Below are 144,179 nucleotides of genomic sequence, written 5' to 3'. Positions count from 1 at the left end.
TACTTAATGGGACATTACATAACAGTACTATTTTACCTACTTCTTCTACCATACTAAATCAATATTAAGTTTATTACTTATTTAAACAACAGAGATGCTAAAAATCAATCCTGTAATGCTCATTTGCTTTTTATTTTAGGTACAGATTTCTGTTACTGCTCCTTCATATCCTGAGAGCTGGTAAGTACAGAATGCTTCACTTGGAAATTAAGCTGCCCTCCCTTTAAGATGTTTGTCCAAATAAACAAAGTGGTTGTAATATATACAATATAAACATCTGCATATTTTCAGCAAGACACTTAAGAATTCCTCAGTGTGAAATATTCTTTGACATGCATTAGGGAAAGAATTAAAAATCTATTTCTATCAGTTTGTGTACAGAGAATAACAAAGGGCTCTGCATATTTATCTCTGGAAAAAAAAAAACATTGGGGTAATAAGGGCTGTTGCCAAGTAGATCTAGCATGTATGGATAAAGCACATACTAGAACTATAATCAGGGTATCAAATACCAAATATTACTAAGTCTTTTACTAAAGTTCCAAAAATCCCTTTCAAAACGAAGGTATGGCTAAATAGCATCACCTGGTGATGTTCAAATTTTTTTTAGATTTAGACTTGTGTCTCCTTTGTTCTTGCTTAATCACCAAGGACCTCAACAAAATCAAGAAAACTCCTTGATCCCAAAATCAGGACAAACTGTTCCAGGTACAACCTCAGCAGCTGCCAGCTGGCATGTTCCTGAAGAATACCAGTGATGGAAGTGCCTCCCTCTTCCTTGCAATGCTTCCCAGAGTTTCACTTCTCCATTATGAGAAGTTTCCCAGTGTTGGAGCTGCAGCACCCTTGTTACAATTCAAGCCTGTTACTTCTTGTCTTGCCTAGCAGTGTGTAAGGGCCTGGAGAGCATACTAAGATACTGCCTTCCTTCCTATGAGTGCTATATTTCCTTCAGTGGTATTAAGGCAGGGTGCCCAACTCAGACATGTAGATGAACTATTTCTGAGTCCAGTGCACACCAACACAAAGACGTGTGCCCTTTTAACACGGCTGTCTCCCTCCCGCTCCACTGGGCGCTCTTGTCGCATGTCAAATCCCTCCCCCTCCTGTCATCTTTTTTTTTCCTAATTCACCCACCCACATAGTGCCTTCCCCCAGTTGTAATCTCTACCATCCAACCTCTTACCCAACTCCTTCACCCCCAAGTCCAACATTTAGAACTTGCACAATGCTTTGGTCTCAAATGAATTGCAGCAGAGAGGTTTTAGTTGTTGGTGGGGAGGAGAGGTAATGTGCACCCCTAAGCAGGGAGCTGTGGTCACAACCATCCCAGCCCTTTCAAGTTAGCTAACCTGTGCTTTCTGCATCACTTGTGAGCCAGCTCTTGCCTTCTCATTGGTTGGAAGGAGGAAAGGCTGCTTTTCTCATGTCTGGAGACCAGGAAAAGTGCCCTGAAAGCCAGATACTATGCTAGCCTACCTCAAGAGACCATGAGAGGTTGTAAACATCTAATGGGTGTGTCAGTGGAGGTAAGTGGGCATGCTGGTTTGCCAGCTGAGTGTGTTTATTGAGAGGGCGACACCAATGGGTAGGGACAAAATGTGATTGCTATAACATATCCACTTTGAGAAACACTGTTTTTTCTCCTGTTTATTTTTTGGGGTCTCAAAATAATAATAGCACTCTTTTTTATTATTTCCACTTGCTGTGATTTACCTGGTGTTATTTGGAATTATTTTTTAATCATCAAAAAAATAAAGCTTTAGTACTTGAATGTGTGTCTACAGCCAAAGAATCACAGAATCAACCAGGTTAGAAGAGACCTCCAAGATCATCAAGTCCAGCCAATCACCCAACCCTAACTAATCAACTAGACCATGGCACTAAGTGCCTCATCTAGTCTTTTCTTAAACACTCCAGGGACCCCAACCACTTCCCTGGGCAGCCCATTCCAATGGGCAATCTCTCTTTCTGTGAAGAACTTCTAAGATCAAGCCTAAACTTCCTCCTGCACAGCTTGAGACTGCATCCTTTTGTTCTGTTGCTGGTTGCCTGGGAGAAGAGACCAACCCCCACCTGGCTACAACCACCCTTCAGGTAGCTGTAGACAGCAATACAGTGAGTCCTAGTCTGTGGGCAAAGTGAAACATACAGGCTTCTGTGAGGCTAGGAACTCTTAGACTGGTTGGTCCTTGGAGCAAGCAGAAGGCTTTAGATTGTGAAAGATCCCTTTGGAAAACATGAGACAAATAGACCCAGAGAGAATTAGCCACCAGCAAGTCAAAAGTTAGGAATGGCTATGAAGTGAGCACACTCAGCTGCCTCATATAAATAATAATACTGAAGTCCACAATGTGGTGTAATACACTTGAAAAGAACGACATTTTCTCAACTTAACCTCCCTTTCATTCTCCCTCTCTCCTTTTATCTTGTAGTTACCGCACTGGAGGAGAAGATTGTCAGTAAACCTGGAGACAACGCTACACTGAGCTGCATTTATCGAGGAGCAGAATTGCACTTACAAAGCCTACGTGTGTATTGGCAAATAGCTGATGATCAAGAAGAGTGCTCTGTTGTACATGCACTGATCTCCGGTCAAGACAACGAAAGTGAACAGTGTGCTCACTTTAAAAACAGGACTCAGTTATTCTGGGATAGACTGGAAGAAGGCAATTTTTCACTGCTACTCCTAAATGTCAGCCACAGTGATGAGCATACCTACAAATGTGTAGTGCTGCAGAAAAAAGAATATACTAAAGTCATTCACCAGGCAAACGTGGTTCTCAGTTTAGCAGGTAAGAAGTATCACTTGCACTTACTCACCTAAATTTTCATCATAGCTTTTCAAATCTGTGCTCTTTCAATGTGATATTTAAGCATACCCTTAACTTTGAAACACGCTTCAGCCCTTTGCCGAAATGAAGTCTCCTTAATTTAAATGTTAGAGGCAGGGAATCTAAAACCAGGGAAATACCTATAACAGCTGTTTATCCAGTGTGGGTTATTTTCATCTCGGGTTTCACTAACATGAGGTCTCTAGCCCTTAAGAAGCTGCTTTTTCCTTTGGGTTTGGCTTCAGCTTTCTACCCTTCCAGTAAGTCTTTCAGCTTTCTGGCTTACATACCCAACCTGCAGGTGTTTTCCATTCAAGTCGTGAGGGTTTTGTGAAACCCAGTACTTCTACCTTGGAACCCACTGTCACAATTTTGTTTTCTCAATACCTTTCAACCTGTCAATGACTATTTCTTTTTCTTTTGCTCTCCAGCTAGCTATAGCCAACCAATACTCAGAGGACCAATGAGAAACACTAACAGCACTGAAGAGGAGGTGACTTTCAGCTGCAGGTCTGGCAATGGATACCCAAAGCCCAATGTTTATTGGGTAAATAAAACTGACAACAGCCGTTTGCCTTCATCAGAACCAAAGATCACCCTCCACGACGATGGCACTTACAGTGTTTTTAGCACACTGAAGGTTAAAGCCTCTCCTAACATGCAAATAGAGTGCTCCATAGAAAATAAAATACTGCAGGAAAACCTATCAGCCAACTGTAAGTCCCTTCATGCTACATCATGTTTTCTAGGTAGCAGGAATATCAACCACTAATGATAGGTACACATTAATTCAGTAGTTCCAAGAAATGCTGAGAAGAGCTCAAGTTTTGTTTCAAGCTAGTTATGCTTAGCTATAGATTTCATTTACTTCTTCACACTGTGTGAATATCCAGTTTAATGTATTATGACAATGTTACTGAGAAGCTCTTGCATCCAAGACAGTCACTGGGTTTTACCCTTTAGTTCCTCAGGAACGTGATAACTTGTGGGGGTTTGTTATTTGTCAAAGGGCATCATACAGCAGATCCAAATTCCTGAACCCCTACCTGACTGCTTTGCAGCACTCAAGTTTGCTTTTTGCTTTGCCTAGTTTCAAAGTTCCGATTTCAGCCTCCAAAACTCAATTTAATACAAAACACTATTTACTTGGCAGACAGGTTGGATGCAATGATTGCTGGAGGTTCCTACCAACCCCTCCCATTCTATGATTCCATGAATCTAAAGTAGATCTATGGCAAACAAGGTAGTATTAACCCACAAGTATAATATAATATAATATATAATTAATAATATAATAATTGCTGATATAAGTGATCAATTGTAAAAACAAGAGTTTAGACACTCAACTCTTCACAAAACCAGAAAACTATTTTTTAAAAACGTATTTGTGAAAAGTTCTAGGTATAGTATCAATAGTGGATTTCATGGTTTCCAAACAGCTCTGTAAAGACTCTGTCTGGAGTGGGAGAGCTTACTGGAAGTGGCTGTTCAGTCTCATTGCTGTTCCTGTTCCTGCCTCCCACCACACCTTTCTTTCACAGGTTTCTGCACCTTAGTGCAAGGAGGTTTAATTGTTTGCGACTGTAGCTGGATACCCACAATTAGTTTACCTGAACACACCAAGAAGTCACATACTCTAGACTAACAACACTGATCCCACAAACATAGCCAAATGATATAAATTATTTCCAGGAACAAAAACTCGGTATGAGAAAATTTGCACAGTAGAGTGGTTTTTTGTGTGAAAAATATGGTCAAATAGTTGCCATTGTGGCACATGAAATGTGAAAATTTCACGTGGCATTTGTATGTATGAAATGTGAAAATGTACACTTTATTACATCCTTTTTCTATTTTGTTCTAGACACACAGCAGAAGCAAAGCAGTGATTCCAGCACAGAAAGTCCCAAAAGCCTGGGGAAAAAAGGGCGAGGTGCTCAAGCAGTTGGCATCATTTCCATTGTCATTCTGATGGGTGTTCTGGTTGCTCTAACCTGCTGGCTACGAAGACGGAGGTCCTCTAAACTAGTGTCCTACACAGGTAATGAGGCACAGCATCTGCATGACCACATCTGAACAATTCTTGTCCATTTTCCAATATATTTAATATCATCCAGCACACAGATAAAAGGTAAGCTGCCTGCACACAACAGCAGGAAATCATGGTGTGATCAAAAACCTGGAGTGCCTCAGGGAGGATGTGTAGTACACCCCAGGACATTGCATGCTTTATGGTTTTCTGCTATTGCACCCTGACCCTCAGACTTCATACCCACTCAGGCTGTGATCCCTGCAGTCTGTTTCTGGACAGATGGAGGGGATGCTCCTCTGTGGAACAGGACTAAGGATAGTAGCTTAGCAGAGTCCAGAGCAGAAATCAGAGGATGATTAGTCCTGTGAGCCTTAGAGTCCCTAGCTGGACAATTAAGAGTTCTAGATCACACTGGAATCAGGCAGCTTTCTACAAGTTAGAAACAGAGCATGTCTCACAGTCAGTCTACGTTATACGTGTGTATCCCTCTATTGCTGCATCTGCCCATGGGTGGGACTCTTCAATTCTTGACATGACAGAAGAGAATGCAGCTCTAAAAGATGTGTTGTGAACCAGACTGAGCCTGCTGATATATCTGTAAGCTGCTTTGCAGATATATAAGAACTAACATCTAAGAAAAAGGAGCAGAGGCAACCACCCTTTTAATGAACAAGGACAAACCACATTTCCAATCCACACGCTCTTCCTCATGGCTAGCACACCCAGGTGTTCCAGAAAAGAGCAGGAGAAAGCAAAGTAGTGATCTTGCCCAGCATGTACAACAGCTGTGCTAGAAGCCATATCCTTCCATCAGAAACAACCTAAGCATGGTGCAGGACTCTGTCCCTAAACCAGAGTGAAGCTGTTACTTCAAGTCTCAGATTCATCCTTGCTGACAAAGAGACCTAAGTTGTCAGCCGCTAGAGTATGGAGTGCATTTTGCTGTCCAGTGAGCATTTAGCACATTGAACCCTAACTTCAGTGGATGTTGCTTAATATTAACCTCATCTAGCTAAATAATATATTTATGAGTCCTACCTGCTTACAATAATGCACTTCTTTCAACAGATGTTCAATCAAATGAAGATGAAGGAAGACTCAGCTGTAAGTATTAAAAATATTACTATTATTTATTTCAAGAGTTAATAGCTTCAGTATTCAAGTTCAGGACAAAGCCTCTGGATTAGACTTGATAGATGTTACAAACTCAAGTATGTAAACTGGCAGCCCTAACTTCTCTAAGATCTTTCCTTGAGCTCTGTAAGTGTTGCAAAGGCAGACAGAGAGCCTTGGTTCCCAGAAGTTCCTTCAACAATTCAGGCCAGACAACATGAAATACCAACAGGAGACAGAGCATACAGGTTCAAGCCACCCTCCACTCCTGTTCTAAAACCATGCTGAAGCTCCTGTTTCCAGCAAGACAAAGACAAACTTGGAAAATCTGTTTTAAATGCTGATTTTCAAATCTGAACAACCCTGACTATTTATCACTTCATATAATGTCAGTGGCTATCATCAAATGGTTGTTCTCTGCTTTTTCAGGCACTATATCCTAGAAGGTCTTTAGCTGGGATACAGAAATATGATTTGCTTCATGCCCATGAAACTATGTCTTTGAGCCTATATACATCCAATAAAAAAAAAAAAAGAAAAAAGAAAAACATCTCCCCACACCCACAAAATACAACACTAAGATCTCCCTCTTAAAAAAAATAACAAACATGCAGTTCAGACCTTCACAATGGTTGTATTTTTTATAAGCAAGAATGCTGTATTACAGTCTAGGTGGTTTACAAACTCAATTATCATTGGGAAAAAAATTAAAACAGGGTAAAAAAAAAAATCCAATACGAAATTTGAGGAAAAAAAAAATCAGCACAGGGACTTTCAAGAGTACAGAGAGGATGAAGTATCTGCCTATTTTGTGTCTTGTTTGGTGGGTTCTACTGAAGCAAATGACTGTTGCATAGGTGTCTCTGCAGAACAGGCAGATTATGTTGTGATTTCATCCAAACTGTAATAGCTAAAGCTTAGTTTGCCATAGCAGATGTTGTGAATGTACCCAATTAATAACTGGGTTAAAGGTCAGTTGTTTTCCAGATTCATCATGCAACCTCAGCTTCATCCACCACTTCTGCATTTCCTAAACATCAAGAGGCATTACACCATTTCCTGTGGAGCATAATATAGAAAGGAGGATGGACTTTCTCCTTAAAATGAAAAGACATTTACTCTTTTCATTCCTGTGAGCAGCATTAACATGACACAAGCAGTTCATCTAATGTCAGCATTGTCTTCTCCAGATGGACTGACTTACACTGGGCTTTATTTGATGAGATCCCTGGACTTAGCTTAGAAGTAAAAAAACCCTCTATGACATAAACAGGAATAAATATTTATCTTATACTGAAGGTTGCTGTAGCACAACTTGTTCATTAACAACAAACAAAGATACTTGCCTTTCAGACACTGTCTTTTGCTTGGCTTGTGTCCACATCATTTGTGGAAGAGGAGCAGTGGTTTCGCTGCTTTGGTGGTTCGCTGCTCTCAGAAACCCTCCCACCTCTGAGGGTGGAACACCACCCTCTGTTTCCTACCAACAGCCACTTAAGGCAGTGTGTTTTGGGCATCCCAATTTGAGGGCCACTTAGACCAATACCAGAGAAATGAGAATGATCTAAGGGAATGTGATCTCTGATGAAAGACTGGTTATGTTTGTTTAGGCTGGAGAAGGCAAGGCTGAGTAAGGTCACAATAACAACCCTCTTCAGAGAGCCTTTAAAGAAGAAGGGACAAGTTAATTATTGTCCTAACCCAGCTGACACAGCACTTAACAGCACAACTGGAACAAAACTAGAAGTGGGTAGATTCAGATTAGATGTTAGGAAGAAGTTTTATGTCATGAGGGTGGTGAGACACTGGAACAGGTTGCCCAGGGAGGTGGTAGAAGCCTCATCCCTGGAGGTTTTTAAGGCCAGGCTGGATGTGGCTCTGAGCAACCTGATCTAGTGGGAGGTGTCCCTGCCCATGGCAGGGGGGTTTGAACTAGGTGATCCTTGAGGTCCTTTCCAACTCTAATAATTCTATGATTCTATATTTAAGCTAGTTAGATGTTAGAAAACAATGCCTGTGGGTAACAGTAGTTGAGCACTGCATCTGAGTTTGTGCAGACTGTCAAGTCTCTGTAAGTCCAGGTTTCTTGCTGTTCTGTTTTTTTTCTTTATGAAAGAGGAAACCAGTATCTGCCACAGACGTTTGGTTTTTGTTTGTTTGTTTTGTTTTTTGTTTGTTTTTTTTTTTTTAATAGCTGGTAATTCTTTGGAACAAGAGATGGGCAATTGGAGGAATTCTAGCCTAGCTCAAACATTGATATTTTCAAGCAAGTTGTGTGTGGTAGATGGGGAGTAATTGACTGCAGAGGTTCACCCACAGGGACACTGCCACAGCATTTTGCTTTTCAATACTGATGTAATTATATTTCTGTTTCTAGTGATTTCCTTTTATGAAGAAAGTCATATTGTTTCACATGGGATGGGAATCCTAAATACTGCAAAACAAAAAGAACCTAATGAGGCTAACTTTGCTGTTACAAAGGGAAAAGAAGCTTTGGAAATCAAGGAAGGCATGTTGCAAAGAAGAGTAACTTCATCCTGGCAGGGTTAGTCTCTCCAGACACCCATTACAATCAGTGGGGCAGGATGCTCTGGTGAGGAGAAATTCAGAGCTGAAGCAATTCTAAATTGCTCTGTGGAAGGATTTTCACTGCCTGTAGAGGAGCCTCAGGAAGCTGGTTTCCCTTGACCCTGGATAGGTTTCGTATATCTCATTCCCTGAAATAGTTTCAAATGTACCAAAGGTGATGCTGACATCCCTTCACTGGGCAGGGGATGTTAGCAGGAGAGCACTGTTAGCTTTTGCACAAAGGAAGGCACTCTAGTCTGTGGCAGGAGAGCACCCAGTGCTCCAGGTATCCAAGCAGAGACAAGGCTTTACCTCACCCGATTCTCTCTCAGCATCATCATCTCCATAGCTCTGCAGCTTGCTCCACTGGTTGTATACGAAAACCAACTCTAAGATTACTTCTGGGGTTTTTTTCTTCTGTGTTGTTTGTTTTCTAAAAAGAAGTTTGTTTGGTTTTACAGCATCTGTATAAATGGAAATTCTGCCAACAGTTTGGGCAGCTGGAGAAGTGTCAAGAGAAGCATCACTCCCTGTCTCAGTGGCAGCATTGCTTGCAATACAAGTGACAAATTTCTGCAGAGCATGCCAAGAGCAGAGGCAAGATAAAGCTTCTCCAATACAAGAAGACAGCAAAATCTGCTGGATTTCTGTTTCAGCCACTGGTGGTACCCACATAAGTTGTGTCACCACATCAGCTAAGCACTTTGGACAGACCTCTGTAATAGTTTTGAGCTGCTGCACTGAGGAAAGCAGTAAGCCTGGGACTTAGCTACTCTGTACCAGACCAGAGAAAACTGGTGAGTGCCTCGTATCTCATCATCGCCCTCGAGGACTTTCCTAGCAGCAGAAGCAACTGCATTTCAGGAGCATGGGAGGTTCTAGCTCATTACCCTGACAATGGATACTAAATGTGAAGAAAGGCAGCTAAAAAAAAAAAAAAAAAAAAAAAAAAAAGAAAACTGAAGGACTTGCTGCAAAGCGAGATTTGTGACCTTTTCCACCTTCCCCTCTCTACAGCACATTCTTTCATTGTCTGGTTTTGCCAGCTGTGCATTATTGTCTACAGAACTAGGTAGAACATTTTGACCTAGTCCTCCAAAAATAGGAGTTGCTCTGATGGGGTTAAGCACTGGACACGTTAACATAACAGCGTGTGCATTCCTTTAAGTGTGATTCATATTGACATTGGTTTTACTGAATATTCCACCAAAGAGGGAACTTCCACTTTTGACAGCAGCCAGTGTATACTGTGTGAAAGAACAGGCTGTGGAAACCTGCCCATTTAAAAGTAGTGGTCTCTGCTATGTTAATGTCAGGTTACCTGGACTTACCTATTCAGAATGGAACAAAAACTGTGGTCAAGCTCTGCTTGATTCAGTTAATCTTTATATAAGCACTCCCCTGTGGCATCCAGGGAAGGATTTTAAACTGAAATTTTTTAAGTGAATCTCTCCCTCCACCTCAAAAAAAAAAAAAAAGTGCGGACTGTATCACTGTATTGTCCTTGAATGTCCAGAAAGCCAAAACCTGTTCTTTCCTTGTGCCAGTGTGTGTGCTTTGCTGTTTCAGGATGCAGACTCCCAAGAGAAACTGGTTGAAAATAGCAGAGCCCTGAACTTAGCTGATGGTATGAGGTTTTGAAAGAGCAGGAATCTGTACTAGCTCTCTTGCCTAGGTGTGGCAGTTTCCCCATCTTGTCATGGGGGGGATGAAGATGATGATTTTAAACTGAGCCCTGGAAACTTTGTCTTCTCCTGCACCAATTGCAAGAATAAATTCTATAATTTTCATGAATAAACACAGCTTTGTCTTAACTCTTGTGTGGAAAGGCACTCCAGTGCCAACTGTGAAATAGGACATGCAATTTTTCATACCAAGATCATTTCAAATCCCAGTCAAGTGAAAATAAATTTTGTTGTCTTGTTCTTCCATCCTGAGGAGTCCAGAGCCATTTGGCAATAGTACAGTTAGCAATACCTCCAAGAAGACTCCAAGCTGGGTAGCTGTGCACCACTGCTGCGTCAATATCTTGTGGAAGGGCTGCACAGACTCAGCCTCCATAGCATTTAAGAGAAGGAGCAGTTTAGCTCTCATTTGATACTATTATCGAGGCTCAGTCACCAGTTCTACTAGGATAGGGAAATTGTTTAAAAAAAAATATAAAACATGCCACAACTAAATAATTAAGCTCCTGTCTCCTGTTTAGATTGGAAGTAACTGTACAGTTGTTTTCTAGAGACATTATCTATTAATGTCAAAAAAGTACATCGTATATTTGCTATAATCTTCAACATCTGTGAAAAATACTGTTTTATTTATTAGTTTCACCTTTGTCTTCTGTTGCCTTCCAATCTACAACTGTAACATCCTATCATGTAGGGATTTGTCAGTTAAAATTGCTGAGGTCCCATAAATTACTGTCAGCCTTTCCTTGTTTGCTTTCATGTCCGCTTTCTGAGTCTGTGTCTAGTCTTCAGTGCAAGCTTGCAGACATCTCAAAAACGTGAGCAACATCTGTGTGGATGTGGAAGGTCACCATTTCCTAGTGGGTCAGTAAGAAGTCCTGCAGACATTTCCTCACTGTCTGTCATATAAAGCTGGTTTGTGCAGTGTCTTTTCTGCTGCTACAACTAAGAGAAGTCTTTTCTAAAAATGTTTCCCCACCTTTACACTCTGCAGCTGCAAGAAGCTGTAATTATTTAGAGATGCAAGAAGTGGCCTAGCAGTTGCTTTGCAATATGTTGTTAAGCTAGTTTAGACTGGTTGGAACATCTTACTCCTGGACTACTTCATGGTAGGTAGTGAACATATCTAAATGCAGTAGCCTGCTCTTGTAACATCCATACTTTCAATTGGTTTAGGTTTCCAGCTATTTTTGGAGGCAAATAAATCCTAGATGACAGTTGTGTGTTGCCATTCAAGCTACTAGAGAATTTTGTAGTAGCAGTTTATCACATACCATGTTTATATTTTAAATAAAATCCATTCATTCCTCTGGACTTTTGACTAAATCTCTATCATCATTTAAAGACCAGCCACTCCAAACTGTTAACCCCAAAGCAGCAGTTCTACTTTCAGCCACACCACTCAAGGCATATCGGTGCTTTTTTCCAAAGCTCTCAGATGAAGAGAAACTGACACAACACAGAGGCTTGACAATCTTTGCTCCATTTTGGCTCACAAAACAAAATACCTTGAGCAAAGTCAGTGAAAGCCACATAAGTAGACTGAAGGCAGTACTTAAGCCTGGGCTAATACATCCTTTTCTCCCCTAACTTATCTGGTAACAGAGCAAAGATACAACACACCCTTCTGCTTCCAGAACAGAAACTGGCTCATTGCATGGTCCTGGCTTACTGTTGGACTTAGGCACCAGCATCACTTCATTTCCCTTCATTAAAGATGAATTTACATGAACTGCATGTCCCAGGCAACTTGAACGTATGCACAGGAAAGCACCACTTGGTGCAGCTTTGTGGGAAGACTCAAACAGACTCACTTTCACAGAAAAGCGAAAGGCTTTCGTTGTGGCATGGCTGGTAAACCACAGATGGAAAGCCCCGAGAGAACACATGTATTGCTACTTAGTGGTCTGAATCCATCCATCCTGTAGTCAAATTCATTATTCAAATCTTTTCACCTGTAAGAGTTGAAATGTCTCCTTTGCTCAAAAATGCATTACCCTTTTTCCACTTCAACAGCCCTGACTCCAAACACTTTTCTCAACAACTCCTTGTGCTATGTCACAGAAATGTTATTAGTTGCTTTTCCAAATTGCAAAGTGAATTCTCTTAATTGTAGTAAATAAGCACAAAAGTTCACATTACCCCATGAGGGTAATCTCTCTAACCTCTCTCTTTTCCAGAGCAAGAGAAACTGCTTTAAAGAATGATTAAGTTCAGCCCAGCACTGTAGGGAACCCAGCCTCTCCCTGTAGGAGTTGGTTAGGCTCTTTGGACTTTTCCTCTCAATATGTGAGGTGGCATTAGGACCTTCACCATATTCAATGGATGATACAAGATAAAATCATTGGAAACTGGCCCACATCTGAGGATTTTAAAAGGCACCCCATATGTTCCTTGAGGTGATCTCCTCAGCCCAGAGTATTACATGCCACAGACCAGTAGCCTGTCTCATTCATCATTCAAGATGCTTATATGACATGTCAATTTGTGCTACTTTCCTAAACAACAACAAAATGCTTCCAACACTTCATGTGTTATCAGCACCACTAATAAGCCTAAGTAGTTTATCCAAACTAACGCCCCATGCTGCAAACCCCAAGTCCTTGGGAACTACTCATGCCCTCACCATTAATCACAAACTCAAGTATTTTGTAAGGAAAACGCCTGTCTCCTGTTTTAGTCTGTGGCAGAAAATTGTTGTGTAGAGATAGATGCTCTCATATCAACAGAGACTTAGGCTGGCCTTCCAGCTGGCTCCAAATAGGTCCCCAATAGTTTAGCAATGAAACTCCCATTTGTTTTCCTGTGATTCCAAGGAGTGCTGCTTAGGGCCATTTTCTAACTGGGCAACTTGGACACCCAAGTCTTATGCTCACCATCACACAAGGCTATAACTGACTCGGTGCTTGAACTCACACATCCCACATGCAGAGACCTTCTCTCTTTTCACGTGCTGGACTGGAAAGCCTACTTTGTAACACTCACTCCAGTAGATGTCATAAGCCAACAGAAGCTATATACTATTTTTGAATAGGATTGCATACAAGCTGTCAGATTACACTTTCATATCTATTGCATAACAAAAAAGTCTGCCCTTGAAAAAGATGAAAAACCAAAAGGCTGACAAAATGTCTTCCATCTGAGACTGGAAAGCTTTTAAAAATGTGTCAGTAAGAAGCAACATTAATACAGCCATCAGCTGTACAGAAGGTGAGTCCTGACATTTCCTTCGGAATTTCTTCTACCAGGAGATCTCTGCTGTCACATATCTTATAAGGCTGAGTTTGTAGTTTAAAAACAAAACCGGGTTTGCTTCCAAAGACTTCTTTTCCACAGCATCATGCTGGGCTAAGGGTAATTCTGTTCCTCGATTCACCTCTTTTTTTCAGCCAGATTTACCATTATAATTTTACCTAACTTGTAAAATACATCACTGCTACAGTCATAGTGACTAAAATGAAGTCAAGGGACAAAGGTATAAAACATTTGAACTATTGCCAAAGCACTGCAACTGCTTTTTCACCAAAAGGCAAACTCGAGGTATCTCTAGCACCTTATTGGAAACCTTGCTAGCCAGTTCCAATCAGTTTGATAAACTGCCAATGACATTAAACTCTGTATCTGCACAATACCACAAAGTCCTATCATAAAACTGATCTTTTAAAGCCTCCTCTTTCTTTTTCTACATGCACACCATATCTGTCTGGCACTGCCTGCAGCATAGAGGGCTACTCTCTCAACTGAGATACATTATTGAATTCTTGTATCAGAATCACGAGAAAAGTCCAGCCCTGGGTTGGTTACTGACCTACTGAACCAGGCAGCAGGGCTGGCCAGATAAGGACAGTCCCTTCCAACTAACTTTATTGACTGTTTCTGCACAGGGCGAGGCAGGAAGTCAGCATCATAAGAAGGACACCTAGGCCTCTAGCACCAGCTCACACAAGAACCATGCCCAGAAACTGAAGGACCAGAGAACAAGAGAAAAAGTTGATGCGGAGACAGATGAGTCTTCAGAGATTCTCAGCCAGGGTGAGCCACTATGCCAGGCCTTTTCTCAGGAGACTCCCTGTCAGGAGTCCTGGTGTGCCAGGGCATAGCTCAGATCTGAGGAGTGCCTTCAAGTGGCAAAAAGCAAAAGAATTAAACGAAACACAAAGTCTACTTCAGATTTTGTTTAAAGTTGAATTTTACATTCCTACATGAGTTAGATGGCTGCCTGTCAAGGTATTTCTCATGGATCAATCTTATCCACATGACAGAAGGAAGAAGAACGAACCGGGGCCAGGGGCAGAAGTCTTTTAATCTACCCCAGCCCAGTGACACTTCACCATCCCTCTGAAGATGAAACTCTGTGTGGGAGATGTTATTTTTTTAAAATTTATTTTATTTTTAATAATAACGAAAAAACACCCTGGCCCTTCATATGAGCTTCTCTTAAGAAGCATATGCTCTAGCTAGAATTACCAACACAAAACCTACCAAGCTGTACACAGTGAGCCAGTGCCTTTCCTTAGTGCTTTTAGCAATGCAGCAGCTGCTGACAGGCTTCATGCAATGTGTTTTAGCTTCACTTTTGAGCAATTCCTATTGCATCACAACATATATGGATGGAAAATTATTTCTAAACAAACAAAGCCAAATAAAATGGTTCCTCAGAAAACTTGTCAAAAATAATCCACCAATATCTGTAGGTGCATTTGTTGCATTGCTAGGCCTTCAAGTCTTGGAAAGGGTAATGGGCATTCCACATCAAATATGGTGGTATGAACCGTTTTTCCATTAAAACTGTCCCCAGGTCATAGGTACTCAGGCTTGAGCACCCCACAGAGCTGTAGCATTCCAGGCATAGAGGTGCTCCCCTCACCTGCATACTTTTCAGAAGCCTTTGGGTGGGGTTTGAAGAAAGGTGAGGAAGAGTTATATCCTGTTTTAGTCTCTAGGGCAATGCTGCTCTAAAGAAGCTAGAAGGAAACCAAATAATTTATGGACCTCGTCAAAAGCCTGATTAAGAAGTTTGCTTTGAAGTGGATCCTAATCCCCTCCTATGGAAGTCTGGCTTTACAACCCAGTATTCTCACACATTATTCACTACACACTTTACAAAGCATATTATAATTTTAATCACTGCACACTTGGGTGCTGGGTTAGAGCATGCAGCCTGTAGACAAATAACTGTGCAATATACCTCTGCTGACTGGAAGTTCCATGCAAGCAGTCAGTGTAACTGCACAGAGGAGTGCACCAAAGCATATTTGAACAGACAAAGTGCACTGAAGCAGCACGCCAAAGGCAGGTCAGGTTTTGCGAGGAGATGAGTGAGAAAACGTGTGGCTTCAGCCATAAACACACCCATCCTTATCTGAGTGACAAGACTATGACCAATCCCAACCTCATTGCTTTCATTCAGACTATTTACTATCAGGGAGGAAAGACTGGAGTCCTATTTCCCCTCCAATTCCAATGTACCAAAGCTATTGTCACTGTTCACTGCTATAGCGACAATTCGCTTTCTTGAAATGCTGCATCGCACAGGCTGGCACAACTTGGCAGTCGTTAAAGTCTACCTGATCTTTCACACGTGGAAAAAGCGTGCTGCATCTCATGAAACTTAGCTAAACATCAGTAGTGTGTTTCTAGGTGAAGGCCATGGAGAGATCTGGAGAGTTACTGCCAAATGCTTCCCCAGTCGCAAGATCTTTGCTCACTTTGGTCCCTGCATGACTCACAGCCACAGAATGTGTTGGGCTATAAGGGCCTTTGGACACTCACAGTACAGCAGCGGTTGCCAAAATGAATTGTTCGACCATTAGACCAATTTCTAATAGTTCAGGGGTAAAGAACTGCAGAGGGCACTTGGAAAACAGGCACTTTACTGCTACTAGTATTCACAAAGCATAACCTTCCAGAAACAAGAAGCCTCTGCGAAAAGAAAAGCCACCAGCAGTGGCAAGAGCTGCAGCACCGTATTCAGCAAGGCTCAGATTTCATGGAGACAGAAAATGGGAGTTCCTTTGCCCCCAGAACTGGAGCATCCTACAGAGCAGGGAAGTGCTTTCAGCATGGCCATGAGCACTGCAAGAGCAGGAGTTGCACTTGTGTAAAGAGAGAAAGCAGGACATTTTTTCTCAACACATGGTTCAGTCAACCCTGGAAGGCATCTCTCTTTCAGAGAGGATGTGAGTCAAGGTGTTACAGGCATCAAAGACAAAAATACTTGCATGCCTTAAGAAAAGCATGATGATTTATATAGCCATGGCTTGCACTAAGGAAGCAAGGCTCAAGAATACTCAAGATGCTGTGGCTGGCAGCAGTTGCTTTAGACACAGATGGTAGACATGTCTTAAGGCTGGCATGCAGACAGATCATCAGCAAGCAAGAAAACATTTAGAAGAAAGCAGCGCTGGAAACTTTCCTGGAAAGCAGCCTAAAACATGAACCAAAGGAATGCCCTAGGCAGCTCTCCTCTTCCATGGTAGAGAATGGCACTTTAGGAACTCAAAAATGAGATCTAGAGGAAAAGTACCACCCATGGAGAGTTGCACTCTTGGGTGCAAGCATTTCATTACTCACATTTAGAAATGTATGTATTATGTTTGGTAAAACTTGCAGAAGACACCACACAGCACATATAGCATTGCATAAATCAAGTTGCAAGGCTTTTTGGTTTTGGATTTCGTGGTTTCCCTGTCATGCTTGACCGAAAGAACCACTCCTATAATTAGCAATAGTCTGAGCAGGTGCATCTCTGAAGGACTGCAAACAGCATTGCTGTGACTATGCTGAACCTCCAAAGTACAGATGGATAGTTGGTTGGAACGTGAAATACCTCTCAGAAGATGGTGTGCTCACCTATGCATTCCTAGACAAAGAGTCCTCTCCCTACCATTACTGAGCCAGCCCCATGCACAAAACCAGACTCCACATCATCATTCAGCTTTCCGCCTTGGGCAGTCTCATTAGCCCTGTTTTGGCCAGCACGGGGTAGGACAGCATAACAATGACTGTAATGCAGGAATGCAGAAAACAATGTGTATGTGAAAGAGATAACAGATTTATACCCTTTGAGATGTGCCAGAGTCCAATGCAGAGAGATGAAACACGACAAAATGCCTTCTCAGTGAATCACCCAAAGGGCTGGCGAGATGGGGCAGCACCATGAAAACTGGGAAGGTCAATATGCAACTGGGGTGGTGGAGAGAGTGAGGTGAGTCAAGCCTGTGATGACAATTCACTTACCACAAGGATCTGCAATCTGCCAAGCACTGATAAGGCTCCCCTTGCTGCAGCAAAAGCAGGTATCCTTGTCCAGCCTACTCAACCCCTGCCCTGCTCAGCTAACCAGGCAAGCCAGTCCACATCATTTTGTCTGGTTTGGAGCAAAGAAGGCTGAGGGGTGACCTCCTTGCTCCCTACAATGGGAAGTTGAGAGGGAGGTGCTGATCTCCCTGGCCTGGTGTGACAGGACATGTGGGAACGATTCAAAACTGTACCGGAGAACAGGCTCTCCAGTGAACTGGTGATGCCTGTCAGAGTTCAAGACACATGTGGGTGGCACTCTTAATCATATGGTTTAGTTTTATGTAGTCCTGTGAAGAGCAGGACTCGGTCCTTTCCACTCAAAATATTCTATGATCCTACGAGATGTTCAGACTTGACACAAGGAAGTATTTTCTTACCAAGAGGGTGGTTAAACACTGGAAGAAGCTTCCTAGAAGAGGATGGTTGATGCCCTAAGATTGTCAGTGTTTAAGAGTCATTTGGATAATGCCATTAACATGCTTTGACTTTTGGCCAGCCCTGAAATGGTCAGGGAGTTCAACTAGGTGAGCATTGTAGGTCCCTTCCAAGCAAAATGTTCTCCCCTATGCTTGGAGAAAAACAGATACATGGAGCAATTTATGCCTTCAGAGCTTGCCTTTATTCCCATGGAAAGCTCAGAAGCTTGTGGCAAACATGAAAACATTTGCAGAGAAATCAAAAATCCTTCTCTCTCCTGAGCACCTGAAATCCTGAGCACTTGGGCAGCCATCCACTCCAGGGTACACTGAAAAAAAGGAAAAGTGACTTCAGAGAGGACCTAATCAGTCAGGCAGGACGCCTTTTAACTTAAGGGATCAGGCTGACAAAAGTAGTAAAACATCAGCTCCACTCTCTCATTCCTTTCTCACAGTTCAGCTGAATTTTTTGTTCCCATTTCTGCTTGTACATTCAGGTCATTAGGCCTCAGCCATGTATGCTCATTTCTTGCCAAGTGTGTCCTATTGCCAGAATTTGAAAGAACATTTCTCATCCTGGACAGCAACACTGACAGATGTTGCCTCTTCTTTTGCAAATGAACATGCTGCTTCAATTTTTACTACTCTAGTTGTGCCATGAGAGGAACTCAACTGTTGCTCAAATGGTTCAAAAGCCAGAATGAACACTCATTATTTCTTTGTTTCTCTGCATCTGCCCTCATTCTGGGCTAAGAGTTCCAGTTATACAACACATTAATGGAGAGAGAGAGAACCTCAAATGAACAGAAGCAAGTGAAACTAGTCACAACTGGGAATGCTTCTCACAGACTGGAAAGCTTCAGGCTGCAGCCAACCCCAAAATGACAATTAAAGTACACAGATCTCAAGTGTTCACTAGCCTGATATAAATAGTCTTTTAGTTTCCACCTGGACTGAAAAAGAAATAAGATTTAGCAAAACCAAGTAGATAAAGAAGATAAGCTACAGCTGGTCTATACTGCCTTACCCACAAAAGACCTTTTTATCTTCTGATCAGAATGCCTAATGGAGTTTGCATTTTCCTTCTGAACTATCTTAAGGCTGCATTATCTGGTTCACCTGATAACAGAAGAGGAGTCGAGGGAAGTGTAAAACTTCAAATGTATTGATAATGCCAGGCAAGGTCAGCAATAACAGTGATGCACAACAGTAAAAAAAAAAAAAAAACAAACTCAATTTTTTGGAGTCTTCTGCCAGCAGGGTCAGAAGCCATTCTGATTATGAACACAAAAGGAGGGAAAATACAACTAAAAGAGAAGCATCACAAGGTTACAATCGGCTAAGATAGCAGTGAAGGAGATTACTGTCTGCAGCAGTACTTAGTTGAATCCAAGTTTGTATTCCAGATTCATTGAATGGTTTAGGTTGGAAGGGACCTTAAAGATCATCTAGTTCCAGACACTGGAAAGTAAACTATATAACACTTCCCTTTCTCTATCTCTTCACCTATATGTGGCAAAAACCAGTCTCGCTCTAGCTTTGAAAAGCTTCTGTTGGAAGCTTCTTGGCAAATACACAGGACACAGCAAACAGAGGAGGGGGGGGGGGGGGGGGGGGGGGGGGGAAGAAAAAGAAAAAAAAGAGAGAGAGAGAGAAAAGCAGCATGAAAATCTACTGATCTGTGGTAGTTTTAGGCTATGCCTAGGAAATTTTTCCACTGATCATGAGCAGAAGTGGTAGAATGTAAATAAATTACCGTTGGATATAAAAGGGAAAATGATGATAAGGTCTAAATAATCCCATTGATCTGAAAACTAACAAAGTTAGTTGTGTAAACTAACTTCTGCTCTTTTTGGTTCCTTTGCTCTAGGAGATACTAACTGGTTGCTTGCTGACCTTGGCTGTGTTTCTTTGTTGTGGCTAAGTACTAACAGCTACTCTCTGCTTTCCTCTTTTACTGTGTACGGGGGGAAGGAAGGGAGCAGGAAGTAAGCTGTTGGTAACCCCCCAGTTTTGTCCAGGGGGGTTCTTGTATTGTTTATAAATTGTAAATATATGTAAATATTGTATATTTTGTAAATACTCATTGCATTCCATATTTCTAGGCTGTAGTTTTGCTTGTAAATACAGCTTCATTTGCTTTCAACGGAGCTGGTCAGGGAATTTTATGTTGGGGGATAATTTCAACCCACCACGTGATCATTCAAACATCTCCAAACACTGAAGCAAGCAGCCTCAGAGACCGAAAATCAAAAAGGCATTAGGCAATGGCCTTTAGCACATCAATCATCTTAAAGATTTGATGTCAGCTTAGTAGCTTGTCTCAACATACATGTGTTCTGTGTTTGGTCCCAACAAGTAGGAAGTCAGGAAAAACGCCAAAACTCATGCATAGATGAACAAGGAGCTCTTGTCAAAGCTTAAATACAAAAAGGAAGCACACAGACAGTAAAAACAAGGGTGGGTAACCTGGAAGGAAAAAGAAACACTGTCTGAGCATGCAGAAATACAGTTAAGAAAGCTAAAGGCCACCTAAAACTGGATCCAATCAAGGATGTCAAAGACAACAAATAAGGCTTCTGTACATACATAGAGGACAAAAGGAAGGCTAGGGAAATTGTGGACCCACTGCTGGAGACAGGGAACCTGGTTACACATGACATAGAAGATGATGAGGTACTGAATGTCTCAGTCCTTACTTGCAAGACCAGCCTTCAAGAATCACAGAGATCAGAGGGAAAGTCCAGAGAAAGGAAGATGTACCCTGGGTCAAAGAAGATCAGGTCAGGGAGTACCTTATGCAAGCTGGGCACAAATAAAACCATGGCCACTGATGGAATGCACCCATGAGTGCTAAGGGTGTTGACAGATGCCTTTGAGAGTCCACTCTCTACAATCTTTGAACAGTCATGGCAAAGGGGAGAAATGCAGAGAACAGGAAGAGAACATGCTACTATTCAAGGAGGGTATGAAAGACGAGCCCCTGTGTGAGCAGGAGTTTTGGACAAGGTGACTTCCAAAACTCCTTTCCAACTTGAACCACCCTGATTCTGGTGAAAATTAGGGCTGCATTTTAAAAGAACACAAACAAATTGTAGAGCCATAACAGCAGCAGTCTCCTTCAGTAGCTCAACCCATGCTAAATTTAACAGGACTATGTTGTAAAAACTGTAAGAGTAGAAAGGTCAAAAATCAAATAATTCAGTTTTTTCTCTGTCACAATATCAGGTATATTTGAGATCTTTATCCAGGAGAAAGACCTTGAAGTCCTAGTGGACAGCATGTTTTCCATGGGACAGCAATGTGCCCTTGTGGCCAAGAGAGCCAATGGCATCCTGGGGTACAGTAAGAAATGTGTGCCCAGCAGGTCTAGGGAGGTTTTCTTCCCCCTCTACTCTGCTCTGCTGAGACCACACCTGGAATATTGTGTCCAGTTTTGGGCTCCCCGTTTCAAGAGAGACAGGAATCTGCTGGAGAGAGTCCAAGGGAGAGATACGGGGCTGATTGGGGGACTTAAGCATCTCTTCTACAAAGAAAGAATGAGAGAACTAGGGCTGTTTAGTCTTGAGAAGGCTAAGATGGGATCTTATTAACGTGTATAAATATCTGAGGGGTGGGTCTCAAGATGAAGGCACCAGTCTCTTTTTGGTGGTGCTCAGTGATAGGACAAGGAACAATGGGTACAAGCTAGAGCACAGGAGATTCCACCTAAACACAAGGAGACACTTCTTTACAATGAGAATGACAGAGCATTGGAAAAAGTTGCCCAGAGAAGTTGTGGAGTCTCCCTCTCTAGAGACTTCAAAACCTACCTGGTTGTGTTTCTGTGTGGTCTGCCCTAGGTGATCCTGCTTTGGCAGGGGGGATGGACTTGATGATCACTGAAGGTCCTTTTCAACCCCTAACATTCTGTGACAAGCCACTGCAGCACTGCTGCCAAGTTCTCATTTTATTTCATATTTAGCTACATTCAGTGTAGTGGAACATAAAGGAGCCACTGTATCTCCCTTCTGCCTCATGAGCAATTAGTAAGCCTGGAAAAAAGAACCCACAAACAACAATGGTAAACCAAAAACATAACTACACTCCCTGTGTGGTTTAGTCTGGTGAGTAGTCATCACAGCCCAGCAGGATTTGTTTGTTGTTAATCATAGAAAAATCAAATTGGGTAATAGCTCTATGGCCATGTCCTCCAGCCACATAATGGTCTTCAGATGACTCTTTTGTACATTGAGCAATTTCAGAATCTACCATCTTCTCCTACAAGATAGGAGGACAGCAATTAGATGAGAAAAGGGATGTTGTCTGCTTAATCCAAGCAGAGGGGAACAAGTAGAGAAGTTGAGATGAGCAAGAAAAACGTTTGGGATACTAACTCTTTTAAATCAATTGGTATGCCTTTTATGGCATGTTTATGTAATGAAAAGTTCAACACTAACAGCACATTATAGCTGCATATTCACACACACTTCTTAAAACAGACAAAGGAAGGATTCAACTCAATGCAAGGGAGCCTATCCAGAAACTAGTAAAGGCAAGAACTGAATGAAATACACCTAGCACATTTTTCCATTTCTGATGCATGTGTGCAATTATGCACTATGTGCAACGAAAGCCCAGTGAAGCAAAAGCCATAGCAGCAAAATCCATAGAAAGAAAAGTTAAATTCCTGCATGAAATGACATAGCAGAGCATGCCAGGCACCAAGGCAACAGCTCAGAAAGATGCAAACAAGTTCTCTTGAGGAGAAAGAGAAAGGTTTCTACCACAGCTGGCTGAAAACTTGAGGGCTAAACATTGCTCAGTACCTGTGCATCAAAAGCAGAGAGCCAGTGAAAGAACAGTTCTTGACTGCACAGAAAACAAAAGACAGGTTTTTTGACAAGGCAGAGGTTGGAAAGGCATGGTGGTAGCTTCTGTGTTTAGGTGTATAGGACATTAAATACATGAATATCAGTTAAAAATAATTGTAAAAAGGAGATATGTTGGGTTGTGAGGCTTTGTTTGGTTTGTGTTTTTGTTGTTGTTGGTTCAGTTTTGGTTTTTTGGGGGAGGTTTTTTCTTTGGTTTCTTTGGTTTTGGTTTGTTTGTTTGTGGGTGTTTGGGGGTTTGTTCGTTGTGTTTGGTTTTGTTTTTACAGTTTTCTGAATGGGAAGAACCAAGCAAAATTTCGAGTGCCTGCTTAAGCTAAGAGACAAGAGTTACTTCATAAGCATTACCAAAATCCTTCCTCTGAACATCTTTGTGTGGCACATTCATGCAAAGAAATGCTTCTTGACAGGGAAATATGTTTTATTCTCCTGGAAAGGACTGCAATACCAGAACACTGCATTATGACAAATGTCTAAAGTTTGGGGAAAGTTAAAAGGTGAAATATTGAATGTTCCTGAGCTTTTTCCTACTGGTAAAGTGGTAGACAGCAAGTCCTTAAGTCAGCTGAGCACAGTACAGTGAGAACTGCCAATAAGCCATTTCATTCCTCAGCTAGTCAAGAAACACAGCCCTTGCTGTCTGAGTCACTGCTCCACATCCTGTCCTGCACCAGCATTTCCTCATTCAAACCAGCAGTTCCTCAGCAGTGTGTTCGAAACTCAGCATATTCAGACAAGAAACTGAGAGATTCCACATAGGTAAGTAACAAGATCCAAGTTTTCTATCTTGTGCTAGAAAGTGCTAAAACTGCAGTATCTGGGCTACGAGTTGTTGGCTAAAGTCTTTTAGAATTGCTTCAGATGTGGACATGGGGAAAATGAAAGAAAAGCTGGGTTTGGTTTGGCTGCTTTTCTTTGTTGTAAGCAGCAGCTTACTGGAGAGAGAAAAAAAAAAACAGAACAAACTACCAGCTGAAGGGCTTCTCGGTTAAAACGTTTCAGCTCTGTAACTCCACTCTGCTCCCTGCCAGGTGGGGAGCACTTCGGCTGCAAAATGAGAAGTGAGGCTCAGGCTATCGGTATAGCAAAAGGCAGCTTTCACCCAAAACCCCAAAAGGCACCTCCAACTAATTTTCTCACCAAGTGAAGTTTTGCCTTTATTTCTACTCTTTAACTTTTTGCTATTCTTTAAGTCATTAAACTGACATGCTGACAGAAATGACCAAATGGTGAGTTCCAGTGCTGAGAATGAGCACTAGGCTGAAAATAAACACATGCAGTGGGTGCCTCAACGTGCTAGCTGAGTAAGAGAAAAGGCTCAGACAAAACATTCAGCTTACTAGTCACACCAAAAAACGAGACCCTGCTTATCTTCTCAGGTTCTGAATGGTCACTGTTTACAAACTGACAGCCTGTAGCAGCGGCTAAAATCCCCAGCACTAAGGAGCTGCATTGTACTGAGCAGCACACACACATAATCACAAAGTCAGTGCTGCACAAAACCCCAGGTCTCAGTTTGCAGCTAGCAAAGGAATCCAGTATGAGTGAAAAGATAAGGAGGCAAGCAATTGCATAGAAGGATTTGCCCAAGTCATGAGTCACCATGTTTTCTGTTATTAATGAATGTGGACTTTGGAAAACAAGATAACAAGATACATTGGCACATGTAGGCTTCAGATTAACTTGTTGCCTTTGAGTTTTGATGGAAGGGTTATATCAGATAAATAACCACCTCACACACAGCTGCAATGTACATACCGGTCCCTGCAGTAGGGTGTTTCAGAGAATGATTTGGGGTGGAAAGGTCTTAAAGATCATCCAGTTCCAACACCCCTGCCATGGACAGGGACACCTTCCATTAGAACACGCTGTTCAAAGCCCAATCCCAGCTGACCTTGAACATCTCCAGGGAGAGGGCATCCATATCTTCTCTGGGCAACCTGTTTCAGTGCCTCACCATCCTCACGGTAAAGAGCTTCTTCCTTGCATCTAATATAAATCCCCTGTCTTTCCATTTAAAGTGGTTATCCCTTGTCCTGTCACTACAAGCCCTTGTAAGACGTCCTTCTCCAGCTTTTCTGTAGGCCCCTTTTACATACTGGAAGGCTGCTGTAAGATCTCCTCAGAAACTTTTTTTTATTTTTCCCAGGCTGAACAATCCCAAATCTCAGCCTATCCTCATAGGAAAGGTGGCTCCAGCCCTATGATCATCTTCATGGCTGTCCTCTGGACTTGCTCCTATAGGTCCATGTCCTTCTTATGTGGGGTTCCTCAGGGATGAACATGGTACTCCATGTGGGATCTTAGGAGAGTGGATGAGAATCATCCTGGAAAAGTACAAAGCAACTAATAGTATGAAGCCAAATTTCTCATAATTCTATATGAGCTTGAAACTCAGGCCGCTCAAGAGCCAACTCATGCTGGATAATTTTGCCTTTCTGTAGATTAAATTTGACAGAATTAGTTTACCAGTTGACTAAAACTGAATCCTGAGTGAGCAGAGAAACCTCACAGCTATTGATTTCAGTTCTCATAAAATCAAAAACTTGCTATTGTTTTGAGTTTTACTTGGTGATACAAGTGTAAACAAAGCCAAACCAGGGATCAGCATATATTTTTCCTTCTAGAAAAGTTAATTAGTTATTTCTAGAAGGGGAGAGAAGATAACAGGAAAATTTCATCTCCAAGCCCTCTTCTTGTAATGCAGATCAGGCTACTGAAGCATTTACCAAGATAAACACTGAACAAAACAGCAAAAAAAAAAAGTCCCCAAGACACTGTCTTCAGTTATGAAAGCCATAAAATAAGATTGCATGGATGCCTACACCACATTCAGGAGACTGATATTTTGGTGGAACAGTCACCACTTCTTGACATTTTGTGTGCCAAAGGAGTAGGGCATTTCACCATAAAAAAAACCAAAACAACAACAACAAAAACTCACCCCAAAACACCCCCCTCAAAACAGCACAATGACACACATGGAACAAAGCATTCAGCTCTTCAGGAAGCTTGCTGGCTTTTTCCACCTTATCATTGTAGTTGGTTTCTCATTCACTGCTAGCACAAGACAGACATGAACCTGTTGGAGCATGTCCAGAGAAGGTCTACAAAAATAGTCAGTGCTGGAAAACCTCTCCTCTGAAGAAAGACTGAAAGTTAGAGATGTTCAACATGGAAAAAAAAGACTTCAGAGAGATCTTACTGCAGCTTTTCATTAAAGGGGCTTATAACAAACATGGAAAGAGACTTTTCACCAGGGCCTATAGTGGCAGGACAAGGTGCAGTTTTTTTTACTAAAAGAGGGTAGATTTAGATTGGTCATAAGAACGATATTCATTATTGTGAGGGTCATGAGGCACTGGAAAGAGATACCCAGAGAAATTGTGAATGCCCCTCCTTAGAAGAGCTATAGGTCAGATTGGATGGGGCTTTGAATAACCTGGTCTAGTAAAAAAAAAAAAAAAAAAAAGTCTCTGTTTGTGGCAGAGTAGATAATCTTAAAGGGTCCTTTCCAACCCAGTCTATGCTTCTATGATTAGTATTTAAGTATCTATCAGAGAAGTTGAGTTGGTTTCCACTTTTCAAACCCCTAGTTACATTCCTTTCCTGAAGTGTGCTGTACAGCCCTAGGGTTCCCATCCTGAGTGGGAGCAACAGAACCAGTCACCCCCCGCAGAACCTGAACATGCTTAAACACACACAGAGGGTGGCAGTCCAGTCTGGGCAATAGGACATTGTAGGCACGTGTTAACTGCAGGTGAGAGAGAAAAAAGGGGAAGGCAGTGATAGAATATGAACTGTCCTTTGAACAAGGAGATACTTCTGCCACAGTCTAGTAAATATCGACACACAGACAGAATGTGAATATAGACTCAGTGAAATCTCTCATCGAACACTGAATTTTCAGAGGTGTGTAGGGATGCATATATACTGCAGATATACCTCCACTCAGGTTTTTCAAAACATCCTGAGCCTCAGAGGCTTCCAGTCATTAATTTCTAGTTCATGTCTTCACATATGTCTTCAAAATGGCATCTCAGCACCTTCGGGCACATCTTAACCACACAGTGAGGTGTGGTGCAGAAGTGCTTGTGCTAACAGGGTCTGGAGAAAGTGCTGCTGTCTTGGTGCAGTCTTGCACTGGCATGAATTACCTGTACTGATGCAGAGTTACTAGTTGTAGCTTCCCACCAGGCTTCACAGGGCTCTGCTGCTCCTGGTCTGGGAAAGGAGTTCAGGTAACTATAGCACAGAGCTGTGTGGGCAGTCTCAGCTGCTCAGCCCTGGCCCAAGGCAATCATATCACCTATGACATATAGCAAAGGCATACCAGAACTCACACTGGATTCAGTGTCTCAGCTGGGTTTATTGCTGGGGAGGGGAAGAAAGGAGAGGTTGGTTTTGACAGTAGGGTTTTCTGAGGGTGGGATTTTTTTTTTATTATTATTAGGGTATTTTTCTCAACATTTTCCTTCCTTCTCACAGAGTACCAAAAAAATAAAACTGCAGTCACTTCAGCATCACTAAAAGAAATCTCCATTTTATGGCTGTAGCTAGTTACAGATTTATTTGTTCTCTTACCTGCCTTTCTCATTGTCTCTGTATTTTCTTTTTTTCTAAACCCCCCCATTTCAACCACCAGGCTTTTCTACTAGTCCTTCCCTATGCTAGTTAGTAAATTAATCTGTAACAGAATAAAATGAATTGCTGGTACTAGGATAGCATCTTCAAGGAGGTGCCCAATAAGGAAGGAAGAAAATTTCTATCCCTTAGTCATTATCCGTTTCAAGATGCCTGATGAGTAAGAGAGGAGCAGCAAAGAAAGTTAAGAAAGGAAAGCATAAACTGGAGAAAATATAAACTATTCTTAAAGGACAAGAATATATACAAGTCCTAAACCACAGCAGTTTCCCTTTGCTTATTAGCCCCCAAGAATGCAGATTGCTCAGAACTGTTTTGCCTCCCCTATACAAAGAGTTTATGAACAATAAACACATAGCTGGCTCAAGGACTCCAAGCTAGACAATTTTCAGGCATGGAAAATTTGGTCTGAGTTTGTGCATGTTAAATTATGGTCAGTTTGTGCGTGTTGAATTATGCAACTTCTTACAAGGGATGTGGCCATACTCTAAGTTAAGATTTGCTAACATCCCAGAGTCAACTGTCTTAAAGCTGCACTTTTTTTTGTTTACTTTTTTTCTTTTTTTAATGCCCCATCTGTGGGTTACCACTTTATTTTTTTTTTGTCTTTTGCTTTTAAAACAACCACAGGAAAAAAAACAAAACATTCCCTTGGGGACAGCAAAAAAACTCAACCCACCACAGCTTTACTAGTTAAAACATAACAGCACCTTTGGCCATAGATAGCACTTCAGATCAGCTACTATCTCAGTGTCCATCTCTTAGCAGGCTTGTGTAGAAGGGAAGGCCTTGAACCTACATTGTCAGCCTTGTGCTTAAACACTGGCAAATGCTCCTCACATACAATTTGTTTTATCACATCCTCTGGACCCTTTACTCTTAGTGGAAGTGGCTCAACTGTGCCCTTTCAAGCAAGAGACTTGAAAGACAGTGAGCAAGCAAGATTTCAAGAGCAGTAAAATGTCATTTGCACAAAACCCATGACTATAGGGTCCATATAGCAATGTAGCCCAGAAAGCAGAATTGTTTGACATACTCAGACACCAAGCCCACCTACTGAGCAGCCAGCATTAAGGGAGTGTGTAACAGTAAAGAGCACACAGTAGCATCCTGAGAGAGAGCACCTGCAGGGAATGAAACCACAGGACTCAGTGCCATTTGCAAGGATTCAATTATTTTAGTTTCAGTTATTGCAGTTTACCAAAGATTCCCTCCAAATTCGCTTTTTCTCTATAAACAAGGAGTGCTGGTGACCAGTGTAATTTAGCTTTTGTTTGGTGTACTGAAAAGTGCAGCTTTAACAGGAGTGGGGAAGGTAGAGAAAACAGGCAAATTATTAATCCAGAGAACACTAAAGATTTTTTAATTTCTAAAAGTTATTTCTACAACTTGGTTTTGCAATATAGGTATTTTCTTCTCATACCTCCTTGTGCATATATTATTATACACTTTTCTATATTATTTTATTTCACTTAATTTCCTTGCAAGTCTGCTGAAAAGACTAGATACAATGAGATGAAGAGGACTGCTGTTTGCTTGGTTTTGTGGTTTGTTTTGGTTTTTGCTTTTGGTTTTTTTCCCCCCTTTAGTTTATGAACAAAGTAAGTCAGATAGTTGTAGAGTCCAAATGTATTTCTCAACTAAATGTATTTGAGGTATAACCTCTTCACCTCTGGCTTTGCAGATGTAATTTCCTAACGTCCAAGTTTCCCCATGTTCTGCATTACCATGTGCTTAAGTTCCAAACCAGAAGTTTATTGCAAAAGTAAACTTGCTTCAGCTCTTTTCTCAGTAATCTCGCCAGAGTGATGTCACCTGTCACCACAGCTAGAGTTATCTGAGCTAAAGCCAAGATTCTTGCCATCATTTCTGAAAAGGATCATATTCTTTTGATATCAGGAAAATGAAAAGCATCCAGGACTCCCTACATTTTCCTTGCTGAGGCAGCCCAGCTTAAACTTGGTTGTTCTTTGTGAAGAACAGGTGTACAGAGCCTGTAGGGTTTTGATCCATTTTGACTCCTTCACCCTTGCATGCATGCAAACTGACTATTAGGTCTATCTGCAGACTGAGCATGTGCCAGCTACCCAGCACTGGAGAAGCTGGCATTATTTCCCACCCACCCCCATTGCCATAAACAAGCAGTGCAAACAACACTCAACTGCACCCGAGCACACTTATTTTGCAGTTACCACAAACTCTACCTCCTGAAAGATGACAATTTCGCCTTACCCAAGTGCACTACCCAGAGAAGGACATATCCCTTAAGGAGCTATGATGAAGTAATCTGCCTTATGGTCATATTCCTCCGTTCCACTCATCAGAAATACATCCAAAGGCATCCAAATTTGCCAGGGGGGTGGGGGTGGGAATACCCAGAAACATTTGTGAAACCCAGGAAGAGAGAGGAGATGACAACAGGGAGTGTCACCAATTCTCCAGCTGTACTGCATACCCAGCAAGGGCTGTTCCATGGTTAATTCACTCCCAAGCACTCTTCACTCAGTCACCCACAGCACACTAAATTGCCCTTGCAGCTGGCAGAATTACAGCTAGAGTGTGGCTAGCCTGTGCCAAACACTGCACAGCCAGCTGCAGTGCTAACTGCTGCCCACTCTGACTCCTGTGCTGCCATGCACTGCTCATCTGCTGCCAGAACGCACAGCAGCGGCTTTAAAATTGAATCAGATACCTGCACATCCTGCAGCCACTGTACTGGAGATTTTATCTCCAAGAAATTTTTGAAAGCAGAGCATGACTTGAGGAATTTGAGGCCCTTTTGTGTTGGTATATGTAGAGTAGAAGCTATTAGAGCTTGTACTGTCTCCCACAGCAAAATTTGTATTTCTTTTTACAGTGTGATTTTTTTTTTAATTTATTTAGAGGAAGGAATCTTGCCTAACAAGAAAGACTGCAACATGCATTTCAGAGGATAGGAATGAGAGCTCTCAAGTACCCATGTTGTGCTGCATCTCTTGTGTTTTCCAAGGTCTCTGCTGGGAGAAAGGGAGGAAAAAAATAATTACAAAAAAACAAAACAAAACACCACCACCACAACAACAAAAATAATCCCATAACAACCGCCAAAACAAATGAACAACAACTTTGGGGTTTCCCTGGAAAATGTCTCCTCTGAAAGATGGGCTGGGAAATAACCGCAAGGCTAGAGAGTCAGGGGTCAGCATTTCATCTGTGACAAAGATGTAAATCCCTATAAGATAACACTCATTTTACTACCTCCTCCCTCATTTCTTTGCTCCTCACAGAGCAACAAAGCAGAAAAGAGCATATTCGTTTGTCCTCTCAGGCCCACAATTAGGTCCATTAAAACCAAGGAATGCAGCAGCATCTTGCTGAACACTGAATCCCTTTATAGTACCAGGATGTGGCTACACTATAGTCTGGAGAGAGCCTTAATATTCTCAAACCAAAAGGAAAATATTGAGGCTGGAATTGTCTTCCAAGATCATCAAGTCCAATGTGTGAGCTAACACCACCACATTGACCAGACCATGTCACTAGGTGCCACATCCAGTCTTTCCTTAAACACCTCCAGGGATGGCAACTCCACCACCTCCCTGGGCAGCCCATTCCAGTGTCTAATTATTCCCTTTCTGTGAGGAAGTGCTTCCTAACATCCATCCTAACCTCCCCCACACCCCCGGCACAGCTTCAGGTCATGCCCTCTCGTCTTGTCTCAAGTTGCCTGGGAGAAGAACCTGACCCCCACCTTAGGACAGCTTCCCTTCAGGTAGTTGTGGAGTGTGATATGGTCTCCCCTGAGTCTCCTCAGAATGTGAATATGACAGAAAGCTAAGATCTTGTCTCTGTCTCAGATTTGGGTACGCACCTGAAGAGATCATTAAAGCGCTGACAATCAGAGTTTGCTCTAGGATATGTGGACAGAGAAACATTTGAGAAGACTGCTCCTGCAGCCACACAGTCATAACCATCTCCTCGGTTATGGGTGGCCTCCCAAATTATGTTGATTCTGACATTCTTGGATAAGGTATCCAAGGATACAGAGTTGTGAGGTGATATTCTCAGAGATTTCCACTCACGTCTTGATTTTTTTTTTATGTTTTTGGAACAATGTGGCCCACTCACACACTTTATACTGCATCACTTCCAAGCAACTCTAGCCAAGAGCTTGAAGGATGCCAAAACAGATGTGCCACTGACACCTGCTATTGTACAGAAGAGCTCATATAACAGTAGAGACCAAAAAAGCACCTCCAGCTGTCCAGAGCTACTAGATCACAACCAGCAGATCTTCAGTCCATGCAGAAGAAGCTACTGGGCCTGGACCATTCTAGGAAAAAGGCCCTGATGTGAGATGCAGTGTTTCACACATTAGTGAAAGGGAAAGAACATGTATACAAGGGAGATAAGTGTGCATGATGGGAGCAGAAGTGTCGCAAGAGTGTTTCAACTGTTCAGAATTCTCAGCAGCACTAGAGAAGCTAAATGTTGCTGTTACAGAAAGGAAAGGATTCAGTCCCTTCTGCCACTACAGAGTAAAGGGAAAGAGTAAGGGATGGGAAGAGGTAAAGATTGTAGAGTTGTCTCTGTCTTCTGCCACCATATCCTTAAAGAGCAGCTGCTAATTCTTCCACCTTGGAGGCTGCTGCTTCCTCAGACTCTAGCTGCTCCTTGCAAACCAGTGCCCCAGGCAGCTGCTTCCTGTGCTTGTTTGCTATTTGCAGAACCAGGGTCTCAGTTCAGAGTCCCATCACACAGGACTAAATCCCTACAAATTTTGAGATTATTTTGCTTTACACCAGTTTGTTGATTGCAAGCACGTTTGAATGTACCTGCCATCTGTAAGGCTGATAATCTAATCCATTCACAAAGCTTATGTCCTCAACAGAGAAAAGTGAGACCCAGGCTATAGGTTAGTGCAATGCACTGCTGAATCTGCAAGCCTTATTTGGGGTGTGCATTTCACTCAACTTCCAGTTTGGGGTGGCTTTTACAATGTATTTTCAACTAAGTTCACCCAAACTTTCACAGGGAGTTTCCTACACTGAAAGTGTAGAACTGCAGAGAGGTCATGAAAACTTGTGGTTTTGCACAAGCTGGTCCTCTTTCTTTTCAAGTCATTACTTACCACAGCATAAACATAAAAAAAAAAAAATGCTGTTCAGCAGATCTGACACAAAGAATGCTTAAGTCTGATGAGCTCCTCATTACAGAAAAGAGGTGGCAACAGTTTCCCACATGCTGGTCTCCTAGTCTGGGTGTGGTTTGCCTAGGTCCTAGCAAGTAAATTGCCTTTATAGTAGAGATGTACAAAATTGATCCATTGGCTCCTTGCTAAGCTACTTCAGGCCCAGAACCATATCTAAAGTGATGTTCTAGACAAACATCCCCATGACACTATTGTCCGTTACCAAGTGACCCATGAGATGCTATTACAACACAAGACATCTGGTAGCATTCGTAAGCTTGGCACCACCTAGTTGCTTTCAGATACTAAATCTCCAGCTTCCTTCCAGCTGAGTCCTACCTTCAGATGACAAGTGTTACACTCTCTCTTTGGTGTTAAACGCAGTAATTGGTGAAAGGGTTATATGGCTACAATTGAAGTAAGCTTCCTTAAAAGAAATGAGAGACTTTGCTACCAGAGCTCCATCGATCAGCGAACAGTACTACCTTAGAAAAATCAATTTAAAGACCATTTGAAAAAAAATCAGCAACTTTTGGTTCAAAGACCAGCACATCGTTTCTATTCTCAGTCCAGAAAGATCAGCATGTAAATGCAGTTAACAGCTCACAGCCTGGTTTCTTGAGAAAAGAAAGCCTTAAGAGGTCAGGAAAAGTATCTGCCGGCTCCATCCCTCTTCTCCCCAACACTACCTCTAGCTCTTTTACACGTCTTTCCAAAATGAGAAGAAGAAAGGAATTTTTGTTAGTGAGCAAAAGAATTAACAGCAGGAGACATCAGAGAATCCATGTCATCATTCATTTGCCTATTCCATGCACTTTTGTGTAGTTTTCTTACAGCAGTTATGGAACAACAGTTTATCTTCCCCTTAACACAGGCATTCTACTAGAGAATACAACATCCAAAGCAAAGCGTTTCCAACTTGAGTGCTGGTAACTTTTCTTCAAGCAACCTGTACTGTTGTTGTAGTAACATCAGTTGGGCTTCCTAGTCTCTTTGTCCTAGTTTTTTTTGTGTGTGTGTGTGTTTAAGATAAACATGAGACTTACACTCTGCAGCTCTTGCCCATATCAGAAGTCCTCCACAGAATCATAGAAGTCTATTTGAGTTTATCTACAGCAGTAACAACAGGTGTCTCAGATACTGGCCAGGCTTACATTGCACTGTAGCCACACCTTCTATGAAGAAAATGGAGCAAAGAAGAGATCAGTTGTACCCTATGAAGATGAGAGCTTGCAAGAAAGAAGTTGCTTGAAAGAAAGTAGTTGCTTGCTTTGCTTCCAACCCCCAGTCTCTACTTTGAAGAGAAGCCAGCAACTCTCTGTGTGGTCGTGATTACAGATGGGGCTAAAAACTTTATGCTATTGCACTGGTAACAAAGATTTTTGCTGGTGGGACAAGAATAAGATAAGATCTGATGATACTTACAATGTCTGAGAGACAGGGGCCTCAGATTTCAAGATGTTTTCAGAGCATAGAACCACTAAGACTGGAAAAGACCTTTAAGATCGTCAAGTCTAACTGTAATAACCTGACTACCGTGACCACTAAACCATGTGCTGAAGTGCCACATCTACAGCTTCTTGAACACCTCCAGGAATGGTGACTCCACCATCTCCCTGGGCAGTCTGTTCCAATGCCTCACCACTCTCTCAGTAAAGACATTTTTCCTAATGTCTAATCTAAACCTCCCCTGGCACAACTTAAACCCACTTCCTCTTGCCCTATCACGAATTACTTGGGAGAAAAGACCAACACCAGCCTCACTCCAACCTCCTTTCAGGTAGTTGTAGACAGCAGTAAGATCTCCCCTTAGCCTTCTCTTCCGGCTGAACTGGATCTCAATTGAGCATTAACAACAAAATCTGGAAGCTTTTAAGAATATTGAGAAACATTTCAGAGTAGAGCGTCTGCAGGAAGTACTTATGATCCCCATTTCTCTTTCTCCTACTTAAACTGATTGTTCAAGACATTTCTTTCAGACAAAAAATCTCTCTCTCAGCTATAGTACATACTCTAGTCCTCCTACACCTGTGCAAAATAACTTGGGCATCTCAAGAACAACTCTGTGATGTATATTATATGTACATCCCATTAACTCCCACTGCTCTGTTTGGAACAGGTATTTACAGCTTAGCAAAACAAACACGAAGTGCTTACAGGCACTCTTAGAAGCTCCTACTTAGAATCCTATCTGTGTCCATCTCTGATGCCTGTAAATTTGACATTAGCATACTCATACTTGCAACAACCATACAACTAGAAACTTTCTGCTCTAATAATAGAGCAGCTAGGTTTAAAAGACTCTGTAGGTTTCAGCTTTGTAAATATTTTGAAAAGCAGGAGTTGGGAAGGCAGTTCCATTACGGGGGAGTTTAAGCCTGCAATATTTGGCAGCTGTCAGCCTTGCTTTTGTCATTGGTTCAAGAGTTCTTGGATCACCAGAACTTTCATCTTTTTAATAGTCCAAAGTATTACATGAGTACTTCGTATTGGGTAGCTATGGAGAAGGCTGAAGTGAGCTTCTGGAGAAGGGAATAGCTCTTCCTTTTCTTAGCTGTTTACATTCACTACAATTACATGACTATATTTTTATCTTGCATAACAGAAGGTGCCACCAGTACCTGCAGGAGTATCAGAGATACTTTGCTAGAAGACAGACTGAGTGTGTGATGCAAAGGAAAGTTGTTATATGTGTTCCTCCCTCCTCAAAAAGTTCCCACAAACTGCAGCTGCAGATCTGTTTGCAACAATTAAAAGAAAACAAACCACAAATAAAACCCAGGCACCTTCCCTTTCGTTTTAACAGAGTAATATTTCCGAAAAGACCAGGCAATCTCCTGCAGACTAGCTCCTTTTGATTCAGTAGCTCCAACAACAGCAAGTTAACACCTTTGATTGGTCCCAGCATTTGTTCAAGGGCTGTAAAATCTTTATGATGAACATAATTGCATTTTGTAGCTTAGGAAAATAGAGGATGCAATTTAGGTGGTTTCTCTCACTCAGGGAAACCATTGCCATGGAGTTTTTCTTCTAGATGTACAAACTCTCAGCAAGGCATCTGGCAGGGCTTGATCAGTCATGAGTTAACATCATTTTCTGGAGAAGAGCCAAGGCAAGTTACACCAACCTTAGTTAACCTGAGTTTCTTCTCCTCTGTTCCAATGTTTCTTGTCCAATGCAGCAACTGCAACAGTGCTGTCTACTAGTCTCATTTACCTGTGAAGGTCATCACTTCATTAATAAATACTTAACATCTCCCCTTAAAGGACAAAAATATTTTTTTACCTTCATCCTGCATCCATCTTCCTTTTCTCACCTGTCAGAAAATAATCATTCTCAAGTGATCGCAGAGTTACAAGTCAGAGGGGATGTATTGTATAGCAATAGGTCTGGTAGATAAAAGAATCTTAGTGTTACATATACACAATTCTGATGCCTTGCAAAAAGGTGCTTTCTGCAATATAAAAATTAGCTAAGAGAGCTCACAATGCAGAAAAACAACTGGTAGTCCTTGAGCCCGTTGGTGGCAACAGTTGCCAGCAAAGATAAACATCTGTAGGCCAGGATTTTCCCTGTTCTCACAGATGGAGCTAAAAGTAGTTTTAGGGAATGGAAATTCTCTGGCATTAGTGTGTTATACTTCCTTCTAGACAAGGCATTAAATGAAAGTGATAAAGTCATCTTATTGACAATCCCACCACCTCAAAGCAGTTTCTTGAGCCCGAAATAGTTTCCCTTCTGCTTCCTAGGAAAGTCCTCCAGAATTTCCCTTTCTCCCTCTTCCTTGTGAGCAGCCTTTATCCAGTATAAAAATCTGAAATTTCAAGAGGGAGGGAGTTTTCCTCTTTCCTTCTTTTAACTGATGACCTTTACCAAGGGGGTTTCATAAACCTGGCTTGGTGTGAAAGATAACTGCTGGTTGAGTAGAAAACACACGCTTGTAAAAATGCAGAGCGTTACAACATAAATAGCTCAATTCTGCTCTTATTTTGTGTTCAGGAACCCCACCCTAAGTTTCATGGCACTTCAACTCTTTCAAGACACCTCACAGATAGGATGGAGAACAACAATAAAACCTCATGAATGTGTTTCCTTTTAAAGACTTACCAGTTGTAAGCAGTGCAAGAAATCAAAGACTGCTGAGATAACCTAGGTACCAGGCAGAGAGCCAAGGTCAGACCATATACCTGCTTCACCATTTGCAGGACAGCAAGCCCAGCTTGAAATGCAGGCAAAACATACCCCAGCTTAAATCACCAAGAGCTCTGCTGAACCAATGGGACAGTAGTTGACTTGAGCTGGGAAGCACAAGGCAGCTGCTGCTCCTGCAACACCCACCCCTCCATAGCAGAAGGCAGCACCCCAGGTTATCTGTCTCTGTCAACCACTAGGCCTGCTCTGTACTTTTCACAATTTCCCGCAGCAGTAGCCTCTTTAGCCTGCTTTTTCAAGAAGCTTGAACCAGCTTTGCACATCTGTAGGTGTGCAGATATCAAGGAGTCCTTATCCCTCTGCCAGAGCTTAGTTATAAAGGAAGGGTTCAAGTCATGAAATTTCCAATATAGATACAAGTTGAGGTGCTCAGCCTATTGAACGCTGAAGTTGCAAACTCTTTGCAGAAATTTCATCCAGGTGTAGACATTTCAGTGTAGAAATGCTTTTACAAGTAACATATTAACAGCAGCATTAGATGAGAAAGAATTGTTTTGCCTGGTGAATCTCTAAACCATGAAGCACAAAACCCTGCAAAGCAAATTACAACTACAGTGGGAAGGAAAGGCCATGAGACAGACATAGGAGGGCAAGGAGGAATACCCATCAACCACACCCACAATATGCAAGAACTTCAATGTATTCCAGTTGACTGTTCTTTTGCCTCTATCTGGTTTATGAGGAGCTATATACAGGGATTCATAGTACTTGATATACTAGATAAAGGAATTTGGAAAATTAAAAAAAAAAAAAGACAGAAAGGATGCTTAGGTATTTTGGAGGGTCAGGGGAAGGGCTGAAAATAACTTCACTCATCTTCCCTCATAACCCAATACAACCTAGAAAATTTCTCTTCAGCTTATGACCAGCATGAACCTCAGGGCTAACAATACTTATTGCCATAGCTTCTAAAAAGTTGCACCAACTGAAAGCCATCTTCATGGAATAAGATGAGCTCTCTACTCCAAAGCAATAGTAGTAGCCTAAACTGGATCATCTCTCTCTTCAAAACCAGGTCTTATTTACACAAGTAACTTCAGATCATCCACTTTAGAAATACTAGTAATGGTCAGTGTTGTATTAATCAAACAGACATTTTTATTGACAACAGTAACCTTAAGAACATCTCCTCATACATGCAAATCTAAGCATCAGTTTAGATGTTAGAGTGTCCCAGAATCAGGTAACACCACTGATTTAAGGCTCAGTTTGAGCAGAGGAAAAGAAATTCCAAAAGTGAAGAATGCAAAAATAAAGTTCTTGTTTCTATGTTAACATTTTTCTTTATAATACCTCTGTCTTCAGAGGTTAAATGACAGTAAAACAAAACATCACCCAGAGACTACTAGATGCAGATATTCCAAACTACCTGCAAAGTCAGGAAAAAAAAAATACATTATATTGATTCAAAAGTCAGGGGGAGAAAATACATTGTATTGATTCAGCTGAAGGAAGCTTTCATTCCTTCTCCATTGTCACTCATGAGATGCTTCTTTAAGGCTACAGTTTAAAACAAACAGACAAACAAATCCCCCACACTTATGTTTTTTTTTCATATAGTTCCAATGTCTTGAAAGACCATCTCTTTGTTCTTAAGAATTTATTCATCAAAAGAGAAAAAACATTTTGTTGGAACTGGCAGATAAAGAGCAGTGGAAACTCTCAGAAAAGCAAAAAGGAATTGAGAAAAAGAAGAACTGTGAGGGAAGCTGTCAGAAAGACAATACAAAAAGGAACGATGTCTTTTTGGGTTCTCTTCAGAAGTTTCACAAAAGAGCGTGAGACCACACCAGTAATCACAAGGAGTAAGTCCCAGTAAGCACCAGGACTGGAAGTGGGTAGGATGTATCATATGTTTCTTAGGTTGTGCTTCCTGAGCTTCTACTCTGACAGCATCCAAGCTGCAGCACTCAGAAATCCAGGAGGCCTTACAATAAGCAAGACAGGAATAAGTGGGGCTGGGAACATGGAGGGCAGAAATTTCTAATTCAAATGGTTTTCTGACAGAAAGCAAAGAAGTGAAAGGCACTGCCCTGCCATTCAACACAGCAGTGGTAGTTTCTTGAAAACCTGCTAAATCTAGCACAAAAGTTCTGTTGCAGAGAAGATAACACACATTTTAAGATAATAGGATAACAGCCCACCTACAGAAAATGTATTACAGACAGTTGCCATGCTAAACAGTCCAACACAGACCTCACAGATAGCAGTGACACAATGTCCCTCTGGAATCTGTTATACAGACGTCCTTCTAGTACCCAGACTGACCCTCATATCCAAGGGAATCAAGGAGATGACAGATATGAAATTCCTCAGAAATGGTAGCTGGAAATACAGATGGCATAGATCTTGACTGTGAGAAACAAATCAGACCAAAAATAACATGAAACCGCTAAAGACCCACAAGTCTGCAGCATCCTTTGCTTCCTTCCTCCCAAAAGCTGAAATGAAACATGCTACATTTAATGTCAGTCCCCTGATCCCCCTAAACCCTTCACAACGACAGAAACAACTTCAGTTTAGTCTGAGAGCTATTTAGAAAGGTTATTCTCAAGTCAAGTATAAAGTCTAATTTCCACGGAATTCCAGTTTCTCAAGCTGCTAACACACACAAACTCTCCTTCTGGCTAGACACATTGAGAGGTTTGCTGTTTTCCTCATGTTTGTGTATTTGAACCCTGGAAAATCTGATCAGATATAAACTGTAATTTGTTTACCACACGCATTTGATTTCTATACACATGGATAAAATCCTTCTTACCAAAACTACTTTTTCAAATCCAGGGGAGGGTGCATAACTTCCTGCTGCAGTACTCGTTATGGGGTACAGCTTTTCACTGGAAACAAGTCATATACCATCACTCATTCATTCTTTATCCCTGAGCAGGAATAACTTTTCATCTTAGATATGCATTTGATAACTTTCTTTCAATCCTCAGAACCTGACTGCAGTCCACAGTAAGCCTTAAACGGCAACGGGAAATTACTGCAGCACAGTGAAACACAAGCAAGCCCAAAGGCAGCACTCTACCCACCACACACCCCCTTCACAGCACAGGTAGTGTGACTAGAGCACAGAGAGGGAAGAGAAGGAACATAAGCAGAGTACACAACACTCCAGTGCACAGCAGATAAGAACAAGTTCAGAGAGTTTCAAACAGCTATAAATGCTACTAAAACAAATATGAAAACCAGACTAGCTGCCCTTACAAGTGCATGAAGCTTGATCCCTGAAGATAAAGATCCCAGTCTAAGACTAAGCTGCCACCACAGCACTTGTTACAGGCTAAAGATCTAGACAGTCCCCAAGAAGGTAAAGGGCACATCTTCCCACTGCCTTGAGCTGAGATGGAAAAAAATCACACAGCAGCTAGCTACAGAAATGCTACCTGCCACTGCTCACAAATCCCTAGAAAACTGCTTTCAAATTAGTATTATTTCAAAAATCTAAACCCCTAAACCACAAAGCCAATGTCATTTGTCAATGCATGCCAGCAAGTCCCTCATTTCCTTGAGCTAATATAGGACAGCTCTCTAAATGATGCCTTGTTTTGTTCACAGGTTGCTTTCAGACAAGATCAGAAGTCATCACCCAGTTTCGATGAAAACTATTACATCATAAAAACTTTCTCTAAGAAGCCAGACAGTCATTTCTGCTTGCTTCAGTCAACAGCTTCCTAATAGCTATTAGCTTTTAACTAAAGCTAGAAGGGCTTTGTGGTAACCTGAGTGGAGAGCATTTAGAGAAATGACAAAAAATTGCCTTGATGTGGATAAGGAATAGTAAGGCTACATTTCTCTGCTCAGGGCACTCGCACAATTTGATTAAGTCAGGGATAAAGGTACCCCCAAGCATCAGTAACAATACTTTGCTGGCATAAATCTGTTCTCAAAAGCCAAAGGCATACAAGGAAGGGAAAGAGAAGAAGAGGAAAAAAAAAAAAGAAAAAAAAAAAAAAAAAGAGAGACATAACACCAACCGAACAAACAAAAAGCCAAAACACAAGCCCCTAAAAAAACAACCAACCAAAAAAACCCACAAAAAACAAAAACCCCCAAACCTCCACAAAATCACCCCTACCAAAAAACAAACCCAAACCACAACTCCAACAAGTAAAAATCACCCTCAAAAAACGAACAAGCAAAAAACACAACCCCCCCTACACTCCAGCTGTGCCATTCCTGATAGCCAAACAGTTGCTACAGAAATTAAGAGAGATTTATGGCAATAGAGAAAAAAAAAACACCACCAAACAACAACCCACACAAAACCCAAGCACAACAAAATCCACAAACAAGCAAAAAAAAAAAACCACTCACCTCCACAAAAAAAAAAACAAACTACACCCCAAATCAGCACACAACACAGGCCCCTGACTCATGCACAGAATCTCTACCCATGGGATTTTCTCTTCCTGCAACTCCAGCTGTCCTGACTAGCAGAGCTGTTCACAGGGGAGTGTCTTTAGTATACTGCAACCACACTATTTTCCAGGGTTAACAGAGCATTTATGGAAAATATAATTTGCTGAACTTAACCAGAGAGTTCTAGTGATCCAAGAGCCTTCAACAGTAGCATTTAGACCCTCTTTCATCTCAACCTACCTTGGACTGGAAAAAGACAATTTGAATCAACTTACTTTGGGACAAAGTCCTGCTATTCTACACTCACTGGGAAAATGTAGTTACTTCCCTGCTTGATTAATTTTATTGAAGTCTGAGTTAATGCATTCAATAAGTGGCCTCATATGAGGCAACAGCTGGATGACAGACATTGCCAAGAGGTTCAAAGTTTTGTAATTTAATCATAAACTTTCATTAATCACATCTTAGTTCTTTCAAGTAGGTTACTGCGTTAATTTGTTATTATTAATTACTCAGGAAGTGATTCCTCTTTGGTAAGCCTTATTCAGTTCATTGTTTTAACCTTTGAAAAATAAGTCCTTAACTCCTTTGTCAGATTAAAAGGGATTTAAATTCTAAAAAAAAAAAAGAAAACCAAGTTGTTAATTTCCTAAACTTCGATTTCATTCAAACCAGCACTTCAAATTGAGGGGAAAAAAAAAGAAAACATAAAGAATCACAGAATGTTAGAGGTTGGAAGGGACCTCCAGAGACTATTGAGCCCATACATGAAACGTCAAATAGAAACTAATTATTTTTTAATGCTGATCCATTTGGAGACTGAAACACAGTTGCACCAGTTGAACTATACAGATAAGAATAGACATCATCCTCAGCATAGCAAGAACTATTCTTTTGGAGGCTCATTCTAAACACATTTTGTTCCAGACTCAGCTCAGTCCAGAAAGAAACGTTATTTCAACTAAGCAGCATGGGATGAAATTAAATTAAGGGTCAAATACTCAGCTAAACCAGTCTGAAGCATTCCTGCAGTTAAAATACTGCTTTTTAAAACAACGCCTGCCTTGCCTTCTCCTTTATGAACAAGCTTAAGCTTGGGTAGGGAAGTAACAAAAGCAGGCAGATAAGAAGAGAGTTCAACATTTGCATGCAATACAGATGCAATTTAGTGCATCTGATCCCACTTCCTTCCCGATCCAAGATTTTTGCAGAGGCATTTTTGAGAACCAGAAGCCCTGCAGGGACTCTGTGGGAGTAAGCCAGCCAGAGCCAAAAATCACAAACAAGCTGGCTGAGCTGGAACAACCACCTTCTTGTGGTTCTTGAGTCTGAATCAAAACTGTTAGAATGTGAGTGACTTTTCAGCAAAATGAACTTCTAGGAGCTCTGACTTTTGGGTCATTCCTGTCCACTGCTATTGCACCTTTACACAGGTCTGTTAGCTGGCCACACCTACCAAACGTTTAGTCCTTTCTGCATAGGAGATATCATAAGGATCCCCTTTACCTTTACAGTGAGAGTGGGCATGGCAACTGTACTACTATAGAGCAGAGCTGCTAGGCTGCCCTCCTTCAGCCTAGTAGATGACCTTGCTGCTACCTAACAGCAGGTTGGCATGGAGCCCTTGTTTCTCTAGATCCACTTCGTTCTTGCCCCAGTACCAGGCCAGAGCACAGGATAAGCTTCTGGTCTTTTTGCACAACAGTCTTAAGTGGAGTGGAACATATGTACAAAGCTGAGAGGGAAGATAAACTCCATGGGACACCACAGAGAACTAGTCAGGCATCCAGCCATAAGAGTGGCCTGTTTCTTTTGCAAAAGGCAGGTAGGAAAGAAACATGGAATAAGCTCACTTTGCATAAATTTCCATCCTTTCTTGAAACAATAACTTTTGCAACAGTGAGGGAGGCAACCACAGAAGTTCATTGAAAGGATGAAGGATGTACTGGTTTTAATGTCAAAGAAGACAAAGACAGCAATTAAACTGCACCATGTCACTGAAGCATAACCAAGACTTGGGAGAAAAAGGGTCCTGCTCACCTCAGAAAGCACTGGTGCATCAGGAGCAACAGGCAGAAGGAAGACATCAGCACCTTCCCCAGACAGAGCTGCCTCAGCAGAAAGTGTACTTTGAATAAACTACTAGTTCCACCATCAGCATTATCTCTGGAACTGCCCAAGGAGGAACAATCAGTCAGATATTTGTATTCTTCAAGCTATGAGATACCATGAGAACAGGGAAAGGAAGCCCCAAATCCACAATCTTCTCCCAGCCCTGGCTCTTCCCCCCCCCCACACACACACCCTCATCCCTCCTCCCCCTCCCGAAAAGTACCAGATTTAATAGCCTCTTCAAACAAGTAGCTCTTTTAAGCAGTGTTTTACTTATAGGCTTATTAGGTTTGTTTGCATTTTGTGGGTAGATATGCAGCTTGGGTGGTATTTGGTACTCTGACAGATGGCATTTACATCCCTTAATAAATACAACACCCATTGCATTTCACCACCACCTTTGATCTCAGTTGTCAATAGAAGAATCCCCTCACTTGGTTGAAAGCTCAAGCCTAGTCAGTGCATGGCTGGTGACACATATCCATCCGACACATGAAAATAAACACAATCCGTGTACCATAAGAATGCTTTCAGAGTATAAATACACACTGTTGTATACACTCCCTGTATTACATACACAGAGTGAAAGAAAACAGAGACTGACCCAGAGCAAATTAAATACTTCTAAATAACCTATTCCCTTCTGGAGAAGTGCCTATGGCAATAAAAATTAAGAGCCTCTCACTCTTTTCCTTTTGCAGAGATAGAAGTAGCAGCTGGAGTGTCTGATGAAGCTTGCAACAGGGAGGGATTCCTAAAGGCTGGGAAGGCACAAAAATGAAATGGTGAGACATGGTTTTCCTGGGCTGCAAAGCAGCTGAATTTTGGAGGCAGAGGGAATTTCATTTACCTACCAACAGAAAACCTTAAGAGCAAACTATAACTACATATATGCAATTAACTTTGTCCATGTGATAATGCAAGCAGGAAGTATGGGTCTGGTGTTTATGACTGAAGCTCCATCCCATTACCACCATTGAGAAACCTCATATCTACAGGCAGGAAATGCAAACCACACCAAGACTAAATGACAAAACAAGACATGGCTTCTAACCCATCCAGCTTTATGTCTTCGTTATCTTCACAGATGAAAGAGTTATAAAACAGAACCTAAATTGTGCCAGAGAAAAGCTCTTTGATCTCTGCTCTATCATTCTAACAAAGTATTTCGTATTTCTCTCTCACTTTATCAGGGAGGCTGCTCTCTGGATGGTTGCCTGCTCACTGTTTTCATCTCTACCCAGAGGTAAATATGCTATAATACACACCTAGGACTTTGTGGAAAAACTTGTATGCAACTACACAAACTGCAAACTACAAATCTTGGTGCAAAACAAAATATATATTTCATCATAGTCCAATATATATTTCATCACAGTCCAAGGTTTGCAATAATAGATGACAACCTTCAGATAAACCTTATATCTGAAAGATGTGGTTTCAAGATTGAGATGTTTCAGGCCCACAATTCTTGCTCTGTAACATTTTAAGAATGTGGGCAGGATAAAATATCTTTAACATTTCCATGATGTTAATGATGACTTGGAACCTCAACTCCCAACTGCCTTACATCTGCTTTTGTATCTAAACTCATTGCAGTGCTGGGCTCGCAGTTAAGTGAAAGAAATGAAGCCCAACAGAGACTTCTCTCCCCACATCTTTGCAAATGCTCAGCCAAATTCCAGCAAAGCTAGTGTTCTGGCATTATATGGATTAGATGTAATCTTCCCTGTGAAAGAGATACACTAGTACGTGTTGGTGAAGAAGTGTTCTACAAGCTGTAGAGGTAACTTCTTGCAATTTCCTTACCCCATTCAACAGTATTAAGACCTCTGTGTTTGGTCAAGACCCCTCTGTTTTCCTAGAAGTGCCTTGCACTTACCAGGTGTGGTGGTTCAGGAGGTTACACTTCATCCTGAACTAGTCTCCATCTTTCTTCTGGAAGAACACTTTCACATGCCTCCACAGAACAGTGTGAAAAGCCTATTGTCAAGATGTGCTCTTTTGGTAACTAAGTGCACCTGCAGCCATGTGGAGCCATCTAAGTGACTATCAAAGGACAGACTCTTTTCCTCCTCACTAAAAGAAGGGAATTCGAGTTTGGTGTTTCTGAGCAAGGAGTTGAGATTTCAAACAGCCCTCTACACCTCCCCAAAATACTTCTGCATGTAGGGGAGACACAAACCTCTGAAGAATCACACAACTCTACCTTGTCAGGGTAATACATTTCAGTTTGAGATCATAAGTACCCAGAAACATAGGAAATTCCTTGTTTTTAACACTGAAATGTTTTTCTACTTAACCTGGTATCTCTGCTGTTAAACTACTTTATCTAGCATCAGAACTGTGCTAATATCACCAGACTGAACACATTCAAGAGTTTTCCACAAGTCATAAACTCTAAATCACCTACTGGCATCTCAGATTCCTCCAGTACAAGCAATTCATAATTAATAAACAAAGATGATTACCCTAGATCATCTTCAGGGCAGGAATGGAAGGAGAAACAAAAAAAGCCCAATCTTCATGAGTTTCCTTCCACCACACTTTGGGTAGTGAAGCAGCAGTTTTCTCATTATGGGGATCTTACAGATGGTTAAGTTAGCATGCTCAATTGCACCTTAATAGTCTTAAACATTTGGATAATATTTAAACCCCATAATTTTTAAAAAATACACAAAATAAAACAATTTCATTTTACATTTCAGTCTTACAGCCACAAGTGAAAGCTGTGTGTCACCACACAATTTTTCCAAGGTAAAGAATTGCACCTTCCACATACAAAGCTTAGTAGGAAGAACTGAAAAGCACTACTTGCCTTGCTTTGTACAGCCCAGCAGCAGCTGCCACCATCCCCACCTCTCACTGCACGACTGCTTCAGTTTTCTGGCCAGAAATTCCTCTGCTTCCACACCTCCTGGTGCATCAATAGCTTCAGTAAGAAGCTTAAGAAAGCATCACTACTCTTCAATGTAACTTTTGTCTTCTCAAGACTGGCTTCTGTAAGGACACCTGTTTGGCTTGTCCCCAGAAGTCAGTTCTTCCCATCCACAAAAAAGTTCATAGAGCTGTAGGCTTTGTTAAATAACTTATTACAGCCAGATTTCAGTCACCTGTTCTTGTCCCAGGCAACTTCAGTAGTGCCTCCTTTTTTTGCCTCCTGATGCCACAGTTTTACCAGCTGAAAGCAGTGTAGGACAGATTGGGTTGGACCCCCTGGGTGATTATAGAGTCATTCTTAGGTGTTACGAGGCTTGTACATTGTAACATGCAGGAAAGGAAAGGTTATGCTAGGCTCAGATATGCTGGGCACTGTTGTCCTCCATCTTCAGAAAAACAATAAAGAGCCAAAAAGCAAAAAGATTAACTTCTAACACCGATTTAGAGCTGACTGCAATCAGGAGATAGGACCAACGCTCTTTCTCCCTCTTTTGCTCATTAAGCAAATGGTTCTTGTCTATTTTTCTAAATAGAGTTACAAGTTTTCTTGATTTCAGGATTATCTTTTCTTCATCCATGTGCAACATTGTGAGCACTCCCTCTCTTAATGGCATCCTGGGGTCAGGAAGCTCTTCTGGAGGCTCATTTTTTTCCAGGGCTTACAAAACACCTGCAGCAGGCTCAGGCACACTCATCTCCCTGTTGTGGTTTGCTAACCACAGTCAGCCAGAACCACAATCAGCTTTCAGACATGGCCTTGCCTCAGAGAGACTCTGCTGAGCACAGCCTTACTCAGCTCTCTAGGTCCAAACAGCTCAGGGATGGGTCTCAGACTCTTCCCTCCCCTCCAGGCTCTTCCTCAGCTGGTGGGTGGCCCTTCAAGGCCTTGGGAACATCATTTATCACAGGGCTCAGGCAGTCTCCTTGGGGAATGTAGGGCTATACATGCTGTGACAGCAAGGGTACAGTGCAGTGGAGGCTAAGCTTTATTATAAATAAAATAAGGCCCCTGTTTGAATACTGGTTATATTCAGGTTCCCCTTGAGAAGCAAAACTTGGTCAGTGACTGATACAGTCTGAAAATGGTTGAGCTCTCCATGCAGCAAGGGAAGTCTCCTTCCACTGACAACCAGAGATAACACTGAGCATATGTGGGGGTTTTGCCAGCTAAAAGTTTGCATTGTTGGACAAAAGCAAACTTAGATTTTCAGCTGGAAAAAATCTGAAAACCTAAGGAAAGCAGAAGTTTGGTGATAGATCAAAGACACTTACATGGCTTGGTGATCTAGCTTTCTGAATTATACTTTTCCTTCTGCTTTTATGTCTGTCTGGACAGACACAATGCGACACCAGACAAGCCTCAAAACAAACGCTGACTAATATGGAAACAGAGGCCCAAGCATGTAAAAAGCTGAGCTCTGGCTGATGTTAGTGAAATCAAGGGTTCCCTGGGACTCTTTTTGGTCTTCACCCTAGTATATGCAGGGATAGAACACAGCAATAACCACCCTGTGACCAAGAACATGTACTTCTATATTGAGTCTGCTTATTTACTCCTCATGCTTCAAAGAATTTTGAGCTCTTTCACAGTGAATTTTAGCTTTTCTTCTCAGCACAACTGCAGAATCATGCTGCTTTTGTTCTGCTCCCTGCTGGGGAGGAGTTTTCCATCCAAATTAATTCATTTCTGTTTTAATTTATAAAATCATTTTATGAAAAGTGTTAATTTAAGCCACATTCTGTGCTGGAAATATCTAGCTGTCTCTGCATTATAGCTGCACACGACCCAGCCTTCACCTAGAAAATATAACGCCATGATCTAGTAAGAGTTGTCCTACATGACAGTGGCAGACTGCCCTATTTGTGCAAATTTTAGTATAATTCCAACTAGCTTGGAAGAATTTATAAAAATAATTATTTACAAAGTTACTAAATAAACACTGTGCACCTCTGCTGTGAGGACAGGCTGAAGGAGCTGGGGTTGTTCAGCCTGGAGAAGGGGAGGCTCTGGGGGGACCTGGTAGCAGCCTGCCAGTACCTGAAGGGGGCCTACAGGAAGGATGGGGAGAGACTGTTTACAAGGGCCTGTGGTGACAGGACAAGGGGCAATGGCTTCAAACTAGAGAAGGGCAGATTTAGATTGGATATCAGGAAGAAGTTCTTCACTGTGAGGGTGGTGGAACACTGGAACAGGTTGCCCAAGGAGGTGGTTGAGGCTCCTTCCCTGGAGATATTCAAGGTGAGGCTCAACGAGGCTCTGGGGCAGCCTGATCTAGTTGGGGATGTCCCTGCTGACTGCAGGGAGGTTGGAGTGGATGACCTTCAGAGGTCCCTTCCAGCCTGGACCATTCTATGATTCTGTGATATGTGAGATATATCTGGCTTCCTGCCCTGCCTGTCTGCTCACCAGCAGACTACCTGCACCCTGGTTCCTGCAGGTTGTGGAAGTGGTTTGTAAAGTTGGTAATATTTCTGCCTGATGTGCAGGCCACCTGTATGAAATGTGTCTCCTCAAGGCCTGGGAAAAGTTATTTACCTAAAGTGGGAATGACAGACCTTTTTTCTGAGGTACTGGGAGAATAAATATACTAAAAAAATATGAGAGGCCACAGGACAGGTGTTAGCAAGAGTGCACCAAGCCCAACCTGCAGAAAAAAACCTCTGTTCTGTCATACCCTCTGCAAGATGCCATAGGGGATGGAAGATGGAGGACTCTGGCACACTATTTACAAACTGGGAGCCACAGTCTGACAGGTGAACAATGGGAGTTTGGAGATTCATTCAGGACTTTCGTGTGCTGATATAACACCCTTTTCACACTTCTCCTTTTTCTCAGCCAGACTTCCAACAAAACCAAAACTTTCTTAGTTGTGTCTGCCCATCGTCACTTCTTTGCACCCCCTTTTCCTCTTGTGAGCTGACCGATCAAGAACTGACCAAGAGTTACTTTTCTGTATTTCAGGTCAACCAGACAAAACATGCAACGCATCTGTTGGAGAAACTGTTGTCTTGCCTTGCACTGCTGCTTCTCCTGGGGAGCTGGACCCTTCCAATTCAAGGCTCTACTGGCAGATAGACTCTCTCGTGGTGCACTTTTTTCACAGTGGGCAGGATTTGCTGACGTTCCAGGACAAACGTTACCATGGCAGAACAAGTCTTTTTTTGGACCAGATTAAGCATGGCAACTTTTCCTTAAAGCTTTCCAATGTCCAGTTACTGGACACAGCTACATACACTTGTATCTACAAACAGACTGGGGATCATCCCAACAAAACACAGAAATCTAAAGTTAAACTAATTGTATCAGGTAAGAGCTTTTTGTGGTTCAGAGGAAGGAACCGGAGGGTAGAATTTCTTGTTGACAAGCTGTAAACAGACATTGACTGGGATGAGCTCAGTTTTTAAAGCAAATCTTTACTCATTTTCACTGTGTTCCTTCCTTTTTCTGGAAGCATGAGAAGGGGGAAAAAAAGAAATTAATCTTTGTTAAACTTCAGCACAGCATATTCTCAGTAGCAGCAGGTCTCCTGAAGGCAAGCTGCTTGCCTTTTTCCCCTCCCTTCACATGAGACATTAAATAATAACGAGGTCCCCCTAACTTCAAGCATTTGGTTATTTTGGGGTTTGTATTGTCCTTGATCCACCTTGTCCCAGAGGAATGAGAGTTTATTTCAGTTTGCACTTGGGTCTGTTTCACCTCTGGCAATTGGATCCAAAGTCTGGGCGATATATCCTTTCAGATGAAAGACAGGCAACTGCTATTTACCTTTTCCCTTGCAGCTGGAAGCTGGTGGCAAGGCTGGACACATGCAACAAGAATTGCTATTTTTCTTAAGAAAATGAGTGAGACCATAACCTATGCTTCAGTAATGAGAAACAGCTGAGCTAACACATTTGAACTACCTACAAGCATGGCCAGCACTGGGTTTTGACCAGCTGACTAACTTGAAAAGCAAATTAAAAAGAGAGGATACACATCAATACAAAACATTGGTGTTTAAGGTGTCTTGCCTGAATAAATCAGCTGGAAATTTTCATTACGGTTAACCACAAGCATCTAATTCATCTTAAAATAGAAAAAGAAAATTGTTTTAAAGGAATATAATCCCTTTTAATATCTTTATTATAATGCATAGGATTCTCATGAGAAGAAAAACTTTAAAATGTAAAGTGGTGTGTTCAGAAAAATTCAAAGTGAAATGTTTTGCAGTTTTCAAAAATGAAGAAAAAGTGTTTTTTAAAATGCAGAATCAGAATGTTTTCATAATCTGATTTTTGGAAGCAGTAAGGTGTCTGATTTAATTCCGTGATCACATTTAAATTTCCAAGTTATTTGACTAGTGTATTCTTAGCAAAACCAACCAACAAAATACTACCCCTCTGCTCATTTATTGATACCCTTTTTCTGTTCTAGCCTCAAACAAATAACTTTGATTATTGTGGATTTTTTTTCCAGTTCCATCTAGCACTGAGGAGACTCCTTTCCCTTCTGGTAAGGCAATACCACTCCCTTCACTTAAGTGTCTAAGTGATATTCTAGTGCTTTAATTTGAATTTGCAAGATTGATAAAATACAATGATAATTAGAGAAACTCCAATAGACTTACTGGTTCTTGTTCTTTCTTACTAAGTGTAGCAAAATACAGCTGTCCCAGAAAGAGAAAAGTAGCTCCACCACTAATACAAACCTAGACTGCAGAAACAGTACTGAGGCACCAGCAGTCCCTAGTCCATAAAGCTACTCACCATTATGGATATCATAAAAAACAGTAGAACCCAAGCAACAGAGAAGTAATTAGGTTCTAGGAGTTAAGGTCTTTGTAAATTAGCTTGGTATAAATGAACTACCAGATGAAGAGATTTGGGGGTGGGTTTTTTTTTTTTTGGTAAATGACATAACAAATATTCTAGAAATACATGATTAATGACTCCACATAAGGTCTTTTGGGAAAAAGGTAATGCTAAAGTATTGTCTAGGTTTAATCCTTACTGTGAAGTAACTGCAATAGGGTCATTTATAAACATTTATGGAGTGAATGAAATACAGAAGGGCTGTCCAGGTCTGACAAGCAATCATCAGTGAATTCTTCCACAAAAATCCTCCTTCTGAGCAAAATTATTCTTCTTAGCGCCACAAAATCTTAAACTGGTGTCAGACCTGTCATGTTTTGTCAAGTAAAAATCAATATCTGAAATTTGTATTTTACTCAGCATACCTTCAAGCCCATTACATTAATTACAATAATTACATTACAGATAACATTATAAATTCAGCCACAATACAACGTTACAGCAATAAGGTCGAAGAGAAACTAAGGAAGAGAAATGTTCCAGTGGCTTACCTCATGACCATAGAGAAAAAATCAGCTCTGTACTTCATGAGCTACAAATAACTGGAAAAATTACAGGAAATATCAGTTTTAGACCTAAAATTTCTACTCTAGCTGGCTTAAAGGTCTTTGTAAAAAAACTTGGACTTAAATTCAAGATGGAATCATGTGCATTAAGTGACACAGCACCACATTAGAACGTTATAAAAGCAGATAGAACAGGAACTGGAATATCTCTAGCTTCTTTCCATGGTAAAAAAAATGGAAATTATTAAGGGTCAATCTTTTTAGTGCAGTAGTAGTGGAAGTTTCTCAAAACCAAATGGTAAGTAGATTGTGTTTAAAGGAGTCAGTTGTGTATATGCCTGACTCAGCTGACAACTGATGATTTTCTGACAACTTTTCCTTAATATAAACTATTTCTTAGTATGAAAATTTAGTTTCATCGGGGAAAAAACCCAAACACCACTAAAGAATCCAAACAAACAAAAACACCAAACAAACAAACCCAAAACCAACCAACCAACCAACCAAAGCCCACAAAAACCCCTACATGAGTGAGACAAAGTGGAGCACTTCAGCTTTGCTGTAGGAGAACAAACTGAATCACATACGTTAGACACCTGAAGGTACTGATGTATTTGATTCCTGGATTTTGGGAAAGAAAACCAAAAACCTAGATTTTGAAACAGAAGTTCTTAGGGGGAAGGGGAAGAAAAATATTTCTATTCTCAGCTTCTTTTAAAGGCACAGTTCCTTTATCTTTAAATTTTCTCTATATATTTTCATCATTTTCTTAAGAAGGGGAGTAAGAAAATCAGTTTTGTAGTTGTTATTTTGGAAGGTACTTCAAATATTTAAATGGCCTGCTGAGAACAAGGATACAGTAAGCAGAAATAGTTCTCATGCTTTGGTGTCATCATAACCATATCAGCAGGTATTTGTTATTTTTATATAAACAGAAACAGGTTTCATCTGTTTCACTTCTGCTTCATTTCTGTTTACTTGCTGGATTGATTCTTTTTTTCTAATTTTTTCAAAGAGCCTAAATTTTCTGTCACTGTGGCTTTCTTGTGAGACTCCTTATCTGGCTCAACGAAAACTCATTTTATTCTTTTTCTGATGAAAATGAAAGTGCTTAAGCCTGGAAGAGGTCACAAGAGGCCAGGAGTCTTGCTGTAACCCTACAATTACTTCAAAGCAGTATCTGATGTTGCTCTTTACTCATTAGTGTTCCTTCTAGAAAGAGAAGGAGGAAGCACCCCTACTACCAAAAAATTAACCACAGCAACACACTTGAAGCTGGTTAACAGCAAGTGTAGGAACTGGTATAGAAAACAGTATGCAGCCTGATCTTCCTAGATTCCTAGAATGGTTTCAGTTGGAAGGTACCTTGAAGATCATCTAGTTCCAACCTTCCTGCCATGGGCAGGGACACCTTCCACTAGACCAGTTTGCTCAAAGCCTCATTCAACCTTGCCTTGAATAACTCCAGGGAAAGGGTATCCACAACCTCCCTGGGCAAATTTAGAGCAAATGAAGTGAGATAACTGATCTAGGAAATGCTTCAGTCTGTAGGAGCACTTCAGGGAGCTACTGCTTTAAGCAGAGAACATAATCCAATTTCTCTGTGTGGCCTCACCCAGCACAGCATGACAAGTCACCCCTCCAAAGCCCAGTGCTGTACTTCTTCCCAGAGAAGAACTTGGACATCATAGGAAAAAATTCTCTGCTGTTTAATTCAGAGGTTCAAAATCTTTTTTTCCCTGCACACTACATCCAGCACGGGTTGCAAGTAGCTTTTGTGCCAAAGCCACCTAACCATCTGTGGCCTAAAATTTTACTACTCATGTCCATTACTGGTGGGCTATTAATCACAATGCCTACCTTAGGCCCTGAGTAAGTAGAATGGTAATATATTTAATACTCTTTTAGTTGTTCTATAAGGATTTTAAACAAGTATTCTTAGTCATTACAAAAGAAAACTGTACTAATTGCTGCTCAGTGCCTGTCCCTTTTCTATGAAGGAGAAAGCACTATTTATAATAGTAACTTGAGACTGGTGGGTTTTTTTCTGGATGGTACACACACACCAAAGAAAAATAAAGGAGAATTCTGAAAGTGAGCCACAGTCCCTATGATTCTATAATGATCTATCACCGTGTCCATGTAAAATATATCACACAGACTTCAAATACAGTTGTGAAGCCACCAGTTACATGCTGACTTTCTTTTTTAATGTTTTTCAGAACACAGTAAGATTTCCTCCAGAAGCCCTGCAGACGTGCCATGTCTGGCGACGCTTCTCCTCTCTTTCCACCTTCTTGTAACACTGGGGGGTTGTCACTTTTAACTGGAGAAGTCAAACTTCTCTTTGAGAAGTTCTCCTCACCAGAGGACCTTGCTGAGCAGAAACAGCTCTGTAGAGCACGTCAGCTGCTCCAGAGCTATGTGAAAGACCAATAACTGAAAACAGAGCCAGCACTAGATGTTTATGTCCCACATTTTGGTGCTCCACAAAACTCAAGGCAGCAAAACTCAGAGGAGGCAAGTCCGCTTTTCAGTTGTTTCTCAGAGCCCAGCTTTTAGTGATGCTGGTATGACAATTTTATTTTGGATTTTGTGGGTTTGCTCTAATGACAAGGTAAAAGACTCATAAAAAAGGTCCTGTTATAATTGACCTTAGTGAGATCTTTTGCCTTAAGTCTCATTTGCTGTCCTTCAAGAGAACTGAAAGGGCAAGTGTCATTACCTCTATGTCAGATGAAAACCGAAAGTAGGAAGATGCTTGCATTCTGTGAAACGTAAGGGCAGAAGCTTTATGAAACCTGAGCCTGCTTAGAAAATAGAACTTTAGTTTCTATTTTCACTCTTAAGTGTCACAAGCTATAAGGAGCAACTGTTTTTTTCCAAAAGAAATGTAAGAAGGGTGAAGCTGACTGAGAAAGATGATGGAAGTTCATAAAACATCAGCATAAAGGAAGGAAGTGATGTATTATTACAAAATCCACTTCTAAACAAGCCACAAGTGTTAGAAGGCTGAATTAAGTATTTTCTGGTTTTGTCAGAAACACAGCCAGGTAAATGTGATCATTGTGCAAAAGCTGGAGTCTTAAGCTTAAGTGTGACAATGTCACTTCTTTAAAGTACCTGGGGAGGAAGAAATATTTAAAAACTGGTCAGAATAATTGTAACTGGTACCTAAGCACATTAAATGAGTTTAATTCTGGCAACATTCAATTCATGTAGCACAGCTGTCTTGTGTAAAACTAAGATGGAAAGGATCCTGTACACCAACAGTATCAAGAAAATGCAGCAGTTTTGTCTCAGGCCAGAGCTGCTGTAATCACTCTGTTACAGAACTGAGAAGTGCCTGGAGAACTACATCACTGAGGCTGGTGAAGAGTGGTGACTACAACACACTCCTTCTGGCTGAGCCCTTGAGCAGAGAGTAGTGACTCATGAGGACACACATAAAGCAATTTTGGTTTGGAACACTTCCACTCTTTCCAAAGGAAAGTAAGGATGGGTTATGCAAGGAAAGGAAAAGAGCTTAATGTGGTATCCACTGAGGTGAAGGAGATAGTTAACTTTGACTTCTTTAGCAAAGGGTCCTTTCCCAGTGGGAGGAGAGACAAACCCCTATACACAGCCTGTGCTGCTGCTGTTGCACTGAAGCTCCGTTGGTACTTACACTACCCTGAGCACAGAGCAGCTCAGTGTAACAGCTGGGGTCCCACTTCACTGAAAATGTTGAACATAAGAATTGTTATTGTCTTTTTGTGTCTTACCCTCCAAATGTTTGCCTCAGATTCCATGTATTTTTCAAAATAAAAGTGGATTAAAAATAAAAACTTTTTTAAAAAAACAACAAAAAAATGACAAGAGCAGTTGCTTGGTCTCTAAGAGTTCTTTATTTGTACCCCAGTTGCTCCTACAGCTAGCTAGGCTCCCTCCCCAATTACAAAGTCCAGGAGGTGAATTTGTACAGGTCTGTGAGTCCCAAAAGTCTGAACAGCTTGCCCTCAATCTCAAGGACTTCTAAAACATCTAATAGTCACTTAAGCAGCCCTCCACTTTTCAATACAAGCACCTCCACTCACAAGTGCAAGCTGTGTGACTCTAACAGCTGCAAAAATGTCTTGGGCAAGCAAATGAATAATTATTAAATACCTTTACATGGGCATGCAGAGACAGAACAGGGCCTTGCTGGACAGGGACAGCTCAGCTGTAGAATGAAGAGTGGGCATTGTGCTGGCTGGTACCTATCAAGAGTGGACACACTGCTGGCTGGTGCCTATGGGGAATGCCCCATTCCCTCAGTCTTATGCCTCTTTCACCCCCAGAAGTCATTCTCCCTGCCTGTGTAAACTGAATCATAGTAGGCAAGTGAGCAGATGAAGGTAGGAGGAATGAAAGGTGAGGTGAAGAAGACTTCTGCATGTTGCTTACAACCCTAGTTTTTTAACTCAGATTTGCAGCAGCCCTTGGGATGTCTAAACGTCCCTGTTAAATATAAAGAGTTTTCCAGAGCTGTAGCTAATATAACTTTCCAGTAGTAATACACTACCATGAGTCCATTTCCCTGGAAGACTGAAAAGGAAGGTTTGAACGACTAGCAGACTGTGATTTTTTCTTTCCTTGCCTGGTTGATAAACCCAGCACAAGCATACATCTTAAAGTTCATTCAATGTGCAGAACATGAGCAGCAGATACTTTTTGTGTTGTAGAATCATAACAGTGTAAAATTGTCAGGCCTGGAAGGGACCTCAAGGATCATCGAGTTCCGACCCCCCTGCCGTGGGCAGGGACACCTCACACTAGATCAGGTTGCTCAGAGCCACATCCAGCCTGGCCTTAAAAACCTCCAGGGATGAGGCTTCTACCACCTCCCTGGGCAACCTGTTCCAGTGTCTCACCACCCTCATGAGGAAGAATTTCTTCCTAACATCCAATCTGAATCTACCCATTTCAATTTTAGCTCCATTCCCCCTAGTCCTATCACTATCTGACACCCTAAAAAGTCCCTCCCCAGCTTTCTTGTAGGCCCCCTTCAGATACTGGAAGGCCACAAGAAGGTCTCCTTGGAGCCTTCTCTTCTCCAGACTGAACAACCCCAACTCTCTCAGTCTGTCTCCATAGGAGAGGTGCTCCAGGCCCTCTGATCATCCTCGTGGCCCTTTCTCTGGACACGTTCCAGCACCTCCACATCCTTCCTGTAATAGGGGCTCCAGAACTGGATGCAGTACTCCAGGTGGGGTCTCATCAGAGTGAGGGGGAGAATCACCTCCCTCCATCTGCTGGCTATGCTTCTGATGCAGCCCAGAATACCATTGGCTTTCTGGGCTGCACGTGCACACTGCTGGGATAACTTTGAAAACTGAGGAGCACAACAACGATTCACATATTTAAGGAAGAATCTCCACTTCTCTCACTTGTAGTACCTTGGTGGTCCACACCTATGTATTACACATGAGAAGAGCACAAGCTGATCATCTGCTACATTAAAGAAATTCTTTAGAGATCTTTGTACATTATTCTTGCAAAAGCTGCAAAAGCGAGGTCTTTTTGTTTCATGTTTGATGGTCCATTTGTAACAGAAGAAAAGAAAAAGGGGTTAGTTTTGCTCATCTTCTCTTCCCCTCTCTATCTGTTTCCATGGAGATTCTGACCACCACTGAAATCACCTTGGAAAGCATAACCAAGTATTAGTTCCTTAATTCTTCTGGGAGCTAAGGCTGACCCATATAATAAGCAAGCCATGCAAAAAAGTTAGAAAACATCTTAAACAAAAGACCCAAGCCCTGGAATGCAGTCAACTGTCAATTATTTGCATATGGGGAATTTGCTTAACTCCTATTCTGGAAGAAAATATTTTTTTAAAAAAAAAGAGTATGTATACACACACATATAAGATACTGTTAGCTTGCAAACACACAGACCCTTCAAGAAACAGTGTGCTTCCTTCAAGTAGTATTTCTTGGCTTGATAAAAGTCCCTCCTTACAAACCTTGGGTTTAGGTCACCTTGGCTGTTACTATTAATTTTTAATAAAACAACAACAACACAAAGCAAAAAGTCACAGAATCACAGAATATTTCTGGTTGGAAGAGACCTCAAAAACCATCCAGTCCAACCCTGGACCCAGCAATGAAGGGTCAAGACTAAACCATGTCCCTAAGTGCCAGGTCCTGACACTGCTTAAACACCTCCAGGGACGATGGCTCCACCACTATGCTGGGCAGACCATTCCAGTGTTTGACAACCCTCTCTGTGAAGAAATATTTCCTAGTATCCAGCCTGAACCTCCCTTGGCACAGCTTGAAACCATTTCCTCTACTCCTGTCTCTTTCCACCAAGGAGAAGAGGCTGGCCCCCTCCTCTCTCCAACCTCCCATCAGGTAGTTGTAGAGTGATGAGGTCTCCCCTCAGCCTCCTCTTATCCAGACTGAACAACCCCAGCTCCCTCAGATGCTTCTCATAGGTCATGTGTTCCAAGTCCTTCACAAGCCCAACAACAACAAAAAAAGCCCTCACTGTGTACTTTTATGACTTTATCACTTTCCCTCATTTTTCAGTGCTAAATGTATTACAGGAAGGCTTTAGAGCTTAACGGAAGTGTATTGGATATAACACTTTCAAGGGGATAAATAAGTCATTGTGTTGAAGACTCGTGGGATAAATAGAATCATAGAATCAGCAAGGTTGGAAAAGACCTCAGAGATCATCAAGTCCAACCTGTTACCCAGCACCTCATGACTAACTAAACCAAGGCTCCAAGTGCCACATCCAATCCTTTTCTGAACACCTCCAGGGACAGGGACTCCACCACCTCCCTGGGCAGCACATTCCATGGCCAATCACTCTTGCTGTGAAGAACTTTCTCCTCACCTCAAGCCTAAACATGCCCTGGCGCAGCTTGAGACTGTGTCCTCTTGTTCTGGAGCTGATTGCCTGGGAGAAGAGACCAACCCCCACCTGTCTACAACCTCCTTTCAGGTAGTTGTAGAGAGCAATAATGTCACCCCTGAGCCACCTCCTACATACATTGGGATGGAACTGGATTTCCTATTTAATTTTGCTTAACAAGTAGGAAGTATCAGTTTGATTCCCTCAACCTGTCCAAAATGTCAATACAAAAATGTCACACACCAAACAACAGCTAGAACACTGTGCTGGGTAAGTGAAAGCCTGCATGGAATATTGTTCACAAAGTGCCCCCTGCTGACATCTCCCCAAAACGTGTCCCTGGTATAGCCACAAACCAAATGGTTAAAACCAAAACTGCATCTCCATCCCCAAATCTCGTTTCTGCCTTTAGAAGAAAAGAAGCACCACTGTCAATCTCTGAACACTGCAACAATCTGCAGAAAAACACTTTGTGAATTTTTTTGTATGTGTGTGCAAGCATTGGTGAGGGCAAAACGGGGCAGGCAGAAACACAACTGAGAGGTGAGAACTCGCCACATCACATAAACTAACCTCACCACACTAGACAACCAACAGAGCGCAGGAGGGGCATTTATTTACCATTCCCTCTCAGTAAGACAAAGTTCTTAAACGCTTTCTGAAGAAAATTGGCAGGATCTGTAGGCCAGATACTGCATGCCTCCTTGTGGAGGCTTGAAGAACTCTTTCAGTTCTTATTTCTGATAGCATTTAACAAAACGTATGAATCATAAATTTCTGTCCACTTGACTGAAACTACCAAATCCCTCAGCAGCTCCAAACAGCTCTATGGAAGGAAGGGAAAAACCCAGCTTGGCAGACAAATGTCTGTATTAATCTCTAAATGCACATGGAATTTCCCTACAAATTTACACTGGCTGAAGGCCAAAATGAGAGTCTTGTATCTGCTGCCAAATTGAAAAGATATTCTATTGAACAACCAAACAAACCCCATGACCACCACCAACAAAAGTATCTAGTAAAGATTTGTACTCGGCACATTACTGTGAAATTAAAGAGAATGAAGGGGAGAAAAAAAGGCAATTTTGGTGCAAATTTGGTCCCTTAAAAATGTTATCTTCCAATGATGGAAAAAAAAAGGGTAAAAAGACACTCTAAAATCTGATTATTTCTGAGAATAAAATTTTGTCTTAGATTTCCCTGGTTTGATCCATCTTTACTAAATGGCCAAGCTTCCAGTACTGACAACATTGTTTTGGTAGCTTGTTTTTTGTACTCCCTTGAAAAAAACTTCAGGCACTGAGGAGGAGCTGGTTCCTTAATTCCTCTCCTTACAACTCACAGGCCTCATTAACAGTGAGATGATCACTTCAGAGTATTGCTGGTATTTAGCAGATGAGATGTCATATTAGGTAAGCTTCTCAATTTGTGTACTTGACTGTAACCCTCTGCTACTGTGATACTCTAACCTGGAAGCCACCAGGTCAGAGACGCACATGACCACCACTGCATCTGCTTAGAAAGGTACACAGTACATTATGAGTAGCCTTCATTATTCAAGTATCTGGATTCAATAAAGAATGTCCATGTCAAAAGAGGCAAACCAACTTGCAACAACTGTTTACTGCATGGTAATACCAATTTCTCCCCTCAAAAGTCATGGTTTTCACCAGGACATCTGAATCTAAGGTTTAGAAGATTTAGAATCTAAGAAAGCTTTATGCCACCACAGGTGCATTTACAAGGAACTGCAGATGGGAGAAACCAAAAATACATAGATACAACCTCCTGAGGGGAGCTGATGGAGAGACCCATCAGACCCCGATGGGAAGAGCTGAGCTCAATTGAGATTACTCGTACAGGAGAGGAAGGTACTGTTAAACACAGGCAGCAGCTGTTCTTCCTCTGCTCCAGGGATTTCAATGTTTCTTTTAAAACTCCTGCAGCTGTAGGAAAGAAACATTTTAAAATTATATGAACAAGGGCCTCAAATACTCTGTATAAAACTGATATTAAAAACATCCACTTATGTATAAGCAAAGCTTGTGGAGGAAAGGCTTTCTCTGCAATGAATTAGAGTCAGTATCATAAATTCTCTTTCTTACCAACTTAATACTGAAAATTTCCTGAAGAATTTCATGCACAAGCAATAAAGTTACAGAGTATGTCCAAAATCCACTTTACAAACCAGGCCTGCCACCATGATTTGGTTTCTGATTTCTCATGCTGGAGTTTGTGATCTGCGTTAAGAGACCTCTATGAAATCCTCCAAGAAAACAGTGCCATCTTTGAACTACAAATTCAGATCTTCTAAATCCTAACATGATTTTAGTGACAAAAAGATCACATACTAAAAGGCTCCTGAAACAAAACCACTTATTCTGTGAACACCAACTGAACAAGATGAGAATGCCCACTGCTCATATCCAAGCTTCATTTCTCATTTTTGTTCCCCCTAATAAAATAAATCTAATTCCAAATCCCTAGCAAGTCTTCAGCACTCCAGTTCAATCTAGGGCTTGTAGAATTCATTTAGGAAGCACACAATTCTCCCTTAAAAATACAGGTTTCCTTCAGCATGCCTGCCATATAAGAGGAACTTTAATACAAAGTAAGGGGTGCCTGTTTGCTCTAATTCCTGAAATGTTGCCTCCTGCTGAACAGAAAGGTGACAGCTTGTAAGAGGGGAAGGAGACACTGCTAGATTCTGTTTTGAAAAAATGTCTCAGATGCAAAGAGAGCTGAAAAGCAGAATAACTGCCAGAATGTACCAACCAGTGTTAACTTACCAGATTCAGCTGGGAAACAAAACTGAAGTGACAAGGGCAAGATAAAGAGAGAAATTATTTTATTTATACATCATTATTCAGACATTCAGTAACATTTCTTTGGAGAAAGCTTTATTATCCTAAAGCAAGGGAAGTAAGGCTAACTTGAGACTGTTTTTCCCATCCACTGCTAGTCATGCAACTACTTCGACATGGGTATTATCCTTAAGAATGGTGCGTCACATCAGGGGATATTTTCTCCCTCATTTACAGACTTCTTTAGTTATAATGGGCCAATGGATAAATTTTTCAAAGTGCTAGTGTTGTGACAGTAGAGATGTGTCCTGCTGCTGATCAATATTGAGAATGGCTCTTCGTGAAAACAGGAAAAAAACCAAAACGTTAATCTTCTAATTAATACCAAGCGAATTTAGTACATGGAAGATTCCCTTGACAGCTGACCCTGGTTTTTAGTTCACAAATACAGGCCTGAGCACAAAAATGAACCACACACTAATTCCTCTCAACTTCCATTCTTCATCCACTTAAGATGCACTGCTACAGCATCCACTATACCCCTGTAACACATCTGCTATCAGCTTCTCGAAGGGCCTTTAGTCTCTTTTTTGCATCCATAGAAGTGGCTTGACACCAGTACATCAGCAGGGCAGGTTTCAGAATCTGCACAGCCTTCTCCAGATGAAAAAGTTCCAGGCAATGCTCTGTGTCTCAGGCCACTTGGCTTGTATCCTGTGAGGCCTTCTCTCTGCAGGCCTCTCTCAGAAAACCCCATGGCTAGGAATCAATCAGCTTCATATCAGCATTCACTAGAGTGTGAACAGGACAAGCAGGTGAAAATGTTTCCATTGGTCCATGTTATATTTGATACTAAACCCTACATTTAAAGATGGTCTGGTTTTCTTCATTTGCCAGTTAATTTTAGCACATTCTTTACCATGGCCCCAATGCCATCAAAGATTTTGTGTAATTCTGTTTCACACATAAATGCTGGGGTAGTCACCACCTTGTTTTTTGTATCCACATGAGCTTCGTAAAAGGGAGTTAAGGAAAACGCAGCCTAGGTCTCACTTGCAGAGGCTGTCTGCACAATCATAGAATCATTTAGGCTGGAAAAGACCTTCAAGATTAATAAACCATCGCTAATAAAATCTCACAAGTCCACTATCCTGTAAAATATACCTCCAAATATATTATACTGCAAGGACAGCTGGAACCTACAACCCAAGATACCAGAAGCTTGTTTTTTTGTCAGAAATATAAACAAACTGCAAGAGCAGTCTGTGGGAATGCTCAGAAACAAGAAAATCTTTACTGACTGGGATAAAATGTCTTTGAGTACTGACTGACTACAATATTAGCCTACAAGGAAAGGGGGAAAAAAAAAAAAATCTCAAAGTGCCCAGTTCTAACTCATGTCAGTTTTATGTGCAAATTCCCTCAACATTTACTGCATTCCCAGGTATCCAAGTTAGTTCTATGGCAACAGCTGAGAAGGACTTTTAACTCCAGAGCTGTGCAGAGAAGGCAATGTTTCTAATCATGCCCTGGATTACATGCTGTCTGCTATATACTGTATATTCCCACTAAACTGTAAGTGGACAAACACAGATCCTGCATGCATTCATTACTGTAATGACACGTTCCTAAACTGCCTCTCAACATGGAAATTAACAGCAAAGGATATAGTCACTTCTTTCACACAGTGCTTTCCTCCCAGCTCTTTAATGGCTCCTGCAGTCCCAGCATAAGGCCACTTGCCACCTTCCTCTTCTTCATGGCCCACAGTTACTTCAGCACCAGAGAGAACCTTTGCTGCCAACACTGGTGAAATGCAGCAAAGACTGCAACAAAAGGAGTAAGAAGAGTGATTCTCCAATTGCATTCTTTCAAAACTTTTGTCATCCTTGAGGATTCAAATGGACACAGTCTTACAAAGCTGAAATCACAAGGAAAGCCACACTCAGCCTTTTCTCAGCTTCTCTGACAAACACCTACACAGACATACATCTTGAAAAACAAATTTTAAAAAATCAGATACAACTGATAGAAAAGATGCTTTTTCTAGTTCCACATTACAACAGAACATGCATTGTCTCCACGCTCACACGGTCAACCAAATGCCCCTCCCACTAAAATACATACCCAATAGGTTTCCCTGCTTTGTGGAAATCTTTCAAGACACGTTCCACTTCTTTGTTCACCTTGCAATCTTTCCCATCAACAGCAAAGGTAGATCTGTCACAACAAGAAACTTTATAGATATCTCAGTATAAACCCACAAATAGAGATGCCTAGCTGCTCTGAGACTGGCTGTCCAGGGTCATCACAAACTTAAGAGCTTCTAAAAGGTGACTGAAAAAGCCTGTGGCTGACCATCAATGTTTTTAGCCACAATGACTCACTGCTTAAGATTTAGGTATGTCAGAAAGTTCCTTACTTGGTATAAACATCTAGAAGTAAAAATTATAAAATCAGCTTTCTAGGATTACTGAGAAGAGGAACAACGTTTACAGCAAAGAAAAATACCTAAGAAGAAAAGGGAAATAACATTTCGTTTTCTCAAAGCCAACAAAAACATAAGGTTTGGGATTTTTTTTAATTTTTTGGGGTTTTAATTTTTTTTAGCTAGGCAAAAAGCCCCCCTAATACAAGAGGGGGCTTTTTGGTAGGCAGCCATGAAGAAATAGAAACAGAAAAACTACTGAAGTTTTAGCTTCACTTTCCTCAGTCAGGCCCAAGAAAAGAATCACCATAAAGATAGGGGGAAAAGGACTTCTTGTACATTATCTAAACTCCAGAATTCTCACCAGCAGTGTTCAGAAAATTTAAAATATGACAATGTGACTGGAAACTATTATTAACAGCACAAGTTAACTCAAAACACTTTGAAAGGAATTTTACTTATTAAGTAGTTTTTTTACATATGTAGTAAATAAGGCCATTTATTGCTTCCATTTATTGTATGAAATATAGCTAATTATTAATAGTTGATGATGAATTTAGTAGAGTAGTCTACTGTTTAGTTGGTACTCACAAGTTTTTAGCAGCTCCAAATCCACCAGGGAATATCACAGCATCATGGTCTGTTGTAGTAAGTTTAGCCAGGCTTGAAATTTTACCACGAGCAATCCTTGCAGATTCCACTAATACGTTCCTTGAAGAAGGAGAAATAAAACAATGAGATGCATAAAGTATTTGCACACAGAAAAGCATACAGAAAGTTTTGGCAGAGGAACAGGAGGAGGAAGAAAAGAGGAACCAAGAACAGAAGCTACTGATGTTCTGAAACACTGCTACTGGGAAAAACAGGCATTAAGAGACTGTACAGAATCAGGTCTAGAAAACTTCAGTATTTTTTCTCCAGTCAAAATGCCAGCTAGCATAAAGCCACTAAAGATAGTCAGCAAAGTGTACAAGTGCAGTTACAGGCTTCTGTATCTGAAGTATGCCTACCAGAATGAGAGTCAGCAGTCATGGAAAACACATTAAGCATACCTTGACTCAGCTTCAGCTGGTTGTCCTTTACTGTGGTCAATGACATGCATCTGAGGGACATCTGGAGCATACATCTGAACCTCAGCTCCCCCACGACTAAGGTGTACCAGTATGCTACAAATAGAGTTAAAATGTGCTGAAAAACTTTGAAGAGAGGCTTCATCAGGTCCCTAAGTCTTGCTACAAGTATTCCACCACTTAATTCTGAAAGAAGAAAACCACACACGCTACCAAACACACTGAGAACAGTAGCAGCAAAATCCCTGCAGGTAACACCAAGGTGCAAAGCAGAAAGTCAATTTACAGGCAGGGTCAGGGAAGAAACAGACGACTTTCTTTGTTCAGTGCTCTTATGCAGGCAACTAGGAACAATAAAAATCTTCCTTTGTTATTGAAAGTCCCTAGGTGTTATGCAAGAATTCCCACAATTACCATACCTATGTATCCTTTCAATCCAGGTATAAATAAAACATCCCTTTGCAGTTAACACCAAGAGTTAATAATTCGACTTGAATATTAACAATTCTAGTGCTAGATTAGTGATTATGAAATGAAGTCACAGAATCACAGAATGTTAGAGGTTGCAAGAGACCTCCAGAGATCGAGTCCAACCCCCCTGCCAAAGCAGGATCACCTAGGGCAGTCTGCACAGGAATGCATCCAGGTGGGTTTGGAAAGTTTCCATAGAAAAAGACTCCACAACCACCCTGGGCAGCCAGGTCCAGTGCTCTGTCACCCTCACTGAAAGTTTCTCCTTATGTCTCTCCTCAACTCTCTAGAGATTTATCCTGGAACTCTGAATTAATATTTTGGTGCTCCAACATGTGATGGTTTGAAACTGTCTTTTTAATTTTTCCTTGCAAAGTTCAGAACAGAGAAAGTGAAAGAATGTAAATAAGTCACTATTGGGTGTAAGAAAGCAAAATACTGATTGTTCTAAACACTTCCATTGGATAGATAGAAATGTTTAAGAACTATTACCCAAAACAAAGTAGGCACTCGGCACATTCTGCGTTCGGCAGTGGGGGCAGTTGCTGGGCTGTCTGGCTGCTGTTTCTTCTTCTCTTCTGGCTGAAGATAACACACTGACCTTGGCAGCTAAGTTAACAACTCTCTGCTTAACTAACTCTGCTTCTCTGTCCAGGGGGGTCTGGGGGGAAGCTCCTGGGAGAGGGAGGCCCCTTTGGGAGGGTCCCCTTGGGGGGAAGCAAAGGGAGATCGGTTGTGCTTTTTCTGTTGATTGTATATATTTGTGAATGTTGTGAATTTTGTATATTTGTACATATTCATTGCATTTCATTGTAGATTTTAGACTCTGCTTGTAAATACAGCTTTTCATTTGCTTCCAGACTGAGCTGAAATTCCCCCCCACCGACACAACATGAGGCAATTGCTTCTACGATTTATTTCTGCTCAGATTAGGAAGCAAAATGAAGCTGCTTTGGATCCTGTGGCATGCTGTATATTCTGTTCTGACTGTGGTGATTTATAAATGGGCTGTTTCTGCTATGATTGATAATTTTAAGATATGTGGCATATAAACTGTTTCTTTGGGGTAAAGTCAAGTTGCAGGAAGTTGTTGAGTACTGTTCTGGTTTTATTGGAATAGGGAGTCATGGCAACTCAACTGTAAATCTGCCAGCAGAAGCATATGAATTTGCTATTCCTATTGCAGAAGGTTATGTGAACAAATGGAACCCTAAATTGATTTATATGCTATGCTTGAATCTGGTGTTTGTGGTAATAACCATATGCCTGCTGATAGCACTGTGTCCAGAGAGACATAGAACTATTTGCTCTAGCAGCCTGCACAGATGCAAAAGAAAACAGAGAAGAGCTCAGAGAGATCCAGAGATAGGTTCAGATTCCGATTACAGCGTACAGGAGCTGACAATCAGATGCAGACAGGCAAAAGCCTACGAGAAAGCAACTCTCTCTCAAACTTACTGCTCTGGCACCAGACCACCTTCCGGAGTACTGTCACTAAGTACCCCAAGATCATGGCCTGAACTCCCAATTACACAGTGTGAAAGCTGCTAAGCTTCATCATACATCTTTTGGGGCAGTACTGATGGCCAGAGAACAGAACTGGTATCAACAGAGTGCTGCAATGTAAAGGAGACTTTTTTTGAGCCTACGGTTTCACAAAACAACTTACGCTGAGGCCTCATGGATTTCTGTGCCATCATAGACACCACAACCAGACAGGACCTGTAGTGAGAAAATCAATAGAATACCTCAGGTGATAAAAAACTTCCTACAGGATCTTTCACAAACCTTGAAAGATTTTTTTTTAATTAATTAAAAAAAAAAAATCAAGCAACAAACTTCCCTCCAACCCTGCTATAAAACCAACTTAGCAGCAAGATCTTTACTAAGCCTCATTCTATTTGCACTGGTGTTGCCATCTGACATACTGCAGAACCACCATCTCCTATTTATAGCTACCCATCACAGACAGGTGATGGATAAAATCAGAAGTAACTAATATTTACTTACTGGCTTGTGCCTTTAGTCCTCAGAGTTAAAAAACTGACATGACACCCTTAGGTATGGTTTTACTGTGTACTCAATGGGGTATTCTGAGTGTCATACATCTGTTTATGAAGTGCCTATATTCATGTGAAGTATCTTCCCATCAACCAGAAGTGTGCTTCGAGGCAGCACTGAGGATAAACTATTTTACCTGCTGCTGTATGTCTGAGGATCCATATCACAGATCAATAGCTAAATCACTTTTAATCCAATTATGCAGTATTATCCATACTTGTCCCTATTACCAGGATAATACTGCTTTCAGTTTGTTTATACACACTGGAGAATAAAAAGCACAATGCAATTAGCTATATATGGGTGGAGAGTCCTTCACAAAATAGAAGAGAAAAAAACAACCAAACAAGTATTTTAACCCATTCCCTCCTCCCCTCCCCCCCCCAAAAAAAGGCAATTATAGAAACAAAACAAAAATATCAAAAGGATTATCTAGTGCCTGGGAGTATATATATGAACTTCTACAGAGTCTTTTTTGTTTGTTATTTTTAAAAGAAAAAAAAATCCATTTCAAGAATGTCTACTTATTAACTTTAGCCTTTTCCCTTCTGGTTTTATCTTAATTTTTAGAAGCTTGAGACTTTTCAATCACAGAAGCATGGAGAGAAACCTCACAAGTGGAACCTTGTTAGAAACCTCAGACCTGAAGTGGCTTTCAGATCACAACATCCTGACTTCATAGGCATGACATCCTACCATCACTTCAACAAATGAGTAAGATCCATGAATGTTCCTCTGTGATAATCTCAACTACAGTCTTGCTGCTCTGATAAATAAAAGCGGCCTTCTACTTTCCAACTCTTTGGCTTTCATTTAATTTAGACTGAATAGAGATGCAAGCAAACGTGCTAAAAAGTTATCTTCTGTAGGCAACACTTTTTAAATATTTTTGAAACTTAATTTAGACTGAATAGAGATGCAAGCAAATGTGCTAAAAAGTTATCTTCTGTAGGCCACACTTTTTAAATATTTTTGAAACTCAGTGAAACCAAAGCACTAAACCACTATTCTCTTCCATTATTTCAATACCTGCTTGGTGACAGATGTGTCTTCTTACCATTGTCAGAAACTTATGTCACTACCATCAACAACTATGTAAAAAGCTCTCCTTTGCTAAAAAGACAGCATTCCTGGTATCATAGAATCATAGAATCAAGAAGGCTGAAGAGACCTCAAAGATCATCGAGCCCAACCTGTCACCCTAAACCTCATGACTATCTAAACCATGTGCTACGTTTCAGACATTTGAACTGCCATTCTGCACCTTCCCAAACCAACTCTGCCCCAGATTTCTTCATGCAGCTTATGCCTTCTTATTTCTTTACATTTTAAGTTGTAAAACCTATACAAAACTTGACATTCAAACACTGCCCACTGAGCTCCAAAACTCTGCATCCATTTGAAATGCCACCTACAGCCCAAATTTTCCTTAGGCAAACTGTAACTCTTTTGTCTCCTCACTTTCTTTTATATTGCTAGCATGCTCTATCTCCTTCATGTAGAAGGGCATAATTCAATTTAAGTAATTTCCTGTTGTCCTGGTTTTGGCTGGGATAGGTTAATTTTCCTCCTAACAGCTACTACAGTACTGTGTTTTGGATCTAGGATAAGAATGGATCTAGAATGTTTGGTAATACAGTGATGTTCAGTCGTTGGTAAGCAGTGTTTACCCTTTCAGCTTCTCACACCACCTCACCAGTGAGCAGGCTGGGAGAGAGAACAGCCAGGACAGCTGGAACAAACTGGCCAAAGGGATATTCCACACCGTATGACTTCACTCTCAGTATACCAACTAGGGGGAAAGCTGGCTGGGGGCCACTGCTTGACTGGCCTGGCATCAGTCAGCAGATGGTGAGTGATTGCATTGTGCATCACTTCTTCTCTATATTCCAATTCCATTATTACTGTTGTTGCTAATATTATTTTTCTTAATTTTTTTTCTTTTTTTCCCCCTTCCTTTTATTAAGCTGTCTTCATCTCAGACCATAAATACTACTCTTTTTTTGACCCCATCCCACTGTGGGGGAGTAGCGGCCGTGTGGCGTTTAGCTGCCTGCCGCCTTAAACCACGACCCCTCCACACTGCCAGTACCTCTCCCGTAAAGCATTGCCAGTTCAGCTCCTTTCAATTCCAGGCCACTGACAGCTATACGGAAGCCAATTTTACGTGTTTCCCACTCCTGCTCCGGCATCCTCCCAACTAACTCAATTCTAAACAGCTTTATCTTCCCAGTTTCAGCTTCTTCCAAGGTTTCCCAGCTGCCGTTGCCACAGGCGAGCCTTTTCTCGGCCCGAAGCCACGCCGAACCCACCCCAGGGCTGGAGCTGAGCCAGCTGTGAAGGCTTGGGGCTAAGGGCGACCGGGAACAACCAAGCAGCAAACACAACCTTTCTCCTTGGAGCAGCGGCGATTCCCCGCCCCCACGGACTGCCGAGGCCTCTTTACCGGCGCGGCCCGACGCGGTCTCTACTCACCACAGCGACGCGGGCGGGCCGGCAGCGCCGAGCAGAGCAATGGAAGGAGGCGAGGCCACGGGGAACTGCCTGGCTCAGCGCAGCACGCAGGACCGGACCGCTGCAGGCCAGCATGGCGGCGGTAGCGTAAGGGGGAGAGCCGCCGGGGGCGTGCCGCGCGCGGGGCAGCAGCGGCCTTGGGCGCGCCCCCTGAAGGCAGGGAGGGGTAACGCCGCCGGTGAGGGCTGCAGGCTTTCGGTCCTTCCTTCCTCCTCACCTCGTTCCGTAGTGGGAAGAGCAGTGGGGGAAAAAAGCAAAACGGGAATGGAAATGAGTCCTTCGTCCGGAGCAGTCCTCCCTATCAAGACAGACTTGGGGACGAGGTGATAGAAAGCAGCCCTGCGGAAAAGGACTTGGGGATGCTGATGGACGAGAAGCTGGACATGAGCAGAAAGTGTGTGCTTGCAGTCCAGAAAACAAATCACATCCTGGGCTGCATCAAAAGATGTGTGCCCAGCAGATCCGGAGAGGTGATTCTGCCACTTTGCTCTGGTGAGACCTCACCTGGAGTACTGTGTCCAGCTCTGGAGCCCTCAATGTAGGAAGGACATGGACCTCTGATGGGGCAGGTCCAAAGAGGGCTACAAAAATGATCAGGGTTGGAGCACCTCTGTTTTGAGGACAGGCAGAGGGAGCAGGGGTTTGTTCAGCCTGGAGAAGAGGCTCTGGGCAGACGTAATAGCAGCCTGCCAGTACCTGATGGGGCGCTACAAGGCTGGAAAGAGACTGTTTGCAAAGGCCTGCAGTGATAGGACTCGAGGGCCAGCGGCTTCAAACTAGAGAAGAGCGCATTTAGATAGGATTGGATGTTAGGAACATGTTCTTTACCATGAAGAGTAGCAAAACACTGGAACAGTTTGCCCAGGGAGGTGATTGAGGCCCCACCCCTGGAGATATTCAAGGTGAGGCTTGACAGGGTTCTGGGCAACCTGATCTAGTTGAGGATGCCCCTGCTTACTGCAAGAGTGGGTTGGACTAGATGACCTTTGGAGGTCCCTTCCAACCCGGACCATTCCATGACTTGTTTTGAACACAAACCTAGCTGCACCAAGATGCTTTTGCAAGTGAGAGGGGGAGTCTGTGCATGGCTGGGGAAGCAGGAAGCACAGCAGTGGCAGGGCAGCAAGAGGCAACTCTTGCTTAATGAAAGTAGGATAAACAACATACAGGGACATTGCAATTTTTCTTTCAAGGATCTTGTGAAATAGTGTATTCCTTTGAAAAGAGAAGGCTAAACCAAACATTAAACAGTGGCAAGTTTCATCACTGGCACATTTCTTCTTCCAGTAAAAATTGTGTATTGTTGTTGTTTTGTTTTTCTCCTCTTAAAATCACAAGAGTAGTTTTGGGTTGGAAAAGAGATCAGAAAGTCCAACCATTGACCTAACACCACCATGGCCATTAAACCACTTCCTGAAGTGCCATATCTACAAATTCTTTTAATACTTCAAGGATGGTGACCCCACCACCTCCCTGGGCAGCCTATTCAATGCCTGACTACCATCTCAGTAAGGAAATTTTTCCTAAACCTCCCCTGGAAACCAAGCTACATATAAGAAAGTCCTGTTGAAATACATAGAGCTCATCTTATACCAAGGTCTATAATTAAGCCAACATGCAAGTATGCACACATGGTCTAAGCCTACACTCTTGAAGAAAGGCAGGGAAATGGTGCTGCTTCAAATCTCAACCTCATCCCCCACAGGTAATTGTCAGACTTGTGTGTTGTGCCAACATCCATGAAGATCAAGCCAAACTCTTTGGACCTACCAGACTTAAAACCTGGTATTTACTTTTCGTTATTCTTCCTAATGTGGAAGAGTACATTGGAAAATTGTATTGGCTTTCACGTGTGTCATAAAATTTTTATTGATTACCTGAAAGTTTATTATAGCTCAAGTAAAATGACTAACAAAAGAACATGCCTTTATTTTGTACACAAGAATTGGTGCTACATCATACCTCTCAAGGCTCTTGCACTTTTCTAAAACATACTTTTTGTGTAGTTTTCATAGAATCATAGAACAGTTTGGGTTGGAAAGGATCTCCAAAGGCCATTTAGTCCAACCAGATAAAGAAATGCTTTCAGTATCAATAACCCAAAAACATGCTTCTAAGACATTGTTCTAAAAGGCCATGTTTTCTTTATATTCTGTGGTTTGTAATACTGTAAACCCAAGAGACAAATACAAATTTTAGGAATCAAGCTAACTGACTTCATAAAACAACACAACTCCTATTTTACAGAGCGCAAAGCTACTGCTGCAGCAGTCCCAGAATAAAAACTGTTACAGGTTAGGTAACACGATGATGTTTTTCATGTTAACTTAAGCACTTCAGTTTTGCAAGGATCTCAAGATTGATTTTTGTAGTCTTCCTGTGCTACCATTTCTCTACTGACCTATTCCTCCCTTCTACCTGGTGTAGAAAACCTACTTTCTACCAGCACAGGAGACAGAAACAGAGGGATGAAGAATGATAGGCAATTACCAATTCTATCATAATACCACTGAGCATCTTCTGCAAACATCACTCCAGCCCACCTACACCTTCACAACTTGTCACAACCTGGTATCCTGAGCCAACCAGTGGGCAGTGGGGGAGGTCAAAGATAACTCTTAATGGAAGTTTTACCATAAGAAAACAATGGCTTTGCTATGTTTAAGTACAAGTACTTCTTTATTTCATATATATGTGAAATTCTACAAATTGACTGCACATGCCTGTTGTATATTTTGGATTTAGTTTTTTCTTCAGCAGTTCTTAATATTGACACCCCTTCTCTATTCCAAGAGTGGAAAGTGACCAGAAAACAAATACAGAAGAACAAAATACACTAAAAAGTAGTAATAACAAAAATAATTCTGACTCTTATTTACAGTATCTTCATTAAAAAACTTCTTTCAACACGTGGCTTCAAAGTATTCCAAGCACAGATATATTCAGGACCTCACTGACATTATTAACCAGTTCTCACCCCAATTCACAGATTTTAGTACGTTAACAAACATTTTACAAAAACAAGACAAAAAGGGCTTTCATCAGGAAAAGAAACATAAGTAACGTGTTCTCTTACAATTTAAGTTACACTGAGTTGGCAATTTCCAAATAAATTTTTACCACAGTATCTCAAGATTATTGAACTTCTGCAAAAATTGCAGAATCCAGTAAATTTTTTCCTATATTCATTGTTATCTTACTGCTTATCCTCATTACTGAAACTTCCTCAGGTTTAGAACTTACAGAACTAAGAAAACAGCCTTCCCATAACATATATGTATTAACACCAAGTAAAACAACCTTTAAAACAAGTTGAGAGCAATGTGCAGACCTCCCATAAAAAAATATTTTAAAAAAGGATAGAACAAAGAGTCCAAAGTATGACAAGAGTGCATTGTGAACCTTGCAATGCTTAATCTATGTACAATTTTCAGTAAAGAAAGCACTTCTTCAAATCATACCTCCATAACTTTACTGATGTAAGCATGTTTTGTCCCCTTGGTATCAAGAACAAGAAACCAATTAATCAAGAAATCAACATTGTCAAGTTGGTATAGTTAAAGGGTACACCAACTGTGCTGTGGATGGCACTTTGTCTGTCCCATATTTTCCCCACTAACTCATATGTAACTCCATCTACACTGTAAAGAAGAGCTTAATTATGCCACTATGAGGGCCATTCATTCTTAATGAATACCACTGCATAAAATTCCTATCTTAGGTTTTCTCCCTCTCACGAGGAGTAACTAGGAACTAAGCTCGTCTTTATTAATCTCCTGCATAAGATAATCACTGTCAGAATCCAAGTCAGCTTCATCTCCTGATGTTCCATCTGCCAGGCGTTTCATGCCCCGCTGTTGTGAAACTGCCAGTGCATATTTAATATTGTAGATATTCCACTCACAGCTGTAGAAATAAAAACAACCACGTTAGAGACAAGATTCCATTTCAAACCCTCAAATGAAAAAAAAAAAAAACCCTCTAAACCAAAACTGACTCAAAACTTCTAAAACCACACTATCTTCCCTCAAACTACTCCACTCTTTTGTGCAGGGTTTGATTTAGACTTTTCAATGTAGTGATACATACAGTTTTGAAACATCCTCAAAGTGACGCTGGATGCTTTTCTGAAGGAACTGGATCACAGGGAGCAGCTTCACTGACCTTGAATGGAGACATGCAGTATGTATTTACATAGGGAAATACAGATCTTTTCCATGCTCTCAACATTTTATCAAGCATACATTTTAACTTCTCAACTTTTAAAGATAATACTAAAGAATGAACAAAAAGCTCTTTGTGTTTGACTCTCAACACAAGTAATTGAGTGATTATACTCAACGCAAGTAATACATTGCCAGAAACAATTTGTTTCTAATATCATACTGCAGCTTGAAAACCTAATTCTGATTGCTATAGTGCAGACAGTTCCTTCCAGGTACCACAATACTTTCTCAAAAAGGAAGGGTTTGTTTTAAGTCATTCTCTTCTACTTTAACAGCAATAAAAGGAAAAGATTTATTCCAGTCATTTCAGTAACTAAACCAGTAATACCCATGCTGAAGCAAGAAACAGCTACACAATGCATTTGTTTTCCAACCTGCAGGACTGCTTTCTCAGATTAGCTCTCACTTAGCCTGTTTTAAATTTATGTAACTGCATATTTTTCTTCCCAAAAGTCTATAAACTCTATACTACAGGTGGGCTGAATTTAATTCACAGACTAGGCCCATGCACTTTTAAAGAACTATGTAGGAAAGCAGATCACTAACAAGTGAAGAGTGCATACTATAATCACAAGCTAAGCTGATAGAAAAGCAGTAAGCACCTGTACATCATCTTTCAGTAATATCAATGTGTAACTGTTTAAAAACACAATTACCAAAATCTTACTATCACCCTTGAAATTGCTATGCATTTGTAGGCTAAGCAAACTATGCAAAGCTTTACCTGTAATATTTGAAAAGTTTATAAAATTTATCCTTGCAGATCCTATTATGCATTCCAATTCTATCATACACACTTGTTAGAATTATGGAATCATTTAGCTAGGAATAGACCTTTATGATCATCAAACCCAAACCATAACTTGGACCATTATTAAAGAAGCTGTAAAAATTAAATAGTTTTAACTGTGTACCCATTATCTAGAATACCAGTAAATGTTAAGTAAAAACCTCAAATTAAGTAGTTTTAATTGTGTACACATTATCTAGAATATCAGTAAATGTTAAGTAAAAACCTCAAAACTGACAGGTAAATAAATTTTAAAATGCTTGTCAGTGTTTTGAATTTCAAAAGATCACAGAAGCATAGAATGCCTTGGGTTGGAAGGGACCCTCGAAGGTCATCTTGTCCACTCCTCGTGCAGTGAGCAGGTTGCTCAGAGTCTGTCAAGTTTGACTGTATTTGTCTCCAGGGATGGGGCCTCCACCACCTCTCTGAGCAATGTGTTCCAGTGTTTTATGACCCTCATTGTAAAGAACTTTCTCCTAATGTCCAAAGATCTCACCTTGTTTTCAGTTTCTGTCCATGCATCACGAGCAATTTATGTGCCCAAATAAGATAGAACTCTAAATGGCAAGTTGTCTCAAATGCAGAGGCCAGAAACTCCAACACTTTCTCCACATACAGGTCTGGGAGTGATGAGCAGATAACATGAACTGCACAAAAAGGAAAAAAGCCCAGACATCAGAGTTGAATTACTATTTAGAGTAATATTGAAAAGACCACAGGAAAGCATAAGGGGGAAGATGAAGAAAGCACTGTCTTACAATTAAACATCAAAGAGTTGCCATTTCAAGATACACTTCAGGACACATTTCAGTCTCAGGAGGAATGCCTTTGCTCCTTGAGCCTTCCAGTTACTACTGTATTTAAAAGCAAGAACTTAATTTCCTCGTTCCCCAAGTTGTTCCTCCTAACACAATACTTTCTTCTTCAGAACTCTTACTTCCACCCTTTCCTCCTCTTTTGGTGTAACAAGACTCTGTTAAAGTCTTGTTATTTCTGACTTCATATCAGTTTCTGTATTTGGTGTAACCAGTTATGTGCAATGATCAGAGACAATAAAGAATACTCGAAAAGACAGCAAAGCCATCTGCTCACAGAGGTGTCCAAGTGCTGTTAGCAATTGTGCAACACAAAGCAGCATGGCTTGTATGCATTCAAAATAATCTCACATGTAAGTATCATGACCTCATTATATTCTCTCTCAAAAATAATCCAAATTCTATTCTCTGCAGTCATCCCAACTGGCCTGTGAAGTTTTCTTCTTTTAAAGACACAAGCACACATTATGCTGTTAACTGAATGTGATGGTTTGCAACTGTCTTTTTAATTTTTCCTTGCAAAGTTCAGAACAGAGAAAGTGAAAGAATGTAAATAAGTCACTATTGGGTGTAAGAAATCAAAATACTGATTGTTCTAAACACTTCCATTGGATAGATAGAAATGTTTAAGAACTATTACCCAAAACAAAGTGGGCATTCTGCATTCTGGGCAGTTGCTGGGCTGTCTGGCTGCTGTTTTCTTCTTCTCTTCTGGCTGAAGATAACACACTGACCTTGGCAGCTAAGTTAACAACTTTCTGCTTAACTAACTCTGCTTTTCTGTCCAGGGAGAGTCTGGGGGGGAAGCTCCTGGGAGAGAGGCCCCTTTGGAGGGAAGCAAAGGGAGATCAGTTGTGCTTTTCTGTTGATTGTATATATTTGTAAATGTTGTGACTTTTGTATATTTGTATATATTCATTCCATTTCATCGTAGATTGTAGACTCTGCTTGTAAATACAGCTTTTCATTTGCTTCCAGACTGGGCTAGCCTGGTTATTGTCGGTGGGGGGGGAATTTCAGCTCACACTGACACCCTGGACTACAGCACCTGAAATTTCCATGCCTCATCCCCTGCTCCTGAGGTTTTGGTGCTATTTGCACAGCCATGCCTGTGTACTTGGAGTCTTGGTTAACTTCAGTAAGAGAGAATTAAGTTTTGCCAGACAGAGGCAAACACCATTATGCCAACACAGGTATGCAAAAGATTATTTGCCCTGATATGCAAAATTATCTGGCTTGCAATCTCAGTAGTAAAGTAAGAAAATCTTACAAAGCAGTTGGCTTGTGACACATCTGACTTCAGACTAGAGCATGTTTTGACTAAATAAAAGGTATAACAACAGTGGGGTAAAGCTAAAAAAAAGAAAATATAAAGTTACTATGGCAGAGCTGTTAATAGAGTTATGAAGTTAAATAGAATACTGAAAGTTTATTTTTAAGGTCACGTCTACCATACATAGGTAATGAATGTGCACACCAATTACCAAAATAATGAAAAGAGTGCTAAAGAATGACTTCAGTAAATGTTCTCCAAAGCTGTGACATCTTATCCGTTTCTTTTTTTTTCTGATGTCACAATGGCAACAGCATGATCTGTTTGGCTTGTGTGAACAAAGCCCTTGGAAGGGACCATATTTACATTTGTTTAGAAGGATGAATTTAACAAACACTATAAAGGAATAAAAATCATCACGACTTCTAAGGGCTGACACTTGCAGAGTGCTTACTGGTCATCCTTCATAGTACAATCCAGTATCCAGTTAACTGCCTTTATCATGCAGGAACACTGCTAACTCATCTCAAAACACTTTAAAGGGTGCTGAGCCCCTCTAATACCAGCAGCTTCTGAGAAATGACATCCAAGAGCATCAGCTAGGTATCCAGACCTGATCAAATTCTATGCTCAAAAGTCACTAGATGAGCATGCAGTAGACTGGTAAAATTAAATACAAGTAAACACCAAAATTTACTTTTTTAACAAAAGACCATCCCTTCCTCTTTAGTCTTCAGCTACAGTAAAGTGTTCTTAAATACTGTTGTTATACTCCACCCCACAAATATCTCCAGGAGTTGAACTCTCTCCTTTACACCTCATTTGGCTTCCACACCTACTTAGAGCTAGCTCAGCCAAACTTCACAGAAGATCCACCCACCTTCACTGCTAGGCACAGCCTCTATGGCTTCCTGAATCAGTTTCTTTTCATTCAGCTTGAAGGCCATGATGATAGCTACAGTATATTCCTTCTGATGTAGTTTTTTGCGTATATTGTTGGGTGTAATATCAATATCCAGATCAAAAGGATCAAAAATTAGCCCAGAATCCAGTGAGTAGATAAGAAGACCCTCTGTGGTGGTGGCTGCCCAGCTTCGACCTAGAAAAGAAGTAAGAGTACGTAAGACCAAAGCTGGAAGTGTTTCCTGGAATGGAAACAGAAGAATAATGATAAAGAGATTTCATGTTTTACAAGCAGGTAAGACTGAAAGCTGTGCATCACTGAAAGAGCCATCAGCAATGACAGTGTTTGTAATAAATAACAGCTGAGAGTGATGTACGCTTAAGTCTCCTAATGATAGGAGAAACTAGACTACAAATCTAGCAGCACTGTGTAACATCTGGAGAGACCATCTCCAAAGGCAATGCCCTACTCTTTTGCTTGTTTTCCATGGAATAAAAAATCCTACACTAATTGTCAATGCTTACCTGTAGGAGAGAATCGCAGGCAAGTCACTCTTATTTCTGGTTTGAAGTGTCGATAACTCATGTCACCTTAAACAGAAGTTCAGAAGTGATGTAACACATTAACCAAGAGCTCACAGTCAATATGCTGTTACTATTATGATGAAAAAATAATGTGTAATATGCCAAAACCTGAGAGAGTTAAAGTCCAGGTAAGTAAGGGACACTCCGCACTCAAGAGCTGAAGTGGTGCAACTGAATTTTGCTCTTTGAAATTAAATCAGGACTTCTGGGTTTCCTAAGTAGGAGACCACAGTATTTCCTGTTTCTTGTTGCTTCCATTATGCAAAAGGACCCACCCATACATTAACTGGACACTTAGAATCATAGAATTGTTAGGGTTGGAAGGGACCTCAAGGATCATCCAGTTCCAACCCCCTGCCGTGGGCAGGGACACCTCACACTAGATCAGGTTGCTCAGAGCCACATCCAACCTGGCCGTAAAAACCTCCAGGGATGAGGCTGCTACCAGCTCCCTGGGCAACCTGTTCCACAGCTTGTGCAACAAATCCCTGCAGTTACAGAACATTCAGATAATCCTAACTTTAAAACTAAGCTTAACAATTCAAACCCTTCTTTTCTCTGGTATCAGCTCTACATTAAAGGTTTTGATCCACATAAAGCTAGCAATAATATAGCAAAGCCAAAAGCTGTACCTCTTTTTACTCCAGGAAGAGGAATGGCAACACCATCTTCACCTCCACCCCCTTCATCAATCAGAGCCATGCTGCCAAATTCAGTCATTTTTCTCCGATCTAAGTACTCCTGGAAAAACAAATCAGTTGCATTCACTTACACTGAATCTCCTCTCAACCATCTGTATTAACTGAAAACTATGCACAACATTCAAGAGTTACCCAGAAATCCCATCCCTGCCCTTTCTGCCAAAAGCTTCCCCACAAGCACTGAGAAAACTGACAATTTCACAACAGCAGGCAATAGTGTCCAACCACAGATGAGAAAGAGCCTATTTCAGTCTTAGGGCCTCAGAATGGCACAGGTCAGTTTAGACTGTGGCTTCGTATCATTAGAATGTTATCCTACTTAAGAGCACCATTCCATCAGATGCTGCCCTCATTTTCCTCCCCTTCAGGTTCTGTAACTTCACTCTGCTAACATGAGGGCTGTGTAGCCAGATAGCTAATGTAAATGATGTTTTAGGGACCTCTCTGCCCCTCTTTTTAAGTCCCCTCCAGGGATCTTTTCTGATGGCTCACTTCTGGTTCCCTTATAAGCCACGTGTTGAGCTATGCAAGCACAATAGAAGGCAGCAGAGAAATGAAAGCTGCTTCACAAACCACCATTAATGAAATACACTTGGAACCACAGCTAAATACTACCTGAAATGAACACTGGACCAATCACCATTCTTCTAGGTAAGGGTATGTTACAAAGGGTTACTGGAATTTTCTCCTTCTGATGTTTTGCATTTGGCAATATGCAGAAACCAAACTTGTAAAGGTCGGTGATGCTAAAATTTCTCACCTCTTTGTTAACATGAGCAGCTGACATACAGGGAAAGTATAAAATAGTGATAATTTATATGTATCTTTATATATATATATACACATAAAAAAATATTTTAAAATAGTGATAATTTAAATTTTCTCTTCAATTTTAACTCAGATGCCAGCTGGCTTAACTATGCTTAAGAGCTCTGCTCATTCAATACTAACACACTGTTATTTTGCAAGATTTTAGTAAGATGAGTGTCAGGGAATTACTTTTGTTCTCTTAAAGATTATTTCCTTACCACTCTCCTTCACAAAACCAAGAAAAAGAACCTGTGTTGAAAAAAACATTCATGAATGAAAAATACTAGACTCCTGTGGTCACATACCTCCATTGCGTCTAAAGAAAAGTTGCATGAGATTTCAAATTTTTTTATAAGAATCTGTTCCTTGACATTATATATACAGACAAATTTTGACAAGCCACCTGCCAGAATAGACTGACCATCTGCTGAGTAGCACAGAGTAGTAAAAGATCTAGCAAAGGAAAAAGAGAAAATAGTTATTTTCATTGCCACAGCTGAGCTACAAGACATGAGTGCAATGTGAAGACACAGAAGAATAATCATTCCATGGAAAAAGTGTACAGTGTACATCTTCATTCACATACGTGTATTTAACACACAAAATTGTTTAGCACAAACAAGTACTTGCTGCTTCACTATGAATTACAACTTAGAACTTCAGCAGCTTTTGAAGTACTTCCATACTTCTGATTCTGAGTCACAGCTCAATGACCAAGCTCTCAACTATACCCAACACTAAAGATAGTCAGAACTAAACTAATGTCCTGGCATGTTTGAGAGGTCATCACCAAAAAAACACCCCATTATTTTTAAGTTATTGTTCCTCTTTTCCATTTTGTTTTGAGTGGGAACAATGTGGAAAAAAGAGGGGCTCAAGGGGAAAAGAGGATGATGAAGCATGATTTCTATATCACCCTTTTTGACAGCACACAATTTCAACTTGCCTTTAAACATTACTTCGCATGTGTAGTAATCTGTTAATAAAACCCACAGCCTATTTGCATTTTTTAAAAAATGTTTCTAGTACCCACGTAACAAGATATCCACTTAAAACCCTATCACATTTATCACATTTATTCCACATTTATTCAACTGACAACTTGTCATGAAAAGCCTAATATTATGCTGATAAACAAAATTTAATACTGATGAAAAAGACCAGATGCCCAGAATGATGCTGACCAGTGGGTGAACCTAGCAAAAGACAAAAAAGGATCCATCCAGATGTCAAATCAGGCATCCTTTTAAAATCAAACATCAGAATCAAAATATTTGAACAGCAGATGCACTCTGAAATCTTCACAGAAAAGCTGAACAGAAAAGTAATTCAAAAGCAAAAGGCAGGTGGTGCACTACTTTTACTGCAAGCTCATTTACTTACTTTCCCTTAGCTGCTTGTTTGGCAGTTATTTTATCAAGCTCCTTCCTTCCCATCTGAAGATCATGCCTTCCTTGAATTGAGCCAATCTGCACTGCATTTTCGTGATCCCAAAATGTTATCTCTCCATTCAAAGCTGCAACTGCAAGCTCCTGGCCATCAGGGCGGAAAGCAACAACAAGAACTGCAAAGAATTCAATTCACAGTTAAAAATGCAATCAGATCTTTTTCTAAGAATATAGTCTGTACTTTTTTTTCTAGGATCTCAACTACCAGAAAAAGCTTAAGAATAACAAATATGACAACATAGTTTATTATAAAGCTAGAATTAATGTTAATTAAAAAACAGTTCTTGCACTGTTAACAAAGCACTACAGAGAACTACCTCAACTTTTGGATTTCATTACCAAGAATAAGTCTTGTCTGCATTGGACATGTTCTGTTATACGTTCTTGAAATACTTCTGATAATACTTTGATATTTATTTAAGATGAAATAAAGTTTACCATCTGAGTTCAGTATCAGTGTCTCCTTGGTTCTCCAGCTGTCCAACATATCCCATAACTTGACAGTTTTATCCCAAGAGGCACTAGCTAGAACACATTTCATTGGGTTAAAGGACAAACTGCTGATGGGGCCCTCGTGACCTGATAAAACCTAATAAAAGAAAAGGTAACATGGAATTAGATGAAAGAAACTGACATTCATGTAGTCTGCATTCAGAAAACACTAAATATAGCAATGAAACCATGCCTAACTCGTCCACATGTGCTTGACATGTTGCATAACACATACCAGTGATTCTCAGCTCTTCATTCTGAGAATTTAAAAAAAAATTCACTGAAGTGCTGCCACTGAAGAGGCATCTATAACCACTCCTATGCATGCACACTGTCTCTTTAGAGACTAAGGGTTAGGAATAGAGGGTGCTTTTTAGTCCCCCTTCTAACAGAACAATCTGTGAAAAAGCAAGTCATCAGTTTGAGAATTCAGTATGTCCTGCAGTTGAAAATTTTTAAGAAAGAACACTAATAAAAGCTATGACTCAACGAGTTACTCTACTTGTACAAGATGGACAGTAACACTTAAGAACTGAAAACAGAAAATGAGTTTGATTTGCTCATGAATAACGCTGAAGAGAATATTACTAGAATTAGCAGCAAGACAGCGGAGATTTAACTTACTAGTCTTCTCTTCCCACACAATAAAAACTTACACAAGAAATCATGCCCCTGCTCTGCTCTAGCAAAACTGTCCACAAAATCTGTGTCAATCTTAGGACAACATCTACAATTTCTTCTCTACCTGCACAGAACACGTAGAAAAGAACATCTCTGAACAATTATTAGTGGAACAACTCTCATGCCCATCTGTTAGCTCAGCAATACTGGCGTTACTTCATCAGTCAGAAAAAGTTCATTACTCAGAACTCTAATTATTTCCCACACAAATCCAGAAGAGCCTCCAACAAGAAACCAACAATTGCTGAGAGGAACAATGTAGCTCCACTTCTTGACTATAACAAAACACCTCATTTTATATTAAAATCCTCCCACTTACATAGATACTAAGTAACTTTGGGATTATGTGTTAAATTCTATATCCTTACATCTAGCAGCCTCCCACTCTGCATTGACCAGATGAATATTTCAAAGGAATCCTGGGAACCAGCTGACACAATTTCACCACTGGAGTCCACAGCTAAACACGAGAACTGACTTGGTCGAGGAGATGTAAAGGTACGGAAATTGCGGTATCTGTTGTAAACATGAACATAAATTATAAGAACATTTTAGACAGATTTAAACATATGTTTTATGAACACATTTTTTAAAAAAATATTTTACTTGAAGTCTTTTAAGCTATCTACAGAAAATATATGCTTTGTATCAAATTAGACACAATGCTCAGCTTGATTCCAACCTTCAAAAAAAAGTATTAACACCTGCAGGAATAGCAGTCAAAAACACAGAAACAGAAGAGCTTTCCTCTATCACATAGCATATATCCATTCTTCAGAAAACACATCCATTTCTGTACACAAGTTGTATTATAAACTGTGGCAACGTGTTATTAGACAGGTGCCTTCTCCTAGTTCAAGTAGTAAAGCCAGAAAATAATCCTACTGGGTTTACAGCTTCTCTGAGAAAGTTCTCCCAGACTTTTAGGGGACTTGAGCATCTTCCCTATGGAGAGAGACTGAGAGCCCTGAAGCTGTTTAGTCTTGGGACAATTAAGACTGAGAGGGGATCTCATCAATGCCTATAAATATCTGAAGGGTAGGTGTCAAGTGGAGGGGGCCAATCTCTTATTTCAGTGTTGCACAGTAATAAGACGGATACAAACTTGAACACAGAAGATTTCACCTCAACATGAGGAGAAACTTCTTTACAGTGAGGGTGATGGAGCGCTGGAACAGGCTGCCCAGAGAGGTTGTGGAGCCTCCTCCTCTGCAGACTTTCAAAACCCACCTGGATGCATTCCTGTGCAGACTGCCCTAGGTGATCCTGCTTTTTGTCAGGATTTCTAATTACTATCTAAACCTGAATCAAAGGCAGAATCACTGAGCAGTACTTGCACTTGTGCAGCTTCAACTTGAAATGAGCTATCATTGGTTTGCTGTATTTTAGGGGAATGAAAGATGAAGACTCAATTAGAAATGAAAGCTTTACAGAGAGCTGCTTACCTGTGTAGATCAAAGGCACGCACAGTTCCATCTAGGGAAGCACTCAAAATGACATAACCATTGGAAGTAAAAGTTACAGCAGTTACACCACTGGTATGTTCTGTAAAAGTGACAAAACAAAAGCTGCTTGAAGTGTTCCACACTTTAACCTGCAATGGAGACAAGAAAAGCTTTCTTAGAATCAACATCTTGGATTCAGAGAAAAAACAAGGTAGCAGGAAAGTTAGTCCCAGAACTCTGCAATAGCATGAAGGACTTTCAGTGCTACCAGTAAGGAATTCTGTGCAAGCAGGGCAAACAAGACACAGCTTATCATTAAGCCCTTAAAAGCATATGTAACATGAACATCTAAATGGGGACAGACACAAAACAAACTGAAACAAAGTTGGTGTTCAAGGAAAGATACAGCACTTGGAAAGCATCTTGGCTCCTAAGCTTTGGACTGTCCAGGAATAAGGCAGGTGTCAAACTAAACCAACTGTGAAGACATTCCAGAAGTTGCAATTGAGATGGTATTTTTATTTTTTCTTTAAACAATAATGTTGTACATTCAGCTATTTGCAGTTTGAGGCTTCTGTGGTTGGGCCAATTTTAAAATCAAATGGCAGAAACCATAAAGTGGCAGATATTTATTCAGAAGTTCTGATGGGAAGTAAGATACTATCTGTGTCCCATTTACAGACCAGATTGTGGAGTTACTCTACAAAACATCTTTAAAAAAAAAAGGTAAGGTACATGTACACATAGCCTATTATTTCAACACAAATCATCCACAAAGCTATTTCTTCTTTTAAATAAAAAGAAAAATCTTTTTAGGAATTGTACTTCTATAAATAATTTTTATTTAACTTCACATCAAAGCTAATTACTAAAAGGGCATGAATTTGGGTGACTGAAGCTTGTTTGCGCCAAAATACCATGGAACCATCGCAAGCATACACAAATTAACTTTTGATGAATGATTTATTTTTGTGTTTATAGGGACTGTATCTATAATAATTAAACAATTGTTTATAAAACATTTTAAAAGCATGATGCAATTTGTAGAGGATACCAATAATAGAAAAATCAAAAACATTTCAGAAAAGTGGAAAAGTTGTGACTTTATATTGAGAAAAATATGCATCAGTTATAGTAACAGTTTTCCACGTAAAATGGAAACTCAAGCTGCTTACTATGTTATTAAGACTTAAGTCTTAATTTCAGGAGTAAGAATTCAGTAATGCTGCCTCACTTACTTTCCCATCCTCCCCTCCAGTTGCTATGTATTGTCCATCTGGAGAATATGCTAATGAAACCATGCTGTTGAAATGTCCCTGCTGCTTCAGCACATAGGATTCGCTTTGCCACTCCCACACCAGGAGCTGACCCAAACCTGTAAATGCATGGAGAAAGATTAACCAGAATTATGAATACAATGACCCTGCAAATGCAAGCCACAAAACACACAACTGCAAGCACTGTTGAAAATAAAAAGTACAAACAAACAAACAAAATCATGCAGACAGGTTGCGTTATGTATCTATCAATCCTAATGAAAGTCCCTTCCCTTTTGTAAGGTCAAAGCAACTTTCTTCAACAATCAGGAGCTGTTACTAGGAGTAATGTTCTCAATACTACAAGACCAATTGTCATCAACCAGCTGATAAATGAGCTGGAAAGAAAAGGAGGGCTACATATTGAGATAGAATCTTAGTTACCATTAAAACCATTATGGACTGAGTGGGAATGCCAGAACATCCAGAAGCCTTGTAAAACGGCACATGCAACAAGCAGCAAAGAGAGTCTGAGCCCAGAACGAAAGATATGATAAACTTCAAGGGATATGGGCTTTCTCCTCTAACTCTGCCAGTTTTCATATATGAAGCATGCATATTTTCCCTTGTGAACTTAATTTTTTCCTGAATCACAAGAATTATGTGAAGAGAAACTGATGAGGGATACTTGTTTTACTGTATCTATATACTACAGACATGAGGCTAGAAATTATTAACAAAACGTTAACATTTACAGAAATGTTAACATAGATTCAACATTTACTTATATTCAAGACAGGCAAGAGGAATTTGGTCTTGCATGCCCACAACATTCCTCATTTTTCCAGGAATATGGACCAAAGAAATTTACCAACCTGAACATCCAAAGGCAATCCAGTCACCAGTACAGTTGATAGAAATAGAAGCTATCCTTTGGTCTGAAATACTGAAAAAAATTTAATCCAATAAAAAAACCTTGAATCTTCCTATCTTGTGTGGTAAAATTTCAAATCTAGGGTAAACTACCTCTGCTCGATCAAGCTCCTTGATTACGTTAGTGATAACTTCTGTATCACAGTAACAGCCACATACAAATTCTTCACTTTATTATACTTGAAAACCATCAAAGAGACAATACTGCCTTATTTGGAATGAAGATCAAGTATCCATATCCCAAAGAAAGAGGTACTTGTCAGCATAGACTCAAATTCCCTACACTCAGGGAACAAAAAATTGTACAGTGAAATTACACATTCTTTAGTTAGCATCATACCGTGATGGAAAAGAATGGCTGTCTTGTTTTTCAGCTTAGAGACAACTTACAGATAATTCTATGTATTTAGAACTTTTTTCAAATACTTTATTTTCTGAAAAAACAAACAAAGAAAAAAAAAAAAACCCAAACAAACTAACAAAGTGAAGTCCAAAGTATTGAAGAAACAACTTACTGCTCGGGAGTTCCTCAATCAGATTCTCACTTTTTCGTAGTAAGATAGGTAATAAATTCTGTACAGCTCCATTCTGTAAGTCTAACTATGGTTGTCCCTTGCAGGAAATTACAGTGCTAAACAGATACTCATGCTTTAAGATTTTTGTGCTCTGATTATTCATCCTTTGCTACTAAACATGGTGTGGTCTCAGTCAAACAAATGAGAACCTCCTCCAAAGCAACATACTCCCCACACAAAACCAAACCAACCAACAACCACCCTATACCTCACCTCAAGGAGTGGATCAGATTGAAATCTGGAAGCTCATGGAGGTGAAAAATTCCAGAGGCAAAACCAGTGACTAAAAGGTGTGTTTTCTTGTGATAGGCTGCAGATGTCAGGTTATTAAAATCTCCCTCTTTGTTGAAAAAATACCTGACATCAAAGAGGTAAGAAAGAAACAAATTGAATGTGAAGATTTGCTGTTACAGTTGTATTTTTAATCTAGGCCAAGTATTTTGTTCAAGGTATCCTGTAATAAAACTAGACAGCAGCAATTTCAGAAATTACCAAGTATACGTACTTTACATAGCTCATGAAAGCTAATTCTTTTCTTTTCAATGTTTACAGCTGCTACAGTAATGTGACTATGGAAATGACACCTGTCCACATGCAATGAAAAGATAATCTCAGAGAAACTGCACTGTGCACTTCTTTTTTATCCTCTAATGTCAATATGGATGATTATTCTTCTACATGTGAGTTCTCTTACAGAGTAAGGAATGAAAGCAACAGTCCTATATATTATGTGTCTAGTGAGGGTTTTCTGTTTCTTTGTAGCTGTATCTCTTAGTGGAATTAAACAAGTAAGCACCACATGATAATCAAATAAAAGAACACCTGACTGGTAACACTATCCAACAGTTCGATACTCTAAATTCCTTCAGCCTGGGAAGTGATGCTCACTAAGGCTAATTGCAGCCTGGGTTGGGATAGGATACTTTCTTGACACTTCCTTTAGAGAGACTTGAGAGCAGAAGCTTGATGTTAGGAGTTACAACTGGCCCCTACACGGATCCCATCACCGCACTGACGGGAGATTGCCTATGAATGTGTGGGCAAAGCTAAAGGATATGATTATCTTAAAACTGGATTATTCTTTGTAAGCCACCTCTTGCCATGTCTCTCATTACACTTGTTGAGCCTCAAACAACAACACGTCCATCTGAAGCCAGTACTTCTTACATTATTAAAATGACACTGAGTTGCCATTCTGAAGGTATTGTCCTTCATAGAGTCAAGGTAAGACAAACAGATATTCCATCAACAGAGATCTGTAGCAAATTACTAAATCCCAGGCAAGTTTATACTGCTCTGAATGACTGACAAAGAGTATAAACACCCCAACATACTAAATCCTCCTAACAACTATCTTTGGAAAACTGAAAATTACTTACTTTGCAACACGTGAGTATTTAACCTTATTTCTAGCCTCTTGTTCATTTGGATTGGCTTTTCCACGAATTTCTTCACCTTTTGACTCTTCAAGAAACTCTTCTTCATTTCTTGCTGCACTATCTTCTGTAGCCGCATCTTTACGGGGCATGGGCTTCAACCCATCGAGCTCTGTATTACACTGCCACACACAGAGAGCTGCATCCTGGCTAATTGTGTACAGCTAGAATGCAAACACAGGAAAGTATGATTATTGTGCCATATCCATGTTTTTGTACTCTGCTGTCTTGCTATGAAGATAGACTTGTAGAAGGGTTAGCACTCTTAAGTTAGAAGTCTGTATTGTATCATTAGGGTAATATATTACTTAATTTTCTAGAAGCCCGAGTGCTTTGAGCTGGAAAGTTCACTTGTCCTGAGAACTGGTGATTTATTTCACTTGTCCTCAGATAATTTTTTAAAAGACTGATGGCAATTTGCTTACCAGTTTGCACTAAGGTAGTAACTCTATTATTTTGGGGGAGCAAATCTGAGTAACTTACTCTCCTTCTAAAGTTTACTTCTTTACACATTTGTGGAACTGTAAGCTCCCAAACACAGCAAAAGAGTTGAGAGACATATTACCTATGTATTTTCAAAATTCTGAGATACAGGTGAGATTCTATTTCCATGTTAAAACTCAAGAATGTTGTGTGATTATACATACATCCAGACTGTTCTCTTCAAAAAAGCAGGCTACTATTATATCTTTATGCCCTCCAAGTGCATAGTAGATCAAGTTTGCCCATCGTTCTGCACCAAACACCCATGTAGACATGTCCTTGCTCCCAACTGCAAAACATCTAGAAAAGAAAAGGCAATCTGAATTAGAATACTGGTTTACTAAATTCTTCATTGGGTGAAGAATGTTCTGAGCAGGAAGACACCAGCCACCACTTTATACGTAATTTTGCACACAACAGTTGCAAACTGATGTTGGCTGCTCTAGCAAAGGTAGATGGGATTAAATACATTCAAAAGAGCTCAATCATGCTCATATTTCTAAGGTAAGTTCCTTTTTTGAATAACTAGGTATTTTCAAGCAAGCATCCAGTGTTGATCCCTAGTACAAGCATATTTTATTCATTCTAGTCTGCCTAATGGTATTTTTTTAAATTCAAGATACAATGAGAAACAGAAGAGCCAGAAAGAATTTTTAAAGCTAGTACAATACCTCAGAGCAAAGAAAATAGACTGCAACATCCATATCAATGTTAACATGAACAGGTAGACAGCGTTTTAGTTTAGGGACTCACTTGGAATCATCAGTCCAGTCAATACAAGTTGTTTCATCATATGGACCATAGTAAGTTTTGTCCAGAACAAATGCATTAAATTCTCTTTTCTTCCCAGGAGCATGGTACATAAGGGCAACATGGTCTTTTGTAATCACAAACTTCCTGTTGCATAAGGGGGAAAAAAAACACAATTGCACATAAAGCTGTTAGAGCACAATTTTTCAGTACAGGCTATATTACAACAAAACAATGTTCAAAACATAATTACAACTAGTTTACGGGGTGGTTTCTCTTATTTTGTTCTAAAGCACGTTTTACCTACTTGCCATCAGGAGAAAAGCTGACACTGTGAACTGGCTTGTGAAAATAGAACTGATGTAACACACACTTCCCAATCAAACTGACAAGCAAGGCAGCTCCCTCTGTAAAGACAGAATAAGAAGGCCCGTAGCAATAACTGAGTTCCAAAAGAAAATATAACCCTATCAAGCTTAGTTAATTCCCTGAAAGCAGAAGGAGAAGTACCTTCACGGATCACAGGATGTTAGGGATTGGAAGGGACCTCTGGAGAAGTTCGAGTCCAACCCCACCCCTGACAGAGCAGGGCCGCAGAATCTTAGCGCAGGCAGGAGTCTTGAAAGTCTCCAGAGGAGACTTCACAATCTCTCTGGGCAGCCTGTTCCAGTGCTCTGTGACCCTTACATCAAATAAATTCTTTCTCGTGTTTAAGTGGAACTTCCTGTGCTGTAGTTTACACCCATTGCCCCTTGTCCTATCACAGGCACAAGAGCCAAGAGGCTGTCCGTTCCTTCCTGACACCCAGTCCTCGTATATTTATATACATTTATTAGATCCCCTCTCACTCTTCTCTTCTCCAGACTAAAAAGCCCCAGACCTCTCACCCTTTATTCATAAGGCATGTGCTCCAGTCCCTTAATCATCCTTGTAGCCCTCTATGGACTCGAGATCTCAAGCAGATCCCTGTCCCTCTTGAACCGGGGAGCCCAGAACTGGATGCAGTATTCCAGGTGGGACCTCACTAGGGCAGAGTAGAGGGGAAGGAGAACCTCCCCTTGATCTGCTGGATGCACTCTCCTCAATGCACCCCATGATACCACTGGCCTTCTTGGCCACATTCTTCAGAAACTTTTCAAGACAGTGCACTTAATATTGTTAAGAAGAAAACCTCGATCAAAATTACAAATCACTATCTAAATTCTGTAAACAAGTTATTTTAAAATTCTGTAAATTAAGGTATTTCCCCCCAAAATGTTAACACAGTTTTTAAAGCAGAACACTTCTAATTTGTGTTAAGGTTGAATACTTAACAATACATACTTTCTCTTCCTAAAGCTAGATTTTTCTTTCATTGTTTTATAAAACAAATGCCCCCTCTACGGAAAGTACCTTCATCAATGAGAATGGCAAGACTTCCATCTGGAGACAGACCCACACACACAATATTCAGCCGTGTAGCCAATGGGAATGTCTCACATTTATTACTGCAAGAAAAATAAGATAAAAGAGTAAACTGGATACAAGGTTGTAGAAAGAAGTGATCTTCAGTATCACTGAAACACAATTTGATGCCTATGTTAAAGCCACACAATCAACTTAGGTATAAAACCCTCACAACTTTCTTTAGCTGTCACAATCCCATAAACATCAACTATGTAAGAGATGGGCTCCTAACCAGAGTACCGGCACAATGAGCATCACTGACTCCTCCGGCTTACTGGGTTTAGGCAGGTGACAGTCTAAACTTTGCCATAGACAAGAGGCAGTGCAAGGCAGAAGCACACAGAAACCATATAATTAACCAAACGCAAACCATTTCCTCCCTTCTGTGGCTAAAGCGCTCATTTATGTACTTTTTATGCTATTCTCATGGACCTAAGTACAGAAAATCTGCAATGTGCAACATCTCAACGATTATTTATTCTACCAGGCAGGCTTCTACCTTTAACGGGAAGCCAGCAACTTGTCAGGACCTTTTGGGCAGGTAATCCGTTCCTGCGATCCGCAGCCTATGCAGCCGCACCTCCACACCGCGCAGCACATTCCTCCGTTCATGCGGGAGCCGGCAGGGCACAGAGCATCGTTCCCCCCGCGCACTACCCACGCTGCGGACTTGGCTGCCGCCCTCGGGTCGGGCTCCGCAGCCACCTGTGAGCTTTATCCCTCATCCCCAAAATCGCGCTGGTAACAACAGACCCTTTCTCTTCCGTCCCCGGCGGCTGGAGGCCTGGGCAAGGGCTAGCGGAGGGCTAGGCCGCGGCCCTGAGGGGGTCCGAGGGGAGAGGCAAGAGGCAGACGCTGGAGCTCGCTTACTTCTTTAGGTCGAAGAGGGAGATCCTGTTCCCGACGGGGCTGATGAGGGAGCTGCCATCGCGAGTGAAGCTTAGGTTCCCGCGACGGTACACAGTGCCCAGCAGGCCGGAGAACTGCGGAAGGAGAAGGGGAAAACACAAAGGGAAGGGAGGGGTTAAAGGAGCTGGGAGAGGAAGACAGGAGCTGCCTGCCGCCCGCCACTCACCCGGTACGCGAACTTCATGGCGGCGGCCCCACGCGAGGAGCGCGTGGAGCTACTGCCGGCAGGCGCAGCCACGGGCCACCGGCAGGGCAGAGACCGGCGCGCGCGACCCTGCGCATGCGCCCGGAGAGGCGACAGCGGCTTCCCGCCGGGGGCGGGGCCGAGCCGGGCCCGTTGGGTTGGGAGCAGGCGCTGCTGGTGCGGCGGGAGGGTGAGTGGGAGCGCTGCAGCGCTGGGCCACGCCGGCCCGCCCGCCCCGCCTCTCCGGCGTGGCCAGGTAAAGGAAGTGAGTAGGTGCCAGTAAGACGGGACACGCGATTAAGCCCAGTCGGTGTCAGTGGTCTCCGCTCCTTGGCACAGACCGTCCTGGCACCTGGCCGCGGAAGCCAGCGCCGCGTGCGCTCCTGCCGCCGTTCCGGGCTCTCCTGAGGGCGGCGCCGTGAGGCTTGTATTCCGGGCTGCCATCGGATCCATGGGCAAGCGGGAGCACGAACACAGAGCAGAGCCCCGGCAGTGGGCCGTGCCTGACCGGTGCGCATCGCTGGTGCCAGCAGGGGCAGCCCCAGTTGCCGGTTACCCGAAGCGCATACCATGGACCGCTACTGCAAATTCCTCCCCGCACCTACGTTTAGAAAATGTTGAGGGTTGTTTTTGTTTGGTTTGGGTTTTTTTCCGTTAAAGTAGCTTTTGCTGAAATAAAAAATAAAGCTAACTAAATAAATAACGCAAAAGGTGGAACAATCACTTCTTTAAAGGAAAATAGGAGATGTCACAGCAGCAGAGAGGTTGATTTCTTTTTAAAACATGTATATTTAGAACTGTAACGCTTACAATTTCATTAAACAATCTTAGTACAATGTGTTTAACAGTATATTACAGAACAATGTGAAAAATGATTTAATAGCAAACCATGAAAATGGAATTAATTATTATACCTGCTGTTTGTCAAAGTCACTAACTTGTTACCTTTTCCAGTCAAAGAATCCCAGCAATCATTCACACTAAATGCTTTGGGTTTTATCCAGAATAAAAGGGTATGATTTCCACAGAGAAAGGGCATTCCTTCACAGAAAGAAGATTCATAACAAGAACATTTTTCAGCTGGCAGGTTGACTTTCATACATCTATTTAGACAGAATTGTTTTTTTAAAATAAAAACTAGTAATAATAATTAAAAAAAAAAAAACTTTAGACCAGTTCAGGCTATCAATGAATTTATAAACTTAATTGTGATTCTTTTTGGAAAGAGGCTTTTGGTTTTTTTCTCCTCCTTAATAACTTACAAGAACCTGAGTTGAGAAAATAATAACAACAGTGAACTTGTCTAAGGAGCAGTTCCTTGCTTTAGCTTTACTGACAAGTATTTGATATGGGACATTTTTCCTCTGTGGAGTCTGTTGACAACGCACCATTATAGATCTGCAAGTAGAAAAGGTCATTCTCACATCAAATGCACAAGTCTCAATATCTGAAGCAGGACATCAGAAGGAGTTGTAATTTTTCCAGTCACAGGTGGATTTGCAACATTCACCAAAATTACATCTTCTTTTTTTTTTTTTGTACATTTTTTATATTTACATTTCGGATATAAATAATGAAATTCTTTAAGTTACATGTTTTAGCTTTGCTTCACAATTATTCTACATCTGCAAGCTTTCCTATATCAAACCAACCTCTTTCTTCCATCACGAATGTGGAAGTCTGGCCTCTAATCAATATTAATTACACTAAGCCTTTATGATGAAAGGTTGACTGTTCAAGTATCACATCATATTGAAATTTTTGCCCCAATTCAAAAATTGAGACAACAAACCAAGCCACTTGGAAATGGTAATAAAAGAAATTAATCTGGGAACTCAATAAGCCAAATAATTTATTCTATCAGTATCTTTCTTTGGTAAGAACTATGCAAGAGGATGATCCAACCCCCACCCCAAAACCAAAAAATTATATAATATGTGACATCACAGTGTCTACTCTGTGAAGGAGAAAGCCTCAAAAAAATTAAGGAAATCTGTTCAGTTAAGATTGTTTATAGCAGTAGCTCTTCCATGCATCTAAGTATGCAAATAAATGATGGAAGTTTAATATAAAATTGCAATGGCAGGAACCAATGGTAAAACAAAACCACCAGTAATGTGCTGTTGTATGCTGTGTTGTGTTTCTGGCACCTGTGTGGAAAAGCCTGTAAATTAGTACATGAAAACTCAAGATTTGGATAATTACATCATCCAACTCTTAAATTCTAAAATATGTAGGAAGCATGAAACAAAAATAAAGACGTGGTCTAAATATTTGGATTTTTTTTGTTTTTTTGTTGCCCTGTGTTGTGATGCAGGATGTGATTGAAGGAAGAAAACCCAATAGCTTACACAAAAACATCCTAAAGTGGCAATATAAACTAGCTGACACAAGCTTCACTGTACATTTAAATTGATACAATTGTCTGGTGCTTCCATGGCCAGTACATGTTGAGTGCCATAGGTCTCCTTAAGAGTTAGAAGGTTACAACAAAGACTAATCAGGTCATAATCCTGTAAAGTGCTTTCGTATCCAGTTTCTAATGGGTTTTGTGTTCCTTGTCTTCATACAGAGCTGTCACGTGATATTGACTTCCAAAACGTGGTCATCCTTGCTGGGAATGACAAGGATTTGCATACCCGTGCTGCAGTTGAAGACCTGACCCGGTGAAAAGGACTGCAGACGGGGCATTGGCAAACCTTTATGTTCCCCACTGGCTGCAGAATGCAAGCTACCTCTGCTCCTTATGCTGCTGCTGTCAGCTTGATCATCCACATTCTTGTCCACAGACAGGTTATCGTTTTCTATCCAGCTATCTGTTTAAAACAAAAATCCACAGTTTTATTCTATGAAGTGATTAAATAACTTAAAAATTACTTTGCAGTTTAGACACAGTCACTTTACCACATTGTTAGCAGTCACTGTTCATCTCTGCTGAGGTAACGGTCTGGGCACACTTTAGGCCAGCAGCAGATATAACAGAATTGATTATATTGGTTTCTAAGGAAAATATAAGTAGCATTACCTCACATTTATCACAGTCTAGAAGGTACACACTGTCACTTTCTGGAGCTACACTGACTAACAGTAAGTTGCCTGTACTGGGGGTACTCAACAGTACAGATAAATAAGTGGCTGTAGTAATTTAAACTCCTCATCTATTCCCCAACTTTTCATCAGTTCTTTTAATTCATACTTAATCCTGTCAAAAACTCAGGGAGGGGGTCAAAACTACCGAAGACACAGTAGATCTGCAGGTTTCTGACAACAAAACCATAGGATTAGGGAGTTATCAGATAGTTTTCACTTGATTACACATCCAGTGACAACTTATTGCCACAATAATGTTTAAAGGAAATGTAAGAAAACAATGCATTAATTATTCCTCCTGCCAGATAAAGGCTGCAACCCCAAATTCAAAGTTCCCATCATAGCCACACTGTAAGTTTCAAATCAGAACTATGAATGAAGATAAGTAATGAAGAGACCAATGAGTATTTGGTCAACGTGTCCTCGCCTTGTTCCCTTTAAACATGAACCCAGGAAAAGCAGAACCATTTCTGTAAGTAGCCATGTAGTCAAGATAGTTTTACCAGCATCAAGCTGCGTGGAGTGAGCAGAATGGTGAGGGAGGTATTTAAACAATCTGACATCAGGAAAAGGCAGATATCCAGCAAACAGTGGCATCACTTCCATGTGGACTTTGTGAGTTGCTCGAGCTGCTACAGGCATAGATATCACTCCAGAACTTTTTCCACAGACTGCCCAGTTACTACTGTTGTCAACAACTGCAAGAATAAAGAACAAAGACTATAAATATCTTTCCTAAAAAAAATGAAAAACACACAGTCAATATAGTTTTAGAGCATTTTTTTAAATCAGTGCTTTAGAAATACCTAAAAGCCCCACCAGCTTTTGTGTGTGAAGAGCTGTGCACATTAAGAAAATAGCCCTACATAAAAGGGACTGTAACCAGACCTCAAGCAAGTATCCATACAGGCTGAACAGCATTTCTATTCCCCTTAAAGACATATTAATGGGGAAAACCAAAATATTCTTAGTCTATCAAAAGGAAAGCTGCTTTACTGAGCAGCCATACTCCCAATACAAGAATATATGCCATAAAAAAGTCTGGCAGGTGTCATTATCAAGACAAAACTACTGGAGAATTTTGTCAATACACCTAAGAAAAATATTCTTACCTTCATACATAAGTTTTGTTGTGCAATACCCATCTGATTCTGTTAATGCCTCATCTCTGTCAACCTCCGAAAGGTCAACAAGTCGGGTGATTGACACCTCTAAAGAGCAGAGGGAGCCTGTTTTACAATACTCTGCCCCCAGTGGTGGAAAAATTTCTGTTTTCACACGATACAGTGTCTGTCAGGAAGAAAAACAGTGCTGTTACCAAGAAAAAAGGGGCATTTTATTTGTGTTTAAACTGAACTGGATAATTGATACACTGCTAAATTAACTTTACATTTAACATCCGCATCCTACTATATTTTTTGATGCAGGATTCAGTTATGTAAGTAATGTTCACTTTATTATCTTGCTAAGCTTGAGAAAATAATCAAACTGAATTTGATTAAATCTATTTTTGGTGCCAGCAGCAGCCTTACCATTTCTCTCTCTACTTTTGTACCTTATCTCAGCTTTTCCACATTATCAAAGAAGTAATTTTTAATTAATACAAAATTAAGTTTCTACCAACAGCCCCACACTGTTTAATGCCATTAGTTCTTCTTAAAAATTCCAGAAGGACGCTGATGCAGGTGCTAACAAATGCTAGTTACATGCCAGTAGGTGAACACTGTTCAATGCCAGCTTGTAGTAAGCAGGTAGAAAACATAGCAACACTGAAAACAGACAGAAGGACCAAAAGAGTCTTCTCAGGCTTCTATTTTTCACCCAAGCAACAAAAAGTGTAACACAAGAGTGAATTTAGAGATGAGATTAAATGGAATTCCTTTAACAGGAAGTTGTATCTAGCCTACAAGCTTCCTGGCTGACCAAAGGAATAGAAAGTTCATCCATAAAGGGAAAGAAGAAACATTAAAGATAATGGCCTACAAACCCCTAAATATTTCATTAGAAGAACTCATCTCCAGTGCTGCAAAAAACAACTCAAATGCTTTCAATAGCAAAGAGATTCTGGAAATCGCAATTTGGAGAATAGAATCTAAAGGCAGCAGAGAAAAACAGCTCAGTAATTTAAAGACATTCTCTGTGACACAAGCCTAGGAAGGCAAAAAAGCACAGAAAAAAATTCTGAAAAAAGATCCTGGACACTTGCACAAGTGTTATGTTCCCTCCCATCCCTTCCAGTGGCAAGTACATGATTTCACCACATCATATGAGGCTTCAGTTGTAGCATCCCAATAAACTGCCTCTCCAATGATTCCAAGGAGGTATCAATCTCCTTAAGGAAACAGCAGTTTCTTGACTTTCCCTCTCCGTATATTAGGAAATCACATTCAGTTAACATCTGCTACATTTAGAAGAGAACTTACAAAAAAATTTTCCACTTGGAATTTGTAAGTGAAGGGCTTCAGGGTGAAAGACTGTTCTTCAGAGGTAGCTGGACAAAAGCTTACTGAAAACAGGCACTGCAAGGAGAGAGGAAGCTCTTTTGTCCACTTCAATTCCCATACAAAGAATATTGATTGCTTACTGTATATGACCTGAAAGAGAACGTTTAAAGCATTAGCTCCTCCTTTCCTCTGAGAATGGAGTGGAAATGCACATACAGGTTTGTCTGTTCTAGCATTAGTTTATTAAAACAAAGTCCCTGTCAGGTGTTAAATAAATAATTAGGGAAAATACACAACCAAAATAACTGTTTTTTTTTTTTTTTTTAAACAAGGCACATCAATTAAAAGGAGGGATGCATTTCACTGTCAGAATCATCAATGTTTCAAAAGAGAACTCACACTCAAGTACATGTGAAAATATTTTATTCACAAGTCAAATTTAAGAAAGGTATTAATAATGTTTGTATACACTTCTCCTGGGCACCAAGAATGACCAATTTAGTATATTGAGAGAAGGCAGCAAGAAACTTTGAGGGGACTTGTGCAACTTAACTAGTTTACAGCTGTATCATGGATGTGATTTTTTTCTTAAAAGCCAATGACAATCTGTAGCTGTTGGATGAACAAATTAAATGTTAAGAGTGATATTAGTGACATTACATTTGTTGTTCAAGCAGGTATGCAATGCTTTGCATGAAGCAAATGGACAAGTTTGAAACATACCCAATAACCTTTGCAAGATTTAGAATTTAATCTAAGATCTACAGGTGTAAATGCCTGTAAGCATCTTTATAAATCAAAATTACTCAGAAGACTACAAAGGCGTGACCTAACATCAGCTATCAAGCCTTAGTACAAAAATGTATGTGTAGAAGTGCTAATGATTTCTCTAACAAGAGCCTTCACCTAGCTGTGCTGCCAGCAAAGCTCATGAAACACCATGTAAATATCTTTTACCTGTTGAGATTCAGGGTTCAGAGGTACCAGCTGCAAATCTTTACAGTCAGCAGAATTTTTTAGGCGGTTATCTGAAAGCTGGAAACAGAGTTCTGACAAATTCTGTACACAGACTTGCACGTATTTCCTGAAAAATATGACACACTTTGTTTAACAAAAGTTGAATAATTACATTGAGAGAGTGTATGTCCAGAAAATTGTTTTCACAGTGCACAGCTCAAACAAAAACAGAATGGGAGCTGTATTTTATGTTTTTCAATGTCTTTCTCAATACTTACGGAGTCTGTAGAAACAAAACAGAAAACATCCTCTTTCTTATTAAATGAAAGCAAATAACTAGTTTGGTTTATCTTGTGGTTTTATTTCCAAAATAATTGAAACCACAGATTTGTTGTATTGTTATGGAAGAACATTAGAAGAAATGTACAAGCTTCCAATGGGGAGCTATATAAGATAACAAGAGTCCAAATTAAAACAAAACAAAACAACAACCAGGCTGCTATAAATATAATTTATGAAACTCCAAGTCCATATTTTGTAAGAAGAAATAAACAATAAATACTTAATGAGTACATTACCGTTTGCCAGCTGACAGTAAGGAATGCTTAGCATTAAAAGGTATGCAGAATGTTAATGCAATAATAGTGGAGTAAATTGACCAAGGACAATCAATGGTTACCTAAAGGAAAAAGAGAACAAAGTTCTTACTCATAATAGTTTGGCATAATGATTTTCTATTCTTATTTGTAAGCAGAACTTTTCTCAGCAAGTCTATATCTAATGCATCCAGAAGGGCAAGAAGAGAAAACAAAAGTAAAAAAGAAAATAAATAAATCAGTATGTCAAAAGCTAAGCTGACAAAACACTGGGGTTTTATTTTCCTGTGAGTGGGATATGAAATCTCAAAGATACTTTTCCTGTGGAAACTGATATTCCAAGTTCTGAAGATTAGAAATACAGGAAGGGGAATAGAAGAAAGAAAAGGTGAAAGGACACTAACAATATCAATAGCATCTTAATACAATAATGTGGTAAAAGGTGAGTATCATATAATTTGCTATAACATCTTTTTATAATAATTTTTATAATACTTATATAATATATATTATATAATAATAATTATAGTTTTTATAATACTTTAATATATTAAATACAAGCTCAAAATTTAAAAATCAAAAATATGTATATTTGTTTAAACTATAAGCAGCACACCTAACCTGAAGATTTCTCCTGAAGTGAGAGCTTCCATTATTGCAATTGTAAAGCATATATTTAATTACATATTTTTATATGCAGAGAAAAAACATTTAAATATTTAATCACATCACATTTTAGTGATGCTAGTCTATAGCTATTCCTTTTTATCCCATTCTTCACAATCAAGGATAGCAGGCAGCACACTTGGTCAATTTCACAAGGAGCAACACTGTGAAAGGTGATGATTTCAAGAGCATTTTGCTGTCAGCTGAAGAGCTGCTTTCTATACTACTTATTTTATTCCCCCTTCATAATGAAAATTAAAGAGGAAAGTTATCTCCAACTAAATAATGTGACAGCTTGAAACACTACAGTGTTAAGTACTTCAACAAAGTGTACAGATTCTTTGCAAGTAGAAAAAGTATCTTTCCTAGAAGTCAGAAGGAAGTATTTAAAGACCACCATGACACCTTTTACAAGGACCCAAGTATCCTTAATCCTGTATAAACTGAGTGCTAGAACACTAAGTCACAGATTACTAGCCAGTGGAACAGTTGGTAATAAACACAGTGTATATGTCTGCTTATTTTTATGTTTCCTTTCTATTGATAGCATTTCCCATAATTCTTGCATGCACATCTTTTAAAGGAAAATTAGCTTAATGCAAGCAGGTTTCCCTCCACCCCCTCCACTTCTGTTTTGTGAAATGTATTCATCTGTGATCAAACAGATTTCCTAAAATGTTCCATTTCATCTTACTTTTTGGTCAACAGTAGCCATGCAGTTGTCCTGTTTCTGCTTCTCTTTGTTTTTTCTGTGAACTTCTTTATTTGTAGTATTTTCTTTCTCCGCTGCAGATTCTGTGGCTGATGGCAAGTACATGACTTCTAGTTCAAATTCAATCACATGATATGCAGGAGCTACTGGCAAACTTATGCTTGTGATCTTTTCAGAAGACTGAATCCTTAATGATGATTCTGAGATCTTTTCTGTAGTTGTGTAGAATGGGGGGAAAAGGTAGGCTTAAAACATGTTCATCCCTTTCCAATTTTCATTTTAAAATGGAAGTAATTACATTAGCCTAAAAAGCTAAGTGTCATAGAAAACTACACAGTGCCATAACCATTTCCCAGCAAGACCTCCAAGCCTGCAAAAACAGCAATGAGGAACATGTTGCATATCTCCACAGTAACCTCTTCAAATGATCTATAATCCACACATCTTAAATATCTCTGCTGTTCACAACTCCCCAGTAGTAATGCTCTATCCCTCTTGAACTGCAGGAAGGTAACCACCACATTCTGTGTAGTAGTATTCCCTTCCATGCTCAATAATGAACTGAGGACAATTTGGTAACAACTTTCCAACAGGCTAAAGTAGCTCTTTAATTAATCATGTGACACCTTTTAAAGTTTTAACAGAATCTTGCACTTCTTCAGTCCAATAATTTCACTTCAAGCAAATTTAGGATTTACTGAACACACATGCATCAGTATTCTTGGTTACCACTCATCATCTATCTTTAAATTACTACACATGGATTGTTGCTGTGCAGCCTCCTTTAATCTTATCAAACCTTTCAAAACTGAGCTCATTTATGTAAAATTTGCTTGTGTTGGAGCAACTGAGGAGACTATATAGCACTTATGTTCAGAAAAAAAAGAACTGGGATGTCATCTGTTCAAATGAGACATCAACCAAAAGTAATGCTCAATTTACACAGAACACTACTTAAAAATCTACTTGTAACTATTTGACAATAAAAATGATCTAGTCAAAAAAGAGCCCACAAAGCAATAAAAGACCACCACGATTCCCCTGGGAATCATGACAGACTCTCACCTCAGCAGCAGTTTCACGATGTCTACTGAACTTCAAAGAAAGTAAAAATTGTGCAGCTATGTTTGCTGAAAAGTTCATACTTCTACTTCAAGGGTGAAAGATTAAGACCTTTCCTGCAGTTAGATACTCAGCTGCAAGTCCCTAGAATTGTTCTTAGTAACAGCTATTGAATAAGACAGTATTGGTGTTCTGAATACTGTAAGTACATGTTTACTTCAGGATTGCTGAATTTTCAGCCATTTAAAGATTATTAACTTCGTATTTCATAGCTTACCTCTTGTATTGGAATAAATCACTGCCTTGCTCTCTGGATGGTACAGAACGGGCATGGCATCGGCGTTGCTGAGCTGCAAGGTATCCCCATTCTTCATGGCATAGTGACCAGTAGTCACTGTGAACTTCACCTTTTGTGGAATGCCAGCCAAAAGGCTATCTGAAGGAGGAGGCAGAATTTGTTAACAGATTCCAGTACTCACCACTAAATGGTTAAGATGCACTGCTAAGGCTTGCTAGGAACATTTCCAGACAGTTTGCCACGTGTTAGGGTAACAAAAGGGTGGGGGGGTTTGGTATTGTGCAACACATTAAACCAAGTTCAGACACATCAGTGTGGAGAAACTGGTTGTTTCAACTTTGAGTGGCCAAAATCACTGTTTCTTGTATGGCTTAGACTGGCTGGCTCATGTACTCTGTAGCTCTGACAGTGAAATATAGCAATTCCAAATAATTTACTAAGCTTTTTGTCAACTTCTGCCAGTTGTAAACATCTTTTTTTCTGGAGCCCCTATTACAAGAAAGATATGGACATGCTGGAACATGTCCAAAGAAGGACCACGAAGATGATCAGAGGGCTGGAGCACCTCTCCTATGGAGACAGACTGAGAGAGTTGGGGCTATTCAGTCTGAAGAAGAGAAGGCTCCAAGGAGACCTTCTTGTGGCCTTCCAGTATCTGAAGGGGGCCTACAAGAAAGCTGGGGAGGGACTTTTTAGGGTATCAGGTAGTGATAGGACTAGGGGGAATGGAGCTAAACTAGAAGTGGGTAGATTCAGATTGGATGTTAAGAAGAAATTCTTCCCCATGAGGGTGGTGAGACACTGGAACAGGTTGCCCAGGGAGCTGATGGAAGCCTCATCCCTGGAAGTTTTTAAGGCCAGGCTGGATGTGGCTCTGAGCAACCTGATCTAGTGGGAGGTGTCCCTGCCTGTGGCAGGGGGGGTTGGAACTAGATGATCCCTGAGGTCCCTTCCAGCCCTGACAATTCTATGATTCTATGATTTATATTCTTGCCCCTACAATGGCAGTCATATCCCCATGCTGTATTTACATTATTAAGATAATAAAAATGCCAGTAGGCACACAGACTCTCAAATACCTGAATCACAACCACCAATTTCATACATTAATTTGATTAATGCCCAATATGCCTCTCCTTCCTTTGCTACACATTGCAACCCCTGTAACAGGAATGACAGCACACAACTGAGACAGTTGAGGAGTTAATATGCATTAATCGTCTGAAAACAAAATTGTTATTAACTTCCATTTATAAACTTTAATACAGTGCTCAGCCACTCATCAAACCAATGGATGTATTCAGTATTAAATTCTAATAAGTTTATGTTAATCACCTCCAGGAGAGAATCCTAGTTCTTACACATTTCTTGTAAATACCGAAGAGACTGAAGTATCATAGAATTGACCAACAAGGAGCTCAGACAATTACAAATTTAAGTATCAATTCTCATCATCACAGTGGCAGCTCAAATCATACCTGTTATTTAAGTCACCCTACATAGAATCATAGAACAGTCTGGGTTGGAAGGAACCTCCAAAGGTCAAGTGGTCCAAACCCCCTGCAGTAATCAGGGGCATCTTCAACTAGATCAGGTTGCAGAGCCATGTTGAGCCCCACCTTGAATATCTCCAGGGATGGGGCCTCAACTACCTCCCAGGGCAAGCTGTTCCAGTTCTACTGCCCTCACGGTAAAGAACTTGTTCCTAACATCCAATCTACATCTACTCTTCATGTTCAAATTGATGTTCTAAACACTGTTTCAGAGCCAAGCACTGTTATGCTAAAAATTAGCCATTAATGACAGAGCATACCTGATGGATAGTTTAAAAAATGAGAAGGTATTTCAGATGAAACATAAAGAATAAGGCAAAAGAATTCTGAGCAATATTCAAGCCAGAAAACACTTTCTGTAGGCCAAGGAAGTACAATAGCAATCAGAACAGCTTCAGCACAGGAACTGTACCTACCAGTCATTGGTTCCACTTTTAGCTGGGGCTCCTGAGAATATACATCATACTGCACAATTGGGTAAATATGGAGAAGGACAAACTGTACTTTTCCCACTGAAGTGCACAGCTGCCTGAGCGTGTATGTCCCAGGTTCTTTGACCTTTGAAGAAAACATTGGAAGGGGTTTTTCAGTTTAGGAAATACTTCTAGAACAAACTCCCTACTAAAGAACAGCGTGTTTTCATCTCATTTTAATCCAAGATACTTTGCATTTGGAAATTAAAACAACACACTTGTTTTCTGAGTAACTGACACCGTTTTTTACACCTTTTGCTCCCTTAAGACAGAAGCTCTCAAGTGCTGGCTGTTCAGGAAAAAACACTGTAGGTACCAATAATGCCAATAATCAGAACAGTACCCAAGAATCAGAATAAATCATACAGTAGTTCTGCTTTCAAATTATTGTTTTGGGATGCTTATTGTCTTGTTTGTTGGTTGGGTTTTTTCCTTCTCTTGAAGTGCCACATATATTAAAATACATTTATTGAGTACTGAAATTATATTTAGGAAGCATCTTTGGCTAACATTCATAAAATCTGTATATAAGACATTTCAGCTCGAGTTATGGATTTCACACACTCCCCATCCCATATCCTGTGTGAAATACATACATATTTAATTTCACATTCTTCCCCAGGCCTGAGTAATGCAATTCTGGATGTTTTTTGATAACATTCTAAAAAGCTAATCTGTAACATCTGCTAGTATATTTATTCTTGAGTCTATTTGCTCTTAGCTACTAAGTGCTAGGGGATGGGAAATATTTCCTTTTCTCATGTGCCATTCTCCCAAATGTAATACATAAATATTGATGCTGAGTACAATTAAATCTAAACAATAAGATTAGAAGCTATGGTAAAAAGCTACAACAACAATCAAACATCACTTGCAGTTATTTACAAAGCAAACACTGATTGAAATCCAGTATTATGCATTTTTACATTGAAGTCACTGAATTTTATTCCTTGAATTCTTCATAAACAGGTAAGCATGACTAAAATCCTTCATAATATGCATAAACTTCAATGTGACATGGGAATATCAGCCTGAAGTATTCAAACAATGCTTTCTGACCTTCTTTAAAGCTTGAAAAAGTACACTGGAAGATTGCTATCAGCATAAATAATGCTCATTATCAGTCTTAGATTTACAGAAAGAATTATCAACTCCCTCTGCATCCTAGAAGCACGGTCATTCCTCTTTCTGCAAAAGGAGTGCAATTAAGCATTACTGCAGGAAGATTTAGAAAACAAGTGGTCAGCAGTTTCTATCCTCTGGCCAGCTATGTAATCCAGCAGAAGTAACAGAGTACACCATTACAATGACAAGGGATTTTTAGCAAATATTTTGTGAATTCTGCAGCTCAAATCTAAAGCAGCCTTCATCAGGTTATCTAGTAATATGCTGTCAAAATGGTAACATGTTCAAATTTCCCCTGTAAGGGCAGATAAATCATGCTTTGAACGACTGTGTAACGATTAAGCAGGATTCACACTGAGCAGCCTTCCCATGCAAAGTTCATTAAAGATAGAAAGGTTGGGGAAATAGGAAGGTTATAAGCATAAGGCTGTCTGTCCTCCAATAGCCACCAGAAGCATGCAGAGCAAGGTAAATTTAAAGCAGAGCTGTATGTAGCTTTCCGTTCATTATCTCTTCTTCCGTGGTTCAGATTGCTTCCTGATCCCATAAAGCCAAAATGCCTGCTCAGACAGTCTCTAACAGCTTTCTTTTAGTAAAGCTCCTTTGCCTGAAATCCCATTCTACTTACACGTTAATTTATTCTACAGAAAACTACATCTGCAGCCACCAAGACCTCTGACTTCTGCAAATCCCATTAACTTGTCCAGTCCTTTGAAAGAATGAGTAACCTAAAAGAATCAGGTCAGTAGAGAGTTCAAATGACATTACTGCCATTTCACATTGTATCATCAAGGACTTGAACTCAACTTCCATCTTGTGACACCTGCTACCCCTGCAGGTTCCACAAAGTGCATGTTCACACATCCCAAGCACATCTCTCTCTCTACTGCTTTGTGCCCCAGCACTGCAGAACAGAAAAGCAGAATACTGAAGCCTATAGAAAGCTTCACTCTAAGTGAACTTCTATGACAAGATAGAAATTAACAGTGGAAAAAAAGGAGAGAAGTTAAAATATGCTAAGAATGCTAATGAAACCTCCTGGGCAGCTCTGTCTAGCTGTTAGTTTTTAGTCAGAAGCAGAGAGGTAGATTTTTATTTGAAAATTAGTTTTTAAAAAGGGACTAAAGAGAAATTAAACCAATCAGAAAGTTGCAAAGCTAGAAGGCATATATACCATATGTGACTGCACAACAATTTCTCTCTTCATAGCATCCATATCCTTTCCAATATGCAAGCTGGATAATGCTCAGAAAATGAAGCATCTGTTGTATTGCTCATTGTGCTGCTCCGTCTCTTGTTCATCATTCAGGTGCTGCACCAAATATTCAGCATTTTCCTCACTCAAGCTTTTCCTACTATAACATTCATTACTGTAGCACTGAACTGCATTAAATGCTTGCCTATGAAGAGTTATAGGGGTGCAGAGGGAGACAGAAAATATTTAAAGAAATCCAAAGAACAGAATAACAAACTGAGGCCTGAAATTCCAACTCTTGGAATGCCAGATGATGAAGGTCTGGCTCAGACTAAGTTAGCAGGTAAATGCCTTTCTGCATTTCATTATAACCAGCAAACTAACCACAGATCAGCAAAGTCTAAGGCCACAGAATGGGTGGCAGTTAAAAAACAAACAAAACTAAAACCATGAAAAACCCAAACCAACCCCCCCACAAAAAACACATAACAACAAACTACAAATCCCCACAAACCTCCGTATCACAACCAACCAACAGGATGGGTACTCAAGGCCTGCTGATTTCCAGTTACTATGCATCTAGTTTAATGCAACATGAACAGAAGTGATAAGCACTACTACACCCTTATATATTTCAGCAATCAGTGGAGTACTTAGCTTGCTGGGAGAAGAATGGGAGTCAAAAAATAATTACTCCAAGTATTAAGTTGACTTGGAGTGCATGTTTAAGTCAGAAAATGAGGGAGTTTCCATATACAATCCATTTTCTGAGGGTGGCTATTAGATGGTGACACTATTTTAACAGCTGTTTGTTCATGTAAATTTAGTCTTCCTGTAGCAGAGAATCTCTGTGTTCTTGTTTTCTTATTCCTTATGCAATTGAGTAATGGAAAAAAATTTCATTCTGACATCTTCTAAATTCAGATATTTGAAGCTGACCTTAACATTTTCATACTTTTTGCAGGTAGGTTTACCATATCCACACCGAGTGAAAAAATACCACTCTCCACAGTGAAGAACATCACATCAAATTTAACAATCACTAGGGGCTAGAAAATGCATTTCCCAACAAAGTTTTTAACCATTATTTTCCATAAGCTCAACAGAGAAGCTTCATGTACAGTATACTATGTTGCATTTTTGGCATCAATAATATTGATGTTTAAAATAAGTTTTGGAAGGCTGACTCAAACGATTGCAAATAGGAGAGCCACCTGCACACTTCAGCAGAAACACAACAGATTTCTTTCAAGGGAAATTGGTCTAGAACAGTCAAGAAGAAAGCCAGAAGGGGAATGGCATCACTCAAGTAACACAAGGACCACTTGCCAGCACTATGCTCTTCCTCAGCTTTTAGTCATTCTTTCGTGAGTGCTACATTTACTCAACTATAAGACATACCTGAGTATTGAATGCGATTTTATTGATCCCTGGTTCCAGTATTAAGTTGTTGCACTTCAACACATGAGCTCCATCTTCTAAAGTCACTCCTGAGGGCATGTCCAGCGAACTGCTGCTCTCTTGCCTTCGTAGTAGCATGTGCACGTTTTTGCAGATAATTCCTGCTGTGTTCAAAGAGTTATCTGAGGGACTCCGTTCATACATCTCATATAGCTCCAGTGCTGGCAAGTTGTTTCTTGACAAGGGAAAGCCTGTAACTTCATTTGGAAAGCTGATAACACCGTTGGAAGTTTTGTGTTTAGTAAGCCACTCAGCTGTTTTCCTGTAACTATTTTTTTCAACGCTGAAGTGAACATGGATGGCAATCTGATCCACTTGGACAGAGATGGGCATTTGGCTCAGCAAAGTCAACTCAATGGACAACTTTCCACCCACATGGACGACAGCATTTGGAGGGTCAAAATGTAGGGTTTTCAACTGTGCAAAGGTGTGCATAGGCAATATAACCTTTTGACCTGAGAAGATAAAAACAGAGATTTTATTCTCCTCTAGTGCTGCTGGAGGTCAGCAAATCTTTTCTCTTAAAAGTGTAACCCCTTGAATTAAACAAATCCACTTCTCACAATGGTTCTTTGCAGAACAAATAAGTATTTTCATATTTTAGTTTTATCTTGCATAGAAATGAGACAAAGATGCCCAAGATTTGTTTTCTAACAGTTATATCTGATATGACTTTAATATGACTTTATATCTATATATATAGTTATATCTATATAACTATATATATAACTATATATATATATATATATATATCTCTTTATATCTATATCTAATATGACTTAATATGACTTTAGCACTCAGGCCAGTAAAGATGACTAAACTATGAGTTAGTGTCTAAGAAGTAGTTTACTACTTCATTTCACTACTACATGAAGTATTCTAAATGACCACAGTAGCATGAAGTCACAATCTTCTAATAGTGCATAAATTAAGTGCAAGTACAGATTTAAGAAACTAAGAAATTGGACTGTTGCCTTGAGCCATCAGCTTTACCATACAAGGGTTTTCATTCTCTTTTCTAGATTCCAACAACTAGAAGTACCAAAACCTTAATTAACAAGCAAGTCTAAAATAACAGATTCCTTGTGGTACATCCAGTCATCAAGGAAAACTTCTGCATAAGAATGAAAAGTCTTCAGATCTACAGAAACTATTCTGTATCAATTTGAATTATGATCAATGACCCAGGTCAAGGTATTACTGAAACAGCAGCAAGAATAAAGAGAGGAGGCAGGATGGTGAATAGACAGAAGAACTAGAAGCCCTGGACAGGCTGGAGAGTTGGGTGGAGGACAACCTAATGAAGTTCAACAAGGGCACTTGTGGAGTTCTAGCACTTGGGAAAGAACAACACCATGCATTAGGTGTTGGGACTGGTTAGGGACTGACCTGCTGCAAAACAGCTCTGGTGCTGCTGGACAAGTGCTGGTGGACAAGTTAACCATGAGCCAGCAGTGTTCTCTTGTGGCCAAGAAAGCAAATGGTCTCCTGGGGTGTATTAAGAAGACTGTGACCAGCAGGTCAAGGTTATGGGCTCCCCAGTTCAAGAAAGACAGGGAACAACTAGAGACAGAGGGCTACAACATGATTAGGGGACTGGAACATCTGTCTTAAAAGGAGCTCCTGAGAGACCTGGGGCTCTTTAGCCTGGAAAGGAGAAGACTCAGAGGGCATCTTATCAATACTTACACACACCTAAAGGGTGGCTGTCAAGAGGATAGGGCCAGACTCTTTTCAGTGGGGCCAGACTCTTTTCAGTGGTACCCAGTGATAGGACAAGGGGCAATGGGCACAAACTAGAACACCAAAACATAACAAAAATCTTTTTTACTTTGAGGATGATAGGGCACTGGAACAGACTGCTCAGAGAGGTTATAGAGTCTCCTTCTCTAGACACTTTCAAAACCCACCTAGATGCATTCCTGTACAACTTGATCTAGGCAAACCTGCTCTATCAGGAGGGCTGGACTAGATGATCTCCAGAGGCCACTTCCAAGCCCTACCATTCTGTGGTTGTGTGATTCTGTATGGTCAAAATAGTAAGCTGCAAGTGGATGGGAACAGATCTAACATTAAAAGTATCACTACAGAGCTGCCATCTGTGTGCCAGCACATAGAGACAATGATAAATTAGGAATGGAAAAAAAACACCCTAAGAAATAAAGAGCTGTCAAAGCAGAGAAACAGATAAATGAAAGAAAACAAAGACTTGCTGGTATTCAGGGTGAAAATGTTCATTATCCTTTCATTACTGACTACTCAGTTATTGCAGAAGTTTTGTAATTGTGCTGGAAATGACAAGAAAAGAACCACACTGGTTCAGAAGTTACACACAAGGTAATGAAAACAATCAGAAAAAGCTTTCCAATCTACTTTAAGATCAGATTAGAGCAGCTTAAGTTTTAAGAACCTGACTTACCTTGGTTCTCTGCTCTCTGATGGGCAAAATCCAGTATTTCTTGGCAAAAGCTTTTGCGCTCACCTTCTGTTAAGTGATTATCACCAGCCAAAAGGCTGCTTGTTTGAAGATAGCTAAACAAAGTTAAGGAAACATAGGTAGACATCTACAAAATTCAGAAATCTGACTGAGAATGAGACAGTAAAAGTACTGTTTTTCTAATCCTTCAATACAAGACCCTCTTTTATCATTGCCACACTCTTCCATTAGAAAAGATTTGCTATCATCTGAGAATACTGCAGATTCTCTACTTTTTTGTGAGACTGCTCTCTCAAGAGCTACTAAAATATGCTCCATTATTAATCTGTGCAATCTAAAAAAGGATCAGTCAGCACAGAAAATTCATTACTTGACCACAGATAAATGCAGCATGCAAGTTAAAGACCCAGTGTGATGCATTACACTGCCCAACACTTAGAACTAAATAAGTTGAGTATTTAATGATATTGCAGTTTACATGGCTGACAATTTGTGAGCTGTTACAGCATCACTAAGTCATAAGACTTTTCTTATACTTCTGAGTACTAGGGATACAAATGCTCAGCTAAGTATTTAGCTATGACAGCAACATTACTGGCTCTCATTCTTCAAAAGCATTTGCACGGAAGCAGAAAAATGTGTCTAAAATCAAAGTAAGACTTTTTAAAGGTAACAGGCAATGTCTACATCCAATTCTAAAAAAAAAAAAAATAAAAAAAAAAATCCCCAAATCCCACAGTACAATAGAACACAAACCAAAATACACTACAGATTTTAATTTAGTCCAACTGATTTTCAGCTACAGTATGATTCCTAGTACTGTCACTCGGAGATTGAAATATAAGCTTTTTAGGTAAAGAAAAACCAAAACCAAAAAAGCCCAACAACTTTAAAAAAGCCAGAAGGCCCATTCAAGAAAGCTCCCTTTCTTTGCAATTTTCAAAAGAACTGTCCTCCAGAAGTACTCTGTGTTCAGCTAACCACCTGAGTCTGGAACACCTAGAGGAATTTTATTTCTAACTATTCTCCCAGCACTATTCTCCCAAACACAAAAAAAAAGAAAAAAAAAAAAAGAAAATCTGTGGTTTTACTGCAGTATATCATATCACAGAATCACAGAAAACATCTGGTTGGAAGAGACCTCAAAGTCCATCCAGTCACAATTTTGACTCGGCACTGAAGGGTCAACACTAAACCATGTCCCTAAGTGCCAAGTCCGCAGGCCCCTTGACCACCCCCAGGCATGGTGACTCCACCACTGCCCTGGGCAGACCATTCCAATGTTTGATAACCCTTTCAGAGAAGAAATATTTCCTAATATCCAGCCTAAACCTACTCTGATGCAGCTTGTAGCCTTTTCCTCTCATCCGGTCGCTTGACACCAAGGAGAAGAGGCACACAGCACAACAGTTCAAATTAGAATCAAGTTACTTAACTTAGCTACCAAATTTAGGCAACATGAGGCTAAAATGAACAGAAGAATTCAAACTGTGGTGTTTCTAATGCCAAAAATTGCAACAAAATACCCAAGGCCACACAATAGACTTGTCCCACACATACACCCCTCCTCAAAGTAGCAACAGTACAGCAACAAAGAAAGATTTAATATTTAAACAAATACAGCTGTAGTAGAGAGAGTTAGTCTGTGAAAATAATGCAAATAATATCAAAGGGAAGAATTTGAAGACTGTCAAACATTAGTTAGGATCAGGCCAAATCATTCTCTCAAAGTACTACTTAGCATTTGTGTGGCATTTAGAGAGAAGATTTAATTCACACATTGAAGATTGAGATTTCACCCAACTTAAAAGCAAACAACTCCCACTTCAATTCTGAAGCAGAGATCAAAGGCTGGAAATTTAAAAAAAAAAAATAGCAAAAAAATTTAAAAACACCACACCAAAGCCACAGGATTTTCATCTTCCAAGCCTGTGTTTTAACTTTTTCCAGAAGTCACCATTTACAAGCACCAGAAGAGTCCTTGCCAGGTCAGATAGAGGCAAAAAGTGGTGGTAGTAGTTACAGAAAGAAAGCCCAGAAATTAAGCTTCTTAATATAGGAAGACACTCTATCATGCCACATTTATCAAATGAAAAAACAGTAAGACATAAAAACATCCATAAGGGTGAAGTTGCACCACTCTCAGAGCCTAAACATACTTGTCTAGGTGAAGTTGCACCACTCTCAGAGCCCAGACATACTTAACATAGAGAGCAGCAACCATACATACCAGGTTTGAAGTGAACTAGACGTTAAAAAAATTAAAATGAAAAATAACCCAACACTCCACAAATGAACAAGAAAGAATTCAGCTTTCTGATGTTTGGCAGTCTCTACTGTTAAAGTTAGAGATGCATCAGAAAAATAATCAGAAATATTCTTTCTCTGGCCTTGACTTTTCCAGCTCTGCCTTTTAGAGGATACTTTTCTATTTGCCCAAGGTGTTTCTGACATTCAGCTAACTGTTTTCTTGTATGTGTGACAAGCAATGCCCAGCCTTCAGCAAGGTAAGTTTTCAGTGCTCCTTGAAGGTAGACTTCTGCCTTCTGTGGACTCTTCTTCCTCCTTTAAAAATAAAGAGATGAGTAGAGAGTGATGCAAGAACCTTTGCAGCCATGAAAATTCATACGCAGATATATCCTGTGTTAGAGCAAGCAAGGTGATGCTACCTTCCACAAACATGACAAAAGTCATTTGAAGCTTCTAACAGTTAACTGAAAATGTGCTTACTCAACAGTTGTAAAGCAGGAAAATGCTTCAATGAAAATTTTGTCACTATACAGGTTCCATGGTAGTCTTTAAACCTAACATTGTTCCCTCAGGTAAAAATTTAAGTAAATTTAGGAGAACTTGTTGCAGCTAGAAGATCACATTGCTTTAGTGAACATAGGCGAGAACACCACCCAACATGTTTTCCCAAAAGACCACTTAAGATTTCCAAATTCTTCTAAATAATAAAAATAAAACCAATGCAGAAGGTTTATTTAGAATTTAACATCAAAGATAAACACCAAAATTTTATTTGGATATGAGGAATAAAATTGCAAAGTTTCACAGTGAGGGAAACAAACATTTTGCAACCAAAACCTCAAATATGAAACTGATTACTCTCCAAAGCACATTTTCTGGCTTTTCTTATGTGTATATAGGCACATATGTAGTTAAAATAACTATAACCATTGAAACAAACCAGAATCCATATTAGAAAGCAAGTTACAGTAAGTGCAGGTACCTCTTTCTTCACCACCCTCCTCCCTAACCTTTGCCCTTTTCTCCCAAGGAGCAGAAAGGGTCAAGCTAAAGAAGATAGGACAGTTCAAGGCAAGTTGTTGTTACTGGGTTTTGTTTTGTTCTTGTTTGTTTGTTTGGTGGTCTTGTGTTTTGGGGTTTTGGTTGGTTGGTTGGTTTTGCTTCTGAAATACAGGCTGAAAATTCTGGTATTCTTACATTAAAAAAAAAAATTCTTTAAAATTCCCTTTAAAAATGCAGTGTATTTTCCTTAAGGATTATATTCAGTCTTTTCAAAGCTAATGCATTTAAGACATTGAAAATGTTTGCTTACATATAAAACTCTGCCAAGTCCTTTCCCACCAGCTTAGCTGAGCGAATTCTTCCAATATTTGTGTACATTTCAATGGTGGCATGGGACAGCTCCTGTTTAAAAGAAAACAAACTATTATAAGCTTTATATATTTTTAGTAGCTATTGAGGTTGGAAGAGACCTTTGGAGATCATCAAATCCAACCACTCACCTAGAACTGACAATCCCACTACTATTTTTCATGTAAAATTGGTATTTCACATAAACAACCTCTAGCCAGTATTCAAGTTACTACAACATTACCAGAATGAGTAATTTTTAATATTTCCCCTTGCCCCAGCACATAATACAGAGCAGTTTGTAACAGGCGAGCTTCACTTGTTCTACATTTGGTCATTTCCACATACCTGGTGATATAAATAGCAAAAGGAAAAAGCCTACTGAAAAATTAGATAAGGCAACTCAAAACCACTGAAACAATAGATGAGACGCAGCTTCAAGAACTTCTTTGCACTTGAATCCTCCTGTCTTTTTTGTTTAAAAGGACTTACTTCTTGTTGGCTATATGCCATCAGATTATCATTCCAGAATACACCACAGCATATTTAGAACAGTATGAGAGCTTGCCCCCAAGGCTCACAACTAGTACTTCAAAACTGAATCAACTACACCTAAAACATGGTACATGATTCTTTTACTAAAGCTGCACCTAATACCATCAAGTATATGAAATATTGCAGTATCTAAACATGTAATGAAATGCAAAATACTAAGTTACAATTGGGATAATTACTTTCTGCAAGAGTGCCTTAAAGGAATTCTGCTCGAAGCTATGCAATCTGAAATTGAAGTTTCTCAGTCATCTCTAAGCTTAATTTCCAATGCAGCCACACAGCCTACATGTCACCTTCCTGGATTCTGCTCTAAGATTGAAATAACAGCAACAAATCTTTTTCTGAAAAACAGCACTTCGAACACACACTATATACCACCACTAAACTTTTTTAGTATATCCTAATTTCTGGCTGTATAATAAAAGCATTCCCCATCATATTTAGACACAGCCTCTAGTGACTGTTAGCAGCCTTCCACAGGAGCTTGTTCTCCTTCACTTACTCTATCCTTCATAACAAATTGTTTAAGAGCTTCCAACTGCCTAAATACTTTGCAGAATATCTGTCAAAAAGCATCTCTTCCTAGGGGTAAGGGAAATTACTTCAAACGAGCTCCCAAAGCCCTTTCTCAGACCATTTTTTTATGTTACTTATGGCAAGTCTAGAAAAATCACCTCTTCATTTAAGAGCTCTCAACAATATCCTACAATAAACTAAGCAATCGCTCCTTAAGAGATCAGTATAACCAGAGAGGTCTTAGAACCATCTACACATACAAAGAAAAGGTTACATTCCCCCAAAACCAAGGTACAAGCCAAGATACTTGTAGAAGACCTGACAATCTTGCAAAGTTTCTGAAGCTGTTGCATGAGATTAGCCACTGAATGAGAACAAAGCCTTTCCTGGTAATAAAAGCTCATCCCTTCTTGTTTTCAACGTGTCTGAAAAGCTGCATTTAACTTCCCAGACTTCCAGATTTCATCTGATGATACCAGGTTTCATAATACACAGAAAACAACCTTTTCTACGGTATCAGATATCTGAATTTCTGTTGCATAAGAGTGTAGTCAAGAAAAACAAACTAGAACAGCAATTCTTTCATTGCCAAACTCTGTCGATCCGATGTAGTTGCATAAATTTAGGAAGGCACTGCTGAATTTAGCAGAGATCTTCAGGTGCAAGTTAGAATTAAACATGTAAGAGCAGTTAGCAACTCTGAAGATTCTAGTTTTGGTCCAGCTAGCCCTCCAGTCTAACAAAAAAATAAGTATAAAAATGAAACTGCTATCTGCAGACAAAATACTTTGTAAAACCTTTGTAAAAATAAGTAATATCTAGTTTTCAGATTGGTTAAAAAAAGTTGCTCAGTTTTACTCCAACTTTTCCCCAGAAAACTTTAATGGCAGCACTGCAAATAAGAAATTTCAGTGGAAAAAAAAAAAAAAACCAGTACGGAAAAACCTCATACAAACCAAACCCAAAAACCCCAAACACACTCTTGTGACAGTCAGGGGGGTTTGTTTTGTTTAACATCATTTAAAAATAAAAACAAACCCAGAAGATCAATACAATGGCTCCTCAGAAAGGGAGCTCTCAGACTATAACCATGCACATTGATTAAAATACAATGAGAATTCTAATGTCTCAAATCTATGCCAGCTCCAACCATATTATTGATAGATATCCCACAGTCCACATTAAAAATTCAGGAGTATAATTTAAACTATGTAACACCCACTGCAAGATGCAAGTCTAAACCATTCAAAAAGGAAGCTGAGTTCACACATCAATACTCTTCTGGGGAAGATTCAATTAATTTTGAATTTGGCACAGCAGAATATTGTGGCTGTGACACTGACTTTTTTACTAAGTAAGTATACAATTTCACAGAGAATAACCTCCAACTCATAAATGTAAATATTAAATTTAATCCAAATATTTGAAACTTGGGCCCACAGAAGTTGCAAACCAGTTGCAAACCACATCAGCCTTGTTGTGTTTATTGTGCAAGCAATAACATTTGACAGCCAAATAGAGAGATACGTGCTTAGTGTTATCTTCTCAGGTTTTGGCCCTATTCAATCTGTGAGGTAAACATGCAAAACTAATACAAATAACCAAAAACTCATACTTACTAAGTAGTGTTTTTCAAAAGCTTCTACAGATGATAAGGCCTCTTTAAGTTTCTTATATGGGCTCTGCGATGCGTTGGCTTTAGAAAAAAAAAACACAGAGCAAGGTGTCACAAATACATTCCTATTTTAATCACACACACACTTTTTACTTCAGCAGAAAGTGGAAAGAAAACTTCAAACCAATTTTATGTGCAAAACATCACTAACACTTAGAAACTGATCACGAGTTTCTTCCTCAGGCTCTAAAATAAGATCAAGAAAGGCTGTTTCACAACTCTGTGTGTGCGTGCACAGGAGTGATGTTCATGACATCAAGGTAAAGGCAAATAGCAATCTAGTAACTGTATTAACTGCTCCAGATAGTATTTCATAACACTTATTCAACCTAGAAACAAACACAATTGTACTTAAATACTGTATTATGCCAGGAGTAAGACTCTCACAACGCCCCAGTGCTGTATTTAGACATCAGCATGATAGAAGTATACTGTAATTTAAAGACATTTTACTACTTTAAACAATGTACTTCAAAAGGAAAATTTGGCAACCCCAAATTTTTTTCTTTTCTGAAGCAGCTTATTCAATTTAAGTCTTTGCCAGACCAAATATGTGTCCATATTTCTAGAAGGAAAAAGCCTTTGTTTTACATATATGAATCAGCCTGTAAGAAGAATTGTACATCATCACACCTGCAAGAGCAAGTGAAACATCAGCCTCTCAGTTAATGCTTCAAAGATACTAATTGTTCTAGCATATTTAACATTTGAAAGCTTCTTCCCTTCAGAAGTCTCTTTGCAAGTGATAAAATCCACAAGGAGTGATTAAGTTTGACTGTTCAGCCACTCAAGAGCACTTCACAGCTTCATCTGCAGGTTATCTAATCACATCAGATCAAGGATGCTCCCATTTATGTTTCAATAATAATTTTACTTTTAATACTTGTTTTAAAGTATCAAAAACTTTATTCAAAACCAATACTGGTCAAGACTTTCTAAATGCTGACAACTTTGAGCTGTACAAATAAATGTTGATAAATGCTGAGCATTGATAGAAAAACTTATACCTGAAACAGTAAGGAGATGCATTGATAATTTAAAGCAGTAGACACACATTAAAAGAGCTCTCAAGAGATTAATAGAGTTTTATAAACATTTATATACATGCAAGGATACTTGGAAATTACTAGTGATGTATTTATAGGCTCTGTGTTTAAAACAATGTCTGTTATTAGAAAGCAAGCATACAGTCCTGGTAATACCTGTTTCAGGGCGTTCTGCTCCCAACCCTGCTAACAGATCAACAGTTCTGTTAAGGTCTTCTGAATTGGGTCCCTTCTCTGACACAAGTCCACACAGGTAACCCAGAGATTTTAACTATAAGAGAAACCAGATGCTCATTTTCAATAGGCTAAAAAAATCAATATAAGAGTCCTCTTATTCTTTACATCATCCTTACATTATAAGGCATTTCCATAGCTGTCAACTTATACTGCTTATAGGATCTGTATTAAAGTTGCACAATGGGAAGAAAATAGAGAATTTTTGAAAAATAACTGTTAATTCTCACAGCAGATAAATTACATGTAAGGTAGTGACTCAAAATTGAAACACATGCATATACACACACGTCCTTACAGACATAACACCAAGTCAGAATAACTCCTTCTGGTTTGCCATATAAACATAGTCAAAGGTTGAGCTGTTTGGCAGTTCCTGCCAAAGATCACTTCTATTAACTCTGTATTTTTGAAATCTATGTAATCAAGAAACACAGGCAGTCCCCAGTACACAGATTAGACAAGGTTGAAAATTCACCCAAAGTATCGTATCCAGCTGAAAACCTTCTTGAAGAAGAGATGATTAGCACAGCTAAAGGTGATAAAACAGTGCCACACAACTAGCATGAATGCCTTCTAGACAACAGCTAGTATGCTCAATACCCAGAGGCCAGCACAGCATGATGCCAGCTCTGTTGGTCATGAGGTTAATTAATTTAGGATAAGTCAAACAGCTACCAAGGTAAGCATGCAAAGAAAAAAGGTCTCAGCTTGTCTCATTACTCCACATCATATAAAATCAAGACAGTCATTAACTTTGGAATTTTTTGCTTGTTTTCCTTGTGTATGTTTTTCATTGGTTGCTTTTTTGAATTCCACTTTATTTTGTCACAAAATTACTTCTGTTCAGTCTGCTTCACCATACTGCTAATTCAATATTCAACAGTTTTTCCATTTACCCTTTGTGTTAGGAGAGCTATGAGTGGGAAGAACATTTCCAACTCAGATAGACACCTTCCACAGAAACATAGGATCATAGGAAGAATCTGATGCACCCATTAACACTGTAAACAATTCTTTCTTTCTTTGTTCTTATCTTCCCTCCCACCTCCACTTTTCACTTTTTCTTTTTAAACAGTAATTCTTTAGATGAAATTCTTTTTTTCTGCTTTTGTTATAAGACAAGGACCTTCTAGGGTCAGGCAGAGAATTCCTAAACCTACTGAAACGTGAACAAATTATGATTAAAATAGTTAGAAAATATTCTACAGCCTATGCCAACATGATGGTGTGTTTGGTCTTCAAAAACATCCACAAGAATCACGGTGTGCTATTTCAATTGTTTCTGAAGCTTGACATCTTTCTAAACTGTTCCAATAGAGAAAAGCAACATTAGGCATCAACTCTTTCATAGCAAGTGGAACTTGAAAAGGCATTCATGCAATTAGGGAAGGGGTTTAACTAAACTGAAAAAGCCACTTTACAACTTTTACCACTCCTTTATGGTAAGAAATGGTAGCTGAAAAAATGAAAATTATTACTTATTCACCTCTTTCACAAGCAACCAAGGGTACCACCTTCAGTGAAGTTAAGGGTCTATAACTACCATAACAATATATGTAAACAATGTGCTGCAATCTCTTTTTCAATGGTAAATAGTTCAAATTTGGGCAGATTTTCCTGATATAATTGAAATTCGTACTCCTCCTCCCAACTGACACAGACTGAGTTCACTCTGGAGTTTAATAAGCCAATTATTACCAAACTAGCAGCAAGGGAGGGGATAAACAAAGAGGTGTCACCCTAATTATTCCTAGGCCTCATCAGACAGTGGAAAAAGTGGATATAAACCTGGGTGTCTCATCCAGACTAGACTCAAGACAACACACAGAACCCCAATTTAAATTACTTAATAAAAAGTGCACAACCTGCTCCACAGGCACAAAAAAAAACTTCAAACAAAACTACTTCAAAACTGGAATATCACAACTACAACACAACATTTACTCACCTTTTCAGTGGCATAGCTCCACAAACCAACCGTGTGGGAAACATTTGCATCTATTTGAGCCCTATCACAGCAGCCTTCTATTCTCTGTAAGACTTCCAAACAACTCAAAAATACCCAGCAATCCAAAGCTCCGGGAGGAACAGAGACCTGAAAATGAACAGAAAAAAAAATTAACTGGGAAAGAAACACTCAGGTGAATAAATATTTCAGCAAGATACTTTTCCTGATGTAACATATATAGAGACTCTTGGAAGAACTTACTCTAAGAACACATGAAAACCAGGACAACTCTCACTACCTCCTCAATAATTTAGATATATGAGTTCATGAAATTAAAACAGCTAATCAACTAAACAGTGATCATATTAACTAGATTTGATACAGTCACCAAGATGAAAGAGAGAGAAAAGAGGACTAATAAGTACCAGTACTTGAAAATATTTCAAAAATTTGTAAATTAATCCTAACAAAAGTGGAGTTAGGAAAAATTTCTGTAAATACATCACTGCTTTCCTAGGGAGATAACAGATCTAACAGAGACTGAAATTAAAAGTACACTAAGAAGTAGATTAAGGAAGCTGAACAAAAAACCAAATCAGTCTAAGTTTTCTTCACAACAACAGATTTGTTAATCAAAGGATAAGACATCTGTCATGGACAACTAATTAAAGAATGGAGATAAAAGCAAGCAAGCAAACAAAACAACACTTAGAAAGAAAAGGGGAAAGAAAAAAAGACAAGAAGAGAATATCAGTCAGGACATGACAGAGAAACACAGTAGAGTTTGGCATCAGAAAATTGCAATAATCAAAATAAGTATGAGCATAACTAAAGATCTGCAACATAATCACAATAATTGTGTCTCAAAAATCTGTTCATTACCAATGCAAAAATACTCCTTTTAGAAAGGCTGTGTAAGTGTTGAAACCCTGAATAAACTAGATAATTAACTACTGTGATAGGAACATTCAACATGCAAGCAAAATGCATTTGGAAAAAAAGGTATCTGAATTCTGAAATAATTTTCAGGAAGAGAAAGACTTTAGGAATAGAGTAATTTAGCTTTCTGCCGTATGTTCAGTGCTGTCAAGCCACATTAAGAGGTTTGCCTGTATTAAGAACGAGGATCACAACAGGGTCAACTACATGGTATGCACAAGTCAATGTCACTGTCTCCCAGTGGGAATACCTGGATTTAGTCTAGATCACCAAATCAGAACAGAAACAGCAGAAACAAAGAGAGTGCAAAGAAAAGCCTTGATGATTGGAGGCACAGGACAGATTTCAGGTGGAGCAAAATGGGAACTGCAGGAAATACCTTCAGAGATTTAGAAGGCTGCATGCATTTATTTTAGAAAGAAAAAAAAGCAACCACAAAACACTCACACAAAAAATGCTATCTGTGGGAATTACATCTTAGTTTTAGAATACATGAAGGTGCATCCACATGCGTCTGAAGGAGATCTTCTGTTTTTAAATGCAGATGAACAGATGGAACTTATGGAACTTAACTACCACAACGTGAGACAGACAAAAGTTAGCAGCTACTGCTGTAACAGCACAGATAAAACTAACAGCGAATCAGACACCCACAAGAGTAAGGACATGGACGAGATACATGTTGAAATAGTCTCATGCATACAATGATGTTCTTGTAGTTGTGTGTCAATCCAGAGACATGTGTGGTCATGCAGGAAGGGTGATCAGTGTATAACATCCTGATAAAGCCTCTTTAGAAGATTAAAAAAACACCAGCAGAAAGTAAAGTATGGAGGGAGAAGGGGTAAAGCACGGAGGCATGCAACATGGCAAGAAGCTGTGAGAGCTGTCACTTGTTTCTATCTCTTTCTTCTGTCATTGGATGAGATAGCCAGAGACACATGCATAACAGAAAGGCATTACTGGGCACTAAAATGAGTTACAAAGAACCACAGAAGATGATCAAAGCAGCATCTAACTCCCATGGCAGTAAGAAGCCCTACTGTAACTTTTTAGTTCAAAACTGCTTTTTCTTACAGTCTACTAGCCTGCATATCAGCATGTTGACCACTCTGGTTTATTTTCTTTAATAAGACACTCAGAAATTTAAATGATGGCAACTACAGTTCAAGAGACTGGTAATCAATCCAGGAAAGAAACAGACAAATCACCTTCCAGCTTAGGAAGTTAACTTTCCAGGTGAAGACCTGAATGTTGTAACTAAATACAGGTTTGGTTTTCAGATGTGATGCCTCCAAATTCCTTTCCAAAAACATCCTCATGATGAAACATTCAACTGTAGCATTGTTACAATCTGTTATTACAGCATCATTTTGATAACTCACAGCCAGTGCTTACTGTACTCTGGTCACCGACATCAGAACTTCAAAAATCTTGTTAGATCATCATTGGATAAAATCATTCACATAATGGAAGATATTACACTGACTCACTTCTAATAGCTTGAGTTCTTGCACACAGTTGTGAAGAAGCTCCAGTGCTCGCTGGGAAACCTCCCATGGCCTCTGCAGGAAGATTAATAACGTGCACTGGCGGGAAAACAGGTAACTACGCAAGTCCAGTAGAGTAGCTTCTTGGTTCTGAATTAGCTCTCTCTTCTCCATGTCTATTGGTTTTCGGAGAATTAAACCATTCCAGCTCCTTACTGGCTGGCAAAAAAACGTCAGCCAGTTTGCACCATCTAAGTAAATAAAGTTAATATCCAAGAATCAACCACTGCTTGCTATCAAAGCCTCTTCATCCTCCCTCTAGAAACGGTGAGCTGGCATAATCTTTCTAAAGTTTACCATATGATTAAATGACTCAATGTCTTAACTTCAAACCCAAAACAAAACACCAGCAGAAACCCCATGGGCATTTTGTCTTTAATTGCATATTTGTTATAAGTGGCAATCAGTCTGTAATGTACTTCTTAGCAATTAAGCCTACCTGAAATTCCAAAGGAACAAGCTTTATCCACTAAATTGCTTCTCACTCAGCCATCATGGATAGATGTGTCCTCGTTTTCAGGTATAGCATCAGGTTCAGTCAGGACAAACATAATTCACTGCAATTACTCCTGCACTATATTTTTACCAGATGCATAACACATACCTGAATAAAGCTGCTGTTATATAACAATACATGATTTTAAACAGTTTAAAGTTATTTGACACTTCTTGCACAGTATTTTTTCTTGAAGGAAAAGCTAAATCTTCTGTAGTGCAGATTAAGCAGATATTTTTACTCGGTTTTGTAGTGATTACCAAATGTCTCATTTAATGCAAGGCAAAACCGAATACATTTCTCCAGGAAGCTCTTTACTGAATAACTAAGCAGTAAGCTGTGAAAACAGCAACTGCATCTGAGCCAGATCCATACTTAGGTAATTACAGAGTTTCAGGACTCTGTAGCCATCATTGAATAAAACCAATAGGCAGGTTTTCATCAAAAGAAGCTTTTAAGTCTCAGAGATGAAAAACAAAAATTTGATAGACTGCAACTTGAGTCTATTATACACTTAAGTTTCTATTATAGCACAAAACAAGAGCACCAATTGCCTACTGCATCTTCACTGCAATGTACCACCTTTTTCCCTCGTGTACATGTGGCACCCAAAGCACTGGGTTAGATAGCAGAAATATAGTGAAGAAATTAATACACTTTACATTTATGTAACATTTTAAAGACACTCACCACCAGCCCCAAAGTTGACAACATACTGAGAAAACAAGGCATCCAGTTCATCATACTGCACTAGTGCATCCTCAAATTGCTGCAGCATCTCAAAGACAAAGGCCAGTTCTTCCTTTTGACACACAAGCAATACAAGGAGCATGTCACTGCTATTTGTCATGTCTGGTACCACATCTCCTGCCCCTATCCATACATTGAGCTCCTTTTTCCAACATTCTTCCCTTTTCAGTATTGATGCATCAAGGAAAACTTGTAGCAGATGCCCCATCTCTTCCTCACATGAGGAAGATCACAAAAGAAGATTAAGTCATACAGCTATGTCAGTAAATTCTGTTCTGCCAGATCCCAATTTGCCTCAAGATATTGTTCATAGCTCTATTAAAAAGTTAAAAAAAAAAGACCAAAACCCAAACAAACAAAACCCAATAAAAACTGCTGAATACTTATCTCCCACAGTAATACTTTTTTCCTTCTGTTTACACTATTAAGGCAACAATTGCAGCATCAATGATAAGTTCATTTGTACACAAAGTGGTAAGCAGAAAAAAATCTGAGAATTAGACATATCAAATGCAAAAAGTAGCACATGGAGTCACAAGAGACATGAAGATGAGGTGGAACTGGTGCAGAGAACAGCACTGTACAGAAAATTCAAAAGGAATAAAGATCTTTCACTCTACCACACAAGCATTTCTTGCTTTTCTCTACAGCAGCTAAGACATATTTACAAATACTGAAAAATTGAATCTTTATATGGATTGCTTCCAAATATACACTTTTTTATATATGGAGTTGATTTTTAGAAATGTAAACAAATAAAGCATAGCAACATTCTTAGTAAATATCAATTACAAGCCTGAGTGTCTGCACACATGCACACTAATGAGACATTTACCCAAAATTCAAGAGCAAACACTAAACCACTTCCTAGATGCAATTTATTTGCTTCAGTTGAGGCTCCTGAAACTTTGACAAGCCTGAAAAGAGTTTGCTTCTTTAATAGCATTCTAGAAATCAGATCTAAAAATGGTGCTTTATACCAGTCTTCACTTTCCTGCCCCAACCCTCAAAGAATGAACAGAACATGAAAAAGTACCAGAAAGCCAACTACCACAAAAAAGAGAAAAAAATCCATTATTAGAACTAGGCCTCAAGTACTTTCTTCATTAAAAAGAGACTCTTACCTGGACCATAAAATATTCACAGAAACTCCACCCTGGTTCAGTCCTTTTCTCTCTCAAAGTTCTCATGTCATCTTCAAACTTGCCTAAGTTTTTGGTAAAAGACATGAGAAGCAATGTCCTGAGTTTGGTCAGGAAGGCATTCCAAGATTCCTGAGAACGGGAAGAGTCTTTCAAAGGGTCAGAAAGTACCACACATCTGTTAAGAGATAAAAATTATTGTTGGGAAGGTAAACATAAAATTCACATATAAATGCACATTTGGATACTGTGCATACTTGAGAGATTCTGAGTGAACAAAATTTAGTTTTTCATTCAACAATGATCAGAGATTAAAAAAAAGTTGAGAGTGGACTGTTTGTTTTGGGGCAGGTATGCTGAGGTTTGGGGGGTTTTTTGTTTAGCTTTTAATGGCCTTTTAAAAACTTTTCCATCTATGCTTAAGTCTGTGATACAGTTTACAAGAAGAGTTAAGCATTTTCCATACAGTGAGTATTTTTTTGTGAAGAAAACAATGGATACGTAATTCCAATTACTTAAACATAAGTAATACTGTAGCTATCCAAGAAAGAGAAAAAAAAAAAAAAGAAGTATGCTTAGCAATACAAATCAGCAGAACAGTAATTATAGTTATTCCTGGCAAGGACTGTGCAAGATAGAAATCAAGATCCATTAGATCACACATAGTCAGCCTTTCCTAAGTCACTTAAAATAATCCTCCATAATATATTCTTACAGTATCTCAATTTATTTTTACACATCCTATGTGCTAAAGCATCCACTGCTTTTCTCAGAAAACAAACAAATAAATAAATAAACGGATCCCATTAATTCACAAATAAATCAGTCTTCTTCAGAATATTTTATTTCCTCAGGTTTTTTTCTATCACAATTTTGTAACGTTTAAAAAACTAAAAATATTTCTAAAGGCAGGGAAAACTCATAAAACATTTCCAGCTAGAAAAGTCATCTTATCCTATGGCAAAATGATTAAAGCAAGCAACCAAGAGGAAATTGAATCAGAGCTGTTCAAACTATTTTCCCAAATAATTCTATACCAAACAGTTGAGGTGAAATGGAAGTGCTGCAAATGTACAATGTGTTATAACTTGCTGACCTGCCAGTCACTGTCAGCTCACACCAAAGTACAATGAGCACTTCCATCTACTCTTTTCAACTTCAAATGTTTACCTTGTCCCTCATTCTTAGAGGGAAAATCTTCTATGCCCAAGGTTAAAAGGAAAATAATAAAGTAATATATAAAAGATTCAGCACAATGTTTCAGAATAAGGAAGACTACCTATAAAAGTTGGCTTCAAATTAAGATTTGTGATTTTGTTGCCTTTCATGAAAGTAGAAGTAGTTTCATATATTCATTATTATTTTCCTTACAATAAAAATATCTGAAGAAACTGGCTTTGAGTTAATTACCTCATAGTGGAAAGATGATTAAGTGCAATACAGAAAGAGCAATGGTAAATAACCCTATTGGCTTCATCTTCACTTCACTCCCACTACCTGTACTTCTGATACCAATTTTGCAAACAGCAACACAAATGGAAAAACCTGAAGCTCTAAAAACTGATTATTATCACACCATTCCCTTTAACCTCTCTTAGACAAGAGGAGATACTTGAAAGCTTTCTGAAACAGGTTTCAAAGCCAATATGAATCCAGGAAGAACTGAAAATAAACTTCTCCCCTTATAGCTTGTGTTGATCATCTTCAAAGCACAGTCTTACAGTACCATCAGTTTGAATGCTCAACATTAAGGAGAAACCTTAAATGAGCAAGGAACCAGTTACATAGGGAGTTGAGGCTTTTAATCAGCACACTAGTCAAAAAGCTAAAATGTCTGCAACTAAAAGAAGCTTACCTGTCACTTTGTTTGTTACAGAAGTCATTTCTTATTTTGTCTACGATAGAGGTGCGAGGAAGGATATTTGTTTTGTTCTTCTTCTTGGCATCACTCTCAACCACCACAATTAGCCAGTCCACCGAGCTGTGAGCTTTGAGAACATTCTGCCACTTGGTGATGTCATCCTTGACTGTAGTTTTGTACACTTCTGTGTCCTGGGATGAGAAGTGGCAAATCATCAAATCAAATGGACATGTTGAACAGTATAAAAAGCAAATTTTGTTCCAACAAAAGACAAATAGGAAAACGTATCAAACAGAATTCATGACACAAATTATTTACTGAAAGAAGTCAAATAAGGTGTAGTAAGATTTTAGTCTCTGAATTTATTTCTAGTATTTTGGTTAACAGTAAATCTCAGTATTTGGTACACTGACAATCTTTACTGAATTTAAGATTTTAAAGCAATTTAAATCCTTATTTTACACATTCTTGAACTTTGCAACAAAACTGTGTTTCAAATGACAAAGCTGAACTGTTTTATTCTCACATAGTAACAGAAGTGTGATACTTGTGCCTTCTAACACTGCTCAAATCTTAAAACTTTTTAAAAGCTTTTTCATAAAAATAATAATTAAAAAACACTCAGAAGTGTCGTTTGGCACTTTTTTGGCTTCTGGGTTGGTGTTAAACAGATCAGACAGCTCTTAAGGCTGTTCTGGATACTTTTGGACTGGTCACAGATCAGGTAACACCTTTGTCTTTCAACTGGAAAATTAATTCAACCTAAAAGCAGTGAACTGTAGATAAACAGGATTAAGACATCTCATATATTGCCCAGTTTTGATTGCTAACACATACTAACATGTGACACATATGGGAAGATGAACTAAGGAGAAAATACATATCTTAAGATCTAATGTCATGAATACACCACAACTTAAGAAGTCTACCCACATTTCACATTTCTGTATTATGAAGCAAGAGTGCTGTGCTACTGCCATAACACTGCTAGACCCTGGCTTTTTTTTCATGACAAAGTACTGAAAATAGGTTATCAAAAGCCTGTTCTCTTAGTGTCAAACAACATTTCAAAGAAACACTGCAAAAAGTACTCAAACTAAGTTTTGTTTCCAATAACATCTGGCATGCAAGCTTATGCAATTGTTCAAACAAGCATGAAAATCAAATGAAAAACACCAGACAGCACAAGCAGAAAGTCAAAACCATTTCATTTTTAAATCCAAGTACCCGGTTTTTCATGTTTTCCTAACACTTACACAACATTCTGTCCAATAAATATGAAGAAAGGGAAAAGTCAAAAGGGCCTTGTTCCCCTCTTTGGGTAATAGCTCCTCTTTAAACTGAACAAAGTTAGATTCCAGATGAATCATCTTTGGAGCACGGCCGTAAGACCTACAAAGTTTAAAACCGGAAATCAGTGGGTGAGACATATGTAGCAGAATACAAAAATGGACGTGTATTTCAGGGAAGAGGAATAAACTGAAACACTCTGGTATTGAAAATTCTCAAACTATGCTTACCGTAGTTTATATGAAGTGCATTACAATTTGTTACCACTTGAAACGAGATGGATACCCCTTTTTATAGTTTACATAAAGTGCATTACAATTTGTTATCACTTGAAACAAGATGGATACTCCTTTTTATAGTTCATATAAAGTGCATTACAATTTGTTGTCACTTGAAATGAGATGGATACTCCTTTTTATAGTTTATATAAAGTTCATTACAATTTGTTATCGCTTGAAATGAGATGGATACTCCTTTTTGCAAGAACAAGAGCTAGAAGCATTTCAGCTTTCGTCAAAATGCTGTGTCTCTAGGATTTCTAAAAGGAGGAATAGCAAATAAGAAAATGCCCCCAAGTATTTTTCCCCAATTAGAATACTATACTAAACTTTTTGCAAGGAAGTACATCTAATTCTACATAAATTCTTCCTATATTCTCATTAAGAAAACAGCATGTCACTTTCAGAACCTGTCTGGCAAGGGACATCAAAGCACACACCAAGACAAACCCACAAGCACGAAACCAAAAAGAAACACAGCTTTACTATCATGTTTCTTTAGGTGAGGTTCAACATAGCTGAGTGGAAATGCTCTTCCTGAACCATATTTACTTTGGCAATCTAAGTTTTCCTTTCCTCAAGTCAATTGTTATATTCAACTCAATTTATGGCAAGCACATCTCAGAGCAAAAGAAAAAAAATACACACTTTCCCAAGCCTAAAAATACAGACTGAATTACTACTACACAATAAAATGGAAACTTACCTCCTCCATTCCATGGGTTCTCTAGGAAGCTGCTGAGAAAGTATAGGGTATAAGGAAGTAAATAAATTTTGATCTCCAGCACCTAAAATTCAAAGGGATTAATCAATTATCATGTGTAAATTATAGAAAACAGTTTAATAAACTATACTATTAAGGGTTTGTTCTTTCAATAAAAATATGCAAGTTTGTCTGCTATGTGGAAACTGGAGTCTAGCACTGAACTAGACTTTAAAAATCACATGCTCCCACAACTCAATATAACACTTCAACAAGACACATAACACATCTACCATTATAGCTTCCTATTACAATTTACCACATAGCTACATCACCCTTATACCAAAGAGAACAGCATCCATACAGCTAGGCCAACTCTAAAAGCTAAACAAGCAACTCCATAGCCAGAGTCATTTGCTATACAATATGTATTAGGAGAATACCACTCGAGAATTTAGCCTTTGCAAACCAAAAGCCTTTTTTTAGACAGTGCATCACAGTATATCAGAGGTTGGAAGGGACCTCAAGAGATCATCAGGTCCAACCCCCCTGCCAAAGCAGGATCACTTAGGGTAGTCTGCACAGGAATGCATCCAGGTGGGTTTTGAAAGTCTGCAGAGAAGGAGACTCCACAACCTCTCTGGGCAGCCTGTTCCAGTGCTCCGTCCACTGTAAAGAAGTCTCTCCTCATGTTGAGGTGAAATCTTCCATGTTCAAGTTTAAATTGTTGTTCCTTGTCTTATTACTTTGAACCACTGAAAAGAGCCTGGCCCTATCATGTCCCTTCTGTAGCTGGGCCTACCATGAGAAAATTAGCATTAGCAAGTGTTTTGTGCTTTACTAGGTTTGATTCCTCCCTCTCTCTCTCTCCATTTTGCTGGGACTGCTGTTAGCATGAAGCAGCTTCCTGCCCTCCACAGTGTTCTTGCTATCTTCAGAAACATCAGCTCTGCTAACATGGTGCAGGTCCCCTGGAGCTGGCCCTACACTGACACACAAACCTGTGGTTAGGCTTGAATCACTTTGGCTTTGAACAACTGCATTAAATTCAACACCATTGGAGCAGCTACTTACATAGAAAATGAAACAAACTATAGTCTACCATAAGAGAAAAAAATATGAATTATCAATAGCCTAGGAATATAAATTCTTAAATTCAGTTCTTTTCCTCTGGGAGCAGGGGGGACATGACAAGGAAGAGACAGGCTCAGAGTAAGTTCTTCCAACTTCTGATGGTTATCAGCATCTTTGAGCAAAGAGATAGTAAACTCTGGAACAACATACTTTGTCTGGCACTATAGAATCCAAACTGATCAATCAACCATACTAGCCAATGCATAATCCCAAAGAGTCTTTCAAGATGCTTAAAAGGAAGACATTGCATTTGACATCTGGCAGACACATTCACCTGAGAACTAAGTATGGTTAAAAATGTATATGCCACTGCACTTCACCATAGTTCTAAAATCTGTTATGTGCACTCCCCAAATCTAGGAGAATGAGCTGGCCCATACCTGTTTAACTGGTGTCATTTATTAAATCCTTCATATGCACGTTACCCTGAGTTATCACAGCTATTGCTCCCTTCCCTGTACTTCCTCCTTACTACTTCATCTTTGGCTGTATCTTCCTCTAAGAGAGACTGCAATTCTAAAACATCCTTTACTTCCTCCTATGGACACTCAACTGTTGTCCCTTCTCTCTCCACCCCACTCTTCCCCAAGATCTCTGGAGCTCAAGAGCTACATTTTCCAATTTAGAATTTATATATAGATGATTCTGCTATTTCCTGGTAATTTTCCACCTGTTTCCCCTTTAGAGTCACCTGCCTGGTGTAACCTGTGGCCCTTTCTTGTTCTATCACTTGGTACTAGGGAGAAAAGATTGACCCTCACCTCACTACGATCTCCTTTCAAGTACTTGTACAGAGCAATGAGTCTTCCCTCAGCCTCCTCCTCTCTAAATAATCCCAGATCCCTCAGCCACTCTTCAGAAGACTTGTTCCCCAGGCCCTTCACCAGCTTTGTTGCACTTCTCTGGACATGCTTCAGCAACTCAATGTCCTTCTTGTAGTGAGGGGCCCAAAACACTATTTGAGGTGTAGCCTTAGCAGTGCCGAGCACAGGGGCACGATCACTTCCCTGGTCCTACTGTCCCACACTGCTCCTGACACAAGGCAGGATGATGCTGGACTTCTTGGCCACCTGAGCACATTGCTGGCTCACGTTCATATGGCTGTCAGCCAGCATCCCTAGGCTCATTTTTATTGGGCATCTTTCCAGCCACTGTGTCCCAAGCCTGTAGCATTGCAGGGGGTTGTTGTGGCCCAAGTGCAGGACCCAGCCCTTGGCCTTGTTAAATCTCACACAACTGACCTCAGCCCACCAAACCAGCCTGTCCAGATCCCTTTGCAGAGGCTTGCTACCCTCCAGCAGATCAACACTCCCACCCAATTTAGTGTCATCAGCAATCACCTTCATCCTGTTCTATTTGGATTAACTGTACTGTACCAAATCTAATTTAAGCCTATAAGCAAATATCTAAAATGAATAGTGACACAAGTGCTAGCCATATTGCTAATGCTGTGTTATACACAGTTACAACAGCTCTATGAGCTAAGCCACAGAGAACAGCCTATTGATTTGCAACTCATTACTGCCTATAGAAAGAGAAACACAACTTAGCAACAGCATGATGACCACATCAAAATGATAGCCCATGGAGCTGGAAGCCTGACTGAAAGAACAAACCATGCATTTTACCTCTGGAGCATAACAAAGAGCTCTTTCTGCACTGCACCTGAAAATCCGACATATACCAAAAAGGAGTTTCAGAATTCAACACACTGAGTAAAAAGGACTCCTCTGTATTACAGGGGAACAGAAGAACTACTCAATGATAATGTCTAAGCACCTTGCTATTCGAGACAACCACATCACATTATCAGCTTAAGAAAGACACATTCGTTTCTAAACCCGTCGATTTTTCCTCCTGCACTGGTTTTGGGGGCATGTAAAATACACATTAGAATGTGTTTTATGATCGAGGTAAAACTATTGTCTAGCATTACAAGAAAAGGGAGCTAGACCTTCAATACAAAACACATCAGCTATCTTTTGAACACAGACCAAACACTGCTATCACGTATCACAAGCATGCAAAAGGCATGTTGGGTTCTGCTCAACTAGATCCTGCATCTATTGTAATTGGTGTGTTTGAGCTCTTCAAGCCAAGAAGACTGAAAATTACTTTATCAGCAGGCAACACTAGCACAGCACTGACACTGGACAAACATCATGACTAGTTAATAGTAACATCCATAAGAGTTGCAAGATGGACACTAAGTTATTAACTGCTTGCTACTGGACTCTGGGAGGGAGAGATGCACCCTGTAACAAGTAGACAAGTAAGAGCACAACCTTCACAAATCACAGGAAAGATCCTGAGATATCACTCTAGGTTTAGAGTGGAGATGTGCAACATTCCTATGACTCAGAGACCTTAAGCATGGTAGAATCATAGAATAATAGGATGGTTTGGGTTGGAAGGGACCTTAAAGATCATCTAGTTCCAACCTCACTGTCATGGGCAGTGACACATTCCACTAGACCAGGTAGCTCAAAGCCCTATCCAACTTGGCCTTGAACACTTCCAGGAAGGAGGGATCCACTTCTCTGGGCAACTTGTTCCAGAAGTCTCAAGTCTCATTCTGTTCTTTATATATGTCTCAGAAGCATTAGTAGTTGCTACATCCATTATCTGCCTTCCAGTATATTGCAAGTTTTGCTTGTTTCTGACTGAATTCTATGAGTTTTGAAAGAATCATTCCAAAACTACCAATAACCCTGGACTTCAAACTCACCAAACCCCAAAATTCTGCACAAAAGTCTGAGAATTGCTTTAAACATTTTGTTGTAAGGTTTTTTTGGTTTGGGTTGGGTTTTTTGAGAGGGCTGGTGGTGGTGGTTGTTTTGGGATTGGGTTTTGTTGTTGGTTATCTGGAGTTGTGTGGTTTAAAAAACAACCAACCAAACAGAACAACAACAAAGAGCAACAACAAACAAAACCCCAAATCCAGACTCATGTGGCCAGATACCTAAGCACAACTGCATCACTTCAAATTCATTTCAGAGGAAGAGTCTCAACAGTGATGACTCGAAGGATTCTCAGGAATGGATGAAAGCTGCTCCTAACCAACATATAAGGATGAAAGGATCCAGCTGAAAAGGAGAAGGAAGGATATGCATATATGGGAAGGAAAAGTAATTCTGGAATCCTATCATAAATGAAACCAAGCAGTCTTCTAGAGAAAGTTTTTCTCCTTTTAGAATTGACATAATCAAATAAGACCTAAATTTCTGATAGCAATTTTAACTATGGAGTAACATTAGAGCCATCCTTTACCACTTAAAACACAGTAAAAACTGCATATCTTGTGTTTTATTATACTTTGTCTAATACAATTATTTTATAAATAATATTTAATTACAGGTAATAGGTTTACAGTATTTAAATTTCATATCTATTTTAAAATATATTCTACAGTGTCTTTATATTATAAATTGAATACATATTTTTAATTGTTCTATTGTAATACTTAATTTTTTTAGAATAGGGAAAAAATGCTAATCTATAACCTCTGCAGCACCTGTCTTAGCTTTTATACCATGTATGTCTGTATTAATCTACTCCCCATCTAGATGTGTGTGTGTTGACAAAATACAGAAAAAAAAAAAGTCATTTTTTAAATGATGACACTCCAAGTAAAGAGTGGGTCTCTATATGAAGTAGTAACACTTATTTTAACTAACAAGACAACAGCATGCAGTAATGTTCAAATGTTATATATTAAAGAGAACTACTTCTGGAGAAAGGGAAGAAAGAAGAAAGCACATTTTTGTGGGTTTTTTTTTTCCACATTACAAAGTTCAGAAGGTATGCCCTTTGCCACTTACCTAAACACTTTAAAAATAAATTAAGACTAACAGGTATCTCTTCAGAAATCAAAGGCAAATAAAGCATTAGAGCCTTAAAAGGGTTTTAGGATAAGGCTAAATCAAACACCGAATCAGACAGTGTAAGTGGAAAACATTTATGTGACTTCCAAAGACTTGATTTCCAGAAAACTGGCAGCCCAAATATTACAATAGCCAGGTCAGGCAGAAGAGGATCAATGCTTACTCAAATGATTGTAAACCTGGCTGTAAATATTCATTCCATGAACCAAGCCTTTCTATACCTTTTGCTCAAGGGCAGGCTGTATCCCTACACAGCAGCTTATACACATAAACCAGGGGACAAATTCTGAAACTTACATTAGCCAAGAACTGAAACAGGCAGCTAATGCCAAAACTCTCCTTGCTTACATTACAGCATAATGCAAAGGCGACTGAGTATCCCAGTAAATACAGCCCCAGAAGACCATTATGAACGCTCAAACTATTAATTGTAAAAATGTTGCTGCTTTTTTTTACAGGTCCCATATATTCATTTTCTTCATTACTTCCTCCTTGTCTTTCTCCCTGATATTTTGGAAGATCAAATCAATGCAGCCATCCTCGCTTTCTTGCATCCCTGTCTAGGACATGTGTTTTGCTGCAGATCTTTACAAGCAAGGTAAGAGAACCAGAATGACCACCTTAACAGGACACCCAGGAGAAACGTACAGTCTTTGTGGCAGCTGTCTGGTACAGAAGAATCATAATATACTGACATTTTTAAGTTTGATGCCCACCAAATACCCCACCAAAATTCCCAGGAATCTTTTTTTCTACAACTTTCCAAACTTGTCAGATGCTTATAAGGCTTTGCCACTGCAGAATCTGAACATCTCTTTTTTTTTTTTTTCTTTTGACTCTAGAGGAAATTATCCCCAACCCACTAACTACAGAGAGTGTAAAACAAAAACTCCTGAGGTCAGCTGACTAAAGAAGACAAATATTTTCCTTTGATACCAATGACAAACTCAGTCAACTGAGATAAAAGGCTTCAGATAGCTTTAAAACAGCTCACTGCCAAGACTGCACTTTGGTGTGGTTCTGTTTTGTTTTCATCCCCAAATATCAGTCACAGCTTACCTTTCTGATCCCATTTATTTTTTCACTACCAAAAAGTTCTGCTATGAATCTTTTTTTCATAGTTCACTAGCCTGCTATAAATGGATTCACCTGAAGCTTTGGAAGGCTCGTAGGGTTTTTGTATTTGCTTCTTTTAAAGGTCCTGCCCAGATTTATACTCAAAAGAGGTCCAAAAACTGAAACACAAGACAGCTTAATTGCTATATAAAAATCTTAGCTGATTCACTAGTAGCCTGCAGAAAAAAATCCTTTAGTAAAGCTGTACATCTTTACTTACTATTGCACTAGGAAAACCATGAAATAGGGGATAAGATTAACAAGAATATGTAGCTTCTGAAGGCATGTAATCATAACAGAATATTATTGGATCAACTACATGATACTGCTGACTTACAATGCAGACAGGAGTCCTGTGAGAAGAGGAAAAACATATTTATAGGATACAGTTATTTAAAAGTTCTCAGTAGCAGCAAATCATTCTAATCACTTGGGCTACATGCCACTTCTTATTTGCACATTTTTTGCTACATCTACCTACCAGTAACAGAAGAACTTTTGAACCAAGCTCTTCCAGTCCCAGAACAATATTCTTAACCATAACCATTTATTTTCACTCCGAAAAGACATAAACTTCTTTTCACCTCCGCTTTACTTCTATTAACTTCTTCTGTTTATGCTGCTCTTGTAGATATTTGTGAATGTTTTCTACCCTTGGGCCTACAACAATTTTGCTGATGGTTGTGCTCTTGATGTAACAGAGCACATTCTGAATAGGGACTAGATGAAAGTGATGCATTCCATTATCTCCAAACATCACTGCACTAAGTGTTGACAGTGAGAACATACACATGCACAAACAATATATAAACAAATACTGTGAGTTGATTAAGGAATATTCACCACTGCATTAAGATAATTACATTAAAAGAAAAAAACCACCAGATTGGTAGGAAAGCTATGGAAAAACCTATGATTTACTTCATTTAGCAAGTGTCTTCACTCTTCAGCTTCCTCTTTATATAGACAGACACAGATATAAGTGCAAACCAGCTACATAAGGACAAGTTCTTTCATCAGAACACTTGTCTGATATGTATGTGCAAGAACATTATACTGAAGTTCCAAAGACCTTCTCAAATTTAAGTTTCACATAGGACTCAGGAGAAGGAAGCAACATTGTTCAGGTTTCCTAAAAAACTAATCTGCATTGTTTTACAGACATCAAGTCAACACTGCAAAGAAACTACCCAAGTTCAAGATGCCTGATGGAAATGCTCAACTTGCTTCTTTAAACAATTAATAATGCTAAAAATAGTATTTCTATAGCAGTATGAAAGCTAGAAGCTAACTTAAAATGGTTTGTAAACATACAAGGTCTGGTAGCAAAGCAGATACACTGCTACAAACTTGAATTGACAGTTTGCAAAGTAATGTGCCAGAGCAAGCCTAACCACAGCTGGACAAGGAAACTCCCCAGTGGGTTTACAATCTAGTAAGACTGACAATATAAAAACAAGATTCAAACTAATATGAAAAGGACTCATCACAGCACTCAGTCCTAACTGCAATATTGAGAAAAAAGGGAAAAAAAAAAAACCAACAAAGGGACAGCATCTTTCTGTGACTATACTACTTATTTACTACTTACATATATACTTATATACTACTTACATACTTATATACTCCTTACAGAACATGATTGTTTATCTGCCTAGGAAAAAATGCCTCAGAAGTTTTTAGTTAGACAGTTTGCCTGGCTAATTCTATTCATCTAGACTCTCTAGGTGGGGGTTGGTCTCTTCTCTCAGACAACCAGCAGCAGAACAAGAGGACACAGTCTCAAGTTGTGCCAGGGGAGGTACAGGCTGGATGTTAGGAGGAAGTTCTTCACAGAGAGGGTGGTTGCCCTTTGGAATGGGCTGCACAGGGAGGTGGTGGAGTCACCATCACTGGAGATGTTCAAGAGGAGACTGGACGAGGCACTTAGTGCCATGGTCTAGTTGATTGGACAGGGTTGGGTGATCGGTTGGACTGGATGATCTTGGAGGTCTCTTCCAACCTGGTTGATTCTATGATTCTATTAAAATTAGGAGGGTTTTGCCAATAATAAATACACCACAAACACAAGGAGAATACATCTACACACAAATTCTGAGGACAAAATTGAGTCACAGTACTGACATGAAAAATAGTGACAAGAACTGCATTTGCAATTGGCATCAAACGTAGAAGCCATGTGGAAGCTGCTGTTTTTCCTTTGCAGGCTGAGGCCTGTACATACATAGAATGTTGAGCTCAGGATTGGCCCAATACAGCAGATGACTGCTGTTACAATGCAGCCTAACTTATAGATTTGAAAGCATGTCAATCTTTACCATAGAAGCCTTTTCTTTCAGTGCACTGTCAAATTTATTTTGAGTAGATAAAAATATTCTGGAACGCACAGTGTTGAAAATAAATTTCATTTCAATCAAAATTTTATCCTTGGTTCTCTGTTATTAAGAATAAAGCCTAACTGTTATCAGAAGCATTTCAGGATACAAATGTTTAACTGACAGAGATTAATCTAAACTTCGTAGCTAGAGGAAACACTTATGTTCTGAGACAATCTCACTTTAACCTTCACCCTTCCTTTGTATAATCAAAACTAGCCATCCACTTGCAGGTCTGCTTTCCCCTCATTTGCACCTGCTAGGCAGGGCAGTCATCCCAGACAACTTAAACTGACTGAAATCAGTACTCCAAAACAAAAGGTAAACTGTTGAACAGCTTCTAATATTGTGCCTTTCAATGTATTTCCAACAAGCCAATACCAAGCCAACAGTTCTTAACCCGGAAAACCAAGCTTCACCTCCTCATAAATCACCAGTAACTGTAATGCTCAGAAGATGTTTCCTTCATGTCAGTCATTTTTGATGAATTCATTTGTTTGAAATACTGTGGTCTCTAAGTACTCCTCTGAACAAAGAAATACAGGAAACTAAACCAGCTAAAGCAAAGTGTATTCTCCATCAAAAGCAGATGTTTGCATGTTAAAATACAATCACTAGAGAGGTCTTCTCTGAGCATTTTGCTCAGTCAACAGTATTTTCTGAACTGGGTAGTCTTGACCAAGACACAGTGAAGATAGTACTGTATTGCATGTTCATAGCCCCAGAAATGACTCCCTTAGTCCAGGAGCAAGGCATACAAATGATGCATAACCTTCACATCATATCTCATTTGTAAGTACACTGCTATCATACTGTATGGTGGTAAGTCCGAAACATTCCGTAGCCACAAAGTACACTCACTCATTATTATGAAATTAATATTATTTCTAGTATCAGATAACTGGACTTGAACTGATATCTGATGAAATTCAATGTGTAGAATGTTGAAAATTTCCTCACGCAAAATGGCCAGAGGCCTTTTCTGCATTTACCGATAAAAAAGCAAGTTTGAGGTAAAACTGCATGCCCTTCAACAGACTGAAAGATATGTTACATAATAAAATCATAGAGGAACAGTAAGGACTGACATACAGCAATCACACCCCTCCCGACACACACACACACAGACTCTCCAATTCTGAATGCAGGACAAAGCCAGCAAACTCAGAAAGCAATCCACCACATCTTGTGGCGTAACACCAACAAAGAAGGCAAGTATATCCTTCAGGTGTTTGTGATATGTACATTTTTCTGATTTTTAAACCTGAAGTGAAATGGATTTCTTAAGTCTTGAAGTAGGTGAGCACAGGTACCACTTACTTAAGTTTATGAACTGGGGTGCATTAAGAGGAATGTGTCCAGCAGATCAAGGGAGGTTCTCCTCCCCCTCTACTCTGCCCTGGTGAGACCTCACCTGGAATACTGCATCCAGTTCTGGGCTCCCCAGTTCAAGAGGGACAGGGATCTACTCCACAGAGTCCAACAGAGGGGTACAAGGATGATAAGGGACTGGAGCACTGCCCTATGAGGAGAGGCTGAGAGCCCTGGGGCTTTTTAGTCTGGAGAAGACTGAGAGGGGATTTAATAAATGTTTACAAATATCTGAGGGCTGGGTGTCAAGAGGGAGGGGACAGGCTCTTCTTGATTGCACCCTGTGATAAGACAAGGGGTAATGGACATAAACTACAGCACAGGAGGTTCCACCTCAACATGAGGAAGAACTTCTTTACTGTAAGGGTCACAGAGCACTGGAACAGGCTGTCCAGAGAGGTTGTGGAGTCTCCTTCTCTGGAGACTTTCAAGACCCATCTGGATGCATTCCTGTGTGACCTGTGTTAGATTCTATGGTCCTGCTCTGGCAGGGTGATTGGACTCGACGATCTCCGGAGGTTCCTTCCAAGCACTAACATCCTGTGATCCTGTGAACTGCACCCAAAAAAAGGTAAAAACTTAAGAAAGAAAAAGTGCATTTACCAAATAGGCTGAAGAAAATATATACACACACAGAGTTCCACAGTTCTATAGTTACGAAGTTTCAGCGGGTTATTTTTTCTAAACATCAGTATCAGTCTAAGATAGTAGTATTATTCAGTCTAAGATCTTAATCATCAATGCCTATTTTGTAATAAGACAACAACACACCTGTGAAATAGTTTCTCTTTCACATGCACACAAAGCATTCCCAGTGTTTTACTGATGCAAGTGCAAATAAGTAGTTTGTGTCATCTGTATTTTTGACTAACAACAGCCACTGGTTATATTTCCTTTAAAACGTAAAAAAGCAGAACTGTCCACGCTGACCCGACTCACTTTACTTTTTCATTGAGAGCATTATAGATGTAGCTCACACGCTTGTTTTAAGAGAGTTTTGTGTGCAACCCGCTATACCTGTAAGAGCACAGGAGCTCATGTTTTGCATCAAGACCAGCATGCACATGTCCCAGCTGCCTGCCAATGACACCTAAAAGAACTAATTCATCACTGAAACCACACGATCCGGTTTGTTAAATAAACTGCCTGAGATGGAACCAAAGCACAGTAGTTAAATTATAATGTCAGTGTGAATCCATCAGTGGGAATCTCTCCTCATCACTGAGGATGTCTTATTTCTCGTGACTTCTCTGCTCTTGTAAAGCAAAACTGCACAAAGCTCGCTAGCAAGAAGTTTGGGGGTTACGATTTACTGTCGTATTTGAATTTCTTCTCCTAAGCACCCATCAGCATGGCACTCATTTTTGCTATGTACTGCAGCCCTGACACATACAGGAACAAACCCAAGTTTGTCCACTGCTATTCAAAGGAACAAAAAGCCAGTCAAGAAGCAAAACCCGCCCTCAGAGCACCTGGCAGGTGCCGTGTCCCTCAGCTCCGAGGGCCAGCACCCAGCGCTGCGGGCAGCCCGGTCGCCCTCCGCCTCGCCCCGCTCCTGCATTCCCTGCCGTGCCAGCACCTCGCACACTCCCCGGGCTTCTGCACCGCGGGCCCGCCCGCCGCCGGCACCACTGCTGGACCCCACCCTGGGCCGCCCTTCACCCGGGCCTGGGGTGGGGGCACCGGGCAGGGTCTCCTGCACCGCTCCGGACGGCCATTGCTGCCCCGCCCCCTCCCCCGGCACCGGCCAGCAACGCCCGTCTAGGCGCACTCACAGGTCACGATGGGCTTGTTCTCCATGGTGTAGATCACCGGGGGCTTCTCCCTGCCCTCCTCCTCGGCGGCCGCCGCCGTGGCGGAGTCCATGAGCAGGCGGGGTCCTCAGCCCCGGTTCCCCCGCCCGCTCGGCGCCATGGAAACAACGCCGCCACCGCTCCCACTTGCCAGGGGGCTGGGACGAACCGCTCCGCCTCGGGGCTTGCTGGCGTCCCCCCCCCACCTCCCCCCACCCCCTTCCCCGCGTCCCCGCAGCGCCGCTCCGGAGGGGAAGGCGGGCGAGCTCATCCGCTTCCTGGATCACCAGCTGAGCATTACCGCTTCCGGGGAGCGGTGCGGCCCGCCGGCGAGGGGCGGCAGCGTCCGCGCCCAGCGCGGCCGCACAAGAGTTAACCGGGAAAGCGGGGGGAAGGAAGGGAAGCGCGGGGCCACGGGATAGCCGGGGAGGGAGAGGCGGCGTGCGCCGGCGCGGAACCGATGTGGTACAGCCCCTTCCCTCCCGTCCCTGTTGTGCCCCGCGCAAGGGTAAGGAAGTGGCGGTCGCTGAGGCGCGGCCGGGCTTGCCTCCAGTCCGCCCTAGGCTTGGGGATGTGGAGACGTCAGGGCCGGCCTGCGTGCCCGAAGCTGCAGGTGGTCGGAGCGGGAGACTGCTTAGCTGTCCCCGGCTTGCCTCACCTGTCCCGCCCCGCGGAAACCGCAGGGCACTGGCATGAAGGGTCCCGCTGCAGGGTGCTCTGAGGCGACTGTGGCGAGGAGGACCCGGGTCAGCGTGCCCGGTTCACCCGGCATGAATGACATGCATCTTTACTGAAGTTCGTTACAGGACTTCTGTAAAGCTCTGGACTTCGTGGGCAGCAGCCCATGGCATGCGATGAAGCCGGACGGGGAGCAGGGAGAGAAGCTGGACAATCCCCGAGTCCGAGGGCAAAAGAGGTGGTGGTGGTTGTGCAGGGCCTAGAAAATGGCTTAGTGTGACAGATGCTTCACCAAATTTTCATGGCTGGATTTAAGCATCTGTTCATCAGCTGTGGCAGTATGCAGACCTAATGTTTCTTCCCAGGTAGAGAAAATGAAAGAAACAGAGGACTGCTTTGAGCTTCATTCCCATGGACTTTTCATGCCTACACCTCCGCTAGTTCAATGGGACCGTATTTTCCACTGACATCAAATACTTTAAGCAGTTTTGTTGCAGGCTGTGTTGAAGATATCCTTTACAGGTCATAGCACAGTGTACAGATCACAAGCAACAGCTGGCTGGCCTTATACATATGGAAACCATGAAGAAATGGTGAGGAGTTGCATGTATGGAGTGTTAGCTGAGAGGGAGGATTTTAGGGAACAGAAAAGAGGACATAGCATGGGCTAGTAATTAAGTGGAGGTGAACGAGATGCGTGAGCAAAACTGGCTTATACAAAGGAGGCACAATCGTCTGTATATTTCCATTCCAGAGCAGTGCACAGCAGTTTGAGCTGTGAATATGCCCCTTAAAGTCTGATGGTTTATACTGTAGATACTTTTTTAAACACATAGAAATAATACACGATTACACTATTATCAGGTCTAGTTAGTTATATTAGATTTCAGTACTCATAGAATTGATCTTTGTTTTACTGTAGACTGAGATGCTATTAATTTGTCTTTAATCTACTGTTCACCTTAGTCATTTGCAGTTTCTTCAGACATAAGAACTTAGAGGATTTATTTAGACTTTCCAAAAAGGAAGTAAAAAAAAGAAACAGAAGAGGATACTGAAAGGAGTCTACTACTACTTAGTACTGTTAGGGTAAGAAATGAAAAACATGCGTTTGTAAAGCTATGTGTAATCTAAGGTAGGACCATAAAAAGGTCTGTGTATTAATCACAACTGTTTCTTGCCCAGTGACGTTGTGCAGAGGTGGTTTGGGTGTTCAAGTATTTCTAGAAGTCAGTTTGTTTGGAACTTTCTGTCAGCCAAACCTTAACCCTATTTCCTGGGCTTAAAATGTGGGTTTTTTTTTTTATCGAAATAGTTACATCAACTTTGCAACATGTTTCATCCTGTACTGCAGGTGAATATTGCTGGTTTTAACTCTGTTGCTTTGATGGATGTTTCCAACTTGAATATTTTCATTGGCATTTGCACAGAAATTCTCTTTCACCTTAGTTGTAAAAGATTTGTTTTCCTGGCACAGTCAAAACCAAACTCCTTACAAGGCCCAAACATTAAGAATCTTATGTAGCACAACAGAATGTTGTGTCTGATTTTCGCGTGTAGATGAGCAGCTGGACACTAAACATTTTGGTTTTGTTTTTTTGTTTTTTTTTTTTTTTAGTGCTGCAAGTCAAGATGTATCATGGCACAATTTTATTTTAGAAATTAAAGCACTTATAATTTTATAGCATAATAAGTATGTGATGACTGCATGATTTACTGAAACAGGAAAGCAGTTACATATATGTGCAGAAGGTGATAAATTCCTTCTGGTAAGTTTCAAAGTGACCAATTTCATGCATCTGTCAAATAGTGCATCCTGCACAGTCCTAAACAACACAGATAGGAAAATAGGCAAATCCAAGTCAAATAAACAGGAGTCTTCCAACAGTCTCCCCTTACTGTAGAGTGTTTGTCCCCTTCTCTCAGAGATTAGAGGTAAGGTCAAGAGTTCATTGGGATTAAAGTTTTAATCACCACAGAATTTCATATATATTCAGTTTCCTCTGTCTTTTTTTATAGTTGCATTATAGCTGTTTCTATTAACAAACAAAAAAAACAACCCAACCCTATGTTTGCCTGGCTAGGTATTTTTGCTAGTGAGTGATTCACATGCAGTTGCACTTGTGGTTAACACAATATATCATTAGTATAGGCAGAAAAATCTAGAAGACTGAGGAAAGCAAGTTTTCACTGTTCTCAGGTGCTTAATTGCCAAAAGTACTTCAAAGTTTGACTAGGAAGTGGAATTGACTGATCTCTGATGGGAAAAGTAGATCTATTATAGCAAATTACACAGATGAAAAAAAATCAAGCATTTGGAAATTGGGATTTTGCAGATACTGTGCTTTTACCTTGCATTTTGAAATGGATGAAATTTTTCATTTGGGAAAGGGAAAAGGCATCACTTGGACTGCAGTTAGAATTTTCCTCTTTTCCTTTACACGAAAAATGTCTGAAATGCTCTGTCTGCATTAGAAATCATTTGTGTCTTAGGCAAACATTAATTTTATACCCACAACCCCCAATCATATTATAGACGCCAGTCCATCTGGTGCTACAGTTATCTCCAGTTTTTCAACCTTACACAAGGTTGAACAAGGTAAATTACATTCAAGCATACAAAACATTCTCTTTAGATAAACAATTAGCAAATTCTCCTGATCATTTCAGTTTCTTGGGTATTGGGTGCCTGAAGCTTTTCCCTAGTTATGTTAGAAAAGCAGAATTCTACCTGCGCTGTGAATGATGAATTGGTAAGAGAGGAAAAGCTGAACTTGAGGCAGTTTATAGCCAGACAGAGCCTGTGCAAATGCTTCTCCTAAGCATCAGCATTACAATTGCTATTACAGCAACGGGCTCAGTGCCCAAGTAGGTCATGACTGGAATGGATCTTGGCTTTGAGGTGCAGATTAGTCTAGGAGACATCTGTAGGACAGGATGAAAAGACTGCGTGTGTTAATAGACGAGAAAGAGTTTTCTGGTTTCAAAGTCTGTGCGCACCTCAGCTTCCTCTGAGTTTCAGGTTGGTGGGACAGAAGTGTAAATCAGCCCTGCCTTTTGTTCTTACTTCACAGTCTGGTTCCTGCACAAAGCCATGGGAAGCACACAGGCAGAACAGGGCCATAGCAGGTGGCATTGACTCTCTTAGATGGATGTCTCTATGAACAGGACTTTGGGTACC

General features: G+C 40.1%; 4 protein-coding genes across 5 annotated transcripts in view; 1 reads left to right on the top strand and 3 right to left on the bottom strand.

Moving 5' to 3' along the window:
* Positions 1 to 5,981, top strand: part of ICOSLG (inducible T cell costimulator ligand) — a 7,179-nt gene extending 1,198 nt beyond the window's left edge. Inside the window, exons 2-6 of the mRNA XM_054395338.1 lie at positions 140 to 180; positions 2,436 to 2,795; positions 3,266 to 3,550; positions 4,699 to 4,875; positions 5,935 to 5,981. Coding sequence (XP_054251313.1) covers positions 140 to 180; positions 2,436 to 2,795; positions 3,266 to 3,550; positions 4,699 to 4,875; positions 5,935 to 5,981 — 910 coding nt within the window. The remainder of the gene's footprint in view (positions 1 to 139; positions 181 to 2,435; positions 2,796 to 3,265; positions 3,551 to 4,698; positions 4,876 to 5,934) is intronic.
* A 55,385-nt stretch (positions 5,982 to 61,366) lies between these two features.
* On the bottom strand, positions 61,367 to 69,926 carry GATD3 (glutamine amidotransferase class 1 domain containing 3). Of its 2 annotated transcripts, XM_054381520.1 has the most exons (7): positions 69,813 to 69,926; positions 66,946 to 66,998; positions 64,788 to 64,901; positions 64,327 to 64,446; positions 63,435 to 63,527; positions 62,977 to 63,133; positions 61,367 to 62,322 (listed from the first exon to the last, which is right to left on the bottom strand). In XM_054381520.1, the coding sequence occupies exons 1-7, from the start codon at positions 69,924 to 69,926 to the stop codon at positions 62,194 to 62,196; spliced, it is 780 nt and encodes a 259-aa protein (XP_054237495.1). In that variant the 3' UTR covers positions 61,367 to 62,193. The 2 variants fall into 2 exon arrangements, with proteins under 2 accessions (XP_054237495.1, XP_054237496.1); XM_054381521.1 differs by lacking the exon at positions 63,435 to 63,527 and having other exon boundaries at positions 69,813 to 69,886.
* Positions 69,927 to 73,565: 3,639 nt separating this feature from the next.
* Positions 73,566 to 91,992, bottom strand: PWP2 (PWP2 small subunit processome component). Its single transcript, XM_054381133.1, has 21 exons — positions 91,975 to 91,992; positions 91,770 to 91,882; positions 90,846 to 90,940; positions 89,761 to 89,860; positions 89,457 to 89,600; positions 88,868 to 89,003; positions 88,164 to 88,384; positions 86,998 to 87,141; positions 86,152 to 86,222; positions 85,259 to 85,395; positions 84,021 to 84,169; positions 82,944 to 83,091; positions 81,841 to 81,991; positions 81,338 to 81,518; positions 80,260 to 80,407; positions 79,076 to 79,184; positions 78,384 to 78,449; positions 77,836 to 78,054; positions 75,364 to 75,514; positions 73,941 to 74,015; positions 73,566 to 73,757 (listed from the first exon to the last, which is right to left on the bottom strand). Exons 1-21 carry the CDS (start codon positions 91,990 to 91,992, stop codon positions 73,598 to 73,600), a joined length of 2,736 nt encoding a protein of 911 aa, XP_054237108.1. The 3' UTR covers positions 73,566 to 73,597.
* Positions 91,993 to 94,521: 2,529 nt separating this feature from the next.
* TRAPPC10 (trafficking protein particle complex subunit 10) lies at positions 94,522 to 140,393 on the bottom strand. Its single transcript, XM_054383081.1, has 23 exons — positions 140,303 to 140,393; positions 128,651 to 128,732; positions 127,633 to 127,768; positions 126,371 to 126,567; positions 124,498 to 124,693; positions 123,314 to 123,425; positions 122,071 to 122,318; positions 119,639 to 119,785; positions 117,610 to 117,724; positions 116,352 to 116,428; positions 113,624 to 113,715; positions 112,486 to 112,626; positions 110,044 to 110,156; positions 107,565 to 108,079; positions 103,787 to 103,928; positions 101,797 to 101,955; positions 100,440 to 100,669; positions 99,062 to 99,162; positions 98,484 to 98,610; positions 97,506 to 97,676; positions 96,195 to 96,372; positions 95,586 to 95,780; positions 94,522 to 94,808 (listed from the first exon to the last, which is right to left on the bottom strand). Exons 1-23 carry the CDS (start codon positions 140,391 to 140,393, stop codon positions 94,570 to 94,572), a joined length of 3,804 nt encoding a protein of 1,267 aa, XP_054239056.1. The 3' UTR covers positions 94,522 to 94,569.
* Positions 140,394 to 144,179: the final 3,786 nt, after the last annotated feature.

The sequence above is a fragment of the Indicator indicator genome, chromosome 1 (assembly GCF_027791375.1).
Source record: "Indicator indicator isolate 239-I01 chromosome 1, UM_Iind_1.1, whole genome shotgun sequence".
NCBI classification, from domain to species: Eukaryota; Metazoa; Chordata; class Aves; order Piciformes; family Indicatoridae; genus Indicator; species Indicator indicator.
The sequence above is the reverse complement of the archived record's forward strand: the minus strand, read 5'-3'. Positions and strand labels throughout refer to the sequence as shown.

Coding starts and splice junctions, on each gene's coding strand:
- GATD3 (XM_054381520.1), bottom strand. CDS start 69,926: ATGCTGGCCTGCAGCGGTCCGGTCCTGCGTGCTGCGCTGAGCCAGGCA. Junction 63,134..63,434: donor AAAGCAGGGAAACCTATTGG/GTATGTATTTTA, acceptor CTTTTGTTGCAG/TCTTTGCTGCATTTCACCAG. Junction 62,323..62,976: donor ACTGTGTGAAAGAAGTGACT/ATATCCTTTGCT, acceptor ACTCCCTTTTAC/GAAGCTCATGTGGATACAAA.
- PWP2 (XM_054381133.1), bottom strand. Junction 81,519..81,840: donor ACTGATACTGAACTCAGATG/GTAAACTTTATT, acceptor AATTCTTTGCAG/TTCTTGTTGTTGCTTTCCGC. Junction 78,055..78,383: donor CCTGCGATTCTCTCCTACAG/GTAAGCATTGAC, acceptor CTTCTTTTCTAG/GTCGAAGCTGGGCAGCCACC.
- TRAPPC10 (XM_054383081.1), bottom strand. CDS start 140,393: ATGGACTCCGCCACGGCGGCGGCCGCCGAGGAGGAGGGCAGGGAGAAG. Junction 119,786..122,070: donor AAGAACTCAAGCTATTAGAA/GTGAGTCAGTGT, acceptor GTTCATTTTCAG/GTCTCTGTTCCTCCCGGAGC. Junction 113,716..116,351: donor CTTTTGAAAAACACTACTTA/GTAAGTATGAGT, acceptor TCTTTTAAACAG/GAGCTGTCCCATGCCACCAT.